This window comes from Ovis canadensis, chromosome 22 (assembly GCF_042477335.2).
Source record: "Ovis canadensis isolate MfBH-ARS-UI-01 breed Bighorn chromosome 22, ARS-UI_OviCan_v2, whole genome shotgun sequence".
NCBI lineage: Eukaryota > Metazoa > Chordata > Mammalia > Artiodactyla > Bovidae > Ovis > Ovis canadensis.
The window spans coordinates 30,417,768-30,561,946 of NC_091266.1; the positions used below are offsets into that span (position 1 = coordinate 30,417,768).

Consider the following 144,179-nt stretch of genomic DNA (forward strand, 5'->3'; position numbering starts at 1 on the left):
CTTGTCTCCTGCATTGGCAGGTAGGTTTTTTTTTTTTTTTTTACCACTAGCACCACCTGGTATTCAATTTACTTTCTACCAATATTTGATCTTTAATAGCATTTTCTACCATTCTTAGTATTTTTTGTCTGTTGCTTCATTTCACTCACAACAACCTGTGCTGCTTGCAGTATTATTAGCCCCATTTTGCACCTAAAAAATAAAAGCACAAAACTCAGAGCCACAGGCCTGGTGAGGGGTTGGAACTGGAAATACTTATTTCTCTACAAGACCCAGTTTTCTCTCTCTCTCTCTCTATCAAAATCTGTCTTTATTTCTCTCTCTTTTTTAGCTCACTAATTGTATGAGACTGTTTCCACTGTTTCCCCATCTATTTCCCATGAAGTGATGGGACCAGATGCCATGATTTTAGTTTTCTGAATGTTGAGCTTTAAGCCAACTTTTTCACTCTCCTCTTTACTTTCATCAAGAGGCTCTTTAGTTCTTCTTCACTTTCTGCCATAAGGGTGGTGTCATCTGCATATCTGAGGTTATTGATATTTCTCCCGGCAATCTTGATTCCAGCGTGTGCTTCTTCCAGCCAAGTGTTTCTCATGATGTACTGTGCACATGGGAAATAGATGGGGAAACTGGAAACAGTGTCAGACTTTACTTTTTTGGGCTCCAAAATCACTGCAGATGGTGATTGCAGCCATGAAATTAAAAGACGCTTACTCCTTGGAAGAAAAGTTATGACCAACCTAGATAGCATATTCAAAAGCACAGACATTACTTTGCCAACAAAGGTCTGTCTAGTCAAGGCTATGGTTTTTCCAGTGGTCATGTATGGATGTGAGAGTTGGACTGTAAAGAAAGCTGAGTGTCGAAGAATTGATGCTTTTGAACTGTGGTATTGGAGAAGACTCTTGAGAGTCCCTTGGACTGCAAGGAGATCCAACCAGTCCATTCTGAAGGAGATCAGCCCTGGGATTTCTTTGGAGGGAATGATGCTGAAGCTGAAAATCCAGTACTTTGGCCACCTCATGTGAAGAGTTGACTCATTGGAAAAGACTGATGCTGGGAGGGACTGGGGGCAAGAGGAGAAGGGGACGACAAAGGATGAGGTGGCTGGATGGCATCACCAACTCGATGGACGTGAGTCTGAGTGAACTCCAGGTGTTGGTGATGGACAGGGAGGCCTAGCGTGCTGCGATTCATGGGGTCACAAAGAGTTGGACACGACTGAGTGACTGAACTGAATTGAACTGAATTGTATGAGAAATAGCTTCTGGTTCTGACATTTGAAGAATTTCAGATCTGTTGTTACCAGATCATTCAGCCAAAGATTTGCATGTCTCTGTTTGAGGCAGCAGTTATTGAAAGAGAGAAAATAGAAAATGTATGTTAGGGATAGATCACATAATCTGAACTAAAACCAATTAATAGAGGAGAGACAACCTACCTGATCAGGAAATCTCAAGTTAGCCATTACAACACAACAACTGAAAAAACAACAAATATTTATCATGTGTCTGCTTTGGACAGAGCACTGTTCTAGTCATCAGGGTTACAAATATGTGAAAGTCACTCCTTACTCTCCAAGGATGAATAGTAACAAAGAAAGAATATATAGAAAAATAACAACAAAATAGTCTATCAATGAAGTGCCTGGTAAATGGCATGAACCTATAGTTTCCAATCTGTAAAATGTGCTGTTTTAATGAATATGAAAATTTATATGGACACCAATGTTGTATAACTCAAAGCAAAAACACTACCATAGGTATGTGGTGGGGGTGAGGGAAGTTGGTCCCCACTCCACTCCGTCACCCTTCTCCCCTACACACACACCCTTATTCCCTGCCGTTCCTAATACCTGACGGCGGGGTGGGGTGGTGGGAATACTGCTTTGAGAAACAGTATAGTGAAGAACTCCAAAGTCAGCCAGAGCCACAGTCAAGTCAGGTTTCTGTCACTTACTAGCTAGGAAATCTTGGTTGTTGCTGTTGTTGAGTCGCTCAGTCGTGTCCGACTCTTGTGACCACATGGACTGTAGCCCTCCAGGCTCCTATGTTCATGGGATTTCTCAGGCAAGAATACTGAAGTGGGTTGCCATTTCCTTCTCCAGGGGATCTTCCTGACTCAGGGATCAAATATGCCTCTCCTGCATTGGCAGGTGGATTCTTTTACCACTGGTCCACCAGGGAGGCCCAGGAGATCTTGGGCAAGTTTTTAATTAAGTCTTAATTTCCTCACCTATAAAATGGAAATAATAGTATTACCTATCTCATAGTGGGTTATGAGGTTTGAAACAAAACAATGCAGCTAAAATGCCTAGAATGATGCATACTTCATATTAAGAATATAATAAATGTTTTACTTGAGGAAAGTAGCATTTACTGAGGAAATTATTATTTTTTTTAACTTATTGGCTGCATGTGTGATCTTAGTTCCCTGAAGTGAAGTGAAAGTCGCTCAGTCATGTCCAACTCTTTGCGACCCCATGGACTATATACAGTCCATGGAATTCTCCAGGCCAGGATACTGGAAGGGGTAGCCGTTCCCTTCTTCAGGGGATCTTCTCAACCCAGGGATCAAACCCAGGTCTCCCACATTGCAGTGGTATTCTTTACCTGCTGAGCTATCAGGAAAGCCAGTGATCAAATCCGCACCCCCTGCATTGGAATCATGTAGTCTTAACCAGTGGACCACCAGGGAAGTTCCTGAGGAAATTCTTGTGATTTAACAATTAACTGCTTCTGGAGTATGGCCTAGAAACAGATCCACGTTTATATAATATCATGATTAATGGCATCGGTTTAAGTATGAACTTCTTAGTAAATAGTTCTGAGCAAATTTAATATTATGGTAAAAAAAAAAAAAACCCTCATTCCTAACTTGATTCACACCACACATATTAGTCACCTTCGAAAATAACGTAGGAAAACCTCTTCATGATATTCCAGGATCTCTTCCTTAGGGCAGGAGAGATTTTCTTACATAAGATATACAAAGGGCTAACCACAAAGTACAAAAATAAAGTACAGGCTTCTGTTCATTTAAAACACTTTATTAAAAAGTGGAAAGTTAAGTCACAGAGTGGGAGAATATATTGCAGTAGACAAACTGTCAGATTATATGAAGAACTTGAAAAATAAGGGGAAAAAACCAATAGAAAAGCTAGCTAAAGGCTTCAACAGACAGTTCAAGATGTCTGAATTGCCAGTGCACATAAAGTGAAGTGCTCATTCTCACTAGTTATCAGAGAAATGAAAATTAAGAACACAGTGCACACCATTACACACCTAAGAGAATAACTGGAGAAGACCAGTCTAGTACTGATGGAGATATGGTATGACTACAGTAATTGTATGCTGTTGTGGAAATGTCAATTGGTACAATCACCTTGGAAAATATGTTTGATAGTATGTACTAATGCCAAATATATATGTCCTATGTCTCATATGTTCCACTCCTCAGTGTACTTTCAACAGAAAAGTGTACATATATTCATCAAAGCACCTGACTTAGAAGGCACTAGCACTACTTATAAGTAAAAAACTGTAAGCAACCCAAATGGTCAGCAGGATTAGAATAATTAAATAAACAACGTATTCACACCTTGGAATACTATACAGCAATAAAAACAAGTAAATGGCAACTATATGCAGCAGCATAGATGAATCTCATCAGTGTGATGCTGAACGAAAGAAGCTTTGTGTATGCAAAAGAATACATATCACACAATCCTATTCATATAAAAAATAAGACCAAAAGTAATCTGTTCCAAGTTAGGACAATGATTCCCCTGGTGGGCATACACGAGGTGACTGGAAGCAGCCACAAGGCAGTAGTGGGAGGGGACTTTTGGGGAAATGGTAATATTAATATTCTGTTTCTTGACCCTGGCATTCACTGCATGAGTGATTCATTTCTACCTATGACTTGTGTACTTTATGTTTACAAGTTATGCTTCAATAAAGAGTTTATATAAAACTTTAATTGATCAATGGAAATTTTAACAATTAAAGTGATTTCAGGCATGGCAGAACAGGCTGGGGAGTAGATAGATGGGTTTTCTTGGGGTCTCAGAATTCATACCACATAAATGCTTGCGTAGTCAGAGATGAATTTCCTGTAGGCACAGAGATGGAGACAGACAGGGGGCTCTGTAAGTGCTGAGAAAGACTCTAGTCAGCACCCAAAGGACTGAGAGTACCCAGGCCTTGAACACTTGGCACAGTCAGCTGTACTTCCTGTACATTTATAAGCCAGGATCTGGCAGAAGGCAACTCTGCAACCTCTGATGTACAACTCAGCCCATGAACTGAAACCCAATCTAATACTTATCTTTTGCAATGCAGTCAAAGGTCAGCCACTCACTTGTGAAAGTGCCTGGAAGAGGCAACCGGAGCACGAATACTGTGGCTGGATGGACAATGGGAAGCAGAGTGGAGAGACAGCAACATACTGCTTAGCCAAATGAATTGATTGTCATTTTTAGGCCTGCTCCCAGGAGGTAAGAACAGAGACAGGATGTCTATAAAACCCCTCTCCGAGGTAGTGGTGGATAAGGAGGCTTCTGATTAAGAGATAGGGAGACACTTACCAAGTCAATGAGATGAGAAGCAGAGATCAGGAATATTAATGTCACTGGAAAACTGATGCATTTATGTTTTGTCATATAATATCTGTTGGTATCAAGATTTCAGGTCTCATTCAGGAAATTGCAAAGTGGGGAGACTCATTATAATAATGAAAGTTGATGGCTGCTGTAACTCTGGATCCTTCTTCAAGGGCTGACTGGGCCTACAATCATGGGAAACATAATCCCCCACTCATTGAGGCTATAGAGAGGGAAAGAAAATCTCTACCCTTGTAAGTTCTTCTGGCTGGCCTAAACATTAAATTGATGAGATAGTTTACCAGGAGAAAGTTATATTTAAGTACATATGTACAGGATTTCATAAGAATACATATCACATGATTTCACAATCCATGAACACAAGTTAAATGTGTACAGAGCATGTCGTATAGTCAAGTGAAACATCCAGGAAAGTATGTATGTTGTGTATTTAAGGATACACACTATCATCACTATGTGGTCAGGCAACTGGATGTAAACAGTAAGCTGCTGCTGCTACTGCTAAGTCACTTCAGTCGTGTCCGACTCTATGTAACCCCATAGATGGCAGCCCACCAGGCTCCCCCATCCCTGGGATTCTCCAGGCAAGAACACTGGAGTGGGTTGCCATTTCCTTCTCCAGTGCATGAAACTGAAAAGTGAAAGTGAAGTTGCTCAGTCGTGTCCGACTCTTCACGACCCCATGGACTGCAGCCCACCAGGCTTCTCCGTCCATGGGATTTTCCAGGCAAGAGTACTGGAGTGGGGTGCCATTGCCTTCTCTGAAATAGTAAGCAATTTTCCTAAATAATGTCTTAATTAACATATTTTCTGAAAGTAAAACCCTTTTTACCTTTAGCTCTCCTGATACTGAAGGTGATAATTGATTGGAAATGGAAATACTTATAGACAGAGAGATAACCTAAATGACTGAATAGGTTCTGAGAAACAGTGGTAAACAGGAGATGGGGGGATGGGGGTGGCTCATGCCTCTCCTTACTTGGGCCACATAAAAAGCAAGAGCAATCTAAGTAATACTGGGATCCATAAATAGAACTTTCTCAATGGCACACTTTATTGTCAGGAATTTTTTCAATAGTATAGGAAGCATAAAATAGTAATGTAGGCCAGAATTTCTAGAGCAATCTATATTTCTAGAGAAGTTAGCAAGCTGAATTTTTAGATTCAGTATTCTGAGTTTTAACACTGGCATCTAATTCATGTTTAAAAATCAAAGCAAACACACTTTGGACTAAAGCACTTCTGTGAGCTGAATGCAGCCCATGGGATGAGATTTCTAAGGACTAATCCGTACACCCGAGGAGGTGTACGGATTAGTATATTAGGTGTATGGTGCATTTTGGAGGTGGTAGTTTGGAAGCAGAGGTTCTGAGTCTGTCTTGGATGAATCTCTTGGTAATAAAACAGGCTCTTGGTAAGTCATGCATGGAGACTCCTTCAAGAAAGGAATCAAAAGCCTTTGGAACACTTTGGAAAGGAGATCACACCAACAAGTGATCTATACATCCCTGGGCAGAAACATGTACACCAACTGAGAAGCCCCAGGTGTCACCCAGACTGGGCACGTGGAACTCACATCCCAGTGCTTAGTGACAATGCTGAATTTTGCCTGAGCCCTTTGTTCCTGGAAAACAGTACCAATTAAAGGAATTCCCCAGTTTTTGTGATATGGAAAACAGCTTGCTGCAAAGAACTTCTCTTTCCCATATGACTTAGATAAGGCTTAGATGCCCCCTGTTTAACCTATGACAAAGCTACACACAGACACTCCAAATTCCCATTGTCTCATAAATGATGAGTTGAACTGCTCAACCCCACTGATCAATTGGATCAAGATGCTTGTTAACCAAACTTCAGTTCAGATTCTTTCCTTCCTCCAAGCCCCTGAATTTTGGCCCACCCTCAGTCTGAAGCAGCACACAGAGAACAGACTGGCTTCAGCATGTAATTTTCTCTGATCTAATGTCTGATCATGCCACCCTTCCACTCCAGTTTCCCACATTTGCTTCTCTCTAGCCCTGTTCATGCCCCTCTATTAAAACCAGACCAAGTCCTTCCCTATCACAATAGTCCCTTTCCTGCCTGGCAAAATACTTTTGAATAAAAGTTTCTCCCAACTAAGTCCAGATTTGTTTTTGTTTGACCATGTCATTATGCATCCTATGTTATCTTGCACAATTTTTGACAATAAAGTGTGCTGTTGAAAATGTTGTTTATGAACAGAAGTACTATCTAGTGGATGATGCCCTCTCACAGGACAAGAATTAAGCAGTCACTGAAGTGACCCCAAGTCACTGGACAGTGAGCTGCTGCAAGGTTGCTATCTGTCTTGGTTTCCATGATATCACATTCAGTTTTCTTTCTCACTCTATGTCTTCCCAGGATCTGATTTTCTGCAGGGTTGGGGCTGGGTGTTCCTTTCTCCTTATGCTATCAGTCATTTCCATGGCTCAGAGGACCATCTACATGCTCATGTGCCCCAGTTTATAGCTTTTTAATGGCTTAATAATACTCATCATTATCTATCGATCTATATCACTTTTTGTTTATCCATTCATCTGTTGACAGACACTTGGGTTATTTCTACCTTTTGGCTATTGTGAATAATAATGCTATAAACACTGGTATACAAACATTTGATTGAGTCCCTGTTTGAATTCTTTTAATATATACCTAAGAGCAGAATTGTTGGGTTAAATGGGAATTCTATGTTTAATCTTTGAGAAATCACCATCTGTTTTCCACAATAGCTACCATTTAATATTCCTACCTTCTCCGCATCCTCACCAACACTTGTTATTTCCCCCTTTTCTTCTTCTCTTTTTTATTTATAGCCATCCTAGTAGGTGTGAAGTGGTATCACATTATAGTTCTGATTTGATTTCCCTAGTGACTAATAATATAAAGCATCACTTCATGTGCATTCATCATTCTATATCTTTGAAGAACTGTCCATTCAAGTCCATTGTCTATTTTTGAATTGGGTTTTTTGTTGTTGTTATTGTTGAGTTTCAGCTCTTTATAGATTCCAGATATTCATCTTTTTTTCAGATAAATGATTTGAAAATATTTTCTCCCATCATATAGGTTGTTTTTCACTTTCTTGATGGCATTTTTTGATGCCTGATAGTTCTTGCTTTTCTTAAAATTCAATTGAAAAAGATATTTTTAAAGGCTAAAATCATGACTCTTGTACAAATATAAAATGAACACACATCAGAGATTTTACTTACCTAAGTCATGAGGCAATAAGCAAAATATTACCCCCCAGATCAAAGGAAAATGCAAAGAACACATATATAGGCAATCAGGAAAATTAATATAAATTTACACATGGAAGCAAGCCTGATTAATATCCACAGGGCAATAATCAGTTGTACCTCCACCAGACAAAATTCATTCACATCACTACTGACAGGAATCATTTGCATTGCTATCAGTTTTACATGACTTTAAAAGTTGTATAAAACAGCTCAAAGACATTGAAAGTCTCATAACTTGATTGGGTGCTAGACAGGATACCTAGTAATTCATTTTGTCTTTTTCAAAGTCTTTCATAAATTTTCCTAATGCCACCTCCAGGCCACCCCACATTGTTATCCCAGTGGTGAGGTGAACCAGCTGTTCTCCAACTGTCTCAAGTCTTTCAGCACTGGGATAGCTACTGGGGGCAGTTAGCCCAGGTAAAGAACTAATCACTAAGTGCCAGGTGGTGGAGGTGTAGCTATCCAGCCACTCTGGCTACAAACACTGAATATTTCCTGTAAGCCTGCATTATGCTGCAAGCATAGTGAGGAACAAGGCCAACTGGTCTCTATCCTCTTGAGCTTTACTGTCCAAATGGGGACAGGAAGAGCAAGTAAATAAGTACAATAATTACAAACTGTGATAAATGCAATGAAGGGAAACAGCTGCCAACACAGAGAATCACCCAGAAGGGCCTATGTAAGTAAGGAGGGAGTCAGGACTAGTTTCTCAGAAGAGAACATTTAAGCTGAGACTTGAAAGATGAAGAGAAGTCAGCCATTCCGAGCGTGGAGCGTGGCAGGAAGCCAGCCAAATACCCTCTGCTCTTCTAGGGACAGGTCTGCAGCAGCTGCAATTACTGTTCACCCCTTGGGCTTCCCTTGTGGCTCTGCTGGTGAATAACCCGCCTGCAATGCGGAAGACCTGGGTTCGATCCCTGGGTTGGAAAGATCCCCTGGAGAAGGGAAAGGCTACCCACTCCATTATTCTGGCTAGATTCCATGGACTGAATAGTCCACGGGGTCACAAAGAGTCGGACGCGACTGAGTGACTTTCACTTTCACTTTCACCTGCCCAGGTACACAGGAGGCAAGAAAGGACAAGGCCTGCCATTCCGGTGGTATTTTCAGCTGCCTTTGCATCTCAGGTTCAAACAATTTCAAGGCAAAGAGAAGGGGCCCTCCTCCCTTCCTCTTAGGTCCCAGTTTCCGTCTAAATCCCCCCATCTGCTAAGTGAAGCTTGAAATGTCTTCATCATGCAAACAACAGTTAAACCCAAGTTAAACAAAAAGAGAAAAAAAGGCTTTAAAAATGCAAATGAGTGGGAGAAGTAAAATATTAGTGCAACTGTGTAAAGCAACCAGCTCTTTTGCTGAACTGGTTTGATTAGAAAGCTATAAAGGATAGGGATCTTGGAGGCAAGAGGAAAGACCAAGGGCGATGTGGGGCGATGCAGAGCCGTAGTCAATGTCACCTGCCTCACCCGTTTGCCCACGGTCTGCGCAACAGTTCATCATGTTCCAGAATCATGTCCTGCTGCTCTACGACTCTCACCAGGATGCTGGCACAAGAAGGGCAAGGCTGGGAACCATCTGCCCGAGTTGAGTGCTGCGAGTGGACGGGCTCACAGGGACAGTCAGGAGAGGGAGGAGAAGGCGGAGGGCAGAGCTGGGGCACTGATCTGGGCAGGAGACAAGAAAGGCAGACTCAAGAGCCCACAGAGCCAGAGAAAAATGTTGTATCATAGCAACTGAGGGAAGTGTTTAAAGAAAGGAACTGGCCAATTATGTCAATACAGAGGGACTGCACCTCAAAATGTATCTGTCACTGGGAACACCCACCTCAGAACCATGTGGGGTGGGGGTGTGGGGGTGTGTTTTTACAAATTCAGATTCCTAGGCCTCAGCCATACCTGAACCTCTGTCACTGGAGCTAGTAATTGTCATTTTTTTAGGTGCTCAGAGATTCTGATGTATTTTCCAGGGTCGTGTTTAAGCACATGGGATGTGGAACTAGAGCTGATTCTGGTTCTTTCACTTAAACTGTTGGGCAAATTATTTAAATTCTATGAGCTGTAACTTTTTAAAATCTCTAATAATACCTTCTACATAGAATTGATATAAGGATAATCTTCACGTGAGATTATATACCTGTATATACATATGTGTATATATATACGTAATGTATATATATATACATAATGTATATATATGTAATGTATATATATATAATGTGTGTGTGCGTGTATATATATATATATGCAGTGCTTAGTACAATGCCTGGAACACAGGTGGAAGTCAATGAACATTAACTGCTATTATTACTTAACAAAGAAAGGTCACTTGATTTGGGAAGAAGGGTAATTTTAAAATTTCCAGATAGCTTCCGTAGAGCAGCTTGGGAAATTTCTGGGAATTAGAAAGGAAATACATGGATAAGAAGTAGAAGCAATGAATGAAGATCAAGTTCAAGCTCAGGAAAAATTTGCAACAGGAGGAAAGACATTTGGGTTGCTAGGTAGAACTGGGTAATAATAAGAGAAAGGTATTACTAAAATAGCAGTGATGGGAGGATTCTTAAAGGATGGTGTAAGGTTAGTTTCAATGGTGCAGATTGAAAGCACTAGAAGAAAAGAGATTGAGAGTAGGAACTAGTCCAGGAGAAGATGGGAAGATGGTTCAGAGGGCAGGTAGTCAGGGGTGGGGTGGGGTGGGAGGCATGGAATACAAGTTAGGGAAACTAACCCATTTCCCCTGAAACATGAGGAAAGAATCTAAGCAGGAGGTTATAGAGTGTGGACTGTGGTCCAGCAGCATCAGGACACCACAGTTTATTAGAAATGCAACTTTCCCTCTCCACTCCACACAGACCTACTGTGTCAGAAACTCAGGGAGGGGCCAGCAATCTGTGTCTTTATAAGTCTTCTAGGCAATTCAGTGCACCTGGAGTTTGAGAACCCCTGAATCAGGGAATAGCTGAAAAGGCAGAGATGTCTGAGACAGAACTATGTAGTGCCTTAGGCAAGACCACGTGCTGAGCGGTAAGGGCGGCGGGGTGGGGGTGGGGGGGACTAAGTGGCGGCTGAAGGCACAGGGAAGGAGGTCTGGGACACCTGATGTAGGTGAATACGCAAGAGTCAGACACAAGGACTGCCAAACTACAAGACGCCACAAAGTTTAGGTTTTACAATGACAATGCCTCTGAGCGGACTAGAAAAATAACGCCAAGTATTCAAAAAGCAGGGTGTATGGACAGAGGAGCCTGGCAGGCTACAGTCCACAGGGTTGCAAGGAGCTGGGCATGAGTGAAGCACACAGGCACGCACACACTGAGATATTTATGATACTGAAAGACTAAGCATTTGCCCAACAATAATAGGGGAAAAGTTAGCAGAGTCCCAAGGCATTCATGAACACCTTGTGAAGACTCTGAGACAAAGAGAGAAAAGATCCATGATACAATGCTGAATGGCTGCACAAGGACAATTGTGTTTGAAAAAAGGCACTCTTGGGGGAATGACTGGAAGTTTTAAATCCACAGATTACCAAAGGCCACTGAGGCCATGGCTATGGCCATTAGACTTGCCCTCATGGAGAGGAGGGGCTTGTTAGATGTAGGTACCCAGCGAGGGGTATCAGGATTAGCTGGGCTTTAATCTGGAAATTGACTGCTGTGGGGTAGTGTAGGGGATCACGAGCAGCTTTCTGGCGGTGGCAGTGGCACAGAGCCAGAGCAGACGGGATGGAAGCATTTAGGCTTATGCAGAGCTCCTGAGACACAGACTTGTTTGGAGCAGAGAAATGCTATGGAGAATACCAGAAGATGGCCTTGAAAACCAGTACGATGACATCTCCCAAACCAAAACCTGGGACCCAAGACCTGCCAAGATTATAGATGCCCCTAGGACTTGTGAGCCAACATATTAGAATCTGGGCACTCCAAGGTCGTGTGAGACCAGGGCCGTCATGCTAGAACAGCAGTTCCAGGAGATCATTTACAGTTGGAGACCTCAGTCCCCAGTCATCTTAGAGATAAGGAAAATAAAGGCAAGGGAAGTTTAACACTTTGTGAAAAGCCAGGGGTTCCCTGGTGGCTCAGTGGTAAAGAATTCGCCTGCCAATGCAGGAGACTCAGGTTTGATCCCTGGGTCAGGAAGATCCCCTGGAGAAGGAAATGGCCACCCACTCCAGTATTCTTGCCTGGGAAATCCCATGGACAGAGGAGCCTGGCGGGCTGTAGTCTATAGGGTCACAAAAGAGTTGGACTCAACTTAGAGATGAAACAACAACAATAATTGCACAGCTTTAATGCTGCAAAGGCCAAGGCTAAGGCGAGGTCACCTGTTTTAATACCATGCTTCCTGGATAAAGGACCCAGGACCCCAGGCTGAGATGAGGTGCTACAGGTAACAGGGACTTGTAATAAATCACCACACAGGGTGAGTGGACTGTTTGGGGGAGGACAGTGATGTGTGAACTGGATAGGAAGAGTGTGATGGGAGAGGGTTATTGGGGGGCCGGTAGCAACCTCTGCGCGTGGGGCCGATTAGGGCCTGGGCCCGATTCCTGGCTGCGAAATGAGACAGGAGAGAACCACAGAGAGACGTGCTGTCCCCCACAGCACACTTTCCCCAGTTTCCTTCTGTCTGTTCCTTATAACTCACTTATCGCCTTCAAGGCTTATCTGTGGACCTCACTCAGCACAGACTTAGGCCAGCGTGTTGGTCTTTTAGACATGCTTTTGCTTGGCCACGCTCTACGCTCTTCAGGGCCAGTGCTATACCCATTGGGAACTAAAGGGAATCAAGTCTCCTGTAAACAGTGAGCGGCTCTGAATTTAACGGCTTTCTACAAATGATGTGGCATTTAAATAGGAAGCTGAGAGGCCGAGGTGTCTCACCCAAATACCACTCCTTCTGTCTCAATTCCAGCACCTCTGATACACACTCGGGCCTCCAGTATCCTTTGCTCCCATCAGCATGGGGTGGGAGCCATCACATGTAGACCATTTATACTGAAAGGGACCTTGGGGGTCACCCAGGCTAAGCCCCCAGGGACCTGGGGACACAGGTGAGCCAGGTGGAAATAAGCCTGGAACCCAGGTGTCCTGATGCCCTCTCTGAACTACAACTTCTCTCTCCTCTTTCATTCCTACTTCCTGAAGCGCAATCTGAAATAAAGTTCCAAAAATTTAAAAAAATTTCGGTTCAAAATTGTACTATATATCTTTCTGTATGTATACACACACAAATACACATGTCTGCGTGCAGGCTAAGTCACTTTAGTCATGTCTGACCCTTTGTGACCCTATAAACTAGGAGTAGCCCACCAGGCTCCTCTGTCCATGGGATTCTCCAGGCAAGAATACTGGAGTAGTTTGCCATGCCCTCCTCCAGGGGATCTTCCTGACCCAGAGATCGAACCCATGTTTCCTGCATCTCCTGCATTGGCAGGCAGGTTCTTTATCACTAGCGCCACCTGGGAAACCCCCAAGTGATCTCTAAATCTAGTGCTATTTTGTGTGCTAAATGGCTGCAGCTGCGATCTACTCTTTGTGACACCTGGACTGTAGCCTGCCAGGCATCTCTGTCCATGGAATTCTCCAGGCAAGAATATTGGAGTAGGTCGCCATGCTCACCTCCAGGGGATCCTCCCAACCCAGGGATCAAAATTGAGTCTCTTATATTTCTTGCATTGGCAGGTGGGTTCTTGACTACTAGCACCACTTGGGAAGCCATGTATATATACAATTATATATATATATTCACACATAGATTAGAGTCAATAGAAGGAGATAAAGGGTAAAGGTCAGGTAATGCATAGAAATCAAATATCACCTTAAATACAGTAATTGAACCACATCCACTCAGTTAAATTACCTTAAGGCATGGGAATGAAGACCATTCTCCTGTATGCTGTATCTGCCATCAGAAGTGATAGACCCGCGTGCTTTTCTTAATCATATTGCTGTTCCTCCCCTCAGAGTTGTGTTGTGTTGCTCCTTGTTTTGTCTCACTTTTCTTAGGGACCAAAACTGCCGAAAGGAAAAGAGCTTAGAGTATTTATCTTTGCTTGCCTCATGGTTCTTGGCATTGTTTGGGGCAACAACTGTTTGTTCTTCATAAGGCTCTGACACAGTGTTCACTCTTCATCAACATTTTTTCTAATTTATTATTTAGTTTGGCTGTGCTTGATGGGGAAACAGTGGAAACAGTGTCAGACTTTATTTTTTGGGGCTCCAAAATCACTGCAGATGGTGACTGCAGCCATGAAATCAAAAGACACTTACTCCTTGGAAGAAAACCTAGATAGTATATTCAAAAGCAGAGCCATTACTTTGCCGACTAAGGTCCGTCTAGATGGTCGTGTATGGATGTGAGAGTTGGACTGTGAAGAAGGCTGACCGCTGAAGAATTGATGCTTTTGAACTGTGGTGTTGGAGAAGACTCTTGAGAGTCCCTTGGACTGCAAGGAGATCCAACCAATCCATTTTAAAGAAGATCAGTCCTGGGTGTTCATTGGAAGGACTGATGCTAAAGCTGAAGCTCCAGTACTTTGGCCACCTCATGCGAAGAGTTGACTCATTGGAAAAGACTCTGATGCTGGGAGGGATTGGGGGCAGGAGGAGACGGGGATGACTGAGGATGAGATGGTTGGATGGCATCATGGACTCGATGGACGTGAGTCTGAGTGAACTCCGGGAGATGGTGATGGACAGGGAGGCCTGGCGTGCTGCGATTCATGGGGTCGCAAAGAGTCAGACATGACTGAGCGACTGAACTGAACTGAACTGGTCTTGGTTGCGAGAGCTTTTCTCAAGTCGTGGTGAGCAGGGGCAACTCTAGTTTCGGTGCATGGGCTTCTCATTGAGGTGGTTCATTTACTGCAGAACACAGGTTCTAGGACATGCAGGCTTCAGAACTTGCAGCACGTGGGCTCAGCGCTGCGGCTCGAGGGCTCTAGGGCACAGGCTCAGCAGTTGTGGCGCACAGTCATAGTTGCATGTGGTATCTTCCTGGACCAGGGATCAAACCCATGTCTCTTGCATTGGCAAGTGGATTCTTTCCCACTCAGTCTCCAAGGAGGCCCTTTCCTAAACATTTGCAGAATGACAGGGCATCAAATAACTTGCATATAATATTTTTGCAATATTTCCCTTCCTCAGCTAAAGAAGAAAAGTCCAAGAGTAAAAGGGATGTGCCACCCCAACTGGTGAATTTAACAACCTACTTTTTAAAAGAAAACACCTGAGGAAGCTATGGACTCAGACCTACAATTCTGAAATCTAAATCACAGATGAGTCTGAAAGGTTGAGTCAAGTCTTGCGAAACAAATTAAAAATTAAACCCATGGCAATTTGGGCAGAATCAGATAACATGTTAACTTGCCCAATCTCTCTTTCCATAATCCATGAGTTATTCTGAGGCAAAAACAAAACAAACAAAAACACCTCAGGATTGTGTTCACTTACAATATTTGTCAGAAAACTGCCTGTACAAGTAAGAGAGGCAGAGCAGTCCCTAGACTCTTCTCAGATGCTTCAGCTAAAAAGTAAAGTAAGCACCAGTGCCAATAATTGGAAATGAGGAGAAAAATTATGCCAAATACTTGGCGCCAGATGCAGCAATTAAGCAAGCACCTGCTTTATGCTTCATCTGCCATCACCCCCTCCCTACTTCATTTAGGCTGGATTCTGGATTTTTTTTAGAATAAATGCACCTCATTGCACAGGCACACAAACCTCTTTTTCCCTTCTTATTTTTCTTTCTTTCTTTCTTTTTGGCTGTCATTAACTGGGGCAAACTGGAAGGAAGTTCCCAACAAGGGCAGGGTAGTAAAGACACTTAAATTTCTAAAATCTAGGTGGCAGATGTAACCAGGGCAATCGGCTCTGGTAGGTGAGGACCAGTGTGAGTTGCTGTACCGATCACACCCTCCCAGGGGGACCCTGTAAATGAAAATGTGGATTCGATTTCTGAAAGCAAGATTTCTATTGGTTTCATTCTGAACCTTAGCTATGGCAACCAAAGCAAGCTGCTCTGCAGAGATTTAGGCTAAAAAAATAAAAGATGCCATGAAATAGTTCTCAACCATTATCAGTACAGGATAGCATGAGCATCAGATGACATGTGAACGAGGTGACAGTGCTTTGAAAGTTGAAAGGATTTTGCAAATGTGACATAGGTATTAATAGTTTTAAAATTTATGAAACTCCATCAAATAGAAACTAGTCAGTAAGCGTATTCACCCCCTGGAAGTGATTTAGCACTTTCAGAGCCCTGAGCGAACATTTCCTTGTTCCCTTTTGTCTTGTCTGAAAACGCTGGCTAATGATGCTACATCAGAGGCAACTGAGAGGCTTACATGAGACTAAATGAGGTATTGCATGTGAAGCACCTTGTTCCATGCCACTTTCATAAAAGACACTTAATAAACATGAATTTCAAGGGGGAAAATCAAGCACATTTTCCTGAGAAGTCTTTGTACTATCAGCCCACCAATAGATGCTTTACATTAAATTACAGGTTTCCAAGACAGAAAAATGGAAAGGTCATCCTCAACAGTACATAATCAGTGAAGCTGACTGCTTCTCCCATGTGGAAGATAGATGTGAAACAAAGACAGCCATCCTTCCATTTGTAGGTTTCAAAGTAGCAATTTCCTTCTTTCTGTACTGATTTCTGCTGTTCTGTTCAGGGGGAAATGTTAAACTGCTTTTGAATTCCCTTTAACAAAGCCAGATACCCACAAAGGAGAGATTCTGAGACTGGAATAAGAAGAACAAGAGCTCCAGGAGAACAGAGTCCAAAGTGCTTACCCTATTAACTGTTAATTAGTTAATGTTGCCTGACAGAAGAAGAAACCAGAAAGTGGGGTCAGTGTACCAAGGGGCTCTGCTGTCTGCACTGCTTTACATTAATGCAAAGGAAGTAAAGGTCAGTTGTCTAGAGCGAGCATCTGTTCATTTCGGATATTGCTACAACACCAAAACAGACAATTACTGACATCCCTAAGAGATGCTTAGGGAGCATTGAGAGATGGTGCCTTTCTCTGGGTCCATGCCCACCCTTGCCACCTCTGCACCAAACAGACCTGTGCTTCTGGTGTTACAGCATGCATGTGGTACAGAGCTTTCAGTTTACACACACTCATACACAAAGAGCAACCTTGTCCCTAAGGCATGTCCACAGTACCTGGTGATTGGATCAGCAGGACCAGGATCAGCTTTTTACTTTTTCCAGAACACTGTCCTGAGTCTATTCTCCCTGAAGAGCCTAAAATCTCCAAGCCTGAGTTCAAGGAGATAACACTTGAACAGAACCCCAAGGACGGGGAGGAGGAAGTGGAGATGGACAAACTAGGAAAACAAATAGTATCTCTAAAGACAAATTAGGTTTTCAACCCCAGGTTTCCGGCATATTGAATGCACAGGTCTCAAGAAACAATGGCAAGGGAAAGGTGAATAAAATAGAAATGGGGTCAGGGAAGAGGGTTAAGGGGACTCATAGGGAGGGGCTGATGGATGGTCAGAACCTGGGGCGGGGGTGTGTCCTTCCTTAGGCATCACATCTTATCCAACCCGTAGTCCTCCACAGGCAAGTCTCCTTCTGAAACAATGAATGGCTTGACAAAGATGCCATACTTGGCCTGCCATCCAAAGTGTTATTTCCCATTCTGTCATCATTTTCCTCTAGTGGCTCCTCATGGTGGACACCAATCCAGCAGCCAGCCCTGAAATCTGTGAGTCCAACATACATGGTGATTCCCCAATGAGGGGGCTGCCCAGGCATCTATCCCTCACATTGCTGCCCATTAGCACAGCACCAGCCTGAGCCTTCTCCTCAGTGAGGTACTGGGTAATCTTGGCCTCAAGCAACCATCATTCAGCTGGACATTTCATGAAGCAAGCTTCATTCAACTAAGAAATTTCCATGGAATTTATTCAGGCGCAGGGAGCTGGGATGTCATAGAAAGGCAAGGCCATTTTGGTAGGTCTAAAATTGATGAACATAGGGGAATACAGAGGGGTCAACATTTTAAGAAGTAGCCATTCTTTCTTTGGGATATAAAGATACCCTGGAAAGATGCCATTTGCACCACATTTTAGACTTGGGGCAAGAAATCAAAATTTATCACCACCACTTCTGCGGTCTTGCAGAGCAGCAGTCATGTTCTTGGGATCTACCAAGAATGTATCATACCAAGAACTTATCCAGGTTCTACCACTCACTTGCTATGTGCTATTAAGGAAGTTACTTCACTTGTTCAAAACTCAGTTTCATCTGTAAAATGGGAGCAATGAATTGTTACAGAAGAGGGTAGCGTTCACCAAGCCTCGTTTCCTTTCCTTCTTGGTTGGATGCCTAGTGGACGTTTCCCAGCCTCCCTTGCAGTTAGGTAGGGCCATCTGACTGAGTTCTGGTTGATGGAACGTGGGCAGAAGTGATACATTCTACATCCAGGCCTTGACCATAAGAACCTTCCCATGGGATCCTCCCCTTGTGCATGCACTTCCTATCTCTTCACCTGCGGGAGGATACCGAACTCCACATGCTCCCTTTGGCAGCACATATACTAACATTGGAATGATACAGAGAAGATTAGCATGGCCCTGCACAATGGTGGTATGCAAATCCGGGAAACACTCCATATTTTAAAGAATACAATTTGCTTTCTTGAAGACTGTTCTTTCCTTTTTTTCTTATATATAAACTGATTTTTTAAAACCCCATTTTGATTGAAATGTGTCTGTCTAAAGAGATCTGCTAATATTTGCTTTTTAAAAGCTGTCCACTATTTATTTAGGGGAAAAAGGAAGCCTGTAACTGAATTATATGTAAAAATAAAATTTAGGCCTGTGGATTGGGAATTATTTTCAAAAATTAGCTGTCAATCTGGTATCAGAAAACGGTGGTTTTTCTCTTAGTATGTTGTTGCTGTTCAGTAGCTAGGTTGTGTCCAACTTTTTGTGACTCCATGAACTGCAGCACACCAGGCTTCTTTGTCCTTCACTATCTCTCGGAGTTTGTTCAAATTCAGGTCCATTGAGTCAGCAATGCTATCTAACCATCTCATCCTCTGCTGCCCTCTTCTCCTTTTGTCATCTCTTAGCATATAAGTAAATAAGATGCAAAGTAAGAATGTAAGCAGTTGTGATTCATTACAAGCAGTTGGAGATAACTAAATCCTAGGGATAATCATTTGTATCCTATTCCAAAGTCTTATTTTATAGTCTGAAAAGCGCTTTGCACACAGCTCTTGTATATACAAGTAAAGATGTAATTATAGGATGCAGTGTTACTGCTTTGTTTAACAAGAACCTCATTTAAAATTTAAGATTGACAGCTATGGTATTTGTTTAATGATTTGCTTCTTTTCTGTTTCTTTACTGTAAAACTAAGTTAAAAATACAAGGTTAATGAGAAAAAAAAAAAAAAGGACTCCAAGGTCCTGAGGAAATGGGGACAAGAGTAATCAATTTGTCTTTAGCTTATTAAGTCACTGAGATTTGGAGATTATTTGTTGTGGCAGTTAGCCTACCCTGACTAATAGGGCAATTGCGAGGATCAAACAAGATAATTTATTTATAAGCACAGTGTCAGGAACATAGTAATGTTTAGCAAGTAACAGCTATTTATTATTGTGTGATATCAGTCCTACTTTTTCCAATGGTACTTTTTGCCTTTCATCCAGTGACCAAGGCGTCTCTAGATGTCCATCTCTGCTTTTTTTGTCTTTAAGCCTGATCGCAGTGTTAATGGGTTGCTTCTCTCTGGACCTTGCTCTACTAATAGCATTCCCTTATAAAAAATATGGGGATAAAGGGGATGCTTCTATTGACGCAATAATGGTTCTGAAATGAGTCAGAAGCACAGGGCAGTCCAGTTGGCACCATTCATCACAGCTCCATTTTTGCTTTCCCTGTCTTTCTGCATAAAGGCTACAGGGCTGAGAGTTAAATTTGTTTGAGAACTGACTCGGATGAGCAGCACAATCTGCTCCACTGGAGGAAACATTTCACAAAAACTGCTCTTGTCGAGTTTTCACAAAACTTCCAAATTTCAATTAGAAACTGGAGAATCAGATGGGGGCAAAAGAAATTTAAGGTAATGAAGAAGAAAGTGTTCATACACTAAAGTTAAAATCAATAGCCATATGACTAAGTGGCCACCTATTATAATTAGCATGATTTGAGGAGTTCTAGCGGCTCCTCCTGTGATCCCCAAATATTTTTATTGCATGTTGGCAATGCTTGAAAAGCTGTTCATAGCAACCCTTCACAATCACACATCGCTTTATGCGATCTCTCTTATCACACAAATCTCTTGCAAGGTAGGTTTATAAATATGGACTTCAAGACTCTGTGAAATCATCTGTACAAGATTACACAGGTGTAAAGGGCAAAGCAAAGACTTATCCCACAACACCATGATTGCCTCGGCCATTATTAATACTTCATTTCTTTGGATTAAATACATCTCCTAAGAAATTGATCATTCAAATGAAACCTTACCTGAATCTCAGTGTATAAATGGAGTTGTTCTGGCTGAAGGGTGTTTATGGGGAGGAGAAGCAGGGAGAGGGAGAGTTTAGAGAAGTCCATGATAAGCCTAAGAACTACAGTCCAAAATCCACTAGGTTAAAGCTCTATCACCTATTTCAGAACAATTGGTCTTGGAAGAATCTCTTGCTATCATTCAGACATTTCCTACCATCTGAAACAAAGAGCTGGAATAATAAATTCCGATTCAAAGGCTCTGTCAGTCAGTTATGACAAGGTGGGAAGGTAAGAAGGAGTAAATAAAAGGTGAAAACCAACCTGACATTTGGCTTCAGGTTTGTTCTACCCAACGAGGGAATCAAATTCTTCTGTAACCAACAGATTAGTGTGCTTCTTGAATCTTTGTGCTTTAAAACTGCTACTATGGAAAAGATAACACCTATAAATAAAAAAGCAAATTACAATCCAAGAAGGCCTTATATACCTTAAAGTATGATCTTTATATTCTAGTAATACTAGAATTCTTTGTACTTGTCAAAGTATGCTCTTTTATAAGTCAAAAATATGACTCTTAAACATAGAATGAACACATGTTGGAGATTTATTAAATTCTTAGTGAAGGGTAGTAAAACTGATTCCAAAGAGAATTAGAGGAATTGCAATTATATAGCATTGAAGAAAGACTGTTGACATAAGATGGTTGGATTAGACACAAAATTGCTTGCCCTACAAGCAATAGACCCATAACTTGAGGATTATTCTTTCTACCTTTCAGAATTCCTTTATATCTCTACTGGGTACAAGTTATAGGTTCTGATGTAACTTCAAAGTGGCCTTTCGCCAATAGTAAACAGAAACTCAAGCAAAGGTCCACTCTTCAGCCTAGATCATTCAATAATTCTTGATAGGCCTGGAAGAGTGTTTCATTCTGACACTGAGAAGACAGACTGCCCTCTCTTTGCCTTCTTTCCAAGTTTTGAGTCCTAGTGGCTCAAGTTGGGCTCAAGTAGGTCAAGTATGGGTGGGAAGAATTAGGAGATTGGGACTAACACATATACACTATTAATACTATGTATAAAATGATAGTACCTATAGGGCTTCCTGAGTAGCTCAAATGGTAAAGAATCTGCGGGCCATGCAGGAGATCCTGGTTCGATCCCTAGGTTGGGATGATCCTCTGGAGAAATGCATGGCAACCCACTCCAGTATTCTTGCCTGGAGAATGCTATGGACAGAGGAGCCTGGTGGTCTACAGTCAACGGGGTCACAAAGAGTGGGATATGACTGAGCAACTAACACACACACATGAAATAGATGCCTAATAAGAACCTACTGTGTAGTACAAGGAATTCTATTCAATGTACTGTGATGACTTGAATGGGAAGGAAGCCCAAAATGGAGGGGATATATGTATATGTATGGCTGATTCATTTTGCTGTATAGTAGGAACTAACACAAGAGTGTGAAGCAACTATACTCCAATAAAAATTAATTAATTAAAAAAAATACAGTTCCGTCATTCCCTTCTCATTTTCTGGGGTCAAATTCCAACCTTCTTGGGTCATCATTTCTACTGAAACAAATGAGTACAGTACAGGCCACAAGTCACAGGCAGCAATGTAAAGCTCTTAGTTCTTCCAGAATGAGAGTAGAAAGCCAAGTAAAACTGAGCCTTTCAAAAGGGATAAGACAAAACTGACAAGTCTGAAATCTAACATCATGAAGTTTAAGTCTCCAGCATGAGCAGTTGAGTTACATGCTTTTTCTCTTAATTTCAGAATCATAAAGCAAAACAAACAAAAAAAGCAGTCAATAGTCTCCTTGAAAGAATGAAGGAGTGTCTCTTTTAGGAAAAAAAGAAACTACCAATAAGTATTTGGGGAATAATTCAGGCATAAAGTAGAAGCAGAAGGAAGAAGAATAATCATATTTTCAACTTTACATTCTAATAAACAAGTCCCTCTCTGGACAACACCTCTCAGACTCACTGCCTTCTGGCCCAATTATATTCACCTTGCCTGAAACATAGAATTAGGCTTGTTTCGTGTCCTAACATCCTTTTTTTTTTTTAAGCCAGTAGGAAGGGTGCCCTACCATGGTTTTGTATGCGCTTTTGTTGTTTGGTTCTGAAAAATTCAAATATATCTCCAGAGAACATGCTAAATAGTTAAAATCATACTTTATCAAAAATCTTCTGGGATCATTTACTTCTGCATACTTTTTTTTAAATTGAGAAATAATTGACATATAAAGTTGTATGGTTTCAGGTGTATAACATGATTCCATATTTGTATATACTGTAAAATGATCACCATGAGAAGATGAGAAGCCTGGTTAACATCTGTCACTATACATAGTTATAAAAATGTTTTTCCTGTGATAAGAACTTACAAGATCTACTCTCTTAGAACCTTCCAAATGCACAACACAGTGTTATTAACTATAGTTGGTACAGTCAATAAAGCATGCATCTGCATATTTCATGTTTAAACTTTGCCGTATGCATTTTGGTTAATCGCAGTATGGTGTTTACCATACACAAAATGAGAAAAACAAAGGCTTTCCAAGCCTTGACTTTTACAAAGTGTTTCTCCTTTCTGATGACAGGAATTAGGAAGTTATAGAATGTTAGTACTATAAGGATGGAGAAACTGAGGACCGAGGAAATGTGAAACGCCTTGTCCGAGGCCAAGCAGCCTCTCCAGAGTTCTTAAATCTGTCAGTTTGTTCTGGATTCTGTGTGAAGAGCATTCAGCTTCCCTGAGTTAATGGATTATTGATTAATGTTCAGAAAAATGCACAAAGAAGTTTTTTATGTTCCCCACTCTGAGAACTTCTTTTATTCTTCCTCAGTGGGAACACTCCAAGCATTCTGGCCTGGACAATTCTTCCTTGTGTGTGTGGTGGAGGTCCCAAGAGTTTCAGGATGTTAGCATTTCCAGTCCAACAACTGCAGCCAGGGTGAGAGCAGAAAGGCCCTTCTCCATTTCCAAACACTTCCTAAGAGGGCAGTACTGTCTTTAGTCAATATCCACCGTCGTATTCTGAGACCAAAACAATGAAAAGTCCTCCCTCTTTACCCTGCTCTCCCCAGTGTCTCCTGTAATATTTTTCTCACTAAATACTTATTCGTTTCTTCTTTTCAGGTTTTCTGAACATCTATGAATAACTGTGAGTGATGTTATCCATTCGCCAGCTGCAGGCATATGGTGCAACGTGAGGCAGGAGGCAACTAAGCGCTAGGTTCCTCAGGGCACCCAAATAGGGCTTCCCAGATGGCCCATTGTAAAGAATATGCCTGCCAATCCAGGAGATGCAGGAGATGCAGGTTTGATCCCTGGGTCAGGAAGCTCCCCTGGCAATCCACTCCAGTATTCTTACCAGGGAAACCCCATGGACAGAGGAGCTGGTAGGCTACAGCCCATGTGGTCACAAAGAATCAGACATGACTGAGCAACTGAGCAGGCACACAGGGCACCCAAACAGCTATTATCTACTCATGTTTGGATGTTCAAGAACCTGCTCAACACTCTCCTTGCCTTTCCAATAATTTACCGTCCAGTAGTATTTCTGGCAGAGGCAGTTGACATGGACGGGACCCTTAAAGATCATCACGCCCAACAGCTTCCTTTGAAAACAAGAAGATGTAAAGAGCTGTGCCCAAGGACACACAACTCACCCATGACAACCAGATCTTAGCCCATTTTTCTTCCTTCCATGCCCCAGAAACAAACTTTCCATATGCCACAGCTCTTCCAAGGATCAATCCTGGTTACACACCCAGGCTAGCACAAAGGCTCAATACACATCACCCCACTGGGATTCTGTACTTATGCAGCCCTTGCCTGCAATGGTGTGAATAAGCTGAGATCATCTTTGTTTAAAGAAACCACTCTGAAGGAAGGAGATAGTGCTGTGGAGTGATTAAGAGCATGGAATGTCTCAGTTTAGAGTCTAAGATTAACCTCTTAATCTTGGAGGTTGGCTGCCTAGCCTTTGTGCCCTAGGTAACTCATTTATAAACTGGGAGTCAATAATAGCCAAACTATGTATGTTATGATTAAATGGAGTAATGGTTCAAAAGCACCTACAACAGTGATTGGCACATTATAAATGTGTTAAGTCATCATCAATGTTAATTATCATTATCATTATCATCACCTTCATCATCAGTTACACCCTTTTGCCTCCCCTGAAAATTTAACCAAGGAAAGAAAGCATGGCTGGTTCAATTTCTTCCACCGCATGAGCCAGAAGGGGCTCCTCCTTTGGGGACTTAAGCGATGGTCTCCAAGACACTGCTAATTCTGTTTCTACTAAAAACTGAAGACTATTATGAAAATGTGTAAATTCAGTATACTTAACTTTGGGAATAAAAATTGAGCAAAATAGTGTTTTGTTTTTTTTAAGAAGTAAAGTACCAGTCCACAGTTCTCTTTTCTCTTTCATAAGGCATCAGAGGGCAGACACACTGAAACCATACTCACAGAAAACTAATCAATCTTATCACACTAGGACCACAGCCTTGTCTAACTTAATGAAACCAAGCCATGCCTATGGGGCAACCCAAGACGGGCGGGTCATGGTGGAGAGGCCTGACAGAATGTGGACCGCTGGAGAAGGAAATGGCAAGCCACTTCAGTATTCTTGCCTTGAGAGCCCCATGAACAGTATGAAAAGGCAAAAGGATAGGATACCAAAAGAGGAACTCCTCAGGTCGTTAGGTGCCCAATATGCTACTGGAGATCAGTGGAGAAATAACTCCAGAAAGAAGGTAGGGATGGAGCCAAAGCAAAAACAATACCCAATTGTGGATGTGACTGGTGAGAGAAGCAAGATCTGATGCTGTAAAGAGCAATATTGCATAGGAACCTGGAATGTCAGGTCCACGAATCAAGGCAAATTGGAAGTGGTCAAACAAGAGATGGCAAGGGTGAACGTCGACATTTTAGGAATCAGCCAACTAAAATGGACTGGAACGGGAGAATTTAACTCAGATGACCATTACATCTACTACTGCAGGCAGGAATCCCTCAGAAGAAATGGAGTAGCCATCATGGTCAACAAAAGAGTCCGAAATGCAGTACTTGGATGCAATCTCAAAAACGACAGAATGATCTCTGTTCATCTCCAAGGCAAACCATTCAATATCACAGTTATCCAAGTCTATGCCCCAACCAGTAATGCTAAAGAAACTGAAGTTGAATGGTTTTATGAAGACCTACAAGACCTTTTAGAACTAACACCCAAAAAAGATGTCCTTTTCATTATAGGGGACTGGAATGCAAAAGTAGGAAGTCAAGAAACACCTGGAGTAACAGGCAAATTTCGCCTTGGAATGCAGAATGAAGCAGGGCAAAGACTAACAGAGTTTTGCCAAGAAAATGCACTGGTCATAGCAAACACCCTCTTCCAACAACACAAGAGAAGACTCTACACATGGACATCACCAGATGGTCAACACCGAAATCAGACTGATTATATTCTTTGCAGCCAAAGATGGAGAAGCTCAATACAGTCAACAAAAACAAGACCAGGAGCTGACTATGGCTCAAATCATGAACTCCTTATTGCCAAATTCAGACTTAAATTGAAGAAAGTGGGGAAAACCACTAGACTATTCAGGTATGACCTAAATCAAATCCCTTATGATTATACAGTGGAAGTGAGAAATAGATTTAAGGGCCTCGATCTGATAAGTAGAGTGCCTGATGAACCATGGAATGAGGTTCATGACATTGTACAGGAGACAGGGATCAAGACCATCCCCATGGAAAAGAAATGAAAAAAAGCAAAATGGCTGTCTGGGGAGGCCTTACAAATAGCTGTGAAAAGAAGAGAGGAGAAAAGCAAAGGAGAAAAGGAAAGATATAAGCATCTGAATGCAGAGTTCCAAAGAATAGCAAGAAGAGATAAGAAAGCCTTCTTCAGCGATCAATGCAAAGAAATAGAGGAAAACAACAGAATGGGAAAGACTAGAGATCTCTTCAAGAAAATTAGAGATACCAAGGGAACATTTCATGCAAAGATGGGCTCGATAAAGGACAGAAATGGTATGGACCTAACAGAAGCAGAAGATATTAAGAAGAGATGGCAAGAATACACGGAAGAACTGTACAAAAAAGATCTTCATGACCCAGATAATCATGATGATGTGATCACTAATCTAGAGCCAGACATCTTGGAATGTGAAGTCAAGTGGGCCTTAGAAAGCATCACTACGAACAAAGCTAGTGGAGGTGATGGAATTCCAGTGGAGCTGTTTCAAATCCTGAAAGATGATGCTGTGAAAGTGCTGCACTCAATATGCCAGCAAGTTTGGAAAAAGCAGCAGTGGCCACCGGACTGGAAAAGGTCAGTTTTCATTCCAATCCCAAAGAAAGGCAATGCCAAAGAATGCTCAAACTACTGCACAATTGCACTCGTCTCACATGCTAGTAAAGTAATGCTCAAAATTCTCCAAGCCAGGCTTCAGCAATACGTGAACCATGAACTTCCTGATGTTCAAGCTGGTTTTAGAAAAGGCAGAGGAACCAGAGATCACATTGCCAACATCCGCTGGATCATGGAAAAAGCAAGAGAGTTCCAGAAAAACATCTATTTCTGCATTATTGACTATGCCAAAGCCTTTGATTGTGTGGATCACAATCAACTGTGGAAAATTCTGAAAGAGATGGGAATACCAGACCACCTAACCTGCCTCTTGAGATCTGTATGCAGGTCAGGAAGCAACAGTTAGAACTGGACATGGAACAACAGACTGGTTCCAAATAGGAAAAGGAGTACATCAAGGCTGTATATTGTCACCCTGCTTATTTAACTTCTGTGCAGAGTACATCATGAGAAATGCTGGACTGGAAGAAACACAAGCTGGAATCAAGATTGCCGGGAGAAATATCAATAACCTCAGATATGCAGATGATACCACCCTTATGGCAGAAAGTGAAGAGGAACTCAAAAGCCTCTTGATGAAAGTGAAAGAGGAGAGTGAAAAAGTTGGCTTAAAACTCAACATTCAAAAAACGAAGATCATGGCATCCGGTCCCATCACTTCATGGGAAATAGATGGGGAAACACTGGAAACAGTGTCAGACTTTATTTTTGGGGTCTCCAAAATCACTGCAGATGGTGATTGCAGCTATGAAATTAAAGGACACTTACTCCTTGGAAGAAAAGTTATGACCAACCTAGATAGTATATTCAAAAGCAGAGACATTACTTTGCCGACTAAGGTCCGTCTAGTCAAGGCTATGGTTTTTCCAGTAGTCATGTATGGATGTGAGAGTTGGACTGTGAAGAAGGCTGAGCGCCGAAGAACTGATGCTTTTGAACTGTGGTGTTGGAGAAGACTCTTGAGAGTCCCTTGGACTGCAAGGAGATCCAACCAGTCCATTCTGAAGGAGATGAACCCTGGGATTTCTTTGGAAGGAATGATGCTAAAGCTGAAGCTCCAGTACTTTGGCCACCTCATGCGAAGAGTTGACTCACTGGAAAAGACTCTGATGCTGGGAGGGATTGGGGGCAGGAGGAAAAGGGGACGACCGAGGATGAGATGGCTGGATGGCATCACGGACTCTATGGACGTGAGTCTGAGTGAACTCCAGGAGTTGGTGATAGACAGGGAGGCCTGGCGTGCTGTGATTCATGGGGTCGCAAAGAGTTGGACACGACTGAGCGACTGAACTGAACTGAAGGCCATTTTAGCTGCTTTTCCTATTGAATGATTATTCAACCAAGGAAATAAAAAAATAAATCGTGGGTCCTGCCTTCAAGGAGGTTTTCATCAGCACTATAGTTTGCTGCCTTTCATCCTGTTTACTTAGGTTTCACTCTGTGATGGGCTTGACATCTTGGTAAACTAGGTAGTGCCTGGGGTGAAATTCCACTGGGTTCATGACCCTCCTTCTCTCTTCCTTGCAGACCACCACTCCTAATGCGGTGGTTACCCAGCAGCTTCCATGCTGCTCCCAGTTCTCTTAGAGCCCAGTCAGTTGCTTCCTATTGAGGAGTGGCTAGAAAGTGGTATTAAGTATGTCTTTTTATTTTCTTTATTCTGATAGTTTGACATCCAGGCCCTTGCTGACTTTGGAGAGACTGCCCCTCCCAGGGTTAGCTAATTCCTAGAGATAGTAAATGACTTACCTGTGAACAAATCTTTCACATGCAAACCAACCAATGCAGAGTCCATATTTCCAACAACCTCCTCTACTGGGCTCTCACATCCCAGACCACTAATCAACTCAGGGGCAGGTACCAGATTATTAGAGACAGCTCTGACGCCCCAAAGCCCACTGAGATTATTCAGACTAGTGCCGTAAAGCTCTTGTCCACATTTTTCTTCACCTCCTCTGCCTCCTGACCGACCCTAGTGCTTCCCCATCTGGCCCCTCTGCATGGTGCACCATGCCTCCTGTTTTATACTTCAGGAAACTGAAACCACAGCTTCCTTTGTGATGGTCATTTCCATGTCTGAATATCTTTTTTGTTTTAATTGGAGAATAATTGCTTTACAAATTTGTATTGTTTTCTGCTGTACAACAACTTGAATCAGTCATAGTTTTATATATATATATAGATATATCCTTCCATCTTGAGTCTGCCTCCCCCTCCCATGTGCCTGCATGTCTTACCACACCTATTTAAAACAAATTTTGGGTACCCTTACAACAAAGGGAAAGAAAACAGAGGAGGAAGAATCAGAGACAAGAGCCAGCTGGGGAGGGAGGGTAGAATTCAAATCAGTAAATAAGATCACAACCCCTAATACTCATCTCAAATGCTTTCATTGACAGAATTTCACCCAGCCTTTGACAAAAGCCTGTGAGGTCAGCATTATTAATCTCATTTTACACACAAAAAATTGAGACCCAGAGAAGTTAAGTGATTTGACCAAGACCCACAGCCAGGAGTGGCAATGTTGGGATTGGAACTCAGATCAGATTCCACAATCCAATGGCAGCCTCCCAAATAAACAGAGAATAAGAAGGGACTATGGCTGTCTGTGATATTAAAAAAAATTTTTTTAAATATTTATTTATTTGGCTGTGCCAGGTTTTAGTTGTGGCATTCAGAATCTTTGTTGCAGCATGTGGGATCGAGTTCCCTGACCAGGGATCCAAGCCAGGCGCCCCGCATTGGGAGCAGAGAGTCTTAGTAAGTCGCTCAGTCGTGTCTGACTCTTCTCAACCCCGTGGACTGTAGCTCATCAAGCTCCTCTGTCCATGGGATCTCCAGGCAAGAATACTGGAGTGGGTTGCCATGCCCCACTCCAGGGGATCTTCCTGACCTGACCCAGAGATTGAACCTGGGTCTCTTCTGTCTCCTGCAACGGCAGGCGGATTCTTTAGTGGTAAAGATTCTTTAGTGCCACCTGGGAAGTTCCTTAGACAGTGGACCATCAGGGAAGTTCTTGTCTGCGATCTTGTAATCCAAGTATTCGTTCTATTTGCTTTTAGCTCACGAGTTTACAGAACTCTCTGAAGACAGAGACTTTGTCTTGTGTTACCTTGCCTTCCCCACTGCTTGGTGCACAGTAGTGTATCCACAGGTACACATTGAACTAAGGAATGAGGAGAAATCAAAAGGGGGCAGATATATAACTCCAAGCCTCCTAGGGAGCCCACTGACTTCCCTTCCCTTGTACTTGGCTCTGATGCACCAAGAAGTGCTGGCATATTGAACTGATAAAGGAAATTGTGAGTTGTTTCCTACACAAGACACTAAAGCTTATGTCAGAACAATTTTAAAAGAAGTGGTCAAAAAAAACCTTTCTGTAGTCTTGAAGAGCTGCAGGCCAGAAAAGCTCTTCTGGTCTGGCTTGCATCTGGCCTGTCTTTTCTTAACTCTGCTTAAGTAGCGCACTTCTGGGATTGAGAAGCTGGGGCTATGTTTCTCAGAATGCCCAAGTATCTAACTACTCTTCAGTACAGATGGCTGGGCCTAAGATTAACTACTAGTTTCCTTTGTTTTACCAAATAGATGTGATCTACCATCATATCTACATTTAGCGGTAATATGCAGTCTGTTTTTCCACTGACCTCTATCCTAAAACTGGAGATGCATTCTATGCTAAAAACAGCACATTTTATTTACAATCAATGGCAGGTAGTAACTCTTCTCTGTTATCACCTTTCAAAACTGAGCTACTCACAGTTTTTCTGAATAGGTTGGCCCTACTGTGGGCTTAAAAGCTTAAATTTGGGAATCAGACAAATATGAGTTGAGTCCCAATTAGTAGTAGCTATATGACTTTCATCTCCTCATCTGTAAAATAGGATGATAATAATACTTACCATACAAACTTGTTGAGAAGAAGCAATATATTATTCAAATACATAATTATATAATACAATATTATATGTTATTTATATATTATATAATGTATATTATATGTACAATATACATTATAAATATATAATATTGTTAGTGAACACTAATATAGGGAAAATGCTTTATCTATATGCCTGGCACATAATCAGTATTCAATATGTGGTAGCTAGAGTTAACACCTTTGGGAAACCTCTTACATTGTTGGTGGGAAGGTAAATTGGTGCAGCACTATAGAGGTTCCTCAAAAAACTAAAAATAGAGTTGCCGCATGATCCTGCAATCCCTCTCCTGAGCATATATCCAGAGAAAATTGCAATTTGAAAAGATACATGCATCCTGGTGTTCCTAGTGGCATTATTCACAACAGCCAAGACATGGAAACAACCTAAATGTCCACTGACAGAGAAATGGATAAAGAAGATGTGGTTCATACATATGATGGAATATTACTCAGTCATGAATGAATGAAATTATGCCATTTATAGCCACAAGGATGGACCTAGAGATTATCATACTAAGTGAAGTAATTCAGAAAGAGAAAAGCAAATACCATTTGATATCACTTACATATGGAATCTAAAGTATGGCATAAATGAATTTATCTATGAAAGAGAAACACACTTATAGACCTAGAGAACAGATTCGTGGTTGCCAGTGGGGAAGGGGCTTGGGGGACTGGATGGACTGGGAGTTTAGGATTAGCAGATCCAAACCATTACATATAGGATGGATAAACAACAAGGTCCTTCTGTATAGCAGAGGGAACTCTATTCAATGTCTTATGGTAACATATAATGGCAAAGAATCTGAAAAAGAATATATATATATTTTTATTTATGTACATGGTAATGAATCACTTTGTTTATACCTGAAACTAACACAATATTGTAAATTAACTATAATCAATAAAATACAATTTTTAAAAGAGAGTGAGTACCTGTAAATGTTCTGTTCTTGGCTGGGCATTGCAAACGTTTGCTGTCTGGGCATGAGTACAGCATCATTGGCTTCTGGTCAAAATTCCCTGCTTAGCCACCCTCTTCATCAGCTGGATAGTACATTCCTTCTTTCTCTCCAGCTCCTGTTTTCCCTCTTTTGATGAAGGAGCGCTATGTTCCAGCTCCATGTTCCTATAGCACTTTCACACATTAGTTCAGCAACTATTTACTGAGCAGTGTTTCTTTTTTATGTCTGTTGCTAGATTAACAAACCACCCCAAACTTACTGGCTTCAAACAGCAATCATTTTGTTTGCTCACAGCTCTTCAATCCAATCTGCGCTCAGCTGGAAGTTTCTTCTTCTGTTCTTGCCGGTGGTCACTCACTCTGTGGCTGCATTCACCTGGTAGATCCATTTGGGGCTGAACTCAGCCTGGAGGCTAAGGTGACAGGATCTCTCTTTACAGACTCAGAATTTCTAACTCTCTATATGGCCTTTTCACAAGGAGCCCGATATCTTACATTGCACCTCAGGGTTCCTAAAACCCCCAAAGCAGGAGCTGTTGCGTCTTCTTAGAACTCTGCCGTAGCACTGGAACAGTATCACTTCTGCCACATTTTGTTGGTTAAGGAGAACCAGCCTGGCTTCCAGGGGAGGGGGCACAGAGCATGGACCTTGGGAAGTGTAGTTCACTGAGTGCCACTAACAGGCTGAAAAAGCATATTCTCACACTTTGCTGGACTTGCTGGTGAGCATGTCAAACCAGGTTCTGGCCTGGAGTCTACCCAAGGCAGGGGTTCTCAAAACTTGGAAGTGTATCAGAATCACCCAGAAGCCCTGTGAAAACACAGATTGCTGGGCCCCACCCCAGAAACCCATGAATTTGTATCTCTAACCAGTTTCTGGGTGATACGGATGCTGCTGATCTGAGAACACACTTTGAGAACCACTGTTCTGGGGCTGCTTCAGCACTGCAATAAATCCCCAGAGATTTTAATTCAATTGGCCTGGGGTTAGATATCTGTATTAAAAAAAAAAACAGCAGCCATTTCCTAAGTTATCCTAATGTACAGTCAGGGTTGAGAACCACCGCTTTTAGAGTCTAGTCTGTCTCCCTCATTTTTCTTAAAGCTTCCTTGAGCTAGTAACAATTTGATTCATCTTTATGACCACATCTGAATATTTCCCTTCAAACACAAGGATTCTCAAATTTTGCTGTACTTTAGAATTTAATGCGATTTTTAAAGTCTCGAGGTCCAGGTTACACTTCAGACTAATCATATCAGAACCTCTAGGAATGTAACCTAACCATTACGTATCTTTTTAAATTCTCTAGGTGATTCTGAAGTGCAGCCGAGTTTGAGAATGGGTGTTTTTAACAGCCTTATTGCCATTTTGCCAGTACACATTTCTAAATTAAAAATAGCCCTTCCCATGATAATCTCCATTGTTTTCCTTCAAACACTAAAAACAGCAGAGGATATTTTAACCTAGAATCTTACCTTCTCCTTTATCAGCTCCCACTGATATCTGCGTTCATGCTTCCACTGCATAATCATGATTTAGGGAAACTGGATTTCACCACATTTGCCATTAAAAAACTTCTTACCCAAGACTGTGAGGAACTTTTAGTGAGGAAGGGGTTAAGAAGGTAGGCCTATTGCATGCTGGGAGCTGTAGTTCAATAGCACTGCCTAGTCAGTAAGGCAGCTGTAGGCTTAAGTGCTTAGTCCCTTCAGTCGTGTCCGACTCTTTGCGGCCCCGTGGACTGTAGCCCACCAGGCTCCTCTGTCCATGGGATTCTCCAGGCAAGAATACTGCAGTGGGTTGCCATGCCTTTCTCCAGGTGATCTTCCTGACCCAGGGATCGAATTCGTGTCTCTTATGTCTCCTGTATGGGCAGGCAGGTTCTTTACCACTGGCACCACCGGTAAGGCGCTAGGAGTTGCCAAAGCGACACCCAGTAACCCACATGTCCTTTAGAGAGGCAGTGTCCAGTAGTGACCAATACCTTGGGCATCAGAGTCAGAATGCCTGGGCTAGATTCTATTGCCACTCCTCACCACCGCTAGTGGTAAAGAACTCACCTGCCAATGCAGGAGCTGTAAGAGAAGCAGGTTCGATCCCTGGGTCGGGAAGATCCCCTGGAGGAGGGCATGGAAACCCACTCCAGTATTCTTGCCTGGAGAACCCATGGACAGAGGAGCCTGGTGGGCTACAGTCCATGGAGTCGGAAAGAATTGGACACAACTGAAGTGGCTTAGCACACATGCACGCAGAGGAAATAAACCCCACAGGCCTTGCGGCATGGCCAAAAAATAAATCAAAATAGAAAAGCAACACAAATTTACTGCAAAAAAAAAAAAAAAAGTCTTACCTCCATTTTACCAGTGTGGAAAACGAGGCACAGAGAAGTTAAGCAACTTGCCTCAGGTCACACAGCTAGTAAATAACAGAGATGATGTTGCAATAGGCCTGACTGCTGCCCTCAATCGGTAAGTGAAATTTACTGGAATTGAGATCTACCTTTCTCTGCCATTTCACAGACTCCTGGGATGGGTGAAGATCTTTAACATCCTGTAGGGTAGTAGTTTCTTTTTCTCTCCTTTTTTTTAGAGAGGGAGGTCATAAACTGTAAGAAATATCTTTTACATTACAGCCTTGTACACACACACACACACACACACACACACACACGCACACACACATATATACACCCAAAGAATGGAAACTAAAACTTCACAAAGTAATAGATACTCTTTATTTTTTTTTTAAATTGATTTACGCCAGGTCTTAGTTGCGGAATGTGGGATCTAGTTCCCTAACCAGGGATTGAATCCAGGCCCCCTGCATCAGGAGCACAGACTCTTAGCCCACTGGACTCCCAGAAAAATCCCAACCACTACGCTAATAGGTGTGAAAAGTGAAAGTGAAGTCGCTCAGTCGTGTCGACTCTCTGCGACCCCATGGACTGCAGCCTACCAGGCTCCTCCCTCCATGGGATTCTTCAGGCAAGGGTACTGGAGTGGGTTGCCATTTCCTTCTCCAATTTTAGATTCAAAACTATTTTATTCTCTAAAATTCTGTTTTCACCTACTAGACTGATTTTGCAACCCACTAATGCAGCTGACTTGCCGCTTCAAAAACCCTGCTCTATTGAGAATGCCGCTTAAACTGACACCAGTTTGCAAGTCTGAGTGTAAAAGGAGGCAGGGCCAAGCTGGATCTTTTGAGGCTCATAATAATGATTTGTTTACTTGCACAATGTGTGTTTCCTAGGTCACACCAGCCTGAGGGGAAAACTGGGACGAGAACTACGGCACAGGCTGTTCTCGCTTTCTCTGCTTTCATCAGCTCTCTCAGAATTGCCAGCCCCTCCTCAAAGACCCTTTCCAGTTTCTGAGGATGCCAGGGAACATTGCACATGCGCTCTCAAACATCTTCATTTTCCTTTCTTTTGCTTAGGCTCCCTGCTGGGATCATTTGCCACTTCCTATGTCTGTGGGCCTCTCAGCACTGTGGGACGCTAAGCATGAGTTGCTCCTGGTGGAAAATCCAATGATTTGGGTGATGTCTGAGCCATGGGCCTGGATGGGGACACGGTTGGTCTCATTTCTCTGTAGCAGCTCTGGGCGCCAGAACATGGTGTTCAGTCTCATAGCGCCCAAGAGCAATGCCATGATACCCACCAGACTAGAGAAAACACCCTCTGTTACAGGGATCCCACAGGAGATTCTTCTTGTCCGTGTACGCTCAGTCGCTCAGTCCTGTCTGACTCTTTGCAACCCCATGGACTGTAGCCCACCAGGCATCTCTGTCCATGGAATTTTCCAGGCAAGAATACTGGAGTGGGTTGCTATTTCCTACTCCAGGGGATCTTCCTGACCCAAGGATCAAACACACATCTCTTGTGCCTCCTGCACTGGCAGGTGAATTCTTTACCACTGCTACACCTGGGAAGCCCAGATTCTTCTTACACCCTCAAAATTACACATGTTCAAGGGCAATGGGTTAAAGAAAAAAAAAAACACTCCATCCAACGTTCATTCATAACCACCTTCTTTTTGTCCAACCCTGGCTCTTACCCTTGGACCAAGCTTGGTGCTCCCAAACTGGAAGGGAATTCTTTCTTCCCAAGGAGGCTTCTTGGTGCCCTCACGTGTAGAGGCTCTTGGCAAGACCACAGTCTGGCATCCTGCCCGAAAGTGCCTGCTTCCTGGAGTGAACATATACTTAAGATAAACTCATTTTCACTTGAGAGCTTGGCTTCCCATGTATCAGAAGTCCCAGGTTCAGAATTCAAGTCCCACTGCAACGATGACGGTGATGACGGCGTTGACAGATCATCCCCATATATCAGACCCCATGCTGAGCACTTTAAATGCATTATTGTCTCTCATTCTCTCCACAACTTTACGCGTGGGACTCCCCTGCTGGTCTAGTGGCTCTATGCTCCCAGTGCAGGGGACCTGGGTTCCATCACTGGCCAGGGCACTAGATCCTGCATGCTGCAACTAAAGATCCTGAGGGCTGCAACCAAGACCTGGCGCAGCCAAATAAATAAATTAAACATATATTTTTAAAAACCAACTTTATATGATATGCACTATTAAATACACTCCCCATTTTACTGGGGAGAAAAACTGGCCTAGAAAGCTGAAATAGCTAGCCCATGGTCACGTGGCTGGCCAAGTGCAGAGCCAGCGCTGGAGTCCCTCAGCTACTGCTCCAGAGCTGGGACTGGGCACGGAGCCGGCCTTGGCCAGGCCTCCCCCACCTTCCTGGGCCTCCTTCCAGCTCTGCTTTCATCCTTTCTAGGCACCTCTCCCAAGGCACCCCCGTCATGCACAGGTGGGTTGCCAAAACTTATAGAAACTTCCAAGCTGGAGGAAACCCCTCTCGGGGAGGGAAGCATCCACCCTCCCACTTCCCATCCCCTTTCGGTGCCCTACCAAGGCTTCCCGGAGGAGGGCAGGGAAGCTTGGTTAGCAGTAGGAGCTCCTCCCCAGGCCCCTCAAGACATCACTCTTGCAACAACCTGCCCTCCTCTCACTAGTTCCCTCCTTAGACCAATTCTGGCGCCTGGAATGGTTCCTCCTCCCTAAAAGAATACCAGTTATCTGTATTACACAGTTCAATTTGTGCCTCATCTCGGTGGGTGTTTTAATTGAATGGGGAATTCAAGTCTGAGCTTTAAATGCCATACAAAAAGAAAAAGTTACTGTCTTTTCAGAATGCCCATTGTCATTTGTCCTTAGAACAGCCCCCTCACCCCCTGCTATGGTCCTTTTTCCACTTGAACTGACAAACTGAACCGCCAGATAAATATAGCTGTGAAGTGAAGTTATGGCAATGCTTTCTATCCCTCATTCATTTGCCCTCCCGGCTTAACCAAGTCAGACATGAAAGACTGCTCACCCTTTCATATCTACAGAGTACAGAGCCAGGGGCTGATCAAGCCATCTTGATAGTTTGATACATTTGAAAGTGAAACAGAGGGAGGGAAGGATCCTGTTTCCCCACAAAAGAAAGAAAGTGTAGTCTTTCAGTCCTGTCTGACTCTTTGTGACCCCATGGACTTTAGCCCGCCACGCTCCTCTATCCATGGAATTCTCCAGGCAAGAATACTGGAGTGGGTTCCCATTTCCTTCTCCAGGGGATTTTTCCAACCCAGGGATTGAACCTGGTTCTCCCGCATTGCAGGCAGATTCTTCACCATCTGAGCCATGCCTACAGGGATCAGTTTAACTAAATATCTGCCAGAGGTTCACCCCACACGGAGTGGTGGCCCTGCCGCTCATTGTCCTTGTGACCCCTCAGGACCTCAGTCTCCTCATGCAGAGACTAGAGCTGAGAACCCTGAGGTCCTGGAAAGTTCTCAGGGTCTTTACTTTATCGCTACCAAACGCATCACTTACAAGTCAGAGAACTTAGGGTGTAGGTGATTGTTTGACAAAAAACCATCTTCTATAACCATCTTTGCCACATAATTATTCCACGGAGCAAGTTACCAATGTGCACTTGAAGCAGGATTCAGTTTACAAAAATCTGACTTGCAGCCAACTTTTCAGTGACACTTTTACTGTTTCAAGTGGGGCTTGCCCCCTGGGTCACCGTTTCTAAAATCTCTGTGATAAACTCCCCCTCTCCATGGAGCCTGGACAGGGAAGCAAGAATAAGATGCATTCCAAAATCATTACTTCTTGTGGACTTGGTTCTTTCTTTTCTTGTTTTGTGGAAAGAAAAAAACCCAAAAAACCATATTCACATATTCACCACCAGCCCCGCCTCCCCGCCGCTCCAAACTGGTTTAATGAAAGCAACCTACAGGTCCTTTAGAAGCACAAACCAGATTCTATCCCTTGTCTGCCTAGAACTCTACAGAGGCACCCTCAGTCCTCTGGGTGGTGGCCAGGCCTTTGCAGATGCTGTCTGCTCACCTGGGATGCTCCCGCCAACCCTCTCCATCATGCCCCTTACCTTGCAAGTCAGCTCCATCATTGCCTCAGGAATTGTCCCTGACCGCCTTCATGATAACTCTGAGGAGCTGTTTGGAATTTCCTGGGATGAGCGTGTCTCGACCTTGAGGAGCCTCCGTGCTCTGGCTGTTCGGGAGGGCACGCTGGTTGTACATGGTGTGCACAGTGCTGTCCAGGCACTGGATTCCCACCTGAATCTCTCCCTTCATGGAGCCTGCAGTCTTCTGGGTAAACAGACAGCAATCAAACTGGGGAACGACCATGACTGCCACCGCCCTCCCTTCACAGAGCTCACAGAGAAGTAAATGAGGGGTTTGTGCTCTCTGTGATGAGAAGGAAAGGGGGGATTGTCAGTGACTCAAGCTCTGTGTAGGATGAGTTTAGGTTATGATTGCACCATGGCTTACACAGTCCGTGTACTCCTTTCAGTCTGAAAAGCTGAGAGAAAAAGGACAGTGGACCGACATCCCTGGCCAGCTATGCCAGCTTAAGGGTTGGTTGCCCACCACTTGGAAAGAGGCCCAAGCATCTATTCCTTATCCTAAGTGCCTCCCCGGGCACAGAGATAATACCTCCCTGCCCCAGAGCCTGGGCTCTTGTTTAAATGAATTTCCTTCTCCAAGGGTGCATCCTCTTCCTCATCACGTGGGACAGTGGCATCCTATCATTTGGATTTAATGTTTGTAATATATATGGAACATCTGTGCTGTCACGCCCATTGTACAGATCCAAAGACACCATCAGCTAGTTCACAGCGGAACTGGACCCTCAAAAGCCGGGTCTTTGGCTCGTAGGCTGGCATTTTCCCCACCCTGTCTCAGCCTCTCAGGCTCAGCCAAACCTTTTCCAGAGCCCTGGAAGCCCAAGTCGGCTGCCTCCTGCTGGCAGGGACTTCCTTCCAGGCTTCTGGTTCTAGTGCTGAAGAAGGGGGAGTGTGAGAGGTGAGGAGGGGGTGTTAGACACAGAGGCCGTCAGTGCTTCCGTCTCCCTCCTTCACACGGGAGGAGGGAACGGCTCACACAAGGGGGAGGGTGGATATGAAAATCAATGATTTATGACAGTAAAGTGTCAGAAAAGTATTTACTCACATTCATTCCCTGAAAGTCACATTCTGCATGTGTTGTTTGTCTTTCAGCGATGGCATCAGTCAGGTGGACTCAGCAAGAAATACCAAGGTTTTTAGCCAAAGGTTGCGGAGGGAGAGTTTCATTTCACTTCATTTTTCCAGCCAGGGCTGGCTCCGAAGCTGGTTTTTCTTACTAGGTTGTTTGCCACACGGAAAAGCAAATTCCCAGAGGTTTCCGAGACTGCTGAGATCCCAGGCAAGATGACTGCTCCCACCCACCCGCCCACCCACCCACTAATAAGACATAATGCCGTCCTATTTTTGGTAACAATTAAAGGGCCTCCCGGTGCAAGCAGAAAGCTGTTTATTCTCTGTTACATCACTTCGCTTTGCCTTCGAAGGCTGGTCTGTGCTCTGTGTTTTCGTGGTGATGCAAGTCTGCTCTCTCCTCCAGCCGTTGGGTCCCTCCCATCTCGCAGCACCTCACAGGTCTCTTCCCCAGCAGTGCCTCGCTGGAGCCAGGAGCGGCTCACGAATCAGCTGCAGGTCCCCGTTTTGAAAAGCAGAGAGACAGAGGCAGAGGAAAAGGGTGGACTCTTATGTGACCTGATCTTAGAGCAAGACAATCACCATCTGAATTCCAGAAGCCCTGTTCATGTTTGGGGATATTTTTTCGACTGCATGGAATCAGAGAGAAGCCAAAGGATGGGAAATGCCTGCATCCCCCTGAAAAGAATTGCTTATTGCCTATGTCTCTTATCTGCGCTTCTGCTGACTGAGGGGAAGAAACCAGCAAAGCCAAAATGCCCTGCCGTGTGTACTTGTACCAAAGATAATGCCTTATGTGAGAATGCCAGATCCATTCCACGCACCGTTCCTCCTGACGTTATCTCATTGTAAGGCCCGTAAGCATTTTGATATCTAATTTACGATTTAAAAATTCCAGCCGATGTATTTGGGTCTTTGTATGTATTGGTAAAAGGGCATGGGGAGAGAGATTCCTCTTGCACGCCTGGCTGTTTGACAGAGCTAACATTCTGCTGCATTTAGAAATTTTGATTCTTATTAGCTGCTACAGAACATGCTTAGATATCTTCCACTCCCCGAACATTATTATGAGAGACCTGCAGCAGATTCATGCCTCCTACTTTAGCTGGCAAGGCACAGTATCATACTTCATGAAACAGTGTCAAATAGTGACTGTTTTGCTAAATCGGATTAACATAAGGTTTGTTCTGTGTTCTGTGTGTGTGTGTGTGTCTCTTTGTGTGTGTCTGTTTGTTGTTTTGTTTTCTTTCAGATCCTTTGTGAGATCTGGTTTTACTGAAATCTCCGAAGGGAGTTTTTTATTCACACCATCGCTGCAGCTCTTGTGAGAAATATTTATATCATGACTATTTTTAATATAGCATATATTTAGATAAGCCCTCTAGTAAAATGATCTCAATATTAATTTTGTCAAATGTAATTATATTTCTGGAGAGGAAAAGAATTATCAGTAACGTGAGAGGTAGATGGGCTTGTTTGCGACCTGATGCCAACAGTGCAGGTTGATGCTTGCAATGGTAAATTTGCTAACCTGTAATGCCGGCTACTTTCATGGCTATTTGTGAAGTTGTTGGAATGTTGTAACAGTGATCCTCACTTCATTCTCCCCTTTTACTTTCATTTTTGACTTGGGAACTTTGGTTATTTTACCCTGGAGTTTCCAAATTAGTCAATACAGAACCCAGCATAACATATGCGCTCAAGATGTTGTCCTGGGGGACCTGGGGCAGGCTGCTACTCTGTATGATTTACCATGTGGGGAAGAAAAATCTCAGTTCTTTCTAGGTAATTCCTTAAAAATATTCATTCTTGAGTGACTGCTTTCTAATCTCACCTGATTTATAACTCGTCTCCTTATAAGAAGGGAAAGAAAATATTAATATAGGATAGTGCAAAGGGTTAGTCTTTGCTGTGTGTTTTGAGATAGCCATGAGGGAACCACATATTCAATCTATGTCTGAAAAGAGTAAAAAAATAATATTTGACTAAGAAATCAGATCTTTCCACAGGCATAATGTAACACGGATAACTTGTTCTCATATGTAATGTTTGGCAGTTGGAGTGCTAGTTCTCAGAGCAGGACCGCACAGGGGACAAGAGGTCCCCTGGTGCTCAGGTGTCAGGCCACAGAATGGCTTGTCATTACTGGTTCCAGGGGGGGCAATCAGCCAATTGTCCATCAACTGAGTTGTGGTTATCTTAACTGCATGATCCAGGACTCAAGTTTTTTTGCTTGTTTGTTTTAGGGTTTTTGTTTTCTTACCTTACTTGGCCATTTTGGCTATTTGAAGTTTTACATACAGAGAAGCAAATAGCATGGATTTGCAATGAGAGAGACCTGTATGTAAATCTCACTCCACCACTCCCTAGAAGCTAGACATGTAATCGTGTGCAAATGACTAAATCTCTATGAGCCTCAGTCTTCTCATCTGTAAAATGGAGGTGATGACACTTTGAAAGGTTGTCACCAGAAATAAATGAGATTTAAGTAGACAAAATGCTTGGGGTAGGATATGACAAGTGGTTACACATTTTATTAATGGTAGGGTTTTAACTTTTTGCATGAAGCTAAAAAAGCTAGAAAAATCATGCAATCTATTGCTTTGTCTATATGAAATCCCCAAACTGATTTGACTATTCCATTTTGCAAACCTGATCAAGTGTTTTGACATTATGTAATAATGTTGACTAATGTCCTTCTTCTAGCTAATGTCTTTGAATGATTACCAATTGAGTAGAATATTTCCTAAGTGATTATCTGTTTGACTGACAGCTAATAGTTGATTAGGGCAATGAACAAACTAGTTTGTTTAGTACATCAAACAAATTCAAAAAAGAGCCAAAGTCGTCAATGCTGGGATCCTTTCATAGGATAGGAATTGGTTGTATGTGAGAAAGTGATCAATTGTGACTATGTTATTATTTGTCAAATACATAAATGGCTCATTTTAAAAGCATCCTTTTGATGGGCTAAGGCACTTCTCTCTCCCCAGGATAATTAAATAGATCAGTTCAAGAAGTGTCATTTGACACACGCTACTAACAACATTGGACGGTTGTTAGTTGTGACACAGAACACCTGGATTGATCAACCTCATCAGTTAGCATCTCTCCACTTTGTTTCCGTTGGGTGGACCCAGCCTCAGCAAGCACAGATGCTGGACAGTGTTATAGAAATAGTTACCGGCTGCTGCAGGGTAATGTGATTACACGTATTTAGAATCACAGAGGGAAGCCAAGGAACTGGTTTTTAAATAGCCCGCACCGAGTGTGTGCCATGCCCCTGCGTTCCATGCTCCGAGTTCCTATGGAACATTCCAACCCTTATTTCTAAAAGCAGTTCAGGTTTCAGAAGTAACAAAAGGGCGAGTAATTTTTGCCCTGGATGTCCTTACTTAACTCACATTGGCTAAACTCAACATGGCAGGGGTCAAAGTTTGTCTCTAATCTCCAGGATTCTGTTTCCTCAAGATTTTGCTCCCCATTCTTCCTGTTCAATGTCCTTGGGAAAGGGTCTAATAAGTGCATTTCCACCGAGGAGGAAATAAATGAAAAGGCCCCAAGTATGAATAATGCCATAATCATAACAGTGGTGGGAATGCATGGTTCATGGACACAAAGAGCTCTTCTGTGGGACGGGGCCATCCAGTGCCCTGAAAACTCCCCACTGGAACATGGAGACCCTGGGGTCTGATTTGCCTTTGCATGACCTTTGCCATCAGACCAGACCTGGATCCCACCAGCCATTGCTTGGGGTTTGCAATGGATTCTAATAGCATTTGTGACCGCAGATTACCAAACAGACCTGTCATAGTTTGTGAAGAGATAAACTTCTGAATCAATTCTGCTCCATTGATGTCCAAAGGCAGCTGGTTTCTTGCTCAGTTGTGGAAAAAGAAAAATAAAAGACCCATTCCCATCACCCACCCTAAAAATCTGATAATTTCATTATGGCCCCAAATGCTTTTTCAGACCTTCTGCAGAAGTCATGATGAAAAGTACTTTGTGAAATGTCAGCCTGGGGTACTAAGGGAAACAGACGAAATGCCTCCTTAAGTTACACGTTCTGGGGGAGAAGATCCTGGTAGGCCGTGGCTGGCAATGTGTGTCAGAGAACAAGAAAAACAAAAGCCCACACTCTGTAGAGAGGAGAGAAAGAATAAAATTATCCAATGAAATTTCATCAGATTAATTATATGAGCCTATTTTTAAAAACACCTATGGTTTTAAACAACAGCAAAAACAAAAAAATCTTTCCCCAGCAAATGTAATTTCATTCATGTTTTCCATAGGCCTGCTGTGAAACTTAACCAATGGGAATGATTATTCATTCTAGTTTGCTTTCAGTGAGAGGGAGTGGTACTTGTAGTGAATGGAATTTACAGAAATGTGTTTTCACACTGGACAGCCCTGTTCTTCTCAACCACAGACTAAAATCCCCAATGATATGGGCTCATTACAGAAGTAAAATTCAAATTTAAAAGTATAAAATGTGAACACATTGCCATTTTTTCATAAAATTTTTAATAAACTAAAGCTATCTAATAGAACTCTTCAGAGAGTTATATTTGCAGGGAGTAACAGGGTTCGGTTAATATGCACACACACAAAATCTTTATATAAGAATTCAAGGTAGCTGGAAATTTTTCTATTTATTCCAATGAAGTCTAATCTTATTTGAAGCAATAGAACTGATCCCTTGGTGGGTGGCAGTGGGGGGGAGGATATAATCATTTCTTTTATTATCAACACATAAATATATAGTTCATAAGAAATCAAAAACAAAAAAACCTAGAAGTAAACAGCATGAACGAGACAAATAATACATCCATCCTTACTATAATTTTATCAGTTAGTTCTTAAAAATATTATTTGTCCAGGGAAAAATGTCCATAGCCTATATCACCTTCACAGTGATTGGCCTCTTTATCTATTCCTCTTTACACGACAAGTGTTAAGAAACATTTCATGACCTTCACGATTACTCAAGCCAAACCTATCAGCTTCTAGAGGAGTTAGTGCTTGTGGATGAGTATGTTTTGGCTAGTGCCCAGGTGATGGCCTACAATGGACCAAGAAGTAAAAATTTCAATCATCTGGGCTGTTTTGTCTATAATCTGACCAGTGACCCATGGCTCTGATTTTTAACTTCTTACTGAATTGTTGTGACTGTGTGCACACAGCCCTGTATTACAAATGTTTTCTCTGAAAGTGTATTTCATCCTCTCAATTATTCAACCAGGGAAGTTAGGAGTTACCTCTTTAGGTCCCCTTTCAACAGGAGAAGCCCCACATCAAACCGCATAAGAATCTGCCATCTCTTCTTGACCCCGGGACCATGATCCTAACTGAGGCTGCAGTCACTGTCCACAGACTGCTGGGGGAGGTGTCACACTGGTCCCTCTGCTTCTGGACCCCACTCCTCCCCACCTCCATTAGCATTACCTTCCTGAAGTGCAGATCTCATCCTGATACCCTCATGCTTGGAAGCCTTTAATGGCTCCCTAGAAACAGAGAAACGTCTAACATGTGAGTTGGTATTAATAGAATTTGGCTATTTGTCTAGGGTCACCTCTCATCGTATCAATAGCACAAACACACATGTGCACACACACACACACTCACCACAAGCTCCATCCATGCCAGCCTGAAGTACCTCATTCCTTGACCTCTGTTTTCTCAAGTTCTATAGACTTTCTGATGTTTCTAATTCTTCCCATCATTTTTAGAGCTATTTGTATCTGCCCTTGTCTCTAACAGAGGGTTCTCAATAGCCATAGTCCTAGAAAGGATGTTATAAGCTTAGATTAAGACTGCTTATTACATATTTGTTGAATTCAAGTCATATTTTCATAGATTTTATACTAGAGACTTCTGTCTTCCTATCAGTAGTTCCAGTCATGTTCACACTTCCTTTTGTTTGATATACGTGATCAGATTTCACGCAAGCCGATAGTGTGGAGGTCTGGAATGTGGGCTGAACCAAAGAAAGTATGAAGAGGCATTTGCTCATGATCTTATGATGTCAAACTTCTTCAACAGATGTTTCCAGTGTACCCGAACTTAAAAGACAAATCATCCAGAATCTTTCTTTAGACCCACTGCCTGGATCCCTTTTGTCTCCCTCTGCTTTCCTCTAGGTCTTTGACAAGCACAGACTCTTATTTGCCGCCCTGGTTGTCTCTCAGGTTGGACTAGCCTCTCTCCTGTGAAAGGTCAAACTCCCCCTTTATCTGGTCTGACAGGACATCCAAAGAAAGATGCTAATTAAGCATTATTAAGATGGAAACCAAATTTGTGAACACAAAGATAGTTTCCTTTTTATTTACAGTGTCTTAGCTAAAACAAGTGTTTAATCATTGTATAGCTGCAAGCAGTGACAAAATGAAAGCAGAGGCCTCCCATTTCAGCAAAAACTTTTTGGGATTCTACTGTGCAGCAGGCACAGCACTGGGCTTTGTGGGAGACACACAAATGAGTGAGTGACAGCTCTCCCTTCCTGCTTTGACATGGCAGCTCCAAGTTGGAGGTGAGCCCTGAAAAGGTAAATTCTATCTTGTCTGTATTCAAAGGTATGATAAAGTAGTCTTGATAAGCTCTCTCATTTTGTTCAAAATGGTACTCAGTTGATTGGTGATGATGTTGACTCTTGCCCACTGTTGAGCTTATGGCTGATAGAGGCTACATTACCTGCATCTATTAATACAAAGTGAGCAATAATCATAGTACCTGTTATACAGGATTATAGTCAGGATTAAATGAAATAATACATGTAAAGCACTCAGAACAGTTCCTATAACTCAATAAACATTAGCTTTTATTATTTGTTCTGAAAATCACTTTAATTTGAATGACCATAACATCAGATTAGCATCTGATTGTATAGGCTGGGTTTGCCTACAATGCTAGCTTTAAAGTTTCATTGTTCTACACTAGGTCTGCATCAGAACTTGCTAAGAAGTCTTTCTTCAAATACTTCTCACAAGAAAGGTGAACTATTTACCTTTCTGAGAATGAGAGGGGAAAGAGGAAGCAGAATCCTCTCACTCATGAAAAAAAAAAACAACTGGCACCATATTTTGTAAACATGTCAGGTTTTATTAAAAATAATTAACACTGGCCAGTCTTAGGATGAGTAGTTCTCTGATAAAATGGAGAGAAACCTGAAGTAGAGATCAGGAGACATGGTTTTGAAATACAGTTCAGACAGTAATGGACTGTGTGACCAAGTATCCCTGGATTTCAGATTTATGTGTATAAAATACCAGAGATAGATTAAAACATGGTTCTCAAACTCAAATGCCCAATGGGGGCTGGGATGATAAGGTAAATCAAAGAAACAGTTGAGTATAAGACAATAGGGTGTGGTAGTGACTGGGGTAAACCAGAGAAGACATGTCTTATCTAAAAATTAGTCTTCAGCTCCAACTGATGATTGCTGATGAGAATGTGCTGCATGAGGATGGGTCATATTTTTTTTAATTTTCAGAAGAAGGCAGAAATCTGGAGGCAGATTACTGAACAGAATAAAGACCAAACAAAACACACATAACTGGCATTTTTGAGATCTTCATGTTCAATTAACTTACGTTTCTTTCTGCTTAAACATGCTATTATATTCTGTTCTACAAACAGGGTACTTTAATATAATACAGAAAATGACCTTGTTAAGGAAATGGACAAAATTTATTGTATCAGTTCTAACAAACCAGTAAATTAGATTGTTCAATGAAAGAGCCTCACATTATGAAATTGGCTATTATAAAATTATTAGTAGAATAATAATGTGGTTCCCAATTTCCCAAGCAGGTCCACTGGGACTTTATCAGGACCTCCCATGGTGGCTGATGATAAAACAGTGTTTCAATATCCCTCCTATAGGGCAAGGACTGGGAAGGAATTGCTGAGGCCATTTAAATGGCAAGATGACCTGTGTAAAATGTGATTAAAAAGCAATGAGCCTTTATGGGGGACTTCCTTGGCAGTCCAGTGGTTAAGACTTCACCTTCCAATGCAGGGGGTGCAGGTTCTATCCCTGGTGGGGGAGCTAAGATCCCACATGCATCTTACAGGATAAAACCAAAACATAAAACAGAAGCAAATTGTAACAAATTCAGTAAAGACGTTAAAAATGGTCCACATGAAAGAAAATCCTAAAAAACAAAAACAAAAAAAAAAACAAAACAAAAAAACTGAGCCTTTAAAAAATAAACAGACTAGAATTTATATATACAAATAAATTGTATATATAAGAATTCCGTACAGGAGATCAGAGATTCTTCCTAACTTTGCTTCTATAGCCAAACATTTCTAGATCTTTGAGAATTGTCTTCATTGCTAGTTTGCAAGTCATATAATAAAACCAGGCAAAGCTTTGTTAGGGGACATTTGTCACTTGTATTGCTTGGTAGTAAGCACTTTATCTGTCTCATTTTTTATTCATTATCACAGTAACCCTGTGAGGAAGTATGATTATGTCCATTTTGCAGATGAAGCACTGAGTCCTAGAAGTTAGGTAACCTCTGTGATGTCACACCCCTCAGAAGAGGTAAAGTCGGAGTTTAAACCCACATCCTCACTTTTAACTACATCTGTCTACTTCCTCTTGAACATGAATAGCTGGGCTTAACTTTGCAGTTTTGTTCCCTAAATCAAACCCCCTCTCAGAGGGTCAACCTTTGCCATTAATGAGGATATTCGGAGGACTGTGTCCTGATCCCTGGAGACAATCACTGAAAAAGAGTTTCAAAAGCCCTTTGAAAGGGTGGCAGCGTTGCTGGCAATAACATTGAGTATCCCTAGGATTCAGCTCTCATTGGTATGTGTAGGCTCTAGTCTCCCAGCTTTAAGAAAAAGAGGGACAGAGACACAGAAAAGGGCAAATGACAAAGAACTTATATACTTTAAAGTTATACCTTAGACCAGTGTTTTCTCATCTTGTGTCCTGTGGAACACATGTCCTGAAAAAAAAAAAAAGTTCTGTGCTCAAAAAATTTGGGAAACTGCCCATTCTATTCATGCTTGGCTACTCCCAATGCACCTTGGCTTAGAAAACCTTTGGAATCTCTTTTTGTTGTTTTCCTTTTCTTAACCTCCCATAGGATACTGGGAATCTGCACTTTTGGTGTTCATTTTATTTATTAGCTTAATTATGAATACCTTACCTTGCTCTCGAGAGGCTTGCTAGCAGAGCTTAGGCAGGTAGAAAGAATGTCATCTTAAAGGATACATTAAACCATCTGTCTCCATATAAGGAGTGACTCAGACAGCTTTGTTAGTGTGGATTCATTGAGTGTGATTATCTTTGAATGTGCCTCACTGCCAAGCTCTCCACCTGATCAAGCAGCGTGTGTGGCACATATGGCTTCTTTGGGGACCTCCCAGTGGATGTTTCATCCTTCAGAGTAAGTGCATTATCACTTGCAGCCCGTTCAACAGGAAAAAGCCCCCTAAACTTGAATTTATGCTCTCACTATTTTTGTTTTAAGAGGGCTGCCTCAAGCTATTTCTCAGATGGCTAATCCAGCATTTTCCTGGGTATATTCATTGTAGTTAAACTCAATGATAAAAGGGTCACAATATCAATAAGATAGGGATACTGTGTATTTAAATCCCTTTTGAAGAGTCTCAGTTTACTTAAGGATAGGAAGATTCCTGTAATTAGGAACCTCAGTTAACGTCACTTACCCAATTTACATGAATTTGTTTGATTTTTTTCCTCTCTTGTCGTTCATGTAAAACCTCCCAATCTCATGAAGGCCTTGTGTTCCCCACACTCTGGGAACTACAAGGCAAGGCTAACCTAGATTGTGGCAGATCTGGGATCTGCTGGGACTGAAAAGAGGAAGCAAAGCCTTGCCCCTGACCATTACCAGTCAGGGAAAGATCATGACTGAGCACAGAATACCAGCTCTGCCAGTTACAAGCTTCAAAGTACTTTACCGCTCGCACCTCGGGTTTCTTTGTATTTCAGATGGAGACTATAAAGCCTACATTATAGTGTTCACTGGAGGATTTAAATGAGTTCCTAGATAGCAATCTGATAAAGATGAGGTTTGGCATATAATAGGCTTTAAAAAAAATTGAAGTCCCTTCTTTGTTTTTTAGAAGCAGGGAAATACAGACCAAATATATAAACTGCATCGGGAGGGTGGGCTGTGACTAGTTGTGCCAACTCCTAGAAAGGAAAACTTTTGATTATTTCTGGCAGGAAAGGTGATGAACTATAAAACCAGAGGGGTAGGTCTATGCTCAAATCAAACCCATGCTCAAATGTGCAGGCTAAGAATATACCCCCAGGGAATCCTTGCAAATCTAAAATCTACATTTTAGATTTGGTCCTGCCGCTGTTAAAAGTTGTGACCTTGAGTAAGTCACTCACTTTGTGGTCCTTGCTTTCCTCACCTGTAAACTGAAGAATTGAATCGCATCTCTCTCTAGGCTGCCCCCCTCTCAGATTTACATGGAGCAAAATTAAAGTTATTTTCCATCAATCCAGATAGAAGAGGGCTACCTAAGGGTTCTCTGAGTTACACTGAAAATGTTTTCCAAGGTTGAGAGTCAAAAGAACATAACGTGCTCATATGTGATGCTCCCCATTTTAATGCTTTCCTATTTAAGAGCCTATTTTAATATATTCAAATATAAAATTATTCACGTGGCACATGCACTTAGAATGTGTGCATTCAACTGAAGTAAATCATCAGCCTGTTATTAATTATCATTCAACCAGCCCTGTTCTTTTGAATAAAGGAGAATGTTAGTAACAACTAGAAGGTATGAATCATTTAAGCAGAGGCAGTTCTAAAAAGTTGGCCAGCCCTTCCAGCTGTGCCCTCAAATCTCTAACAACTGTAGCGTGCGTGTCTTGCTCTCTCATTTACATGTAAATGCACATATAAACATCAGGCACACATATGTAGACAAACTGTGCTTGCACACACTGCCCATGGCTGCCTAACTCCCTAGATGAGGCTCATAACAGTTCTCTTAGGCAGATGACAGTCTCACTGGACCTCAGTTTCCCTCTCCGCGTAACTAATGTTCTTCACTAGATCTAACAGCTCTTCCAGCTCTGATATTATGTCTGGGCTGTTTGCTGAGATACTCTTTGGCAGAAGCATTGACGAGATGCTCTTATATATTATCTCACATAATTCTCAGAATCTTCCAGGAAGTCTTTTTGTTATTACCATTCCTCTTTTAATGGATGAAGAAATAGATTTACCTGCTTGATGTATCATGTACGTAATAAAAGTGGCAGCTACGAGCTTAGCAACCAGATTCTCTATTTTGTATCTAATCAATGCCATCTCTAAGCGATAGCCTGAGGCTGGCTGCTCACTCTTCTTCATCCAGAGCAGCCCTTACAGAGCGGGGATTATATGGGAAAGCCCCCTAAAGCATCCCTCCTTCACAGTCTAGAGAATCTGCTTTGAGCTGTAAGACAAGATGCAGACCACTTGTGGCCAATGTCAGTTCTGATGGGAGTTAAGATGTCACAGGTGACTAAAGGGAGTCTGAAGGCGTGTCATTAGAGCCAGGGGGCCAGTCTGGCTTGAGACAAGGGGAGATTTTTCCAGCAAGTTTACTCCTCCCATTCAACCATCTGCAGACCTGCCTACCCAAGACTCCCACTCCTCATGCAGAGCCCATGCCTATTCCTCCATGAATGAAGCCTGCAGCTCTACAAGCCCAGACTCGCATATCTTTCTGGTTATCTAGTTCAGATCCCTCATTTGACAATACAGAGAGCAGAAGTGATGTGCTCAAGGCCACACAGAGGATTTATGGCCAAGTGGGAATTAAGACTCAGGCTTTGTGATTCCCTCTTCAGGGTGCTCCTTCCTGGTCCCTAGAAGAGGTGTGAAGCCAGGGCAGGAAACTGCTTTAGCAGCCCTTCAGTCTTGGCATCGACACATGTCCCTACCCAATCATTTCACTCTTGTGGACCCCCAGCTGGACATTGGGCAGCCTCAGCCTTGACCTCCTTCTCATGTAGTTCGATCCTCATTCTGTGATCCTCTGCTTCTTCCTTTTCTCCTCTACTGCTGACCTCAGCACACCAACCTCCATGCTAACCCTATCACACACTTCTCTGTTCCTTTTGAATTAAGCGCTTCTGATCCTAGCTTTTCATCCAAGAACCTCCTAATAACCTGATGGCCTTGGTGTTCATTTATTGCTTATAGAGAGATGTGACCCACTCCTACAGACAGGTGAATGCAAGTAGTCAGAAGAGAAACTGGAACTCAGGGTTAGGAGGCATTTTACAGATCTCATCCTCCTCAGTCCCAGGGCAATGTTAATTTTAACTCATGAAAACATTTTAAAAATATCATCAATAGGGAATTTTAAGAATATTATTCTAAATACTTTTTGAAATCAAAATGCAATTTTAAGAGACTACTTATTAAAACTTACTGGATGCTTTAAATAGAGGCAAAGTCATATTTCTAAATACTTTCATTTTAAATCAGAAAGAATAAAAATATATGAATTGAGCATGAAACAATACCTCTTCTAAGGAACTCAAGAGAAAATAAATAATTAGCATATAAAATAATTAATTAGGAAACAGTAGGAATAGTAAGTAAATTCAAGATTTCATCTTTGGAAAAACCCTATAAAATAGCAGATTTTTGAAGGAAGTAATATGTATACTCTGTCTATCAGATCTAGTCCCTTAAATCTATTTCTCACTTCCACTGTATGGATCACAGTAAACTGTGGAAATTCTGAAAGAGATGGGAATACCAGACCACCTGACCTGCCTCTTGAGAAATCTATATGCAGCTTCCCTGGTCCCTAGAAGTAACAGTTAGAACTGGATATGGAACAACAGACTGGTTCCAAATAGGGAAAGGAGTACTTCAAGGCTGTATATTGTCACCCTGCTTATTTGACTTATATGCAGAGTACATCATGAGAAACACTGGGCTGGATGAAGCACAAGCTGGAATCAAGATTGCCAGGAGAAATACCAATAACCTCAGATATGCAGATGACACCACCCTTATGGCAAAAAGTGAAGAAGAACTAAAGAGCCTCTTGATGAAAGTGAAAAAGGAAAGTGAAAAAGTTGGGTTAAAGCTCAACATTCAGAAAACGAAGATCATGGCATCCAGTTCCATCACTTCATGGGAAATAGATGGGGAAACAGTGGAAACAGTGGCTGACTTTATTTTGGGGGGATCCAAAATCACTGTAGAGGGTGACTGCAGCCATGAAATTAAAAGACGCTTACTCCTTGGAAGGAAAGTTATGACCAAGTTAGACAGCATATTAAAAAGCAGAGATATTACTTTGCCAACAAAGGTCTGTCTAGTCAAGGCTATGGTTTTTCCAATAGTCATGTATGGATGTGAGAGTTGGACTATAAAGAAAGCTGAGCACAAAAGAATTGATGTTTTTGAACTGTGGTGTTGGAGAAGACTGTTGAGAGTCCCTTGGACTGCAAGGAGATCCAACCAGTCCATCCTAAAGGAGATCAGTCCTGTGTGTTCATTGGAAGGACTGACGCTGAAGCTGAAACTCCAATACTTTGGCCACCCGATGCGAAGAACTGACTCATTTGAAAAGACCCTGATGCTGGGAAAGATTGAAAGCAGGAGTAGAAGGGGATGACTGAGGATGAGATGGTTGGATGGCATCACCAACTCAATGGAGATGAGTCTGAGTAAACTCCGGGAGTTGGTGATGGACAGGGAGGCCTGGCATGGGGTTGCGAAGAGTCAGACATGACTGAGCGACTGAACTGACTGAACTGAATATGTACACACAAGTGGGAAGGGCATTAATTATTCAGTGACAGGCTTTGGCAAATTTGAGCGAATATCTAGCAAGGAATCAAGGCAGTGTCTTACCTCACATCATAGATAAAAGCAAGCTCCAAATAAATTAGAGTTAAAAAAGAAAAGTTATAGAGGGAGCAGTAAGTAATATTTCGTTAATATCAAGGTAAGAAGAAACATTTGAAGAATTAGAGCAAAGAAAGAATATGTAATAGACATTGATATATTTTGTTAGAAATGTAAAATGTCTGACTGCTAAAAATCATGATTCAAAAGGCAAATCATAATCAATAGGGAAACATTCAGCATCATATAAGAAAGGAAAAGAATAGATAATATTTTAATAAATAAAAGGCGCTTAGAAAGCAGCAAAAATGGTCAAAGGACATGATTTCATAGAAAAAGAAACAAAAGTGATAATACTAACTATAGGTAAGGATGTGATAAATAGGCATTTCTATATTCAGAATTGAATATGTAGTGTGAAACAAGTTAGTAATAAATAGAGACATAAAAACCATGTATAATCCAACAATGCCAGCTTAAAAAAATCTATCGTAAGTCTACTCTAAGGAAAGAAATAGGGATATGGGAAAATACTTGCATGTGAGAGTAGTCATGGTAGTGTTTATAACAGTGAAAACTGGAATCAACAACAAAAAAGTTAAATCCTGAAATATTTATAATATAAGACTTACTCATCTGTTAACATTTTATATTGAAAATTTGTCATAAGAAATTGTTCTTGGAAAAATAAGGAGGACACAGAACAATAAAAACTATTATTCTAATTTTATAAATTTTATAAATATATACATGCATATATCATATAGATATTATGTATAATATATTCATATCTTTGGGTAGTATGGTGAGTCATTTTTATTGTCTTCTTTAAGATTTTCTGAGTTTTCCAGAATTTTTACACTGAGCCTATAGTCTCCTTAAGCAGAATACACCAAACTGCATTCATATTTTTTAAATTCTTTTTTTTAACTTGGAGTATAACTGCTTGACAATGTTGTGATAGTTTAGACTTTTTAAATTCTTGATTTAAAAAAAAAATAAGTTTTTAATCTTACTGTGAGTTTTAGGATACTTATTTTGATTAATTCCTTTAAAAAAAGGAATTACAATTTAATGAGATTTCTTAAATCCGCATAAGCTGAGTAGTGTTATTATAGTTGTCTGTCATAATGTGAATGTTGTGTCATTATGTGATTCGGCTCCTATACTGAGAGACCACCCAAGGGGTGGAAAGGGCAGTAGACCAGGAGTCTTGGGTCTTATGATCTTGTCTTATGATCTTGGTCAAAGCTTTTAACAGCCCTCTAGGCCACAGTTTGCTCCTGTCAAACAGCTATTAACACCTACTCTACCACTTTACTTGTTTCAAAGCCCCAGTAAGAAAATGCAGCAGCATTTTATGAAATACAGGTTATTGTGGAGGCAACAATGATGATTTAGAGAATGAACTATTGCCTGCATGGAATTGATAGTTGATGTGTATGGTTTTAAATCTGTTTCATGGCAAGGAAACATACCAGGTGTCGCTAGTGGTAAAGAATACACCTCCTGATGCAGGAGACACAAGATATGCAGGTTTAATCTCTGGGTCAGGAAGATCCCCTAGAGTAGGAAATGGCAACCCACTCCAGTATTCTTGCCTGGAAAATTCCACAGACAGAGGAGCCTGGCAGGTTACAGTCCATGGAGTTGCAAAAGAGTCAGACACAACTGAGCAATCGATTGACCTATGTATGGTCTTAAATCTTTCTTGGTAAGGAAACATACATTCCCTTGGTTGCAAAGGAAAACAATCCTCCCCACCCTTCATATACTCCCTTGTTTTCATACTGAATTCATGAGACTGATGGCTAAGATACAGAAAGGTCAAGGTGCAGCCTTGTGTCCACCTCCACCAGCATTCTAGGGAACATGCCTGCCTTTTCCCCTTCCTAAGAAGAAAGAGTCAGAGACCTCAAATGTTCCCACAGGCCCAGGGACAGAGGACACATTCTACATTATCCCTGCACAAACCCACAGGATGGCTGTTTGGCAAATCTATGGGGTGAGGTCTCTGATTTGGAGCTCAGGGTAAGGAGTTTGTTCAGACAATACATTGATCCCCACCCACCCCTCCATGTACTGCAATTGTGAGGACAGTCGTCACATCTGAGTTACAGTATTATGGACTCTCGCTACCTGTAGTTAGGGGCAAGGGGCAATCTATGACATCTCTGTGTATCAGAACTCCCGTTCCAGCCACACCTGCTACGAGGAGCAGAGTTCCCCTTGGTCACCACAGGTAAAGGAAGGCTATTGTAACTGACCAGAAAGTTTACCATATGCAGCCCTGGCTGCATATAAGAGATACCTGGGGAGTTTTTAAACATCCCATGCTCAGGCCACATCACAGGTACAGAATTTAACCAGATTAACCAGGATCCTTGAGGGTGAGAACACGGTAACAGTATTTATAAAGCTGTCCAGGTGAGTTCAAGTGAAACTAACGTTGAGAAGCGCAGGTTTAGGATCAAACACAGATCTGGGCATCTCCCTGATCCAGCCTCACACATGCAGCCCTTTGTGAGGTCTCCTCCACATTCCGCTCTCTTTGAGTGCGCCCTGCACAGCTTTCCGGCTGTGGAGCTGACTCAGCTCTAAGGCATCTTTCCTCCTTCAGCTCCTCTGCTGGCTGGCTCCACCTCTGTGATTCCAAATTCTCAAGAAGGGATTCATATTTAGCCCAACTCGCCTTTTTGAACCAGACTAGTTGGGCCGTGGGATGCTGACCGATCTCAGGATCAGCTATTCTGGATGAGAAAAGGAGTCCTTCTTGTTCTAATAATTTAAGAAATGTGATAGAAGTCATGAGGTATAAAACATGGCCACACAGGTCTGCCCCAGGTCTGTTGTACATCAAGATGAGGTGGGGTGACATAGGTTCCTTTAACAAGGACTATGGGATTCTTTAACATATCTGGCTCAATAACAAATTATGATAGTGAAATCAAACTTTCTAAAGGAACCAATAAAAATTAAAGATGGGCATTTTACCCTGTTTATGGAATAGGATCTTTTTAAGTCTTAAGTATACACAGGATAATAAAGTGGATAGGCTGTTCAACTGACTATGTTTAGAATGTATGTATAAATTTACAAATCTTTGCCCATGGAATCCTTGTCCACAGAAAACTACAATTGAATTTAGAATCTAAGGGCTAATGCATTCAATATTATCTTAGCCAGAGGGATTTGTTTTAGCTTTTATAAGAAAACTTTTTATTAAAATAAAATTTACATAAAGAAAAGTGTGCATATCCTAAGTGTACATCTTGAGAGTTTAAATTAAGACTTAATTTTTTAGAGCAGTTTTAGGTTCACAGCAAAATAGAAGAGAAGGCACAGAATTTCCCATAGACTCCCCACCCCAGGACATGCATAGCCTCCCCTATCCCCCACATCCTCCACCATGGTATTATCTCTGTTACAACTGATGAACTTACTTGATCAGCCAGAGTCTACATTAGGGTTCAGTCTTGGTGCTGCGCATCCTATGGGTTTGGGAAAATGTATAGCGACATGCATCCATCATTATGGTATCATACAGAGTATATTCATTGCCTTAAAACTCCTCTCTGCTCTGCCTATTTATCACCCCACCCCTTTCCTCATGACTTTTTATAAAGTGAACAACCCTTGTAACCAGCACCCAGGTCAAGAAACCAAGCATTATCATTACCCCAAAGACTTCCTCTGTGCTCTCTTCTCATCTCCAAGATGTAAATGTTATCTTGACTTCTGCCAGCATAGATCAGTTTTGCTGGGGCTTCCCTGGTGGCTCAGCTGGTAAAGAATCCACCTGCAATGTGGGAGACCTGGGTTTGATCTCGGGTTGGGAAGATCTCCTGGAGAAGGGAAAAGCTACCCGCTCTAGTATTCTAGCCTGGAGGATTCCATGGGCTGTGCAAGTCAATGGTGTCCCAAAGAATCAGACACGACTGAGCAACCTTCACTTTCTTCTTTATGTAAGAGCAATTATATAGGATGTACTTTATTGCATTTTGGCTTCTTTCCCTGGATTTATGTTTATGAGATTCACCCATATTTTCGGATATCGTTGTACTTTTAGCCAGAAGTTTTGATCTTTAAAAACTAGTTCAGCAGATAGCTTTCAGCCAGGAACTGTGCTCAGGACTGAGGACAAAAAAATCAATAAGGATAAGTCCCTGCTATAAGGAACATTAAATCCAGTAATGTAGTGATAACCAGAATTTAATGTAAAGTAAATTCCCCTTTAACAAATATTTATTCAATGTCCACTATGGGAGAGGCACTATTATAGGTGCTAGGCATAAGCAATGAATGAGCAGATAAAAATTTTAGCAAAAACCCTATTTTATTTCCCTGACATGTGTGGGCTAATTCTGGCCACTTATACCCATATCGTACTCTGTTTTGCATCTGATTCAATATAAGCAGCATGAATGTTAGAAGTCATTTTTTGCAGTGATTTGAAGTGAGTGATTTTTAAGTCCCTGGGACAGTTTGCAAGCCAGTGAACATAGGAGGTATTTCTCTGTATCTATTTCTGCCTTATTTCATCCTCCCCCTTTCTATCATTCTGCCTATACAGAATGAATAAAGAAATAAAGAATAAAGAATTTAAAATTTTTTAAATTAAATTTAATAAATTAAAAAGAATTTAATAAAATTTAATAAATAAAATTTAAAAAAATTTAAACAAAAAATTTAATAAATTAAAAAGAATAAAGAATTAAAAAAATAAAAGAATAAAGAAAGCTGAACGCTGAAGAATTGATGCTTTTGAACTGTGGTGTTGGAGAAGACTCTTGAGAGTCCCTTGGACTGCAAGGAGATCCAACCAGTCCATCCTAAAGGAGATCAGTCCTGTGTGTTCATTGGAAGGACTGATGCTGAAGCTGAAACTCCAATACTTTGGCCACCTGATGCAAAGAACTGACTTATTGGAAAAGACTCTGATGCTGGGAAAGATTGAAGGCAGGAGTAGAAGGGGATGACAGAGGATGGGATGGTTGGATGGCATCACCAACTCGATGGACATGAGTTTGAGCAAGCTCCAGAGGTGGTGATGGACAGGCAAGCCTGGCGTGCTGCAGTCCATGAGGTCGCAGAGTCGGACACAACTGAGCAACTTAACTGAAGTGATACAGAATGAAACGAAAATCTGGAGCCTAAGGAAAACTTTGGATGGTAGCTTACCTTGGAGTAAGGCTGAGCAATCTTCTTGTTTCCCAGAACCATGACGTAAGAAGAGAGAATTGCCAAAGTTGTGGCTGAAATCATAAAAATTTGAATTTTTTGAATAATTCTGGGTATCTAATATGTATTACTTATTCGATAATGTTGACTTCACAGTCTAGTGAATCATTTAAGAGTAAAGCTATAACGTTAGAAGGAGAAGGGATAGAAGAGAATCCAACATCGTTCCAGGGATTATAGTTTAGGAAGAAATGCAAGACATCATCTGGTCTTATTTGGTTTACTTTCTCTCCCTCCCCATTTTTACAGAAAATTTCAAACATATATAAAAGTAGAAATGATAGTAAAAATAAGCTTCCAGCTTCAAAAATGACCTCTTCGTGTTCAATTTGTCTCTAACCCACTGTTATCCCTTCCTCTCATTGTTCTTAAGCAATCCCAGATGTCAAATAAGTTATTTACACCTGTTCAGAAGGTGAGATCTCATAGTTTTAATCCCCTTGGTTAACAGGCTCAGAGAGGGTTAGTCATTAAGTTGGTGAGTGCAGCTAATTTTAACCCCTACCCCTCAAAAGTAAAAGTTTACTAGCGGAGAATACTGGACTTAGCATAGTGCAATTAAATAGTATGTATGAGACATAAATTGTCAAACTTCCTGTCTGTCCCATGATAATGGTCACATTTTGGACACTAGTTACAAGTGAAAAATGAGGTTTCCCTATATAAGAACCTTAACATGTAGCCTGAATGTCACTTGAACCCATTATAAGTTGTCATCAGCACATGTAAAACTTTATTTTCAGTTTGCGTCAACACTTTATCTGATGAATTCCACAAATTAATACTCATTCTAAAAAGATAACTTTGTATTATTTGGCTTGTAATCACCTCTGTTAAGCCTCTGATTCAGAAAAAAAAAAATTCTTCAAGGAATTACGCAGGATGTGGTAACTGCTGATTGATGTTTCCTTTCATCAGTTATTTCAAAACCAAATCCCTGTGGATACTGAAATTGCAAATAAATGTGTCCAAGTGAAAGTGTTCTTTTTCAACTATTTAATAATAAAATGGGTCTGAGACTCTTCCTAAACCTCATTGTTTCCCATCTTCAGCCTGCTCTACTTTCAAAGGTTAGTTGATTTTTATTGAACCAGTGTCAATGGCTTATCTACTGTGAATAACATGCTCAACCAGACATGGAGCTAGTTTCTAGGTCTCTCAGGTTAGTGACTATGATACTATTATTGGGGCTGGTCAGAATGTTCCAGAAGTTTCAGAGCAAGAGGGAAAGATTCTGCGGGTGTCTTTGTCATGGAAACCTGCAACATGTTGATTTGGCTGCTTTGACTGTCATACTTGCCCGGTTGTGTCTCAAAATGTTACCCAGGGCACGTGACACTCATCCCTATGAGAGTGGGGCACAAGGCACCCCATCATTGAGTGTTTGATGAGATAATTGATGGTTAAAAAAAGCTACAAAAATTACCTGAATAAATAACACTGTAAAAGGCAGGCATCTAGACATTTTCCTGTTGCACAACTCCCACTCATTTCTCTGAGAGATAAAAGCAGCAAAGATTGACAATCTGCCAGTTTAACCGTTTTCACTGTGTACTTTTTCTGGGCAGGTTATTCACATCGAACTCCTTTGATGTGATCAGTGATGATGCTTTCATTGGTCTCCCACATCTAGAGTATTTGTAAGTAAAATAACCTTTTTTTTTTTAATGTAATGATACAGGACAAGGGCTCTGAGGTTCTACAGCTGTCTGACCAAAAATATTATAACCTATTGCAGATTCATAGAAAACAACAACATCAAGTCCATTTCAAGACATACTTTCCGAGGACTAAAGTCTTTAATTCACCTGTAAGTATGAACGTTGCTATTACATTTTGAGCTTGCCAATGGACAATGCAGTTCGATAATCTGTGGTTAATATTCATCATAGATAACCCACTTTATGGGTATCTATGAAAATTTAAGAAACCCAAATGATTTCTCTCCATGCACACTTGCCTTTTCTCCCTGTCTTCAGCCAAGGTGTCCAGGAAACCCATTCCTATTAACATTAGCCCAACCAACAATAATTAGGAAAATATCCTAATGCAAGGAAATTATGTGAATGAAAGAATGTTTTTATTAACTGCATCATTACTCAACTTCATGAATTGACTATATAGTTTTTGCTGTTTCTCTTTTTCTGTATAAGCCCTGATTTCATATACATTTAAACATATACTAGAACCACAGGCCACATCTACACAGCACCTGAACAACTTTTTTAGGAGTAAAATACTTAATTATTCAGTGGGTGATTAGAGCTCCATCAGTTGTTCTGAATAGGAAATAATTTTACCTTCCTAGCTGTCACAACTAGGGGATGTAACTGGGATTTAGTGAGTGGAGAACAGCAGTGCTGTTGAGCACCCTGCAGTGCATAGGAGAGCCTCTCATCAGCCTGGAATGGCACAGTGCTATGCCTGAGAAACCAGATATGAACTGAATAACTCACCTCTCTTATTTTCAACTACACCCTACACACACACACACACGCACGTTTTTTAATGAAAATAGAAGGACATGGGGAGAAACGGCGCCAACATTTGTTGAGTGTCTACTACTACAACGGTCAGTACACTTTACATAAATTTTCATTTAATTATCTCGACAATCCTGCCAGATAGGCAAAATAACCCCCATTTTATTTTTTAACCCCCACTCTAGAAATGAGGAAACAGAAGCTTGGAGGGGATATATGACAAGTAAACTGACTAGTTAGGGAATTATGATAACATCAACTCCAAGGCTGAACTGTTGTGGCTATTCATCCATTCAACACCTATCTCTCAAGTTCCTAATATGTATCTCATTAGTGTTAGATAAAGAGGCAAGCCATCTAAGCATCCCAGTCATTCTGTCCATTTCAACCTGTTGCCTCACAGTAGCTCATTTCTAGCTCTGTTCTAGACCCCAGGAGGTATCAGGTAACGAGGCAGGTAAAAATGCCTGCTCTTTGAGCCTTTCTTCTAGGGTGCCCACATGGTCTCATGCTGTCTCTGCTAAGTCGCTTCAGTCGTGTCCGACTCTGTGCGACCCCATAGACGAGAGCCCACCAGGCTCCCCAGTCCCTGGGATTCTCCAGCCAAGAACACTGGAGTGGGTTGCCATTGCCTTCTCCACATGCTGTCTCTGCTGGTTCCTATCTTTATTGTTACTTGGATTTGCAGCAATAGGGAACTGATGGCCCTATGTATTTTACAAAATCACTACACCTTTCAAGGCTTCTGTATATAGTCTTTTTAAAAGGATGAGGAAAATATTGTCTATAAAATAAACAGCAACACTGCTTTTCACATCATGTTGTAAGTGCTGCAAAATTGGCTGTGTATCGTGGGAATGCTGTGCCATTTGATTATAGAGCCAAACGCTACCAAGCTTGAACTTTCAGACTAAAACAGATAAATGGAAACTCATGACTTCAACCTGAGATCTACTTGATTCACATAAATCCATTCAACACAGCCTGTGACTAATGGCTGAGCATCACGCGGGGCTGAAGGAAGAACATAAGACCCCACGGTTCTCTCTGGAAACCTGGACAGAGCCTTGCCATGACCCTTAGTTCACTCAAGTGTGTCTTCTCCCCAGCCTAAAGGCCTACCTCATCTGGAGGGAAGAATGCAAAGAATGGGAGGGAAGGATGAAAGAGAGAAAAAGGAAGGGAAAAGGAGAGGAAAGTTAAGGAAGGCAGGAAAGGGAGGAAGAAAAAAATTTCTACAACACTCTTGTGAAGAACATCCATTTTGTTTGACTAGAGCTTACTATGTCCATCAAATGAAATGGATATAAATTTGGGTCATTATGAGGCCCCTTCTTTAGAAGTGTGAAGAGTATAAGAAGGAGGCATTGGTACATCATGTACTTATGTCTAGAAATTTTCAGGCTCAAGTGAAAGCATAATGCAGCCCTCAAAGAGAGGGGCATGAATCTTTAAGGATCAAACAGACAATGAAAGGGAAGCCCCACTGAAATCATGTGGGACCAGGTGCTGGAGGTAGGAGGGAGGTGTTAGGAGGGAACAGGTCAAAGTTGATTGAATATGACCCTTAGATTTCTTGCATTTTTATCAAATAGTTAGGTTGATTCAGTGACTGTGCCAAAAAGAGACTGTTTTCGAGCTACAAAAAAGGCATTGCCATATGGTTCATCCTAAATAGTCTCTAGGATGTGCCACACAAAAATGAAGAAAATCCAGCTCCAACCTGGAAGAGCTCCGTCTAGCAAGAGGAATCAGACAGATATTTCCTCTCTGAGTGCCTGGTCCCCACATCATGTCCTCCTTTCTAATTATGCTGTTCTTCCAGGGGTACTTCCTTCCTTCCTTTTTTCTTTTCTCCTTACCTGTTTTTTTCCTTTCAAGAAGAGATAGGGGAGATTTAAAGCCCAAATGTCCCTCTGACTATTCAGCACACCAAGTTCATTTTCCATTATTAACCACTTATACCTACATTTGACATTTCTTTGAGCCATTAGTTTTCTTTTTAAGATTTTAGGTTTCAAAGTGCACTTTTCTCCTCCTCAGACCAAGTCTTCTCAATTAAAGGCAATCATTCAAGTAGCAAATAATTATCACCTTGCCCTCTAACCCACAGGAAGAGTTTACAAAGCTTTTCATATTCTAGACCTTATTACAGTCTCTTGATGACCTTATGAAAGAGATAAGGTGGAGGGTTATGGAGAAAGTAGCATAGACATATATCTATACTATCATGAGTAAAGCAGATAGCCGGTGAGAAGTTGCTGTATGACACAGGGAGCCCAGCCGGGTGCTCTGTGATAATCTAGAAGGGTGAGAAGGAGGGAGGGGAGGGAGGCTTGAGAGGGAGGTGATTTACGTATAATTATGGCTGATTTGCATTGTTGTATGGCATAAATCATCACAACACTGTAAAGCAATTTTCCTCCAATTAAAAATAAATTTAAAAAAAGAAACAGGGCAGACACTAACCCTATTGGCAAATGAGAATTCAGAGGTGTGCCCTGAATTTAAGCTGCTCCCCAGTTAGTACTGGTAAAAGCCAGAAGTTTTCCAAGATCTTTAATGAGACCTCTAGTGCCGTCTCCACCTTGTCAATTATAGAAGGACCAGGGAGCTTTATGAATGGCTAGGTCCTTCCATGGAGAAGGCGATGGCACCCCACTCCAGTACTCTTGCCTGGAGAATCCCATGGGCAGAGGAGCCTGGTAGGCTGCAGTCCATGGGGTCGCGAAGAGTCGGACACGACTGAGCGGCTTCACTTTCACTTTCCACTTTCATGCATTGGAGAAGGAAATGGCAACCCACTCCAGTGTTCTCGCCTGGAGAATCCCAGGGATTGGGGAGCCTGGTGGGCTGCCGTCTATGGGGTCGCACAGAGTCGGACACGACTGAGCGGCTTCACTTTCACTTTCCACTTTCATGCATTGGAGAAGGAAATGGCAACCCACTCCAGTGTTCTCGCCTGGAGAATCCCAGGGATTGGGGAGCCTGGTGGGCTGCCGTCTATGGGGTCGCACAGAGTCGGACACGACTGAAGCGACTTAGCAGCAGCAGCAGCAGGTCCTTCCACAGGACATGATCTGAGAAGCAAATACAAATGGGGAAGGAAGAGAAGATCCTGAAGACAGGAGCCCTACCCTCACTCTTGGCCTCCAAATGCAATTAGCTGGAATTAGACGTATACTTTTTTTGTTGGCCTAAAAAAAAATATTTTGTATTGGAATATAGCTGATTAACAATGTTGTGATAGTTTCAGGTGGACAGCAACAAGTCTCACCCATACATATATATATATATATATCCATTCTTCCCCAAACTCCCCTTCCATCCAGGCTGCCACGTAACATACTCTCAATAGTGTGTAGAATATGTATGTACTTTTGTAGTATGTACAAGAGTAGACATACACTTTTAGATCCAACTAGTTCCCACTCTGGCTTAACATTAAAGCTGCTCCAAGGGAACTTGTGAGCATTGATATAAATTCAGTTCATTCCTAAAGAAGCAATGAACTTACCTCATCTTCTTATAGATCTATCTCAGTAGACTTGCCTTGTAAAGAGACATTTTAAGATAACTTAAAATTTACTATACAGACTCCCCTCTCCTTTGGAAAAATCCCTCCCCAAAAGAGAATTCCTTATATTTAAGTCCTTACAAATCCTGTCAAATTCCGAGAGCCTCTCTTGATTCTTCTAAATGACTGTCCTAATAGTATACATGATTAACTTGAGTGTTTGAATAGTTCATATATTTCAGAAAGGTTTGAATTTTTCTGGTAACCATGTATTACTTCTGAAATCAGGGGAAAAATGAATTAAAAAATAGTTTATGGCCAATGACGGCAAAATTTCTAAACATTTTGTAGTGGTTTCTGTTAACACCCACAATGTTCTAGTAATGATTCCCTTGGGCATCGCATAAGTGTCATGGTGGCTAAGGTCCAGTGGAGGCAGGCTTGTTTGCATGTATGTATAAAAACATTTGGGGAAAATTGTCATTGATCTATACATGTCGTGAAGCACCTACTGGTTATTCTGCAATGTGGAGGTGCAAAAGACATATATGCAGTCCCCAAACTCAGGGCATCCATGTGTCCCCAGTTAATCAGGCAGGATGTCCTCACTTCAGCCTTCACAATGACAAGCATGCATAGGGGGCAGTGGGATACAGTGGCTGAGGAGGTTGCCTCTGCCACCAGACTGCGTGCGTTCAAAGCCAGGCTTTACCCATTAATAGCTCTGGGACATCAGGCAGGTCACTAAGCTTCATGGTGCCTCCAATTTCTTCTGTGTAAAACAGAAGTGATAACAGTCATCTGTAAAAATAGGGGTGGAAAATAATAAGATACTTAGGAACACCTAGATTCTAAGACTGACATGAGATTAGACCAGTTACTCGATGTGAAGTACCTGGAACAGAGCGTGGTATGCAGCAAACACCATCATGTAGGAAAAAACTAAGCCTCGCTGCCTAACCTCTACTGATTCTGGATCAGGACTCCAAATGCTGCAGTGTATTTATCCCCTTTAAACATTTTGTATGAAATTAAAATAACTGCACTTGAAGTACTGCAAATTCAGTGAGACACCAACTCAAGCTGAGAAGCTGCACTGCAGGGAGGCTGGGAGCACCCCAGATGGCCGTGGGCGAAGCTTTCTTAGCAGCAGAGCCCAGTGGCACTGAAACAAACGTGCTGTCTGAGCCAGTCTGGTCTGCCTTAGCAAGAAGACTTTCCAGTAGGTTCCATACGCCATAATTAGAGGTTTTCTCAGGTAAACCACGAAAACACCAAAGTGGAGTGAAAGTGGAAGTCGCTCAGTCGTGTGCGACTCTTTGCAACCCTATGGGCTATACAGTCCATGAGATTCTCCAGGCCAGAATACTGAAGCGAGTAGCCGTTCCCTTCTCCAGGGGATCTTCCTAACCCAGGGATCGAACCCAGGTCTCCGGCAGTGCGGGTTTATTCTTCACCAGCTGAACCACCAGGCAAGCCCGAAGTGGAGGGAATGGTCATCATTTCCATTGGGAAGGAAAGCCTGCCTGCCATTAGGAATGCTTGACCCTTCTCAGTCAGTCTCAAGGCAGCTAGGTGTTCAGTTGGACAGTTTCCTAGGTATTTTAAAGGATGTTTCTTAGGTAGATTCTGAATCAGGACTTAGAGAATGGAGCTTAGTTGCAGACACACTTTCAAAAACCCTCCTAGGAGAACTTTCCTGGTGATCCAATAGCTAAGATTCTAAGCTTCCAAAGCAAGGGTCTAGGTTCAATCCCTGGTTAGGAAACTAGGTCCCACATGTCACAAATAAGTGTTCACATGCTGTAATTAAATGACCTCTAATGGTGCAACTAAGGCCTGGTGCAGCCAAGGAGAAAAAAAAAAAATTAAAGGAACCCTCCTAGGGAATTCCCTGGCGGACTTGGCCCTTTCACAACAGGGTTTGAACCTTGGCCAGGAACTAGGATCCCAGGCTCACAGGAGGGAGGGAACTTTGTGAGTATCAGGAGAAAGTGATGTCAGGGTAAGACAATGGTAATTCACGGGGCTTTGCAGTTTCTCCCTAACTCACTGTCTTGGTGTACGGAGCCTGAGACGCAATCTCTGCCCTTTTCTCTGTTTAGATTGGTGCCCTTTCTCTTATCCATTCAATCCTGTCCCATTCATCCACTCATTCATTCAATCATTTATTCATTTAAAAGCAGCTGTTGAGGACTTACATTATGTCAGGCCCCGGGGTTTAAGACAAACATCCTTCTAGTACTCACTGCAGAGTAATCCTAGAAAACAATTAACATCAGTGAAATGTCTCACTTCCCTGTCTTCTCTTCTCTCCCAACCAATTCTACCCCTCATCAGCTACCCAGATACAGTGCATTCTTCAGTTCAGTTCAGTCGCTCAGTCGTGTCCGACTCTTTGCAACCCCATGGATCGCAGCACTCCAGGCCTCCCTGTCCATCACCATCTCCGGAGTTCACTCAGACTCACGTCCATCGAGTCGGTGATGCCATCCAGCCATCTCATCCTCTGTCGTCCCCTTCTCCTCCTGCTCCCAATCCCTCCCAGCATCTTACCCCTTAGTAAAGCCTGTAGTGAAGCGCATTGATTTTTTTTCTTTTTTTAATTTTGGAATTTTAAAATCTTTTTTTTTAGACCAAAACAAACAAAATGCAGTTCACCCATTTCTCCCACCCCTCAACCCCACCTCCAGCAACCACCAATTTGTTCTCTGTATCTATGAAGTTCACTGTTAACATCCTGGCTATGTGAGGCCCACAGCTTTATTCTTCAAGCAGAAAGTGGAACTCTCAGTTCACCAGCTCTTTTAAAGAACTGTGTTGGGCAGCAAGGAAAACAGGTGTCTCTTCCTTGGTAATCTTAACGGCTGCAGTAATTCAGGACCAGACTCTTTTATCACTTCCCTCCCACTGTCCTAAGACCCAGCCTACTCCAAGCATGCATCCTGAAGCCAGTTGTACGTTGTGCTGGTGTCTGGGAGAGGGACATCCATTTAGGAGAAGTTAGCATAGGCACTGTAGGACACAATTGTGCCAGCAAATATTTTAAGATACATAACTTGAGAGTGACTCTAGACTGGTCCAAGACACCAAGAAATTTCTTCATTCAACCACCAATCAGTAAAAGGAATTGTGGAGATGCTCTCTTGCAAAATCTTCTTTAGCAACATTTTCTTAATACTATGTAGGGAGACAGTCACAGCACTTCATTTGTATGGTCAGTTTTCTAAATGCTGTTTTGGGGCAATGATCACATGAAAGCCCTTCTCCTTCCAGTCCCCTCCTCCCAAGTGCCCTTTATTGAAAGCAGTCCATATACCAGCTACCATCCTGAGTTAATGCATTTTTTTAAACACTCTTATAATATGAGGTATTATTACCTCCACTTAAAAATGAAAAAACTGAGTTGCAGAGAAGGTACACAACCAAAGTCACACAGCCAGTAAATAGTGGAGTCAGGATTCAAACAGCTCAGAATGACTCCAAAGCTATGCCCTTCATCACAAAATGGACTGTCGCTGAGGCTGAAACCTTCTGATTCAGTTCCCTGTCTTCTGTGCCAAGGTTCACTGAAAAAGTTTTCTAGTCCAGTCTAGTGGTAATTCCCAAAATGCAGAAAAACAACATAATTAACTTAAAACTAGGTTTTAAATGTCTTTAATGCTTGCACTTGAGAAATCTCGTACTAATTAGAAGAGGTAGAAACAGAAGACTTTTGAGAGTGTTTTAAGATGAATTTGAGAGAATTTTCAAGAGCTTTGGAGGCCGACAGCATAGGCTCCTTTGTTTTAGTTTTCAATTTTTATTGCGAAAATTAAAACCGCTCCTAAGGAAAGTGTATAACATGTATATGTATGTATGCATGCTCAGTTGCTTCAGTTCAACTCTTTGTGACCCTATAAACTGTAGCCCACCAGGCTCCTCTGTCCATGGGATTTTTCAGGCAAGAATACTAGAGTGGGTTGCCATGCCCTCCTCTAGGGGATCTTCCTGACCCAGGGATTGAACCGGAGTCTGCTGCACTGGCAGGTGGGTTCTTTACCCACTGAGCCATCTGAGAAATGCAAGTATATGTATAGTGCTGATTAAATACAAATCACCAGTACTAGTCACCCTTCCCGGTTATACAGTATCTGCTCCCAGTTACGTGCACATTTCTGCAGCGTGGACACATGACCTTTTCCTCGATACTATCAGGACTGTTCCCTACTCATTACTCTTGATTAGAATAAGAATCATTTTAGCAATATGTGGAAGAACAAATAGAGAAGGAGAAAACAATTCCTGTGATAAAGCAAGAACTGGAAGAAGGGGAAAAAAGGAGATGATTAAACAGGATGAATGGATGATTGGATAGATGGATATTTATGAGGAAGCTGTTTTCTAAGGAGGGATGAATGAATGAATGGAGCTAAAAAGGAAAAAAATGTAGAAAAAGAACAGGAAAAAAGAGTGTGCTGGAGTCAGGGTAGTTAGACAGGCCTTCAAGTTTGAGAGCTGTGGGTTCTAAGAGCTGGTGGTTGAGCTGCTCCTGGAGCGAGTGGGGGGAGGGAAGGAGGGGAAGGGTGGCCTGAGTGTGAGGGGAGAGCGCATGGAGACTACAGACATGGGAAGACAGCCCTTGGTTGTCTAAGAGTGTGAGGCTCACATTCAGTGCTAAATAGAAAGACCGATGCCCAGGCATTATTTTGTTACTGGTATTTTGGAGTGTTTCTTTGTTCATTTTGTTTAATACCATAAATTTAAAAGGGCCATAAATGCATTTATTTTGTTTGTGACTACAGTTTACATCACTCTTTTTTCTTTTTTTTCTTCCCAGGAGCCTTGCAAACAACAATCTCCAGACTCTCCCAAAAGATATTTTCAAAGGCCTGGATTCTTTAACAAATGTGTAAGAGGACCTAAGAAATCACTGATTAATTAATTAATTTGCAGTAGTTAACAAAGAAGTCTGGTGTTGATTATTAAAATTTTTAATTGGCTTTAAATTAAATGAGAAATTTAAAATTTTAATTTGTCTTAAATTTTGAATTTAGTTGGACTACTGTTTGAGTCTCCTAGGGTTTCTTCCACTATAGTTTGAAAACGTATCCCTAAGCTTTCCTTTGATAAAGTGTGTGTCTGTATGGGAGGGACTGATGACAAGGGAGCTGTGGGGGAGATGGGGCAGAGGAGAGCTAGATAGAAATTTCAAGAAGCCTGTTTTTTTCTCACGGGGTTCAGGAAACGGGGCTACAAAGGAAAAACACAAAGAAGTCTGGGTAACTGACAGAATAAAGATGAAAGGTTACACCCATGGGTTGGTCAGTCAACAGAGAAATGGAGCAGGAAGTGGGGGAAGGGAGGAAAGTTTGCCTTTTCTCTCATTAGACTGAACAACAACCCTAGGCTTAATCCCCAGGAATTTGGCTTAAGCCCCAGGAAGGGAATGAACTTAATTTTTTTTGACCCTTTTTCAAACAAAAGAGCTTTCAAACTTTGACTTTTAAGCCTCAGAGTGAAAGATCTTTGTAAGGAATTTGTATATTTTGCAGTAAGCAAAGCAAGTAATGTATGCCTAACCATCTCAAAAGCAATTTAGCTTCAATAAGTGCCTTCCAAAACATTAGAAAAGTATTTAACTGCCACAAGGTAGAACATAGGAACAAACAAAAGATGTGTGAAAACAAAAGAGTTCATATTTATCAGGTACTTTGCTATAGAATATATATTCAAAACAACTTTTCTCCAACAGAATTTGAGTCAAGTATTCTCTCCTAAGCCCAGTATTTAACATCAAATCAGCTAGCTAGTGAAAAACTTTCTTTGTTCCTTGTAGTACTCCCCCAGCCCCTCCTCCATGCCTATTACCCCAATTCCTAAAAGATGGTTTATTTCCAAGAGAGTGTCAGAATCAGGACACTTCCAAAGAGTCTTGGACAGACCACAGTTATCCACTCTGGTTTACAATAGATCAGAAAAGTTGACACTCATTATTTCTGGGTCAGAGTAGTCTTGGGATATGAAGTCAGTCCTATGAACGTCTTGCAAGTTAGATAACTCCATGGCAGACTTGGGGATATAGCTTATTTGGAGACCCTCTGGCCCAACCTTATGTCAGTCTAAACCCCACGCTAGCAAAAGAAATATCACTTGAAATGGGCTTAGTTTCTCCAAGGAATCTTATCATGGGTTTGGCCTACCTTGATATGCCCAAATCAAGAATTATTTAAGAAGTGCACGGATCCATGCCAATATGCCCTTTAGTAGATTTTTCTTTTTTTTTTTTTTTATTCCTTAAAACACATTTTTAAGCACTCCACACTTAAAAATTATTCTTGTGCTGTGTGAAAAGTAGACAATACCTATCTTAGGAATTCTATGTGACAGAGACGAGTTTTAGGAAAGAGATTGGGTTTCTGAACAGAAACAATGCAAATAAACAGAACTGATGAGTTGGGATCATATGTGGAAATTTAAACTATTTGTGCTGTGCAGTTTATTACGGGCATGAGCTATTGTATGTCTGCATTAACTCGGCTGTATTGAAGTCATTTCCTATTAAAATTGAATTTGAAGACCATGGAATAGGATCAGGATTAATTACATCTGTGAGGAAGAAGAAAAGCAAATAGCTCACTTGATTTAATTAAATATAGTCCGTCACTACATTCTGTGTTTTAGAGCCTGTGTTGCCCAATATGGTGGCCGCACACTTAAAATGTGTTCCTAGTGTGACTGAGGAGCTCAATTTTAAATTTTACTTAGTTTTTTTAAAAAAATCAAATAAAAAAGTAAATTTAAGAACTGATTTTTCTGTTCAATTATTGGAAAACTTTTAAGTATGCTTGGAACAATTTGGGTGTATGAATCTTTTTTTTTTTCAACTGTGAGTTTTATTAAATCTAAACACAAATCAGGAACTTCTGCTGAAATTTTATTATCCAAATTGAGATATACTATAAGCATAAAATACACATTAGACTCCACAGAGACTTAATATAGAAAAAGCATGCAAAATATCTCATAAGTAATTTTTATATTACTATATGTCAAAATGATAAAATTCTGTATGTATTGGGTTACATAACATATGATATTAAAAATAATTTCATCTGTTTCTTTTTACTTTTTTAATGTGTCTATAGAAAATTTTTAAACTACATATGCGGTTCACATTGTATTCCTATAGACAGCACAGCTCTAGACTGAACTACCTTTGAATCCAAGAGGGAGTAAGTTATGAGGTTCCATTGACTGGAGTGGCTTGCAAGGGTGCACTGTGGTCCTTTCTGAGCCCAAAGTGAATGATCAGACAGGCTCAAGGTAGATTATGAGGCATGATATAAAACCAGGTGAGAGCATCCTGCTCACATAATTGCTATGGTAAGAGTCATGCCTGTGAAGGAAGGACCCTTGTATATCAAAAGCAGCTGAAGTTTGTCTTTCAGTGACCTGAGAGGTAATTCATTTAATTGTGACTGTAAACTGAAGTGGCTGGTGGAATGGCTAAGCCACACCAATGCAACTGTTGAAGACATCTATTGTGAAGGCCCTCCAGAATACAAGAAGCGCAAAATCAATAGTCTTTCCTCCAAGGACTTTGATTGCATCATTACAGGTAATGTATTCCAAATTATTCCATCTTGTACGATTAAACTAAGGGTTACATTTTCTTTTTTACATATGCAGGAACTGATATTTTTTGTACATTAAAAACCAACTGAGCAATTTAAAGATATTATGAACCATTAACTTCATGTGTTTAAAAGCAAAGTAAAATTGCCATTTCACTGTTTCTCTAGAATAAATGTATTTCTTATGGACATTTGAGATCTAGCCAACGAATGAGGCATTAGCACAGCTACTAATCATCATTTTCAATTTTTGCAGAGTTTGCAAAGTCTCAAGACCTGCCTTATCAATCACTGTCCATAGACACTTTTTCTTATATGAACGATGAGTATGTCGTCATCGCTCAGCCTTTTACTGGAAAGTGCATTTTCCTTGAATGGGACCATGTAGAAAAGACCTTCCGGAATTATGACAACATCACAGGTATGAAAAGGCTGATTGTATTTTGAATGGAAAGTTAAACTGCTTGGGTCAAGGGCAAAAGGAAAAGATGAGTGGTATCAGGGAATGCTTTGGGCAGGTTTGTGGTTTAGTCGCTAAATCGTGTCCAACTCCTGCGACCCCATGGACTGTAGCCCACCAGGCTCCTCCGTCCATAGGATTTTCCAAGCAAGAATACTGGCATGGGTTGCCATTTCCTTCTGCAGGAGATCTCCCCGATCCAGGGATCAAACGTGGGTCTCCAGAACTTTAGGCAGTTTTTTACCAGTTTAGAGCTACCAGGTTTAGAATCATTTGAATCCTAAATCTACCATTTGAGATTGTTCCCTAAAGCTTAATTTCCTCAGTTGTAAAATGGTAATACTAATACTTAACTTGCAGGGCTGTTATAAAATAATGAGAGCACATGTTCAAGAAACTTAGCATAGGACCTATCTGAGTAAACATGCAATAAAAAGTGGGTTATTTTTCTTGAAAGAAAAAGCACTAGACTAAGAATTATGAGTTCTATCTAGGTTCTGCCATAAACAAACTAGTTAAGCCACACTCTCACTGGGCCCATTTTTTAAACCACAAGACTGAGTTTATTTTAGATCGATGAATCTCAAACTTTATTGCAAAAACATTACTTCTGCAAAAGGTTCATGTATGACTTGTGACATAAGGATTTTATGGTCCAGTAAATTTGGGACCCATATCTCCCTCTTGGAGATTCAAAATTAATAACACACATTAGAGGCTCTGAGAAATCCTGCAGTGAGGACACAAACCTCTTTCTAGTATTTTTTGCATTTAATTTGATGATGGAAATCTTTTTCTTTTTTCCTCTCATGAAAACTTTTACTTAGGTCACCTCTTAAGTTTCTTCTTCATTTCAACAACTTTCAAGTGTTTAAGTCATAAATTAGAACATGAGGCTCCCTCTGAAATCACCTTCACATGAGCATTAGCTTCTAACACCCTTAAACTTGCTTCTGAGAGCACTCCCACATCCCCATAGAAGGTCACCCACTTGACAAGGCTGGGATAGTTATAACTAGATTTTGTTGGCAGTCATCAACCCTATTGCTCAAAGGATCAGGACAGGTTTGGGTCTTGCCTAAGACTGAGGTGCCCAGATAACTGAATCCCCTCCAAAGTGAGACCCTCCTAGAATCCTCTTTCCTTCTCAAGGAGGAAGGCTATGCTTCCCTTTCTCCTGAAGCCCCCTCAGTTCTCCAGTGGATTGTAGCAGGGCTTTGTACAGTCTAAACCAGCTTCTTCTTACATGTTGTACAGTCTCTCAATTGCTATGAATGAATCTTTAGATAAGCACTTGAAAGAAAAATGAGTCATATATTCGCAGACTTCCAGATGACCTCATCTAGTCCAGGATGATGAATATATGTCATATACGCAGTCACTATCCCCTCCCTCACCCCATATAGACATTGTTAATCTGTCATGATGTTCTTTCTTGCAGAGGACAGAATCCTTCTTAATACAGTTCTCCAGGCGGTCCCAATCAATCAATCAATATTGGTACATGCTTGAAAACTAGTAGCCATCTTTAAGGAGAAGGTGATGGCATCCCATCCCATGGACGGAGGAGCCTGGTGGGCTGCAGTCCATGGGGTCGCTAAGGGTCGGACACAACAGAACGACTTCACTTTCACTTTTCACTTTCATGCATTGGAGAAGGAAATGGCAACTCACTCCAGTGTTCATGCCTGGAGAGTCCCAGGGACAGGGGAGCCTGGTGGGCTGTCGTCTATGGGGTTGCACAGAGTCGGACACGACTGAAGTGACTTAGCAGCAGCAGCAGCAGCAGCAGTCATCTCTAATCTAGTTCCAACTTTCATTGTATAGAAGGGAAAACTGAATCCCAGAGAAGAGATTTTTTCAAGGTCACAGAATCAGCTGAGTCTTGAAAAGAGTCATAAATAGAATAATTTTGCCTATGCATGCAACCAATTAATAGAAAGAGTTGATGTGGAACTTATTACCTCAAAGCCCTTAGAGCTGCAGTTAGAAAAAACCTGGGGCTAGATCTGCCTTGCTCTCTTTGGATTTCTGAGAAACAACCTCCCTCTAGAAGATCAGAATCTATTGATAAATTAAACTCTTAACAAACGATACTGAGCTAGGCTTCTGACAGACCCCCATGTAGTTTTCTAAAAAGTTTCCCAAAGTAACTTTCAGGAGCATCGCCCATGACTGTACCCCTCTTTCACTTTTCTTAAGGATTCTTCTTCCTTCTCTTCTGCCACTGGTGACCTAAAGCTTCAGAAAAACCCTGAGTGACATCTCTCTTTTCTTAGGGGAAAGTTAGTTGATTCTAGAGCTAGAAGCCATTCATTACAGAGAACAGAGCAATTGAAGATAGAGCCGTGGGCTGCCCAGGCCACTGCTCAAGACTTGGTGAGGTTGTCCTAGAACCTTGTGGAATCCAAGCCCAAGGTGGAAGCCCCAATATAGCTAACTCCTCACTATTGGTTAAGTTAAAAGCATAGGGACACTGGTAACCTTAGGCTTGAATCTCAGCTCTGCCTTATAGCAGCATCGAACCTCTCTGACTTTCAGCCTGCTCACCTGCAAAAGGAAGGGTAATAATAATATTTATCTCTTAAGATTGATGGGAAATTTAATGAGATGATCTGGCAAAGCACAAAGTAGGTGCTCAATAAATGGCAGTTTCCACTAGAATTACTGTGACTAATTCATGATATGTCAGGGAAAGCAATGATTCTTTTCTATAAGAAGTGAGAGGAGAGGAAGCTCCCTGACGGTCCAGTAGTTAGTACTCACTGCTTTCGCTGGTCAATCCCTGGTTGAGGGAACTTAGATCCATGTGTGGCTTGGCCAAAAAAAAAAGAAAAAAGACAAAGAAGAGGGACTTCACTGGCCGTCTTCCCTGGCAGTTCAAAGGTTAAGACTCTGCACTTCCAATGAATGGGGCGCAGGCTCAGCTCCTGGTGGGGGAACTAAGCTCCCACATGCCACGTGGTGCAGCCAAAAAAAATTTTTTTTAAATTAAAGACAATGAAGAAGAAGAAATGAGAGGGAAAACTCAAGCTGTAGCCATGTGTCCTGAATGTCTAGTACACATTGGATGTGACAAGACAACTCTGTTGTTGGTAACAAGGCTCCATGAGGCAAAAAGGCACAGTCTTGTTGCCACTGGATCTGATTAAAAAACTGACTTTGCCTAATCAACCAAAGAAATCTCTTATTTCAGGCTGAAACAAGATTTTGGTGGCAGCTGCATGGTCTCAGCCTGTGTATTAACGTGCTCCCAAAGAGGATGGCCATCCTCCTAATCTCTCATTTGTCTTTCCCAGGCACGTCCACTGTAGTGTGCAAGCCTATAGTCATTGAAACTCAGCTCTATGTCATTGTGGCCCAGCTGTTTGGCGGCTCTCACATCTATAAGCGAGACAGTTTTGCAAATAAATTCATAAAAATCCAGGATATTGAAATCCTCAAAATCCGAAAACCCAATGACATTGAAACATTCAAGATTGAAAACAACTGGTACTTCGTTGTTGCTGACAGTTCAAAAGCTGGTTTCACTACCATTTATAAATGGAACGGAAATGGATTCTACTCCCATCAATCTTTACATGCATGGTACAGGGATACTGATGTGGAATATCTAGAAATAGCCAGAACACCTCAGACTCTCAGAACGCCTCATTTAATACTGTCCAGTAGTTCCCAGCGTCCTGTCATTTATCAGTGGAACAAAGCAATACAATTATTCACTAACCAAACTGACATCCCTAACATGGAGGATGTGTATGCCGTTAAGCACTTTTCAGTGAAAGGCGATGTGTACATTTGCTTGACAAGATTCATTGGTGATTCCAAAGTAATGAAATGGGGAGGCTCCTCATTTCAGGATATTCAGAGGATGCCATCACGAGGATCCATGGTGTTCCAGCCTCTTCAGATAAATAACTATCAATATGCAATTCTTGGAAGTGATTATTCCTTTACTCAAGTGTATAACTGGGATGCAGAGAAAGCCAAATTTGTGAAATTTCAGGAATTAAATGTTCAGGCACCAAGATCATTCACGCATGTGTCCATTAATAAACGCAATTTTCTTTTTGCTTCCAGTTTTAAGGGAAACACACAGATTTACAAACATGTCATAGTTGACTTAAGCGCATGACACACCAAATTCTGTGGCTGCCATCAGTAACTTTCTACAGTACCTGATCCGGATGAACTCAAATGCATGATGACTCTTCTTTTCACACTTGCAAATGAATGCCTTCCAAACATTGAGACTGCTAGAACCAAGCACTACTCGTATCTCCATCCTTACCTGTCCAGTCCAGTGGTGTGGGAAGTTACCTTTTATAAGACAAAACCGAATTGTGTAACTGTTCTTTGCAGTGAAGATGTGTAAATAAGCGTTTAATGGTATCTGTTACTCCAAAAAGAAATATGAATATGTACTTTTCCATTTATTTATTCATGTGTTCAGAAACAACTGCCAAATAAAATGTTTACATTTTCTTTCATATCCCAAAGGTAATTACTTACAGGAGTTATTTTATTCTGGGTGATAGTATGTTGAGTAAAGAGTTTTATACAGTGGGGTTATATTTGGATTGAGAATTTATGTAGTAAATAGTGATTGAAGATGAACATTCATATTGATTGCCTATCATTTATTATCAGGTTGATCAGCTGAGCTTGAACATTCAGACGTGTTTCTCAAGGGCATGGCTTTGGGGAACACTTTGGGGTGAAATAGAGACAAATGGAAAAAGAGTACAGAAATTTGCCTGTTACAAGATGGCTAATTAGACAGTTAGGCCCATCCTTTCCTATCTGATAGCTCCAGCTAAAAACATCATTTGGAGAATTTATAGACACTAAATTCAAGATTTTGGATTTTTAAAGCCTTCTTCAGGGACTTCTAAATGTCCGACTCTCAAATCACCTGACAGCTGGCAGAGATTGCAGCCTTACAGCACTTGCATCAGGTGTATCTGCTACAAAGGCCTCAGTCTGACCGAGGATGCTCTGCTTCTCGACATCAGTTCTGACACGTTACTGACATACTGCTGAGTGCCCACAAGGCTCAGATCTGACTTTCTGAATTCCTGCTCCTGGATCACATGGTATGTTAGCACCTCGCACAATGCCTTTGATAGAGTAGGTTCTCAAAAACTACTTTTGAAGATGCACCTATTATAAACTAAATAATAAACTTCACAAGGCCCTTTGATCTAATCAGTCATATTTACTGAGTACCTACTAATGGGGTATCTTTTCTGTGGTTTGGGGAGGAAAACTGAGGAATAGAGCATAGTGCTTGACCTGTGGGGTCTTAGAAGACTCACAGGATGATTGGGACACAAAAAACTACAAAATAAGCTGTGAGTGCCAAGCATCACCTAAACATTCTGATTTTAAGTGTCAGAGGAGTGCCCAAGATGAGTTCCTGGAAGAAGGGGTCCTTGTTTGAACATAAAGGGAAGAGATGATTTCAAAGGGAATCTGGGCAGAGGAGATATTCTTGGCATGATTTGGTTCTGTGTGCTGCCCTCATGGAGGGGATCAGAGCTTCCTCTGGCTTACTGTTCCTCAGACTCTTTTGCTGAATGACTACAGGGGCAGGTGGGACAGACAGCAACTCTGGCAGCATGTATCTGGCAAACTTGAGGCATTAAAGGTACACCTAATAGTTACATAGTCTCTGGGAAGCAACACCTTGGGGAGTTATGCATAGGAACCAGATTCCTTTACCACATGGGGAAGATATCAACTCTGACATCAGGGTTATGGGGGGACAAGAAGAAGACTCACCCACTCCCAATCCCGCACATAGGGAGATCTGGCCTTCGAATGTCTGACTGTCTTCGTTCCTCTGTCCGATAAGCAGCACATGTGTGTTAGAGGAGGGCTTCCCTGGTGGTGCTCATGCTAAAGAACATGCCTGTCAGTGCAGGAGACTTAAGACTCGCAGGTTCGATCCCCTAGTCAGGAAGATCCCCTGGAGGAGGGCATGCCAACCCACTCCAGTATTCTTGCCTAGAGCATTCCATGGATAGAGGAGCCTGGCAGGGTACAGTCCATGTTGTTGCAAAGAGTTGGACACAACTGAAGCAACTTAGCATGCACCTCTGTTAGAGAACACGCGCTTGGTACAGATTGGGTTTAAGTCCTGTCCTGTCATGTACTGGCTTTGTCCACAGGCAAGTTACATGACCTCGCTGAGCCTCAGTTTCTTCATCTGTAAGGACAACGATGCCTACTCCAAGGACAACAGAAGGATTAAATGAAACAAGGCTCACATGGTGAACTGAATTTTACAAATACAGCCACAACGATATTTCCCATCCTACAGGCTCTATGAGAACCTTGCCCTAACCCCATCAAGACATGACGCCTAATTTCTTGATCCTTCCATCTGGATGGCCTGGTGACTGATAAAATGTAGTGGAAATGATGCAGTTTGAGTTTTGAAGGGAAGTCATAAAAACAATGAAGATTCTGCCTTGTGAAACTGGAAGGATCTCTTTTGGAGGCCTGAGCTGCTGCATACAAAGTCCTATTAGCCCAAGGCCACCACTCTGAGGAAGCCCAAGCTTTGGTCAACAGCCCCAGATGAGGTCTCAGCCAACCGCCACATCAGCCACCCCTTTTGTGAGCGAAGATGCCTCCAGGTGATTTCAGCTCTCAGCTGTCAAGTCACCACAGACTGGCAAATATTCCCTACTGAAGATCCAGAAATCATGGAACAGAGACAAGCCATTCCTATGATGCTCTGTCCAAATTCCTGACCCACAGTATCTATGAGCATAATAAAATCATTATTTTAAAAGGCCAAGTTTTGGAGTGACTTTTTAGCAGCAATAATCAGAATAGCACATGACGTGCTTAGCAGAGAACAGCACAAAATGGTAAAGACTCCAGCTGCAATGCAGGGGACACAGGAGACAAGGGTTCGTTCCCTGGGTGGGGAAGATCCCCTGGAAGAGGAAACGGCAACCCACTCCAGTATTCTTGCCTGGGAAATCCCCTGGACAGAGGAACCTGGCGGGCTACAGTCCCCAGAGTTGCAAAGAGTCGGACATGACTGAAGCAACTGAGCATGCAAGTACCAGTTACTACTAGTGGGCCCCACACCCAGAATATTGTATGCTTTGGACTCATGTTCTACCTTGTTGCTTTGATGTAATTCATTGCCGTTTCATTTCTAAAGGCTACCTCCTGTTTTCTATATGTTAATGGTGTTCAGACTCTGCCAGGCACTCTGCTGACTTTAGAGATGCAGAGATTTTGGATCTAGATTCTGGCCATTTGCTTTAAAAGAGGCATTGACTATTTAAGTCAGCAAAGAAACTATCTAATTTACCTCAAAACTGAGACCCACAGATGTGAAGCAAGTTACAACCCAGGCCTCCTGACACTCAGCCTAGTCCTTTCTCCATTACATGGTACTACCTTTCAAAATCTAACCCTCTGATTGGCACCTGGGATTGCAGATGGGGAGAGAGGTGAGGAATGAGGAGGCTGACTGAGACGATAAATTCAAGAAAGACTGAGAAGGAGGACATGTGGTCAGGACCACTCTTGCAGGAATCGACTTTTCTGAGAGTTGCCCTCTCTCCGTGTACCCCTCATCTACCCTGTACTATGCAACTGGGTCATTTATACCCAGCCGTAAATGACTGAACACCTAAATCTCAATCTAAGTGCCCAATACAGAAGCTGGGCTGGCTCAGCCTGAGCCAGTCCATCCTCCCTCCTGGATATTTGGAACTAGAGCAGCAGAGTCTGAGTCAGTTGGTCCCAGGCACCACACCAGTAAAGGGATGATCTTAAATCACGTTCCCTTGAAGCAGGGGGATTTACTGAAGGAGTGCTCTTAGGTAAGGGACAGGGGGAGCACAGGGCAGGGAAGATGTAAAGATGTACTTTCAGGAGAAGTCTGGCTTCAGCCTGAACCCAAGGGGATCTCTAAAGCATGAATGAATTGAACCACAGAATGTGTTCTGCCTTGAGGCAAAGAGGGTGGACATTTATATCCCCCATCTGATGATCAGGGACCAAAGGATGCGTGGGCATAACCTCTCAGGCATCTCCAGCTGAGAAGTTTCCAATTGGCTAAGGGCACTTCCAGAGACGGGAACCAGTATGAGCAGCCATGCTACAGGATGAGTTCACCAACCTAGCAAAGGGCATCCGGGTGGGTAACCAAAAGCATATGCTACAACGATGGTGTCTGAGGCACCACTCCAGTTTGGAGCAGCCACAGTGGTCTACAAACCAGAGGAGCAGAGAAGAAAATGAAGCCAAAGCACAGAAAGAAGCAGGGGTGAGAAACTACACAGTCTAAGGGAGAGAGGGAGGGAGAGGAAAAAGAAGGGAAGAAGAGAGAGAAGGGGTAAGAAAAGGGAAAGGGGAACGCGCAGAGTAGAAAGGTAGGGAGGGGACTTTGCTAGCGGTCCAGTGGTTAGGAATCTGCCTTGCAATGCAGGCAACACCGGTTCAGTCCCTGGTTGGGGAACTAAGATCCCACATGCCACTTTGAGCAACTAAGCCCGTGGGCTGCAGTCACTGAGCCCAGGCACTCTGGAGCCCCCATGTCACAACTAGAGAGTCCGTGTGCCCAATGAAAGGTCCTGCAGGATGCAGTAGAGATCCCGTAGGCTGCATCTAAGACCCAACACAGTCAAATAAACAAATTAAAAGGAAAGGCAGAGAGAGGACGGGAAGAAGATGGGGAGGCTTGGAGTCCCAGCTTGGGTCACCTGAGAACCAGACTCTGAGAAGTTAAGTATTAGGCAGTACCTTTGAGAACAATACCTGGAAGGGAGAAGGAATTAGGATTTGGCAAAAAGAGCCACTGAATTGTGATGCAGTTCTAACAAAAGCAACCCTGTAGGTTGCTCTAGAGCTGAAATGTCCTTTCTCAGTTTTCCCAAGGTGGACCAAGGGGATCAGACCTTCATAACTCTATCAGAGGTGTGCTGTCCCTGGAAGAAAGCATGGCCTTAGTGAGGCTGTTTTTTTCAGCCAAGGCAATCCCCGAAGAGGGCAGACAGTAGAGACCCATCTTCTGGTGGTAGTTCCAGAAGCTGGGGAAATAAGTCATTTATTCCTGAATGAGGATCTAGGCAGCACAACACAGCATCCACCCCAGAGGGAGATAGATGAGGAAGAAGGTTGCAGGGGGGGTGCAGTGAGGCACCCTTATTCCTAGTGATTGCCCATTTTCCACTCCATCCCTCATGAGATCCAATGGTGTTGTTCCCTGCTGTTGAATTCCTTGAGATACTTCTCTAGCCTTCTATTAACAAGCCACTACATACATACATACATACACACACATACACATTTTGTTTTATATTACTTTGCGTGGCTTTCTTTGCTTGTCACAAAATTATTTTCAACTAAGTCAGAACACTTAGGCACAATGTACTATAATGTAGATACGATGGCAAGTACTAGATATTTCTCTCTTTTCTTTCTGCTACTCAAACTGTATACCTACACCTATGGAGAGAGAAAGTTTAATTTCACTGAAAAAGTTTATTGACCACCTACTATGTGCAAAACACTATGGTATACAACTCAAAGCAAAAATGAGCAAGAAATTGTCCCTACACTTAAAGGATTTGCATACATTTCTTTGGAAGGAATGATGCTACAGCTGAAACTCCAGTACTTTGGCCACCTCATGCAAAGAGTTGACTCATTGGAAAAGACTTGATGCTGGGAGGGATTGGGGGCAGGAGGAGAAGGGGACGACAGAGGATGAGATGGCTGGAGGAGTCGGACACGACTGAACTGAACTGAACTGGGGCTTATTTCTAAAAGGCAGCATGCAGAGACATTAAAGAGGCAAAAGTAAGTCCTATATGAGAAGTGAAATGTGACTCATATTTCCCCCTTTTTGCCGGTAGGTCTATCCTGATGGTGCCCCCGTCAACTTTCTCTTTAGGGCAGTAGTTAATGCCATGTGTTTCAGACTCAAACAGACCAAGCTTACATCTTAATGTGGCCGCTTATTAGTTCTGTGACCCTGGGTGAGTTAATCTTTCTGTAAAATATGAATAATGATCAAATAGAGCCGGTTTGTTTTGATATGTACCGTTGCTTTTTCCTAAGATAGAATCGGGTTCACAGGGGTTTATTGTATTGAGGCTGTGTGATGCTGGCCAAGTTTCCTCAGCTAGCAGGAAATCATTCTCAACTACCAGAGGTCTAGTGAAGAAAAGCCTAATCCCATTTCCTGTCTTCAAACCTGTCCACACTTAATGAGTATTTAAGAATTATCTGTATAAATTCCCACAGACACATGACCATTTTGCAACCCCAGTTTCTGATCCCTGAGGAGATACAGTGGTCAGGATTTTTTTGGTTTTCAGTTGCTGAAATCCAGCTGAACTAGTTTAAACATCAAAATGCATCTAGTTTCAGAAAAACCTGGACTGGGTGTGAATATGATATTATCATTCATCTGTCTCTCTCTGACTTTTGGCTCTGTTTCCCTTCATGCTGACTTCTTCCTAAGGCAGTCTCTGCATTCTTGGCAGAAAGACACCCCCAGCAGCTCCGATGTTGCCTCTTGCCGGTTTTGTTGATGTTGTTGTTCAGTCACTAAGTCATATCTGACTCTTTTCGACCACATAGACTGCAGCATACCAGGCTCCCCTCTCCTTCACTATCTCCTGGAGTTTGCTCAGATTCACGTCCATTCAGTCAGTGATGGTATTTAACCATCTTATCCTCTGCCACCCTCTTCCCCTTTTGCCTTCAATCTTTCCCAGCATCAGGGTCTTTTCCAATGAGTCGGCTCTTCGAATTAGGTGGTCAAAGTATTGGACCTTCAGCTTCAGCATCAGTCCTTCCAATGAATATTCAGGATTGATTTCCTTCAGGATTAACTAGTTCGATCTCCTTTCAGTCCAAGGGACTCTCAAGAGTCTTCTCCAGCATCACAATTCGAAAGCATCAATTCTTTGGTGCTCAGCTTTCTTTATGGTCCAATTCTCACATTCGTACATGACTACTGGAAAAACCATAGCTTTGACTATACAGACTTTGTCAGCAAAGTGATGTCTCTGCTTTTTAATACGCTATCTAGGTTTGCCATAACTTTCCTTCATGGCTGCAGTCACCATCTGCAGTGATTTAGGAGCCCAAGAAAAGAAAATCTGTCACTGCTTCCACTTTTTCCCCCTTCTATTGCCAGTTTAGCCATGCCCATAACCTCTTTCTCAGTAGTTCTAGCAAAGGTTGGGGGCTGATGCTCATTGGCCAAGTGCCCATCCCTGAAGCAGTTGCTTTGGTTAAGGATAGAGTGCTCTGACTGGCCAAGCTTGGGTCAGGTGCCCACTCCTGGAACCCATGGATGAGAACCATGTGGAATGACAGTAAGGTAAGAGCAATTCTCTAAAGCAAAACTAGAGTGCTGTTAAAAAGACGGAAAGGATGCTATACAGGTAAAATAACAAAAGTCATCAGCAGGAGGTGTGATCTCTATTGAGATCCTCTACTTAGAGAAAAACTTACCAGAGGAGAAGCCACACCCTCAGATGTGCTTAGAATTCTTTCACTAAAAGGTTTCAGAGAGCCCTTCCAGCTCTTATTTGTGAAACTTGACTAAACAGAACCTCCTATCTTTGTCTATTATTCATGATGATTCATTGTTACAATTTCTATATACATTTAAAAATGGTGTTCTCTCAAATATTCTGTTTTAAAATATTTAAACGGATAACCTTTATTTTAAAAGGATGTTTTCCCAAGAGAAGTCAAGCTGCCAATTCTGATTTAGCGGCCACCCGTGCCTGGGAGATGAGGCCGAGTGTTCCTAGATCACTTTCTGTTCTCCTGGACGTGTTTCCATTTCAGATCAATCTCCATCTGGCGAGAGCAGCTCTGTCTTTGCTCTAATTACCTTTAGGTTGGTTTTGCAGATTAAAATCTCAGAGGCTCCTTGGTGGCCCAGGACTTTCCCTGACTAAGCTTTCCCATATGTATCTCGTCATCAGCTGTAAATGATCACAGGTCAGTCTCAGCAGAAAACAGAACATGAAGCACTGACTTCTGTTAATAATGGTTCCCCTATCTGGATGTCCCTCCGAATCAGTTGGAAAGCAAACTAACTATACAGATTAACTAACAAACTAACTAACCATACGGATTCTGGGGACCTCGTCTCACATTCGCTAAAACTGAATCTTCAAAGTCTGGGATCCAGGAATTTTTATTTTTAAACATCACTAAGGTGATTCTAATATTGATAGCGCATTTCCAGTCCGTTAACTGGGATCTTGGGGCCCCTAGTCTAAATAACCACATTGGACTGACCAGTGACACATCAAGAGCACCAAGACTGTGATTACAAAAGTTGGCCGAAAACTCTAGAACGTGCTGGCCCAAAACTCTAGAACGTGATGGCTTCAAGTACTGCCTGGGGTGAAACATTCTAAGTTTCTTTTGGCCTCAATTTTCTCTATAATTTATTGGAACTGGATCAGGTCCTTCCAGTTCTGCAAGCTCTGTATCTCTGTGTTATTACGGGGGAAAAATTAGCTTGGATGTTAGGAGATCTTGGCCCAGTACTGTCACTTTTATATGTTTGTGACCTTGAGAAATCATTTTTATCCTCAGGCCACAACTTCCTTTTTTAAAAGGGAATTTGGGGGCTTCTCTGGTGGCTCAGTGGTAAAGAAGCTGCCTGCTAGTGCAGGAGACATGAGTTTGATCCTGGATTTGGGAAGATTCCACAGGCTGCAGAGCAACTAAGCCTGTGTGCACCACAATTACTGAGTTAGGGCTCTAGAGCCCAGGAGACCCAGCTGCTGAAGCCCACACCCTCTAGAGCCCATCCCCTGCAACAAGAGAGCAGCCCCTGCTTGATCCAAGTAGAGAAAAGCCCACATAGCCACGAAGACCCAGAACAGCCAAAAATAAATAAAATTATAAAAGTGAATTCGTTGGAGTACATGAGTTCTTTAATTTTAAAATTTAAAAGATTAAGATAACAATTAAGCCTTAGATAATCCTTCAGAATTATCTGCTGAGACGCACAGTATGAAGAAGATGAGGATGAGCACAATATCCTGTTGATTTGAATTTGCTGGGCTGAGGCTCTGCACGCAGCATTTGGTATGTTGGTGTTTAATGGATATGACATTTCACTGCACCAAATGGGAATAGAGTATTTTTAGCACAGAATTCATCAAGGTTTAGTAAAAAAGACTTGTTCTCTGAATGGAGTGTGAACAAGCAGAGATACTATTTGGAAAGACCAAATATAAAGGCCCCTTCCTCTCCACTATCACAAAATAGTCATATGTGCACTTATTTTCACCACAAAGCTTGAAGAACTTACTCTTTTCTATATCTCCTAAAAGGCGGTACTCCATCTAATGCAATAGCTCTGCCAGCTCACACACATTCTTTCTGTATTTATGTTACCTGTGAGTGCATGCTCAGTCACTTCAGTCGTGTCCGAGTCTGTGACCCCATGGGCTGTAGGCCACCAGGCTCCTCTGTCCATGGGATTCTCCAGGCAAGAATACTGGAGTGGGTTGCCATGCCCTCCTCCAGGGGATCTTTCCCACCCAGGGATCAAACCTGCATCTCTTATGTCTCCTTCATTGGCAGGCAGTTCTTTACCACCAGCTCCACCTGGGTATCCCCATGTTACCTGTGAACTGGTGTTAAATGGGCTAAAAACACTGTTAATCATCGAAAGCTACCACTTACTGAGCATTTATTCTGTGCAGAACATGTATTGAATGTTTTACATGTATTTAGTCATCCAAGCCTTGCAAAAATCCCATGATTATCACTATTTTCTAGAGAAGGACATGAAGTTCAGGAAGTTTCAGAAGCCTGTCTAAGGCATACAGCTAGGAGACAGCAGAGCCCAGATTCAAATCCAGGTCTGTACTTCACAGACATAGAAAATGAATTTGAGGTTACCAAAGGGGAGTGGTAAGGGAGGAGGGACAAATTAAGGGTATGGGATTAACAGATACAAGTTACTATACATCAAATAGATAAATAACAATGATATACTGTATAGTACATAATAACCTATAATGGAATATAATCTGCAAAAATACTGAATCACCATGGTGGACAACTGAAGCTAATGCAATATTGTAAATAAAATATGCTTCAATTAAAAAGGGCTTCCCTAGTGGCTCAGCTGGTAAAGAATTCACCTGCAATGCAGGAGACCTGGGTTCGATCCCTGAGTTGGGAAGATCCCCTGGAGAAGGGAAAGGCTATCCATTCCAGTATTCTGGCCTGGAGAACTATATAGTCCATAGGGTCACAAAGAGTTGGACATGACTGAGTGACTTTCACTTTCTTTCAATTAAAAACAAACAAACAAACAAACAAATCCATCTGAAATCAGAGCCCTAGTGATTGACCACTGTACTTGCATCGATTGTATCAGTCAAAATAGGCTGGGGTAGATGGTAGTCCTTTGGAAGAACTCAGATATTACTGGCTTAAAATAATAAAGGTTTCTGTCTTCTTCATGCTACTGAGAGTACTGCTCCAAGTCATTATGATCTTTGTAGGCTGATACATGCTTTGACGGAATAACCATTTCATGAACGTTACTCTGTATCAGAGGTGAAAAGAGCCTCGACAAAGTGCACTGGCTGCTACTACTATTTTTATTGCAATTCCATTTGACTTTTTAAAAATCTATTTTCATATAATACTTAAAAAACTTTTTAAAAGGAAAGTTTTCCCAAAAATGGAGATTCAAGGGGACTAAGCTCCCTCACTGTCCCACCCCAGCCGTCTCTTAGAGACGTCACTATTGGTTTGATGAGGATTTTGCTGTCTCATCCCCCTAATCTAAGGTAAATATGCCCTGTAGTCATCAGTGATATGAACCAGATGTTCATGCTTACAATATTTACACTGGTGTGGGGGCAGAGCACAGACCACTTTTACATGCACTCATCTGCTAAAATGCTCTCTTAGGACAAACAAAAACGGCTATGCTTAGGTGGATCCTCCCAGAAGTTCATCCCAGTTATCTCACTCCAGCCTGCATCAGTGTGCTGGGAAGGATAAGAGGGACCAGCCCAAGACTCTGAAGAAGTCCACATTATAAAATAAGATTTGACATGTATTAATGGTCCCTGATAACCCAGTATGTTGGGGCATTTAAACCTAGTGTCCTTTATTTCCAAGTACCCAATTTTACCGCCATTAGTAGCTTTCCAAATCTTTTCCCCTTTGCTTTCTGTTTAAAGGGTCAACCTGACGCTGATATCTGAAATTTCTGCAGTGCTCAGCTACCACTTCAAGGATGCTGTAGCAGATAAAGCGTAACAATAGTAATTATTATTATCATGCTGTAGTGAGTCACTTTGTGTTTAGAGGCCCCCCAGTAGGAACTATCACAAAACATGGGGGCAAGGTCAAGAGATATTACCATCTGACAACAAATCGAATGAGAGGCAGGGCAGAGTTGATGAGCTCAGACATTTTCTGGTCATATTTCAGGGTCCTTCCCAGAAATAACCCATTATCCTTTATAATAGGAGCCAGAATCACTCACCGAGCATGTGAGATAAACTCTACCTGGAAGCTGCAACATGGCTTCCTGCCATGCTCCTTAATAACAAGAGGTCTTGGTATCTGTTAAGGACTGCTGAGGAAGGAGAATTTGGCGGATAAGAACTGCAGTTTTTGTGGGGGGGGTGGGGGGGGTGGGATGCGACCCAACGGTTAACAGGCAGAACAAGCCCACTGTGGTCAGCAGAGGGCAGCAGAACCAGATTCCCCCTACAGGTGGCCCCAGAGACTGTGTGGCAGCTGCTGTGGACATCTGAGTTCCAGGAGATCATGTCTGCAAAGGGTGGTCCCTGGAAAAAATACAACTGAAGTGGGAAAGGAGGTTTGGGGAAAGGGATTTCCTTTCCTGAAACTGTTCTGGAAATTCTAAGAACAGAGTTCCAGGGGCAACCAGGGTTCAAGAGCTAGAATAATAATTAAAATTTTGCTGAATAAATTTTGCCAAGGTCTTGTTTCAGTCTGTTGAAGAAGGCAGGGGGGCCCAGAGAAAGAATCTGAAAGTGAGGAAAGATATTTAAATAGCATCTTGCTTTAGTATTATAAACATACTTTATCAGGGGGAAAGCAACACCCCAGAAGGTCTGTCCTTGAAGCCGATGTTCTGAAATCAATCTGCTGGTACGCCTCCTGAGAGACTGGGTTAATCCTCCAAAGCTTGGTCATCCCAAGAAGAACCATCAGAGCAGCAAATTGGATCATGCAGACCTGAAGGCTAGAACATAAACTCCTAATGATTCAGCCAAGATATAAGCAATTAATTAAATTCAGTCTGAAACAGCCACCCATCCTACCCTGCAGGCCTTAGCAGATTTATCTTTGCTTCACCTGGGTCACCAATGTCCACCAGCCTCACAACAAAGAGAGATAAACAACATCTTCCCAGTAGATCACCTACCCTCCATCCTCTTCTCCAGAGGGTCAGTGTTCTCATTCAAGTGATGCTGAGCACGGTGAGGATCATACAGTCAGAGAGAGGGTCTACTTGGTTGCCTCCCTTTCTTCTTTGGTTAAGCTAGAGATGACTATATGTAATTGAATTTTACTGCCCTTAAATATAGAGAGAAACATCGAGCCTTGTGTGTGTTGGGTCAGTTACCAAGTATCACTCATAGTTATTGTTGGTTGAGATGAGATTCCTAATGGGTCAGAGCAGTACAGGAAATTTTAAAAAATACTTATTGATTTATTTGGCTGCACCGAGTCACAGTTGCAACAGCATGGGAGAACTTCGATCTTCATCGTGGCATGCAGAATCTTTAGCTGTGGCGTGCAAACTCTTAGTTGCCGTATGTGGAATCTAGTTCCCTGACCAGACCCCCTGCACTGGCAGCACAAAGTCTTAGCCACTAGACCACCAGGGAAGTCCCAAAGGAAATTATTTTGATGACACTTTGTTAGTCTAACTAGGCCAAACTGTCGCTGTCAAGTCCTGGCTCTAAACCTAAAGAAAATTCTGCCTCCTTCTACTCAATTTCTTCCTCTCCCCAAGTCCTCTCAACAGAGTCCTATTTTGGGGACTCTTCTCAAGCAGAACCGGAGGAGAATAACACAGAAACTGACAGATTAGGCTGAAGGAGCGTGCCCGAATTTGTGTTTTGGAAGAGACCCAGAAGCAGCTGTGTTAAGGGTAGTGGGTGGGGGAGGGCATGGGAAATCTATGAAGTGTTTCTATCGGTAACAGCCCTTTTGTGACATTAAAATACAATGTTGCTTGACTGTATTCACTTGAAACAAGTCTTCTTTGAGAATGGGCCCTATGAATCATAGTTTCCATAGAATTACAGGAGAAACTGACATAATTTGGCCTCGTCCTTTGGACAAGCATTTGCATAATCAGAGTAGGTTATCCTAAATCTGATGAGGAATGTGGAAAATAATCCAACTCACAGGATCTCAAATTACCCCCAAATAAAGCAAATGGGAAGCCAAATAACTTATCAAAACCCTGCTGTTTCTGATCTCTTCCATGTTATCACACCTAAAGCTTTCTAGAGTCATCTTTGCAGCTTTAAAGCTGTTGGAGACATTTCTACTCCATCTCTCTTGGAAAGTTCCTTCTTCCAGGGCCTTTGGCTTTGACATCTCCTGGCTGGGCTTTGGCTGCCCTTTAAAACCTCTCACTGTGGCCCAGGCTGGCCAGGCTGTGGTTTTCTATTTTGATGTCTCCCCCACAGGACAGGACAGGAAATTCCTTTTTCCATCCTAAATGGACCCTTCTAGTCTGCAGAATTTGAGTCATTTAAAGAGGAAAAGAGTTGTTAACTGAAATTACAGCCATGAGATCCAAAGGCATGTAGTTAACCAAGTATTAAAAGTAGATTTAGGTTCTACACCTAAATGAAGCATGGGATGGGAAGTGGCTTTTCCTACTAAAGAAGGAAAAAAGGAAGAAGAGGTAACATCAGCTGAAGAAAGTCTCCTGGTTACAGATAGAAAAAAAAAATGATATCAGAGATGCTGGGGTTCTTTCTTCCACCATCTCCCTCTCTGTCTGTTTTTCTTCATGGAAAGAGGATTAGGGCAGAGATAACCAGGAAGAGATGGAATTCACTGGGGAAATTATCTCAGAAGCAGGCTATGGAAGAGAGCACCACAGAAACAGCTCCCTGTGTAACCATGGTGATGAGCTGAGGCAGGAAGGGGTGGGGAGAGATGGAGCCAAGATCCAGTGCAGACAGAGGGCAGGACGGTATGCAGGGAGGCTGGGGGTGGGGGTGGGGGACACCCAGGTCACAGGGGAGAATGACAGGAACTATGAGTCTTTTCAGCTAAATTCAGGTTTTTAAAAGAAGAAAGAATTCATTTATGACTGTAATCCATTGAGAAGGCAGGATGAATATTATATCATGGGTTCTTTTTACATTTGGAAAGGCTTTTAAATGTTTCTTTGGATGTTAGCTATTCCAACAAAGCAAGATTAGTAGTGAACGGTGAAAAGTTGTAGCTAAGTGGCGGGAGGTGGGTGTCAGGAGGGTTGAAGAGGAATGCAGACAAACTCAGAGTGACCTACAAGCCCAGAGCACAGCACCCGTCTGCCTGAGCACAGCACCCGTCTGCCTCCTAGTGGCTGGAGATCAGCTCCCTGAGGCTGAAACAGCAAAACCAAAGCCATCAGTGCAGGACGGCCAGGTTTAGCAAAAAAAAAACAAGATAAAACAAAATGCTCAGTTAATTTTGTAGGGAGACCAAACCAGTGAAATCTAAGGGAAATCAACCCTGAATATTCATTGGAAAGACTGAAACTGGTGCTGAAGCTGAAGCTCCAATACTTTGACCACCTAACTCGAAGATGCGACTCGCTGGAAAAGACCCTGATGCTGGGAAAGAATGAGGGTGAAAGGAGAAGAGGGCGGCAGAAGATGAGATGATTAGACAGCATCACCAACTCAGTGGACATGGATCTGAGCAAACGCCGGGAGACAGTGAAGGACAGGGAAGCCTGACATGCTGCCGTCCGTGGGGTCACAAAGAGTTGGCCATGACTTAGCGACTGAACGACGACAGCTAATTTTGAATGTCAGATAAATGGCAAATGATATTTTAGTATTTTTGACAACCCTAATAACGGTAGTACCCACTGATTAAATATCTCTTCTTGATCTCTCATCCTTGTATATTTATAGAAGAAAGGAGGACAGGAAGGAAGGGTAGAAGGAAGGGAGAGAAATTATGAACCCCAAATGGTTAGTTTCTAAATACCTATCCACACTCAATCCCTTCTTGTGCCTCTGCCTTTTCAGTTTCACAGGATATTTCTTAACTATTCCCCACAATATGTCTTCAAAAAATCAAATCAGAACAAAATCACACACAATCAAACCAAACCTCTCCAGTTGCTACATCCTCAAATTGTCTTTGGGGGCTAATACATGGAACAACAGACTGGTTCCAAATAGGAAAAGGTGTACGTCAAGGCAGTATATTGTCACCCTGCTTATTTAACTTCTATGCAGAGTACATCATGAGAAACGCTGGGCTGGAAGAAACACAAGCTGGAATCAAGATTGCCGGGAGAAATATCAATAACCTCAGATATGCAGATGACACCACCCTGAAGGCAGAAAGCGAAGAGGAACTCAAAAGCCTCTTGATGAAAGTGAAAGAGGAGAGTGAAAAAGTTGGCTTAAAGCTCAACATTCAGAAAATGAAGATCATGGCATCCGGTCCCATCACTTCATGGGAAATAGATGGGGAAACACTGGAAACAGTGTCAGACTTTATTTTGGGGGGCTCCAAAATCACTGCAGATGGTGACTGCAGCCACGAAATTAAAAGACGCTTACTCCTTGGAAGAAAAGTTATGACCAACCTAGATTGCATATTCAAAAGCAGAGACATTACTTTGCTGACTAAGGTCCGTCTAGTCAAGGCTATGGTTTTTCCAGTAGTCATGTATGGATGTGAGAGTTGGACTGTGAAGAAGGCTGAGTGCTGAAGAATTGATGCTTTTGAACTGTGGTGTTGGAGAAGACTCTTGAGAGTCCCTTGGACTGCAAGGAGATCCAACCAGTCCATTCTGAAGGAGATCAACCCTGGGATTTCTTTGGAGGGAATGATGCTGAAGCTGAAACTCCAGTACTTTGGCCACCTCATGCGAAGAGTTGACTCATTGGAAAAGACTCTGATGCTGGGAGGGATTGGGGGCAGGAGGAGAAGGGGATGACAGAGGATGAGATGGCTGGATGGCATCACTGACTTGATGGACGTGAGTCTGAGTGAACTCCGGGAGTTGGTGATGGACAGGGAGGCCTGGCGTGCTGTGATTCATGGGGTCGCAAAGAGTCGGACATGACTGAGTGACTGAACTGAACTGAGTGTATTTCAACATGCCTTCCAGCCTCCCTCGTGAGCCTCTCTGCACTGACTTCACTTCTTAACTTTCTTGCAGCTGCCATATCTGCACTTGCCAGTTGACTCCACCTCTGAGCTCTCTGCTTGTACTTCTCTCAAGCCTTTTAGGCCTTTTAGTTCTTAAGGTGTCTGCTAATTAAGTGACAGGTGTCAATAGGTCCTGTCACAGTAACATTTCAACGGAATCTTTCATAAAACAGATCAATGTCTGTGGTTCAAGACATGGTGGGTGGTCATGATGCTCTTTGATGGATTTTTTCACACATCCCACCTCAGCTCCCAACTCCCATACCCTGTGGGCAGCCCTAAACTAAGTCTTCAGCTCCCAGCTCCCAGCTCCCATACCCTGTTGCCAGCCCTAAACTAACACCACCACAGAAAACACCAGAAACAAGACAAGAAATTGGCTCACAAATCATCTTAAAACTTCAGCCAGATCATGCCACTCTGTTTAAAACCCTCCACTGCTCTCTCATTACACTGAAAATAAAATAGAAAATGTTCACAGTGGCCTGCAAATTCTGTAGGACTTTCTTCCGCCCACACATCTCACTCTATTCCAAGCCCCTTGCCGGCCAGTCACATGGAAACATTTGCTGTTCCTGGAAAATGCCAGGTCTTTCCCTGCCGTGGGATCTTGCATTTTCTTTCCCTTTTGCCTGGAATGCTTCCCAGCTCTTTGGTGGGATAAATCATTCTGGTCCTTTAGGATACTGTTTTGGGGTGCTAAGGATATTCTGTGTATGTCTCCAGATTTGTATGCTCTGCTGTATGGACATCAGGCCTCAGTAAAAGGTAAAATATAAAGTGGACCACCTAGAATAGTTCACTTCCACAACATGCTCTTTATTTACTTAACAATGATCACAGTCTGATATTCGTGTTGATGTGTTTGTTTAATGTCTGTTTTTCCCCTAGATCAGGCGTTGGCTAAATGATGGCCCACGACCAAATCCAGTCACCATCTGTTTTTGTAAATTAAGTTTTATTGGAAGCCAGCCACTCCCATTCATTTCTTGTCATCTACGATGGCTTTCGCATTACAGCGGCAGAGCTGCGTAGTCCTGGCAGAGACCGCATGGCCCCATGAGACCTAAAATGCTTACTATTGGTGCTTTCCCCCTAAAAGTTTGACAACTCCTGCTCTAGACTGTAAATTTCATGAAGGCAAGAACTATATCAGTTTTCTCTATCTGTATTTTCATGGTCCAAACAGTGCCTGGAACAAACTCAACAAATGTCGGCTCCCGCTGTGCCTCCTTCCAGCTGACCCCCAGTGCCAGATCCTAGTTTGCCCTTTTCCTTATTGGAGCCTGGCTCCTGGCCAGTTGTCCACAGGTCGTAGGTTCCTGCCATCTGCCATCCCCTCCTAGTCCTGCCTCCTTGCTCTGTATCTCCAATCTGGTGCTACCTATGCCCTTACACTGAAAAGTGATCTGATCATAACAAATAATCCCATAACCCAAAAGCTTCCTCAGCTGTTTGGGGCCCATCAGACCATGATTTGTTATCAACCACTTTGTGGTGTTCCAATCCACTCTCTGTAATCACAGAAAGCATGCCTATTTAAAATTCCACTCTTCTATTATTCCTTTTGGGGCAACATATTTACTTAGGTCTTTTTCTATTATAAAAATGATCCATCTACATAACATAAAATTTGGAAATATAGAAAATAAAAGAAGAAAAATCACCAAGAGACAACCATTTTTAACACTTTGGTGGCATTTCTTCCCATTCTCCTATCTTTTTATTAATTTTTTTAGCACACTTGTATGAAACAACAAAAAATGGGTAAAGGCAATTTTCCCTCTTGTGTTATAACAAGCATTTTTTACATTATACATTTTTTGTAAATTACCATTTTTCAGAAGCTGCACAGAATTATATTGAGTGTATATATTTATGAAATACTTCCCTATTGTTGATAAATATTTATAATATATCCAGATTTTTATAACCAAAAATAATTATGGACATCTTTTTGCGTGAAGATTTTTCCTTCCTTCTGGGTAAGTTCCTCAAGTAAATTTCCAGAAGCAGAAATACTGGATCAAAGGACATATATATTTTTTTGAGTTCAGATACATGTTGTCCTCATTTTTTTTAAAAGGTGTGAAAATCTCTGGATAAATGTCTCAAAGTAAATACACTCATGATCCTATTTCCTGCGCTCCAAATCCATAAGAATAAGAGGTAAGAGGTCAAAATATACGCTTATATGCTTCTCCCAAAATGTTGACACAAGAGCACAATCTCAGCAGCTCAATACTGAAGTAAAACGTAAACATCAAGCAACATGTAAAACCACAGGGGTAAGCAGCTGGAGCCAGGCAAGCAGGACTGGAGCTGAATGCCTCCCCAGGAAGGCCTAAACACACCTCTGCAATAGGAATCTGAGCTGGGCTTGCCCCCGAGAGCAGCGGGTGATAGAGCTCCACCTGGGCATGGAGAATTGTAGTAGAAACACACGACTTGCTCAGGGCCAGTATCCACAGCAGAGTCCCCTCTGTCCTGTGCCACGTGAACTGTGGAGAGCTGTCACTCCGGAACTGGGGAGCTCTGAGCTGGGTTGAGTCTGGTTAACTCATGAGACCAAGGCTAAGGCAGCTAAGAAACTACCTCACAGACAAGGGACACGTGGGAGGAAATCCCCACGCAAAGTGTGCTTTCCGGGAAAGGGTAAGAAACACATTTAGCACAATGAGAGGTAGTCAAAAAGGAGAGATTTATACTCTGAGGCAACAGAGATACAAGAAGAATCTGAAAAGAACTTTGAAATGAATCAGTCTAAAATCTGCAAAAACAATAAAAGATAACATTAATAAAATCAGAATAGGGGATTGTGAAACTAGAATAGGTTAAGTAATTTAAAAGAACATTAAAAAAATTATCCATCCCTAGCGACTTCCCTTTCACTTTTCACTTTCATGCATTGAAGAAGGAAATGACAACCCACTCCAATATTCTTGCCTGGAGAATCCCAGGGACAGGGGAGCCCGATGGGCTGTCATCTATGGGGTCGCACAGAGTCAGACACGACTGAAGCAACTTAGCAGCAGCAGCAGCAGCAACTTAAAAATAAAACCACCCCTTAAAGGAACTGTACTTCACGACATTGACAGAAGAGGGTGATCTTGAACCAAGAATGGCAAATTACTCCAAATCCATAATGAAGCAGCTTAAGCCCACACAAAGGGGTTAAAAATGAGAATTAAAAACATCTCAACTGGAGAAAATTCTTACCAAAAAGACACAAAATTCCAAATGGATTAACATATTTAAACAAGCATTTGGAAATATGAAAAGCCACTTTAAATAAAAAATTCAAAACTTTCACACCACAACTAGAAAGAGCCTTCAGGTCACAATGAAGACCCAGGGCAGCCAAAGGAAAAAAAAAATTCAAATTCAAGAGCAGAAACAGACAAAATGATAGATAAATAGGTAAATAAAGTGATTGAACAATCAGTTGGCTGAACTTGGGAAAGAAAAGACAAAATTATGTTAGGAATGAAGGCTAGATTATAAGTATCCAACAGAGAACAGACTCAAATGAAATTTTAATGAAGAGTGTTGAGGAGAGGCAGAAAAATAAACAAGAGAGTAGAAATGATATGAAGAAGTAAAAAGATTCAGACAGAAAGTAGTTGAAACAGAAGACAAAATTAAGGATACAAATCTTCGGAACTCCTGAAGAACACATGCAAAACAATGGGATGCAATTTATATTTAATCCTATCATCCGAAATGGAGATCTCTATCCTGGTCACATACCGGAAGACTCAATATTGTTAAGATGTTAATTCTCCCCAGACTGGACTATAGACTTTTCTGTGGAAAACCCCCTGAGTCTCCTTTACTCTCATGCGACACTTCTGCCATGGGATGTGCGGGTTTATCCCACACCCACCAGTTTTCCAGCTGGGTGTCCTACAGTTCAGTCCATTTCAGACACTATGTGCCTGGAGTGAATGTCAGATCCCCTAAGTTAACGGCTCAGTCCCCCATGTGCCCACTTTAGATGTCAATTGCAAGGCTCAGGTTGTCCCTGGGACTTCTGACTAAGCAGCAATAAACCAAAGTTCCCACAACCACCTCTGCAGGTTTGCTAGACCATGCCGCAGAACTCAGGGAAACGCTGTGTTTACTAGTTTATTATATAATACAGGACATGATAAAGGATACAGATGAACAGCCAGGTAAAGAGAAGCATGGGGCAAGGTCTGGAAGCATCCCAAGCGTAGGAGTGGGCATAGGGATGTGTTCACTGACCCAGAAGCTCTCTGAATCCTATACTTTGGGGATTTTTATGAGAGCTGTATTGCATATGCATGGTTGATTATTAACTCAATCTCCAGCCCCTCTCCCTAGCATGGTGAGTCCCTACTTTTCTCAGGGAATTCTGCCCCATTCCTAGACTGTACTAAGATGATAGAGTGCAGAAAACCCCATGTCACACCATCAGCCAACTCTATGTGTGTGTGTTTATTTTCATAGCTTTTAAATGTTTTAAGCATTTTTTTTTTTTTTTTGGAAGACCTGGTAATTCTATCACAGTTTTCTGGAGATTCTTATGGCCTAGATGAGCTGTTAATCTTTGAAGTTGCTATGGTAACTAGTGTTCTTTTTTTTCTTTTTTAAATTATTTATGTAGAGGAAAGAAAAGCTGTGATGATTATCTCAAGGGAAAACAAATGAAGCACTGGAAGATATGAAAAAAGTGAAAACCTAAACACAACCAAGTAAAAATAGCCCTTCCACCTTTACTCATATTGTACCAATAGAAAGCTCTCAGAAATTCTGACATTTGGGGAATAAGAGCCTTATTTCTATGGATAAGGTCAACTGGTGGTACTTGTTGGATGGATGAATAAATGAGTGAATGAATGGAGAATGGGAGGCAAGGTAACCCTGGGGTGGTGTTGGGTAAATAGGTCATGCTTTACTGTTCCTATGGATTCTAGGAATTAAAGAGGTTTATCATCCAATGATTAGCCACTGATTCCAGTTTTTCATCAGCTCTGTTTCTTTTTTCTTTTTTTTTTTTAGCTCTGTTTCTTAAAGCTTGAGAAATTTAACCATGAATCTCTCATTTATTTCTCAGAACTCTCTTTTCTGGGCTGAGGAAGTTTGAAAGCTAGGCTCCTGTAGTGGACACAGCGATTGGTGAAGCCACACGTCCCCATTCAGGGAAGGATTTGCCTGGCTGCTGGGAGTGCTATCCCTTGAGAACCTCCATCTCAGCTCCTTCGGGGTCAGCCTTGCTTACAGAGAGCTCCTTTGCCTAAGGTTGCACCCTTCCAGGGGCAGCTTATACCCAATGATGGCTGGAAGCAGGGCTATGCAGTCCCAGCCATTTCAGCCCAACGTGGGACAACTCAGATGCTCTTGGTTGCCTGTAGGGTTGGTGGAGGCTGTCGGGCCTGCATCTCAGTTCTCCTTCTCTCTCAGCTCCATCCAGCTTCCTTCTCATCCCTTCTACATGTGTTGATCTCAAGGGTGATTTCTGTAAACATCTGCACACTGAACTTCATCTCAGCGTGTGCCTGTACCGCCCCTGCCACCTAGCACGGCCAGATAAAACACGGAACACCCATTTAAATGCGAATTTCACATAGACAATGGATAACTTTTTAGTACAATCTTCCTCAACTTAAAATGGAGTTACATCCAGATAAACCTATCAGAAGTTGAAAATGTCATAAGTCAAAAAAACATTTAATACACCTAACCTACCAAACATCATAGCTTTAGCCTAGTCTATCTTAAATGTGCTCAGAACACTTATATTAGCTGAAAGTTGAGCAAAATCATCTAACACACAGCCTATTTTATAACAAAGTATTGAATAGCTTGGGACTCCCCTGGCAGTCTAGCCGTTGCGACTCTGCGCTTCCACTGCAGAGGGCTCAGTTCTGACGCCTGGCTGGAGGACTAATATCTCACATGCCATACAGCCAAAAATTAAAAAAAAAAAAATTTAGTGTTGAATACCTCATGCAATTTATTGAACACTACTGAAAGTGAAAAACAGAATGACTGTGAGTGTATTGATGGTTCACCCTCGTGGCTGCCTGGGAACCGTCATTGGCAAGCATCACTAGAGTACCATACGGCATATTGCAAGTACAAGAAAAAGTCAAAATTCTGAGTACAGTTTCTACTGACTGCAAATTGCTTTCTCATCATTGTAAAAGCAAAACATTGTAAGTTGAACCATTCTTAATCAGGGACCTTCTGTGTGAGTATGTCTCAAATATTGTTTTTCTCAACCCCCTATGCCTAATATGGTGCTTGGTTTAGGTAAGTGCTTGTTGGATGAATGAGAATGTTAGGATCTTATAATAGAGCACCATATTACACAAAGAAGGCAGAGGTGGACATTGGTTTCCTACATTCCATTATGTAAGTATTTCTCAAAATGTCCTCAGATAAGCAACATTCTAGTTATGCTGGTTGCAAATGCAGATTCCCAGGCCTCAGCAACTTTAGTGAACAAGGACCTCTGGAGCCTATCCCTAGCAATCTGCATTTGTAACAAGCTACCTGGGAGTTTCTCCTGCTCCCTAAGGTTTGAGAGTCTTCTACACTGATAGCAGTGGCCTTGAACTAAAAAAGCCAGTTTTATCTAAATTGAGAAGGCCTCTCTGTGTGGTCACCAAATAACTTTAGATAGTGGGGGACAAGCCCTGTCTCTTTCCTCTTCCTCTTGAGTCTTCTTTGGATGGGAGGTACGTTCTTAGATCAGGTTGATTGTTGTAATCTTTGGAAGAAGAGCTGTATAAGAATTCAGATGTACTAAGTCAGAGTGTAATATGATGAGCTCTGCAGGGGCTCACTGTAGCCAGAGTGGCTGGGAACGATATTAGGGAAGAGATACTTTGAATGATAGGCAGGGTTGCATGGGAAGATTGGAAAGTTCTGAGTATTCCAGAATTAGAGACTCTATAGGCTTAGCAGAGGAAGCATGGTGTGGGGGGTATGAGGGGAGGCACTCTCTGTTGGATGGATCCTGAATTCAGTGACACGTTGCTTCAGGATCTGGGTGGCAGCTTCAGGAACATTCCTCTCTAGCTCCAAAACACGTCGCTTTTTTTTCACCTGTTTTCTATCTTTGCCATCATGATAGTACAAATTCCATGAGAACCGGGTCCATGTCAGTTTTGTTCACAGCTGCAATCCCTCACCTAGCATTATTCCTAACATTCCTTAAGTGTGCCATACAATGGTTGGTAAATGAATGAGTGAACTTACATTTTTTTTCACTGAATATCAAGAACATTGTTAATCCATAAGAGAAACATAAGCACAATGAAGCTATGAGGACAGAAGCACCGGGGACCTTAGTGTGCTTTCTTCCTTGAAATTCATGTGGACCATTTTGTGAATTCTGAACTGCATTTGAAAAGCCACTGACAAGTTCTGTGGAGGAAAAGACAAAAGTTGAGCATTTGCAAAAAAATTTTTTAAATTGAGCATTTGCAAAATCTTTACCAAATTATTGCACAGGGTTTTATGATTTGACATTTAGGGGAAAATCAGCAAGTCAGTCTATATCCAACATAAATTCAAGATATGACAGGTAATAATTATTCATGAACATTACATTTGAAATGTTCAAATGAAAAAAAATCTTTAGACAGATGTGTGTATTTCTCTTGTATTTTATGTCAGAAAAAATAGACTTAAATGAGTCTTTCTAATAAATAAAAACTCATTTTTAAAACTAAATAAAACTTGCCACAATCTATATGTTCAAATGAAGCATTTGTTAAAATTTATGTGGAAAAGAATTCAAATTCAGTTAATTACTAAGAAGTCAAGAGTTTAGTCAAGGATAAAAGACCTGGAAAATAGAATGTTAAAAGCTCCCACATGTCAATGAAATTACATACCACTTCATAACATTTAAGATTATAATATTTAAAATTTTGGTTATCTGCATCTCTAGGTTTAATTCTCCTATGTTTCGAATGTCACAAAAGGTCATTTCTTTGAATCTGCAAAGAGCAGAATTTTTCTAAAAATAGGCAAATAGCACCTGTACATCCTTTATTCTTATGGAGTCTATACGTCTATAACTAGGCCTTGCTTTTAAGAAAAAGGAAGCTAAATGATCTGTGCCTTTTAAAGAAATGTTTAGGAATTTGGTTAAGGTTGTCAAACTTATAAGATGATGAACAAGCTTAAGGCAGGCTATTTAGGCTTCTATTACTGATGTTGAAACGTTTGCCTTTGTTCTTTTATTTTTTCATCCCTTTCCTTCCAGCCTTATGAGTTATGGGTCTTTGTTCATCACTAGATAATGCCTCAGTTTCAGAGCCACTGAGTTACTTACAAAACTCAGCACAACTCATTCATTCAACAAATCTTTTTAAGTGCCTGGTATGATCTAAAATTTACTCCAGAAATAGCATTAAACAAAGACACCTGGCTTCTTGGAGCTTGTATTTTAGTGATGAAGACAGACAATGAATAAGATAAATAGGTAAAATATGTACTCTTGCTAGAACGTGATGAATGCTAAGGAGAAGGATAAGCAGGGAACGGTACACGGGAAATCTGTGCATCAGGGGATTGAGGCTGGAAAAGGCCTCAAGGAGAGATGCCATCTGAGTAAAAGTGAGTAGTAGGTCGCAAAGAGTAGGCCACAACTGAGCAACTGAGCACCCTCTCACGAGAAGTAGATAGGGGCAGGCTAGGAAGATAGAAAGCACTCATACATATTGAGTAACTGTACCATGGTCTATGAGTTTCTCAGCTCTCACTGTGTTTGGGATATCTTTTCCATTTGGGGGGATGATGTGTTTACTCTGTAGAAGTCTTGTCCCTTCTCCTAACTCTTGAATGATGTTCTTATTCACAGCCCAAAATAGCAATCCCAAATCAGCAGATGTACATATTTACGTCCCCAAGAATAAATGACTCTGCACTGTCAAAAATGGCTGGATATGTAGCCTGCATTGGTGGAAGGGAAGCATCACCAGCTGCAGCTGCATGGATGTGGCACAGGATGAAATGGAAGGAATCACAGAATTCCAAAGAGAGAGCAGAAGACAGAGGTCTTGCTATTGGGAGTTAAGGGTTTACACACAAAAATAATGACAGGGAGGGAGAAATCTCCCCCTCAATCCCTCTTGAGTTCTTGTGGCTGGGCTAATAATATTGATACAGACAGATGAACAGGGGGAGAAAAACACAACAGACTTTAACATTATGCTGAAGGCCTCATAGAAATGAACCTAAGGGGACTTCGCTAGTGGTCCAGTGGCTAAGACTCCATGCTCCCAATGTAGGGGGTCCAGGTTTGATCCCTACTCAGGGGCTGCACAGAGTCGGGCACGACTGAAGTGACTTAGCAGCAGCAGCAGCAGCAGCAGCAGGGAACTAGATCCCACATGCTACAAGTGAGACCCAGAGCAACCAAATAAAATAATTTAAAAAAGAAAAGAAATGGACCTAAGAAGTATCCAAAGCAGGCAGCTTTTATAGTTTTTAGACAAAGAAACAAATTTATGAGGAATTGACAAGACAAAGAAATCTGGGGCTTGAGTGCCCAACCAGTGAAGAATCTAAACAAGTTTGGGCTTGGGGTAGTGAATTAAAGTGACACAGTTTGTTTATCGGGGCTTCTCAGCTTTAAATTCCTTCAGGGTGTCCTTCTACCTTCACAGGCAGGAAGTACACCTTTCACATGAGAGATTTATTTCCTGCATTTAGGGCAACAGAGAGGAAGAGCACAGTGTCCCTTTGGCATGGGCCATTTCTTAAGTAACTCCTTCGAAATAATCAATATGCCACTGAGGCACATTTTGGGGTGGCTGACCTTGGGTCCCCACTACACCAATAAAACTGAACTGTAAACTAGCCTTCAGTTCTGGCACGTACATCTGTGGACTCTTCTCCGGCCTTATCCCGTGTGCACATCCCAGCAGCATGCTGTTCTTGCACAAACTGCCGTCACAAGGAGCTGAATGCTCTCCTAGCTCTTGGTGCTCTGCATGCGCTCTCTGCTTCTGACCTTTTGCATCGTATTTGTTCTTCCAAGATTCAACTCAAAATTTCACCTTCTCTATCAAAACCCATTGAACTATAACTCTTAAACTTGGTGCACATCACACTGTAGGTGAATTGTATCTCAAAAAAATAAAAGCGAAAGAAAAAACTTCACCTCCTCCAAGAAGCCTTCCTGGCACAGCCTCCCCTCCCCGTTCCCCATCCTCCCCCAGAAGGTTTGGCCATAGAGCCTGGCAGTTCCAGAGTCTGGGAGTGAGCTTCCCATGAGCCCATGAGCCAAAGGGAGGGCTGTTAGTGCCTCCGGTTAATCCAGATGGATTATTGCCTCTTTTGCCTACTCCACATTCCTCCTCCTGTATACTTTCATGCAGACAGATAATTTCAGCCTCCTGGGATTTTGTTCACTATAGAATTACTATGAGTAAGGAGGCATTTTTAATATTTCTCCCTTTTTTGCTAACTCCTAGGAACACTAATTCAAACTTTGCATTATAATTCAGACATGTCCCATCTATTCATCCGTCCATGTATCCACCCAACCACGCATCCCCCCCTCTCATATCAGTTAATAGCACAGGCTGTAAGTCCCACAGACTAGGTTGAAATTACGGCTTTTTCACTTAACTGAGTAACTTTGACCGAGTTACTTAATTTTTCTGAGCATCCGATTACTCTTCAGCAAAGTGGGATAGTAATAGTCTTTATTTCTGAGAATTACCTGAAGAATTAAATGGGTTAATGCATTGAATGAGTTAGTACATATAAATGCCCAGCACATAGTGAGAACTCAGCAATTCATGGTAAGCGTTCATTCACTAATCATTCCCTGTATATCATATGTCAGAATGGAATTTGACAGTATGGAAAAAGAACAATAAGTAAGACAGGGATCCTGACCTCATGAGCCAAGTTTACAAGTAAAGGTTCATAGACAGAGAAGTACAACAGAGTGGACTGATGCTGTGATGGGGTAAGCCCCCAAAGCGTCCCCACCTCTCATGGGGAGATGAGTCAGTGAGACCTCCCAGAGGTGGAGATAGTTGAACCAAGTCCTATAATTCTGGCCTCTTCTATTTGTTCCCTCAATTTCAGCATCACATTGATCTCCATACCTGACATTTTTATTCCTGGTCAGTGTCCTGAATACCCTATGCCTGAATACCCAAGCCTTTCCCCCCAAGAGTAGGCAAATAAGAACAGCAATAGTCATATTAATATGGTGATGATAAATGTTCCAGTTCCTATTTCATTTCAAAGTAAAAGCAAAAGTCTTTGTAAAGCCTTCTAAATCCCCTACCATCTGGTCCTCATAATTTCTCTGACCTCTCCTATCATGTCCTTCCTTCTTTTGACAAAAAATTAGTCAGTTGATCTAAGAAAGGAATGGAAAATTGTATTCAAACCAAATTAAAGATTATAACCCAGGAACAGCCTCTCAGAAAATTTTAAGAACTGTTTGTCCTGTCAGACGTCAAAGCATAGTTTTACAGATTTTTGAAACAGAGAGCTGTATGTTAAATGACAGAGATAGTTTGCACAACTCAGATCTGTAAGTACAAAATGGTGGGTCATTTATAAGATCAGTTCAATTCAGTTCAGTCACTCAGTCATGTCTGACCCTTTGTGACCCCGTGGACTGCAGCACTCCAGGCTTCCCTGTCCATCACCAACTCCTGGAGCTTGCTGAAACTCATGTCCATCGAGTCAGTGATGCCATCTGACCATCTCATCCTCTGTCGTCCCCTTCTCCTCCTGCCTTCAATCTTTCCCAGTATCAGGGTCTTTTCCAATGAGTCTGTTCTTCACATCAGATAGCCAAAGTATTGGAGTTTCAGCTTCAGCATCAGTCCTTCCAATGAATATTCAGGCCTGATTTCCTTTAGGATGGACTGGTTTGATCTCCTTGCAGTCCAAGGGACTCGCGGTTTCTTTACCAGCTAAGCTACCAGGGAAGCCCTCAATAGCCTTCAGCTCAAAACAATCCATATCCTAAAGAGATATTTTGGAATGACATGTTCTGTTACCCTGTATTGCAGGGCTTGATCCTCCATCAAATAGTAATTCTCTGAAAGTGCAGTACCTGAAGAATTATTCAAAGTACCCCATGTCTGCCCAGGTTAATGCATTTTCAGTTCACTCAGTCAGTTCAGTCGCTCAGTCGTGTCTGACTCTTTGCGACCCCATGAATTGCAGCATGCCAGGCCTCCCTGTCCATCACCAACTCCCGGAGTTCATTCAAACTCACGTCCATCGAGTCAGTGATGCCACCCAGCCATCTCATCCTCTGTCGTCCCCTTCTTCTCCTGCCCTCAATCCCTCCCAGCATCAGAGTCTTTTCCAGTGAGTCAACTCTTCACATGAGGTGGCCAAAGTACTGGAGTTTCAGCTTTAACATCATTCCTTCCAAAGAAATCCCAGGGCTGATCTCCTTCAGAATGGACTGGTTGGATCTCCTGGCAGTCCAAGGGACTCTCAAGAGTCTTCTCCAACACCACAGTTCAAAAGCATCAATTCTTTGGTGCTCAGCTTTCTTCACAGTCCAACTCTCACATCCATACATGACCACAGAAAAAACCATAGCCTTGACTAGACGGACCTTAGTCGGCAAAGTAATGTCTCTGCTTTTGAATATGCAATCTAGGTTGGTCATAACTTTCCTTCCAAGGAGTAAGCGTCTTAATTTCATGGCTGCAGTCACCATCTGCAGTGATTTTGGAGCCCCCCAAAATAAAGTCTGACACTGTTTCCAGTGTTTCCCCATCTATTTCCCATGAAGTGATGGGACAAGATGCCATGATCTTCATTTTCTGAATGTTGAGGTTTAAGCCAACTTTTTCACTCTCCTTTTTCACTTTCATCAAGAGGCTTTTGAGTTCCTCTTCACTTTCTGCCTTCAGGGTGGTGTCATCTGCATATCTGAGGTTATTGAGATTTCTCCCGGCAATCTTGATTCCAGCTTGTGCTTCTTCCAGCCCAGCATTTCTCATGATGTACTCTGCATATTATTTAAATAATGCATTTTAAATTGATTTAAATCTTCACCCATTTCCCTTTTGCTTTCATTTTATTAGGATAATGAGAGCTCCAGAGTTATTTTGAAATAGAACTCATTTAAAATTCCTTCTGTATATTTAAGCCTAACCAACTGAGTACCTAGCAAGAAATACTTGAGAAATTTGGACATCAAACATAGTTATATCTCTGCACTTTTCTAATGATTTTTTGGGGGCCCTTTCTACCCTATTAGCAAGAAGCACAGTATCTCGTACCTGAAATTATCTAAGAACCGTGAGGGGAGAGTGGTGAGTAGGAGTTGGGGCATCTCACTTTAGCTTAAAAGGGACTCAGTGCAGCTTCCACACTTCTGCTGTAGCAAGGAGTGTGTGTGTGTGTTAGTCGCTCAGTCATGTCCAACTCTTCATGACCTGATGGACTGTAGCCTGCCAGGCTCCTCTGACCATAGAATTCTCCAGTCAAGAATACTGGAGTGGGTTGCCATTCCCTTCTTCAGGGGATCTTCCCAACCCAAGGATCAAACCTGGGTCTCCTGCATTGAAGGCAGATTCTTTACCATCTGAGCCAGCAGGTAGCAAGGAGTACTTGTATGAATCATACATTTAAAATTTTTCTTCCTTTCCAATGCTTTAACATCTTGGGACCTTTCTGACCCTGGACAACTGCCCCTCCAAGGGTTAGCAAATTCCTGGAGATAGTGAAGACTAGGGGGGATTGGCTGAATGACTTCACTTTCACTTTTCAGTTTCATGCCTTGGAGAAGGAAATGGCAACCCACTCCAGTGTTCTTGCCTGGAGAATCCCAGGGACAGGGAAGCCTGGTGGGCTGCCGTCTCTGGGGTCACACAGAGTCGGACACGACTGAAGTGACTTAGCAGCAGCAGCAGCAGCAGGAGGGGGTTCATACTTTCCATAGGCAAACTAACCAGAGACAGTTCCTACACCCAGAGGCCATTTAAATTATTCAGCTAGCCAGTCCTCAGCCTTGCCTATTTCTTCCAGCACAAACCACAATAAACTACATTTTTCTCAAGTTCCTTTTGCTTCTGACCAACACTGGTACTTCCCCACTGCTATGGTAAGCCATTCCCCACTTCTCTTGGGAACTGTAACAATCAAATCTTTTCATCAAAAATCATCTCCTAAAAAAAAAAAAATCATCTCCTGATCAACTGGACTCCTCGTTCCTGAACAACAATAAAATTCATATTTAAAATCCCACAATCTAGTGAGTCCAGCAAACTATGGCTTTTCACTGTCCAGGACATCAGGGTTAAAAATGGGTCTTAGAAAGTCCAAGAGATCATGCTGGTCTCTCACTGACAAGATGTCAGGATGTTCCAGATCTCAACCAAGCCAGCAGAGAGTCCTGGAGGCACAGCCCAGCTGAGCAGAGGATGCCCCACACCTGGGCTCCTAAGAGGGCAATGCTCAGAGCTTTCAGCTCACAGATCCAGGCACCTCCTGGGAGCAAGTCCAACCTGTGACAACCTGGGATCTGGCATCAGCCATCCTGGGGACTCAGCTATCTTGTGAAAAGGCTGCATTCAGATGATACATTGATATAATCCAGTGATTTATCTGGAGGAGAGTAGGAAAGTTCCTGTCATCTCTTTTGCTGTAAAAAAAAGGACCCCTTCCCCCAAAAAACACTACCCCAATCTTATGTAGGCATTTCACAACTTCTCAGATCATCTAATTCATGAAGGAATAGCTTGTAATAAAATAACCTTTGTTCCTCCTCCATCACTGGTTTCCTGTGGCCTCATCACTGGACTCTTCCCATCCCTGAGAACTCCCCTTCATCGTACTCCTCCCCATCCATAGTGGCCAAAGCTCCCCTAAGCCACCTATTGATGACCCAGTCTTGACTCTTCCATCAGCCTCCTTCTTCTTTTCTACATCCTGGCTTATTTGAAGTTCCCTAAGACCTCGAGGTTTAGCTTTCAGAAAGGCTTTGGAACTAGTGTCAGGCCCAACGCTCAAGTTTTAGGGGCCTGGGCTGTTTCAAGGATTGTGTTGGAGAGAGAAAAAAATTTCCTTCCACCCTTTCTAGGTTCTCCTGGCTGGTCTAAGAATTGCCATAAGATAGAATAAAAGGAGAAAATAAAATTCCATCACACAGGTATGGGGGCCTCCACACAAAAAATGAGACCAAGGACATGTAGGCAATTGAGGCCTATATGCCATAGTGAAGAGAAAATCAGAGTGGAGTTGACATCATTAAGAGCCCTCTACAACCAAGCAGGGAGCTACTGAAGTTTGACCTGTGCACACGTCTCAGCCTGGGAGGAATCTGACCTTTTGACCACATATTATCCTAATGAAAGTATCCAGAATATCTCCCAGAAACTCAAGATACCTATCAGATCCTTATTCTAAAATTACTGTGACAGTCTATTTACTTAACTGACCCCTACCATTAAACGACTTAAGATTACTGAAGGACAGATATTTTCTGAATTGTAATTCTCACCAGGCAAATTTAACAGCCTCGTGGCTTTTTGTCTCTTTAAGCCCCATGCTCATTCTCTTCCCGACTATTTTTGTGATAGGGAAGAACAAATCTGACTCTATACTGGATCTGTTTCTTTTACTTTAACCTTTCTATTCTATTGTTCTTGCTACAAGTCAGTCACTAAAGGGATGTTGCCTATAGCTTAAAGTATACATAAATGCTCCATCTCCAAGTCTGCCTCCCATGCCTGAGTTTCAGTTAAATAAAATACTTTTGTTTAGTTCACAGAAAACATCCTAACCAGGCCTGAATGGTGGAAAGAAAGAAGAACTTAACACATCCTTTTCTGAGTCTGGCTGGAACCAGGAAACATTTCCAGCAACTTATTGACTTGTTACTTTACCGTCTAATCTCCCACTCTTTGTTCCATGAAAGAAACTAGCATCCAAACCTGGGCATCCAAACTGACATCCCAGAGGGCTGCCTAGTTTTGCCACCTTCTCCGTCTGTTGGTTTTCTCGATAAAGTCGCTGTTCCTCACCCTGCTAGCTTGTCTCTCCGATGACTGGCGAGTCTTTGGGCAAGCAGTACAAGCTTGGATTCACTCAGTAACATTTGGGGGGTTACCTGAATCTGTGTTTCCTGAATTGCAATCCTTAATACCCTAGATAAACTCTTTTCTTATTTGCAGTCTCCTGCATTCGTTTTTGATTGACACCATCTGAAAGAAGCAGTGGGTAAGATTTGAAGTCCTCAAACTTCAAAGGTGAGGAAGGCAATTAACATGGAGCTGTAAAAACAAACATTTGGTAAACAAAGGACTGCTCTGCCATTCAGAGACAAAGGACACAGGGAGAATTTTTGTCTGTAAGTCCTCCAAGATTTCCCACCAGGCCTAGCCCACACTCTTGCAGATATCGCTAATAATAGTGCTCTTCCTAGGCCAAGTTCTTTGTCTAAATTAATTTAGACAGCTAACAGGGAGGTAAAAGAAAGGACTTCTTGAAGCTTCTGTGGGTTTAAAATAAGCAGCCTAAAATAATCCTCACGCTAAAGAGACACATGTCGGGGTGGCAAATTTTGCTCTCCTACTATATTAACAGTGACACGGGTTTTTAACGGGCCCGAGAACTGAGTCAACATTTAAACAAGGAGAAAATGTGTCCCAGGGTCCAAACAGGGACACACGAATGACGTTCCAGAGCATCCCAACTCTCACACCCAACTCTCACACTCATCTCTTCCATAAAGACTGAGATAGCTCACCAACAGAATGGGTGTACCACCTCTATGATCTTCCTTGGCAGACTTGAGAGAATGGACCAGGCTGGGTCTTACAGTTCCAACAATGATACAGGATTAAAGCTGAACTCAAGAGAGGTTCATCTCTTGCTGTGAGGAATTTCTCATTGAATGATTTATAGAAAGTTTGGGGAGTAGGGGTAGTTTGACACTGATTTAAAGGATCCCTCTAATTCAAGGGTCACATAGAGAGGAGAATTTGGAGAGGGAGGCTTGATTGGACTGGAGAACCCGAGGAACACAAAGGGATCACATGGTGACTAATTTATTTCTTGCTTCAGCATTTCCTTTTTCTCAAATCCAGACCCTATTGCATAGTCTCAAAGTGGCCAAACGCCCTCTTCCAAAGAGCAGTGGCTTGCCACCCGCTGGTTTGTATTAACATAAACTATGCAGCCAGTTTCTTGTTCTAAAGCCTCTCTGTAGGGCTCAGCTTAAGAAAGGAGGAATTAATTAACTGAATTAGCTGACTTTCTGCTCCAAGTACTGTTAAAGGGAACTAATCTTGAAGGGGTCTGTAAACAGTTCATTTACACTTTTTTTTTTTTTTGCCGTACTGCCCAGCTTGTACGATTTTACTTCTCTGATTAGAGACTAAACCCAGACCCTCAGCAGTGAAAGCAGAATCTAAATCACCGGACAACCAGGAAATTTCTAATTTTTGTCATCTTAAAGGATGCAGTGAGCTTTTAAAACCCAAAGGCCTTAGTTTAGTACAGTTTGCCCCGAGTGAGGTGTTAAACATTTGACACCAACGCACAGCTCCTTCTCCCCTGCTTATTACAAATATTCAACCAACCGCACGGATGGTTCTTTTAAGGACATTAAATTACTAAATGCCAAGTTTTATTTTCACATTTCTGTTTTCATTTTGCTAATTATCTCTTCACAGAAGCTTTTTGTGACTAGCCTTTATCAACCAGGGGGCAATGACACAGATTTTAAAAAGAACTTTTGTTTCTACAAATCATTGGGCTGGAGTCCACTCAGCGGCCTTGGGCAAAGGACTGGCGGCGGGAGAGACAGTGACTGGGGAGCCTGGGATGAACAAAACCTGGTAAACAGAGCAATGCTCATGGAACTCAGATGTTATCTGTTCAAGTCCCAGCTGGGTGGGATAATATAGTCAAGATGATTTACTGTTCAAACTGGAGGAGGAAACAGACAGAGCTGGACCCCATCTTAGGCCTGTTCATGCTGATCATGCTCAGCCACCTCTCCAATGGACTCTGAACTCTGTGCTTAGTGCCTGTGGAAACGACAATAGAAGGATGAGACCCCCTCTGGACAGGGGAATCTTGAAGATCACATCCAGGTTACTCATCGCCTAAGAGAAAACATACTCTAATCACCCCTGCCTCCGGACAGGTCATAAATTCCTTCTGTATCTATTGGGATGTAACCGCAGGCTTATTGATTATTTTGAACACCTAACACATGAATGATGGGGTTATTGTGATTGTATTTACCCTTCCTTTGTTTTATGTAAGTCTCAAGGAAATTGGGGTGGTGGGTTCAGGCACGTACACATGGGGCATAAAAGATTTTCACAAATGCTGGTCGGGGTCCTTGGCTAAGAGGAGACTCTGCCTTTGGCCTGCTGGTATAATAAACTGCACTCCACTATCTGCATTGTCCTTCTGAGTGAGTTTGTTTCCCAGAATGCGTGGCTATAACAAAACCAGGGCACTTATGAGAGTAAAGGGGACTGCTTGCTGCATGGGGTGTCAGGACAAAAGAACTGAGACAGTCTTAGGAAAATCAGGATGCATAGTCACCATGCTGTTATCTGAAAAACAGCACTTGTCTCTTGGTGAGTGTGGAACCAAGGCACAACCAAGTCAAAGAGCCAGAGAAGGGAGGACTTGGTACTTGCAGCAAATAAGGAGAGCACTGGAGATCTTCCCCAAATAAGTGGCTCCCTGAATAGCAAAACTGGGGAAGCTTCAAGCTAAGGGTACGTCATATTAATAGAGCGACTCGGGTGGTCGACAGGGTCCAAACTTTCAGTTCAGTTCAGTTCAGTCGCTCAGTCATGTCCAACTCTTTGTGACCCCATGGACTGCAGCACTGCAGGCTTCCTTGTCCATCACCAACTCCCGGAACTTGCTCAAACTCATGTCCATCAAGTCAGCGATGCCATCCAACCATCTCATCCTCTGTTGTCCCCTTCTCCTCCTGCCTTCAATTTTTTCCAACATCAGGGACTTTTTAAATGAGTCAGTTCTTCACATCAGGTGGCCAAAATATTGGCGTTTCAGCTTCAGCATCAGTCCTTCCAATGAATACTCAGGACTGATTTCCTTTATGATGGACTGCTTTGATCTTCTTGCAGTGCAAGGGACTCTTCAAGAGTCTTCTCCAACACCACAGTTTAAAAACATGGTTCAGAAAAGGCCAGAGTTATCATTCCTTAGGTCCCAGTTGATCTGGCGGGTGAGCACCTCAGGCTAATCTTTACCACTGAAACAGAAATGGGAGTCTTTACAACTGATATATTATCTTTGCTATTATCACTACTCTTGCCTGATAACAGTCATTTGCTTTCAAATTCTTTTGTTCCCTTAGGATCATTACTTACTGAAAGTGCAAGCATTGTGGCCAGGCTTAGATTGCAAAATAGCTTAGGCCAAAAATGGTCTCTCTTATGTCAAGAAAGATGGGCACAATAAAGGATAAAAATGTAGAGACCTAGTAGATGCTGAAGAGATCAAGAAGAGATGGAAAGAATATATGCAAGAACTGTATAAAAAAAGATCTTAATGAACTGGATTACTATGATGATGTAGTTAGTCACTCAGAGCCAGAGATTCTGGAGTGTGAAGTCAAGCGGGCCTTAAGAAGCACTGCCATTAATAAAGCTAGTGGATGCAATGAAATTCCAGCAGAACTATTCAAATCCATAAAAGGCGGATGCCATCAAGGTTTTGCGCTCCTCATGTCAGCAAATCTGGAAGACCCAGAAATGGCCACAGGACTGGAAAAGGTCAACCGTCATCCCAATTCCCAAGAAGGGTAGTACCAAAGAACGTGCTAACCATCCGACAATTGCCAAATAGGACTCATATGGACTCAATGGACTCAATTAACAAATGGGAGTCATTTCCCATGCTAGTAAGGTCATGCTTAAAATCTTGCATGCTAGACTTCGGCATTAGGTGAACCAAGAACTTCCAGATGTTCAAGCTGGGTTTAGAAAAGGAAGAGGAACTAGAGATCAAGTTGCCAATATTCTCTGGGTTATAGAGAAAGCAAGGGAATTTCAGAAAAACCTCTATCTCTGTTTTGTCAACTACGCTAAAGCTTTTGACTGTGTGGATCATGACAAACTATGGAAAGCTCTTGGAGAGATGGGAATACCAGACTACCTTACCTGTCTCCTGAGAAACCTGTATTTGGGTCAAGAAGCAAGAGTTAGAACCCTGTAACTGTTTAAGATTGAGATTTAAGGTTTAAGATTGAGAAAGAAGTATGACAAGGCTGTCGGCTATCACCGTTTATTTAACCTATATGCTGAGCACATCATGAGAAATGTGCTGGATGAGTTACAAGCTGGAATTAACATAGGCGGGAGAAACATCAAAACTTCAGATATGCAGATGACACCACTCTAAGGGCAGAAAGCGAAGAGGAACTAAAGAGCCTCCAGATGAGGGTGAAGGAGGAGAGTAAAAGAGCCGGCTCAAGATTAAATATGAAAAACACTAAGGTCACAGCATCCGGCTCCATTCATTTCAGTCCAGTTAAGTCGCTCAGCCGTATCCGACTCTTTGTGATCCCATGAATCGCAGCACGCCAGGCCTCCCTGTCCATCACCATCTCCCGGAGTTCACTCAGACTCGCGTCCATTGAGTCCGTGATGCCATCCAGCCATCTCATCCTCTGTCGTCCCCTTCTCCTCCTGCCCCCAACCCCTCCCAGCATCAGAGTCTTTTCCAGTGAGTCAGCTCTTCGCAGGAGGTGGCCAAAGTACTGCAGTTTCAGCTTTAGCATCAGTCCTTCCAAAGAAATCCCAGGGCTGATCTCCTTCAGAATGGACTGGTTGGATCTCCTTGCAGTCCAAGGGACTCTCAAGAGTCTTCTCCAACACCACAGTTCAAAAGCATCAATTCTTTGGTGCTCAGCTTTCTTCACAGTCCAACTCTCACATCCATACATGACCACTGGAAAAACCATAGCCTTGACTAGATGGACCTTAGTCGGTCCGTTACTGGACCAGCTCCATTACTGGATGGTAAATAGAAGGGGAAAACGTGGAAGTAGTGACAGATTTCCTCTTCTTGGGCTCCAAAAGATGGTGACTGCAGCCATGGAATCAGAAGATGTTTGCTTCTTGGTTGGAAAGTGATGACTAACCTAGACAGTGTGTTGAAAAGTAGAGACATCACTCTGCCAACAAAGGTCTATAAAGTCAAGGCTATCATCTTCCCTGGTGGCTCCGATGGTAAAGAATCTGCCTGTATTGTGGGAGGCCTGGGTTCAATCCCTGGGTTGGGAAGATCCCTTGGAGGAGGGTGTGGCAACCCACTCCAGTATTCTTGCCTGGAGAATCCCCATGGATAGAGGAGCCTGGCCTACAGTCCATGGGGTCGAAAAGAGTCGGACACAGCTGAGTGGCTAAGCACACAAGGTCTTCCCAGTGGTCATGTACGGTTGTGAGAGCTGAACCATAAAGAGGGCAGAACGCCAAAGAATTGATACCTTTGAACTGAGGTGCCGGAGAAGACTCCTGAGAGTCCCTTGGGCAGCAAGGAGATCAAACCAGTCAGTCTTAAGAGAGATCAACCCTGAATATTCCCTGGATGGAGTGATGCTGAAGCTGAAGCTCCAGTATTTTGGTCATCTAATGTGAACAGACGATTCACTGGAAAAGTCCCTGATGCTGGGAAAGATTGAGGGCAGAAGAAGAAGAGGGCGTCAGAGGATGAGATGGCTGGGTGGCATCACTGATGCAATGAACATGAACTTGGGCAAACTCCAGGAGATGGTGAGGGAGAGGAAGGCCTGGGTGCTGCCGTCCATGGGATCTCGAAGAGTAGGACACAACTGGGCAAGTGAACAACAGCATGTCAAGAAAGCCATGCCTGGTTCTCTTCCTGGGAGCTCTATACTGTCTGGTTACAATGCTACTTGTCTCTTTAGGAACTTTGTGACTATTTCTGAGCCCCTTTCTCAACTTTACAATGAAGATAACTTTGTCCTACAGACCTTTCAGACTCATTAGTCTTGGAGACACACATTAACAAACTTTAAAACTTGCAAAAACGTGATATAAATATGAGGTACTGCCATAGTTGATAAAGCCAAAACAAGTTTACTGCTTGCTACTGAGGCACCAAATATACAGACAGCAGCCTGACCATGTATAAAAATAGAACAATCTGTGGCAACCTGCTCAGGAAACGTACTCCTTATCTACAATAAGCAATGTAAGAGGCCAGTCTGCTATAAGGCAGACTTACAAGAAGTCAGCTTGCTTTCTCTAATGAGAATCCAGGAAATTAAAGAATAATCTCTGCATAATCAGCCCCAAATGGCCAGAACTTGATTTTAATAACTGCAGCTTTCCTAATTTTTATCCCATTAGATAGATTCCAATTTAGGGTCTATCAGAGAAAACCAAGTATCTACCCTTACCTAGTCACACAGGATGTTCTGTTTTGGTTTAGGAAGTCTACGGTTCCCTCATGTCAACATCCTTCAATTGGCGTGTATATGATGTCTTCCTTTTTTCGCCCCTAAAAAGCCTTGGCACTCTTCTGCCTGTCTTTGAGTCTCTGCCAAAATACATGTGACAGCGGTTCACTCCCTTACTACAGCAAGTTCTGACTAAAGAGCCTTTGTTTTCCTCTTGGGGTTGGTCTTTATTTCCACATCTGATATTTGCATATGGGACCTCAGGTCACAGGATATTGAATGGAACACTCCATGTTGTCTTGAAATTGTCAACAAAGCCCTAAAGCTGAGGGAAACAGGAAATATTCCCGGAGTATTAGAATTACCCTACAGGAGGGATGCTGAAGCTTCTCAAGCAGGGGTATTTCCATTTCCTGTGAGGCATTTGATTTCACAAATTTAGCAGAGCTTAAACCTTCTCAGTGGTACTCTTAGTAGGTAGCTGCCTGCCAGTGAGAGGACCCACAGCCTGAGGGTAAAGGTCAGAAAATGTGACGCTGGAAAACATCATCTAACCTTGGGTTATTCGGAATAGAGATGCATTTTCCTCCCCTGCACCTAGAAGTGCTACGTTCTGGCGGATATGATACGCAGCATCTATGCAGCATAGAGGCTTTCATTTTCTCTCGGTAGTCCCTCCTCTGCCTTCTCCAGTTCTAGTGAATGCAAAGCAGAGTGGGAAGGAGTAACAGTAGTTTTCCATGGAGAAAGAAACGACTCCCTACCCATTAAGGTTCTCCTGGCTGGTCAGTTTGAGCAAACTCTGGGAGACAGTGAAGGACAGCGAAGCCTGGCATGGGGTCCCAAAGAGTTGGGCACGACTGAGCGACGAACAACAACAAGATTAACAGGAGAAAATCAAACAAGTTTAATAACTTGTATATGTGGAAGACAGAGAAGGCAATGGCACCCCACTCCAGTACTCTTGCCTGGAAAATCCCATGGACAGAGGAGCCTGGTAGGTTGCAGTCCATGGGGTCGCTGAGAGTCAGACATGACTAAGCGACTTCACTTTCACTTTTCACTTTCCTGCATTGGAGAAGGAAATGGCAACCCACTCCAGTGTTCTTGCCTGGAGAATCCCAGGGATGGGGGACCCTGGTGGGGTGCCATCTCGGGTCGTACAGAGTCGGACACGACTGAAGCAACGCAGCAGCAGCATACATGGGAGAGACCCAGAAAAACTGAGTAACTACCAAAATGGCTGAAACCTTCACCTTCAGCTAAAGACAAAAGGGGATATTGTGGGTAGTGGTTTGGGACTTCAAAGGGGAGGAAGGCAATTGACATGAAGATGGAAAAACAAGTGTTCGATAAAAAAAATGGTGCTTGAAATAAAAAAATTGAGTTAAAAAAAGTGTGCTTGGCCATGCAGAGAAAGTGGGACATAGACAGGAATGTTAACAGACTCTGCTATGTTCCTCCCTATCTACTACCACAGTTCATACTATAAATATCTCACACCTAGTTCATACTGTTGATCTATAGTAGTGATAGCTCCCTCCCTAGAACAGGTCCTCTATCTAAATTCTTTTAGGCAGTTAGGGGGAAGATCAAAGCATTTGTGTGTGTGGTCTTTTTGTTTGTTTTTGTTTTGTTTTTAGTTGTTTGGGCCTTGATTATTTTCAGCTCAAAATAATCTGCCTGCCGAAGAGACACACTTTGGGATGGCAAATTTTGCTTCCCTGCTGCAGACATGTCCCTCTAAGCACGCAAGCCCCCTTGGTCATTCAAGCTGGGGAGGAGGGATAGAGCATTGAGTCGGAAACTGAAGCTTCTCACTGGGCTGGACTCAGCTTGGCTTTTTAATACCTGAGTGTGATTAGAAATCCTCGTAGGGATCCACCCAAGGTGTCATTAAGGAACAGAAAATAGGAGCTTAATGAATATTTTAGTTCACTGGTCCAGATTCTCATATGCTCCATTTTCTTAAAATAGGACACTTTTGTAAGTTGTACAAAATACTTATAGATTGGGGCAGGAGTAAATACCAGAGCAAAGGCCAACTTCTACTAAAAAGGGCACCAGTAGCCAAAATACTCCAGGATGCTATAGCTTGCAGGATCCTGGGCTACAAGACTCTTGGTTTCTTCTTTATCATTGAATACACAGATTATAGTAGCCAAATAAATGGCTGATGGACCAATGATTGGATGATCCTGTATGAAAATTACTTTCTTGATCTTTTCATCAAGCAGGCAGCTTTTCTCTTCAAACTTTTCCCTATATTTTTTAATGTTTAGAAGGCAATTTCTTCTAATATTGAAAAGGCAACATACTTCCAGCAAAACAGAAGTCTGGAAATGGAATTACAGATTTCTAAGCACTAATAAAGTAGATTAAAAACTGATTTGTTTTACACAATTTAAATCTTTGAGTTTAAATGGAAAGCTGACTTAAGCAATCACTCATTTTTGTGATAGATGCTGACACCTACTGGCCAAATTTGATATTAAATGCTTGAAATGTTTTCATCCCCCTCTGCCCCTCCTGGAAACGTTCCCTGTTGAAGGGGGAAGTTTGGTGGAGGAAGTATTACCAACCCAAACCTGGGTCCACTCTCCTGCGCACAGTAAAGCAAGCAACTGACACCAAGCTGTGAGGGAAAGTGCCCTGCAGCAAGCAAGGGGTCCAGGGCAACTGGTCCTCAGAACCCCCGAACTCCTTAATCAGTTTCAGGGGAGCGCTTTTAAAAGTCCGGAGAGGGAGGGGAGTCATAGGGTTTGTGATCAGCTCACGGACAGTTCTCTGATTGGTTGGAGGTGGCTCCTTAGGCTCCAGTGGGTCTGGGGGCTGTGTGCTCACGGTCATCATTTGGTGGGGTTTTTCCCTTGTGGCTCAGCTGGTAAAGAATCTGCGTGCCATGAGGGAAACCTGGCTTTGATCCCTGGGTTGCGTAGATCCCCTGGAGAAGGGAAAGGCTACCCACTCCAGTATTCTGGCCCAGAGAATTCCGTGGACTGTATACTCCACGGGATCACAAAGAGCTGGACACACTGAGCGATTTTCACTTTCACTTAGCATCTGTAAATCAACTCAATATGTGTGCCTCAGATACTGTTCTCTAGGTACTTCAGAGGGGAGCTGATGCATAGGACGCGGGGACAGGGAAAACGGGAAAACCGCAAAGGGTCCTGCTCCCTTACCGAAGGGGAAAAAAACCGTGGCTCCAGAGAGTTGGAAGTACAACTGTTTCTGTTGGAAACAGAAACCCAAGAATGGGAAAAGAATGAAGGAACAGAATCTTGGGGTGGCTTCTGAAATGTCATCCGATTGGCCCCACAACTCCTGACCCCCCGTCGTAAACCCTTTTTATCCCTGAGTTTTTCGCTTGAGGTTCCAAGTGCACAGTTTCATTTTTAAACTAGACTTTGGAAAAGAGCCACCCTCCAAGCCACCAAATGGACATGCCCCTGGATCATTTTCTGCATATCCCCATGGCACCTGATCATCAGCAGCAACACTATTGCCGAGACATTCTGGATGCCTACCCTGTGCCACCGTACTAACTGCTTTATAAGTAGACAGACCCTGGAGTTAGGCTAGCAGGAGTCCAGTACCGGTTCTGCTCTTTACAAGTTCTGTGACTTTAGTCAGGGGACTTAATCTCTCTCTCCTTGTCTCTAAAATGGAGATAACATCAGAGCCTACAGCATACAGCGCTTGTGAGGTTTTAAAGGGTTTACATATGTAAAGTGCTCAAAACAGTGCCTGGTATGTCCCAAGTGCTATACAAATGTTAATTATTGTTACTTGGCTTTTTCTTTACAGTAACAGTCTGAAATAAACACTGTTTTTTTCAAAATTCGGAAAATTTTTTTTGGGTGATGGTGTAAAGAGGCTCGATAGGGAGGGGATATAAGTAAGTATGCATATAGCTGATTCAAACCAGTCAATCTTAAAGGGAAAACCAACCCTGAAGGTTGGAAGGACTGATGCTTAAGCTGAAGCTCCAGTATTTTGGTCTTCTGATGCGAATTCGACTCATTGGAAAAGTCCCTGATGCTGGGAAAGATTGAGGGCAGGAGAAGAGGGCATCAGAGGATGAGATGGCTAGATGGCATCACTGATGCAATGGACATGAACTTGGGCAAACTTCAGGAGATGGTGACGGACAGGGAGGCCAGGCCTGCTGCAGTCCATGGGGTCATAAAGAATCAGAAAACCACTGGGCGACTGAACAACAACAATATAGCTGATTCGCTTTGTTGTACTGCAGAAATTGACACCACATTGTAGAGCAACAATGCTCCAGTTTAAAAAAAAATGGAAAATTAGAAAACTGAGGCTTAGTTGTATGAGTTGGAAATGCTTTCAGCCCCTCTCCTACTGAAGACTGCAAGCATCATTCCTTTCCTTCCATCTTCAGGCTTAAGAGTAGTAATGGCTTTCTACTACCAAGAGTCCCTTCTTGATTTTCTTAACCCTGGCATGACAAATTATTATATTCCATCTGTTACTTGCCCGAGTCCTGACAAACAGCTTATATTTACATAGTCTCCCATAATATTGTTTTATGTATAGCTTCAGTTCAGTTTATTCACTCAATTGTAGCCAACTCTTCGCGACCCCATGGACCATAGCATGCCAGGCCTCCCTGTCCATCACCAACTCCGGAGTCTACTCAAACTTATCTCCATTGAGTCGGTGATGCCATCCAACCGTCTCATCCTCTGTCATTCTCTTCTCCTCCTGCCTTCAATCTTTTCCAGCAACAGGGTCTTTTCAAATGAGTCAGCTCTTCATATCAGGTGGCCAAAGTATTAAGAGGTCTTATTCTGTGGAGATTTCTACCTATCGCTTTGTCCTCATCCACCCTTATGGTACCCGAGGTGCCCATAGTGGTGTGCTCCATCAGCATGCGCACAGCAGCTTTGCTGTAGAATGAGAACGTCTTGGTTCCACGAGGCACACAGGAAAGAATCCGAGTTACAGGCTTCCTTCACTGGTAATCCAACCAAACACGGCTGCAACTTTCATGGCTGTATCTATCCAATCTTGTTCTGCTTAACCTGAGTCGTAGCCCTTATCCTGTCTTCTTAAGGAATCCAGCTTCTCTATGCTATCCCTTTATCTTGCATCCTTTGCATCTAAGAATTTTACCCCAGTATAACTCTTTGTTTCTCTGTCTGCGTTAAACTCCCCTCAGTTCAGTTCAGTTCAGTTCAGTTGCTCAGTCACTTCTGACTCTTTGTGATCCCATGGACTCTAGCACACCATGCTTCCCTGTCCTTCACCATCTTCTGGAGTTTGCTCAAACTCATGTCCATTGAGTCAGTGATGCCATCCAACCATCTCGTCCTCCACCATCCCCTTCTCCTCCTGCCTTCAATCTTTCCCAGAATCAGGGTTTTTTCCAATGAGTCCCATAGCATCTCCCATTCTTAGCCATTTCACCTCTTCCTCTTTTCTCCTGTCTCTAGTCCAAGCTTCTTTCCCTGTTTTCCTGGCTTACATGTGGAACAAGGTACCACTAAAAACCCACTTTCCCAGGTCTAGTATCCCATTGTTTGTCAGGCATTTGCAGATCTTCCCTGGTGGTTCAGCTGTTAAAGAATCCTCCTAAAATGCAGGAGACCTGGGTTTGATCCCCGGGTTGGGAAGATCCCCTGGAGAAGGGCGTGGCAACCCACTCCAGTATTCTTGCCTGGAGAATCCCGTGGACAGATGGAGTCTGGCAGGCTACAGCCCATGGGGTCGCAAAGAGATGGACACAACTGAAGCGACTCAGCACACAGCATGTGCATAAAAAAAAAAAAAAAACTAGCAAAGAGTTTGATGATGTTTTATAAAAACGTTCACTCTATCACTCCATGGTTTGAGTAGAATATGAATACGACATATATTCTTGGAGGTTTTGGAGAAAGTTAACGGTCCAAAGCAGTGTTTTCAGACATTCAACTTTATAACTTAATGAAGGATAGATTCATAACATGTGGTACTGGCAAGACTCTCAGAGGCAAGGAAAAGAAGTCTTGGAGGTTTCACAGCTTGATAATGAACAGTATCGTTAACAGAAATGGAGAAGTCAGGAGAGAAGCAGCAGCTGCTCAGGATTTTGATTGCAAGTGACAGAAATGCAATTTGAACTTCTAGGGACAAAAATGGAGACTTTATTGGTTCATGAAACCAAACTGCAGAAAAAGCAGGTGTGACACAGAGTCTCAAAAACATTTGGCGGCAGGAACCAGAAGTTTATCCCATTCTCCAGCTGCATCTCTGCTTCTCCCATCTGGGTTCAGGTCATTTGGGGAGCTGGAATACATCTGCCAGCATTTCCCAGGCTCACATTCTCCCCACCCTCACACCAGGGATGACAATTCCAATAGAAAACCCCCTGGAACACTCTGATGGATCCGTGGGGCCACACGCCTACTTTAGTTGGAGGGAAGAGGCAGAGCACTCTGCTTAGTTAGCAGTGCCCACTAAAATCACAAGATTGGTGGGTAGAGCAGTCCCTCCAAACAAAGGGAGGAAACATTTGCAAAAAGAAATGGGAGTATATGCTAGATAAATAAAGCAACTGGGTTTACCATAGGGGACCGGCAGATAGTGTTTGCTTCTTTTGACATTTAAAATTAGGTAAACTAGCAAAAATCCCTAGATCACAGAGTCACATAATCTCAGGGTCCCATAAAAGTCATCTGATCCCACATCCTCTCTAAAGTATTCATCGTTTCGGTAATTTTCTCAACAATTGATCTTCCAGCAGGCATTCAAACAATTCCCCCCTCCTTAAGCCCTCTGGCCATTGTAAAATGTTTCTGGTTGTTACAAAGCTGTTCCTTATAGTCAGATGAAAATCTATTACTTTATTATCTATTGCTCTACCTGTGAGTCAATGGCAACTCCTTCCCTTGGTGGTAACCATAATGAATCACTGCTGTTGTGCAGGTTTGAAGAGAGCTCTCATTTTCCCTAATGAGTCTTTTCTTCCCAGGCTAAGTATCAATTTACTCCAATTATTTCTCATGTGGCATGAAGAGTAAGTCCCTTTGGACCTTTGTTCAGTGAACCCTTTCAACATTCAACAAATGATTAATCATGCACTTGCTTTGTGTCAAGCAGTAAACTAGGCCTTGCGAATAAGGTGATGAGAAAAACATTACATTCTTCTTCTAAGGAGATTTACAGTCTAGGAGGAGAGAAAAATATTGTGTATATAGTCACACAAAAAAGTGACAACAATAAAAAGTATTATAAAGAAAAACTATCATATGTTTTTCTTAAGTTTCAGTGCTCAGAATCATACAAAATGCTTCCTGTATGGTCTTGCCAGTCATGATAGGTAGTGGATTAAATATATCCACAAATTTTTTGCCACTGTCTTTAAAAAGGTGCCTTGAGTATGAGCTGAACTTGTGACTTGCTTTTAATGAATAGAAAGAAAGCAGAAGTGACAGAATGCCACTCCAGAGATTAGCTTATAAAAGGCATTGTAGTTTTCTGGTTGCTTTTTTTTTTTTTGGATCACTCTCTCTGGGGAAGGCCAGCTTCTAGGTCTTGAGAAAACCCAAAAAGCCCTAATAAAAAACGTATGGTGAGGAACTGAGGCCTCCAGACAACAGCCAAGTGAGCAATCATAGAAGGGTTCCTCCAGGCTCAGACAAGCCTTCAAATAATCACAGCCCAGCCAAAAGTTTCATTGCAACCTTGTGAGAGAAACTGAACCAGAAACACCCAGCAAACCAGTCCTAAATTGCTGACCCACAGAAACTGAGATAACAAATACTTGTTTTAAGCTGCTACTTCTGGACAGAGTGCCTGAAGAACTATGGATGGAGGTTCATGACATTATACAGGAGGTGGTGATCAAAACCATCCCCAAGAAGGAGAAATGCAAAAAGGCAAAATGGTTGTCTGACGAGGCCTTACAAATAGCTGAGAAAAGAAGAGAAGCAAAAAGAAAAGGAGAAAAGGGAAGATATACCCATTTGCATGCAGAGTTCCAAAGAATAGCAAGGAGAGACAAGAAAGCCTTCCTCAGTGATCAGTGCAAAGAAATAGAGGAAAACAATAGAATGGGAAAGACTAGAGATCCCTTCAAGAAAATCAGAGATACCAAGGGAACATTTCATGCAAAGATGGGCATAATAAAGGACAGAAATGGGATGGACTTAACAGAAGCAGAAGATATTAAGAAGTGGCAAGAATACACAGAGGAACTGTACAAAAAAGATATTCACGACCCAGATAATCATGATGGTGTGATCACTCACCTAGAGCCAGACATTCTGGAATGTGAAGTGTAGTGGGCCTTAGGAAGCGTCACTATGAGCAAAGCTAGTGGAGGTGATGGAATTCCAGTTGAGCTATTTCAAAATCCTAAAAGATGATGCTGTGAAAGTATTGCACTCAATATGCCAGCAAATTTGGAAAACTCAGCAGTGGCCAAAGGACCGGAAAAAGTCAGTTTTCACTCCAATCCCAAAGAAAGGCAATGCCAAAGAATGCTCAAACTACCGCACAATTGCACTCATCTCACACACTAGTAATGTAATGCTCAAAATTCTCCAAGCCAGGCTTCAACAGTACGTGAACTGAGAACTTCCAGAAGTTTAAGTTGGATTTAGAAAAGGCAGAGGAACCAGAGATCAAATTGCCAACATCCGATGGATCATGCAAAGAGCAAAAAGAGTTCCAGAAAAACATCTCTTTCTGCTTTACTGACTATGCCAAAGCCTTTGATTGTGTGGATCACAACAAACTGTGGAAAATTCTGAAAGAGATGGGAATACCAGACCACCTGACCTGCCTCTTGAGAAATCTATATGCAGGTCAAGAGGCACCAGTTAGAACTGGACATGGAACCACAGACTGGTTCCAAATAGGAAAAGGAGTACATCAAGGCTGTATTTTGTCACCCTGCTTATTTAACTTATATGCAGAGTACATCATGAGAAACGCTGGGCTGGAAGAAGCACAAGCTGGAATCAAGATTGCCGGGAGAAATATCAATAACCTCAGATATGCAGATGATACCACCCTTGTGGCAGAAAGTGAAGAAGAACTAAAGAGTTTCTTGATGAAAGTGAAAGAGGAGAGTGAAAAAGTTGGCTTAAAACTCAGCGTTCAAGAAACTAAGATCATGGCATCTAGTCTCATCACTTCATGGGAAATAGATGGGGAAACAATGGAAACAGTGACAGACTTTATTTTTGGGGGCTCCCAAATCACTGCAGATGGTGACTGCAGCCATGAAATTAAAAGATGCTTACTCTTTGGAAGAAAAGTTATGACCAATCTAGACAGCATATTCAAAAGCAGAGACATTACTTTGCCAACAAACGTCCACCTAGTCAAAGCTATGGTTTCTCGATTAGTCATATACGGACGTGAGAGTTGGACTATAAAGAAAGCTGAGTGCCAAAGAATTGATGTTTTTGAACTGTGGTGTTGGAGAAGACTCTTGAGAGTCCCTTGGACTGCAAGGAGATCCAACCAGTCCATCCTAAAAGAGATCAGTCCCCAGTGCTCATTGGAAGGACTGATGCTAAAGCTGAAACTCCAATACTCTGGCCACCTGATGCAAAGAATTGACTCATTTGAAAAGACCTTGATTCTTGGAAAGATTGAAGGTGGGAGGAGAAGGGGACGACAGAGGATGAGATGGTTGGATGGCATCACTGACTCAACAGACATGAGTTTGAGTAAATTCTGGGAGTTGGTGTTGGATAGGGAGGCCTGGCATGCTGCAGTCCATGGGGTCGCAAAGAGTCGGGCACGACTGAATGACTGAACTGAACTGAACTGAAGCTGTTACTTCTAGAGCATAATTGATTATGCCCCACTACAGACCATTAATATAATCAAAGTGTAACAACTGTACATCCTCCCCATGAAATAAAATTCGTATTTTATGGGAAGACAGGAAAAACTTAAACATAAAAATTTCTCTGCCCTTTGGCCTCCCCTCTCTCCACACTGTGCGTTATGCATCCACCAAAACTCTCCCATTGGCAGGAATACCTGCTCAGCCATAAAGAGCACCGTTCTCCTAGCATAGCGCTTCCCTAGTGGCTCAGACGGTAAAGAATCTGCCTGCAATGTGGGAGACCTGGGTTCAGTCCCTGGGCTGGGACGATCCCATGGAGGAGGGCATGGAAGATCCTTCTTGATCTTGTAAGGGGTCACATGACCTACTAGGATGACCCTTAGATCTGGATTATGTAAACTGTCAATAATATATCACTTGATGTACAGCCCTTTGTCTCAAAAAACCTTATACAGCTGTGCCTTGACATCTAGAGGGCGAATTAGTTTTCAGAGCTTTCTGAGATGTTCTTCCCAGGTTATAATCTTCAAATTTGACTTGAATAAAACTCTCCATTTATTTCTTAGATCAACTGATGTATTTTTCATTGATAATCTCACACTGACCATTTTGACTGTCACATTACCCTGTTGATTCACGTTGATTTTACAGTCATATAATATTTCTGTTATATTTTCTTTCACATTCTGCTGACTTAGCACATTGTTCTAGCCTGTCAAAATCCTCTGGGAGTTTAATTTTCTTTCAGGATGACAAATTATCCCTACTGCTTGTGCCACTTCATGGAAGGAGCAGAACAATAACATCAAACTCCAAGAACCAGGTAGTAGGCCCAGATTGACACTTGAGTGACAAGGAGAAAATCTCCCAATGTTCTTCAGCCTCAGTTTCTTCATGTGCAAAGTGAGTATAGTAATGCTGGTTTCAGGAGATGGAAGTGAGGAGGGCAAGACAGGGGTAAGAAGTTAAGAGGTACAAGCTACTAGGTATAAAATAAATAGGATATATTGTACAGCACATGGAATACAGCCGATATTTTATAATAACTACAACTGGAGCATAATCTTTAAAAATTGTGAATCAGTATGCTATACATCTGAAAATTGTATAATACTATAAATCGTTACACCTTAAATGCATACATACATATATATTTAAAGCATGCTGATTTCATGGGCCTCTGAGGACAAACCTCAGATCTGTTCCTAGATCTAGGACTTATGAGCTAAAATGGACATTTTTCACTGTCAAGCATTTACTCAAACCTTGTCCCTTTCTTCTGGAAACAGTACTAGAATTTCTGGGGGAATCACCCCCCCACACTCTCAGTCCATATGGTTTAGCAAGCTTGATACCACCTCCCCAGCCCTAGGAATGGTGTTCAATTATGATGCAAGGGAAAACTCAAGTACAAGTGACTTTCAACTATAGAAATGTTCATAGTATAGTTGTAGAAGAAGTGAAGTGAAGTGAAGTCGCTCAGTCGTGTCCGACTCTCTGCGATCCATGGACTGTAGCCTATCAGGCTCCTCCGTCCATGGGATTTTCCAGGCAAGAGTACTGGAGTGGGTTGCCATTTCCTTCTCCAGGGATCTTCCCCACCCAGGGATCGAACTCGAGTCTCCAGCATTGTAGGCAGATGCTTTTACCGTCTGAGCCACCAGGGAAGCCTAGACAGCGTGTTAAAAAGCAGAGACATCAGTTTGCCTACAAAGGTGGGTATAGTCAAAGCTATGGTTTTTCTAGTAGTCACGTATGGATGTGAGAGTTGGACTATAAAGAAGACTGAGTGCCGAAGAATTGATGCTTTCCAACTGTGGTGTTGGAGAAGACGCTTGAGTCCTTTGGACTGCAAGGAGATCCAACCAGTCAGTCCTAAAGGAAACCAACCCTGAATATTCATTGGAAGGACTGATGCTGAAACTGAAGCTCCAATTCTTTGGCCACCTGATGTGAAGAGACGACTCACTGAAAAAAAAAAACCCTGATGCTGGGAAAGATTGAAGGCGGGAGAAGGGGACGACAGAATGAGATGGTTGGATGGCATCACTGATTCAATGGATATGAGTTTGAGCAAGCTCCAGGAGATGCTGAAGGACAGGGAAGCCTGGTGTGCTGCAGTCCATGGGGTCGCAAAGAGTTGGGACACGACTGAGTGACTGAACAAAAACAAAACAAAGTTTCTGATCAGTTGAACAATGTCAGACTCCAGGTCTGCCTCTCTGAGGTTCCCTTGGCCTTCCCCTCATTGTCATGCTCCAGTCTTTTCATCATCACAAATTAATGTCAAAGTAGGAAGTTGCTGGGTGGGGTGTGGTTTATACACAAAGGAAGACTAGTTTCTCATTTAATCAGGGAAGAAGATTGTTATGACTTTGTTAAATTGATATTTATTAAGTAGACCCCTGGGATGCTAGACAAAAGAGCACAAGAGGAATTGAAATAGAGATTAATTTCATATATAAATAAAGAGAGGTTTATTCCCTCCACAAGTACTAGAGGAAGTGCACTGGACTCTTTGATGGGCCACATGGGGAAGTTAAGGCAGGGTGCAAGCAGAGAGATAGGACCTGGGGTAAATGCATCTATCAGGCTCTGCGGGTAGAGTGCTATGGCGTACTCAGGCCAAGGCTGAAATGGTCCATTCAAAAGAGCAGGGCTTATTTTTAAAATGGATAACCAACAAGGGCCTACTGTACAGCATACAGAACTCTGTTCAATGTTATGTGGCAGCCTGGATGGGATGGGAGTTTGGGAGAGAATATCGGATACATGTATATGTATGGCTGAGTCCTTTTCGCTATTCAACTGAAACTATCACACAATATTGTTAACTGACTATACCCCGGTACAAAATAAAAAGTCAAAAAAATAAAAAATAGAAAGATCAGGGCTTTGGAAAGTACCAACAGGGGTCTTATCTAAGGGGGGAGGGGCACAGTGGGAAGACCCTGCGGGATAGGAGGGACTATTTATCACAGAGGCTATTGGGGAAGTCATATCAGTTATTGACATTTACTTGTGACCCTGCAGGCTATTTATTTTTATTTATTTATTTATTTATTTTTTTAATTTTAGTTTTTTATTTTTTAAATTTTACAATCTTTAATTCTTACATGCATTCCCAAACATGAACCCCCCTCCCACCTCCCTCCCCATAACATCTTTCTGGGTCATCCCCATGCACCAGCCCCAAGCATGCTGCATCCTGCGTCAGACATAGACTGGCGATTCAATTCACATGATAGTATACATGTTAGAATGTCATTCTCCCAAATCATCCCACCCTCTCCCTCTCCCTCTGAGTCCAAAAGTCCGTTATACACATCTGTGTCTCTTTCCCTGTCTTGCATACAGGGTCGTCATTGCCATCTTCCTAAATTCCATATATATGTGTTAGTATACTGTATTGGTGTTTTTCTTTCTGGCTTACTTCACTCTGTATAATCGGCTCCAGTTTCATCCATCTCATCAGAACTGATTCAAATGAATTCTTTTTAACGGCTGAGTAATACTCCATTGTGTATATGTACCAAAGCTTTCTTATCCATTCATCTGCTGATGGACATCTAGGTTGTTTCCATGTCCTGGCTATTATAAACAGTGCTGCGATGAACATTGGGGTACATGTGTCTCTTTCAATTCTGGTTTCCTCGGTGTGTATGCCCAGAAGTGGGATTGCTGGGTCATAAGGTAGTTCTATTTGCAATTTTTTAAGGAATCTCCACACTGTTCTCCATAGTGGCTGTACTAGTTTGCATTCCCACCAACAGTGTAGGAGGGTTCCCTTTTCTCCACACCCTCGCCAGCATTTATTGCTTGCAGATTTTTGGATCGCAGCCATTCTGACTGGTGTGAAGTGGTACCTCATTGTGGTTTTGATTTGCATTTCTCTAATAATGAGTGATGTTGAGCATCTTTTCATGTGTTTGTTAGCCATCCGTATGTCTTCTTTGGAGAAATGTCTATTTAGTTCTTTGGCCCATTTTTTGATTGGGTCGTTTGTTTTTCTGTAATTGAGCTGCAGGAGTTGCTTGTATATTTTTGAGATTAGTTGTTTGTCAGTTGTTTCATTTGCTATTATTTTCTCCCATTCAGAAGGCTGTCTTTTCACCTTGCTTATAGTTTCCTTTGTTGTGCAGAAGCTTTTAATTTTAATTAGATCCCATTTGTTTATTTTTGCTTTTATTTCCAGCATTCTGGGAGGTGGATCATAGAGGATCCTGCTGTGATTTATGTCTGAGAGTGTTTTGCCTATGTTCTCCTCTAGGAGTTTTATAGTTTCTGATCTTACATTTAGATCTTTAATCCATTTTGAGTTTATTTTTGTGTGCGGTGTTAGAAAGTGATCTAGTTTCATTCTTTTACAAGTGGTTGACCAGTTTTCCCAGCACCACTTGTTAATGAGATTGTCTTTACTCCATTGTATATTCTTGCCTCCTTTGTCAAAGATAAGGTGTCCATATGTGTGTGGATTTATCTCTGGGCTTTCTATTTTGTTCCATTGATCTATATGTCTGTCTTTGTGCCAGTACCATACTGTCTTGATGACTGTGGCTTTGTAGTAGAGCCTGAAGTCAGGCAAGTTGATTCCTCCAGTTCCATTCTTCTTTCTCAAGATTGCTTTGGCTATTCGAGGTTTTTTGTATTTCCATACAAATCTTGAAATTATTTGTTCTAGTTCTGTGAAAAATGTGGCTGGTAGCTTCAGAGGGATTGCATTGAATTTGTAAATTGCTTTGGGTAGTATACTCATTTTCACTATATTGATTCTTCCAATCCATGAACATGGTATATTTCTCCATCTATTAGTGTCCTCTTTGATTTCTTTCATCAGTGTTTTATAGTTTTCTATATATAGGTCTTTAGTTTCTTTAGGTAGATATATTCCTAAGTATTTTATTCTTTTCGTTGCCCTGCAGGCTATTTATGATTTAGGGTATGAGCTTGCACGATGGGGCTAGTGTTAGTTTAAGTCTCCCACAGGTCACTTTGCCAAACGAAGGAGATGCCGAGGCAGCAGCACCATGGGGAGGCTAAACTCTCAGTAAAAATTTTCCCTGCAAGTCTGAAAGATCACCTCAATGCCCAGACTCAATCACATGAACATCCTTAGCTGGAAGGGAAGCAGAGAAATTGAATTTGGCTTTTTCAGACTCTCACTCAATGGAGAAGAGGGCTGGGAAATGCTGCTGGGGAAGCAGTTAATCAACAGCATGTGCCATAGGTAAGCACACAACCCAGGCTAGCCAACCAGCACATTCCATCCTTCCGGTCACAGGACAGGTGCTTGGATGTTTGGATCCGTGATTCTCCGTGGACCCTTGCAAGTCGGAAATACTGTGGCTATCTTCCCACCGGCAGCAAGGAGCCTGCCTGAGCCTGGTGCCAACATAGAGGGAAAAGAGGTGAGAGGCAAAGAGAAGCATATGCATGTCAACCTCATCTGAACGCTTTGTTACTGACATTCCTGAGCCAGCTACACTTCTCGGACCTAACGTTAATGTGAGCCAGTAAATCCCAAGCCCAGTGTGTTCCTTTAGTAACCGCAATGAACAGTGTTTCCCAGTATTCATGCCTTGTATAGTCTCGCACCTTGAATCTGTGCCAGCCTTCTGCCTTACTTTAACCAATAAACTGTGGTAAAAGTGACATGGTGTATGTTCTGGCCCTAAAGCCTTAAGATTACAGCTATTACACTCTTGGAAACCGGCCACTGTAAAACAAGTCTAACTACCCTGTGCTGTGAAGAAGCCTAAGCTAATCCTGAGGAAGAGTTATATGGGATAGAACTGAGGAACCTAGCTGTATTAATTAGCCAGGGTTCTCCAGAGAAACAGAACCAACAGGATAAACAAGTATATGTATAGATTTTAAAAGTATTTATTTATCTGTTTATCTGGCTGTGTCATGTCTTAGCTGTGGAGTGTGGGATCTAGTTCCCTAACTGGGGGTCAAACCCAGTGTCCCTGCATTGGGAGCATGGAGTCCTAATCTCTGGACCATGAGGGGCATCCCTAGAGATTTATTATAAGGGATTGGCTCACATGCCTATGGAGGCTCAGAAGTCCCATGATTTGCCATCTATGAGCTGGAGGCCCAGGAAAGCTGATGTTTTGTTCCAGCTCAAGCCCAAAGGCTTGAAAACAAGCAAGTGAAACGAAGTTGCTCAGTCATGTCCGACTCTTTGCGACCCCATGGACTGTAGCCTACCAGGTTCCTCAGTCCATGGGATTTTCCAGGCAAGAATACTGGAGTGGGTTGCCATTTCCTTCTCCAGGGGATCTTCCTGACCCAGGGATCGAACCCAGGTCTCCGGCATTGTAGGCAGATGCTTTACCGTCTGACCTACCAGGGATTGAGCCAATTCTACAGTTAGCAAAGCCAATGTCGTAGGTTCCAGCCAGAGTCTAGCGCCCCAAGAACCAGCAGTGTCAATATCAAAGGAAAGCAGATGGATATCACAATTCAAACATAAAGAGCAAATTTACCTTTCCTCTGCCTTTTTGTTCTGTTCAGGCCTTCAGGGGATTGCAGGAAGCGCACCCACACTGGTGAGGTTGATCTTTACTCAGTCTACCAATTCGAATGCTAATCTCTTCCAGGCACACCCTCAAAGACACACCCAGAAATAATATTTTACCAGATATCTGAGAGCATGCCTTAGCCCAGTCATGCTGTCACAGAAAACTAACCGTCCTTCCAGCTGAGAGCAAGAACCGAGGCTCCCAACTGACAGCCGGCACAGACTTGTGGACCACGTGAATGAGCCATTGTGGAAGCGGAGGTTCCACCCTCAACTGATAAGCTTTCCGCCTGAGCCCGTCCGCACTGTGAATAAATAAAATGGTTGTCGTTTTAAGCTACTAAGTTATGGTGTAGTATATTACATAGCACTAGACAACTGACACTTGATATATGCTTTTCTTCCACTCATTAAGTCAGTCTTAGGATTAAATGAAATATCATATATAAAAAGTACCTATTAATGCTAAGATTCTTGCCAGCTCCCAGTGACCACTGCTTTCCCAACCGCCTTGCAGAAATCTGGGATCACTGCCTCCAGCATAGCCTTGATTTTGAAGCTTTGGAAATGATCAAATAAAATGAAATAAAATAAGGTTCACTTAACTAGTAAATTCTTATTGACTCCCAGTGATCACTGCTTTCCTAAGTGGGTAAAGGATTCATTAAGTTGCTATAACCTTATAATTCATTAAGATTCTATAATCTTGCCACCGATAAAGAAAGGCACCAAAAGCCATTTAAAACTCAGTTTTGTCTATTCCTACATTTGTTTCTTGTTTATTTCTCTTCCCTTCTTTCTCCTATCCCACCTCCTCCTCCACCTGCCATCTCCAGATTAGACAAAGTTTCTCTGACCTTGGCTTAGACTGGTTCTACTTGGCTCTAAGAGAAGAACATTTACTGGTGCTTCTCCCATGGGCTGCCTGGGCATGGAAGGGTTTCCCTGCCAGGACTGAGATCCTGGATAGGTTTTGAAGTTTTAAACGTGGCTGCTGCTGCTGCTGCTGCTGCTGCTGCTGCTGCTGCTGCTGCTAAGTCGCTTCAGTCATGTCCGACTCGTGGAGGGGACCTAAACTGCCTCTCTCTAGTAGAGTCCCAATAGGACAAAACAGCAGACACTGTAAATAAGATTGGGGTTCTGAGCTTAGTGGGGAGAGGACTGGAGGCAAGATCTCAGACTAAAAATGGCTGTAGCGGTGTGGGCAAGTGGGCCCAAGAAATGTTTCCTGAGGACTTCAACACCCATGTATGTATGGGGACAGAAATGATTCCCCTAAATTCAATGTAGGGATAGTAAAGGGCAGCAACAATGCCATGGGGTTCATGTGGGCCTGGTATGATGTTGGAAACCAGGAGCTCAGTGCTCTGAGAAGGTATCCAGTGAGCCAAGGTGGGGATGATGAGTAGGACTTTTGTGGATTAACAGCTAAAGACCAGGTGAAAATGAGGACTTCCTAGCACATGCCAACAAACAGAAACCAGGGATTTGACTTGGCCCCATCCCCACCATTCTCTTCAGTAGTTAAACACTCAATACCAGTGTTCGGTGTAACACTGGGAAAGTGGTCTGGCAATCACTCAAATCCAGACAAGGGCTTATAATAGAAATCCAGTTCATTTGTGGAAAGCTAAGTGCTCGTATCTTGCATACCTGAGTTTGTTAATCAAACATATTCTCCAGGATTTTGGTAAAATAGTTTGCAGGTACACTGCCGGTATTCAGATCTGACCTCTGCAGGTGCCATCACCCAATGCTACCATGACATGGGCACTTGGCATGGCCCAGTTGATTCAGATCATGAAGGTGGAAGAGCTCACAGCCAGCAAAGTGGCACTGACCGGTAGTCAAGCAGCTTCCCAAGTCCAAGATCAAGTTCCCACTGGCCCTTTGGGTCCTGCACAGCACAAACCATGCTTGTCAAGAAGCCCAACACCTCCTTTTAGATGCAAGGCCCTCCCCATCCCTGATCGGGCCAAATAAATTCCTTGAGGGGAATAAAACAAAACATGCTCTTCACCTGGGGAATATGTAAAAGAGAGATCTGAAAGGTAGGTAGGAACTAGTTGAATGTATAAGGAGGCATGATGAAAGTTCCAGGCAAAGCGGGGAACTTGTTTTCAGATAACTGTGTAGTTCATTTTGAATGATGTCTCATTCAAAAGAAGTTTCATTTATGTGTTCTTCAATGCCATTAAAAGGACAATTTTCAAAAGTTACACAAAGGCAGTGGTTTCTGGTTCGTTAAGATGTTTTCTGCTCTCTGTAATATTATTGCCTTACCCAATCTTGCAGAATACTGCAGACCACTTTGAATGATACTGTTTTAACAGAAGCCTAATGGAGTACCCGCCCATTTCTCAGTGAACCCCTTCACAGTGAATTGCTCAACCATGAAAGTAGACTCTTGGCAACCTGGTTTGTGATAGATGATCCTGGGCAACTATAAACCAGATCCAGTGAGACAGCTGGCTCAGTTTGAACCAATCAGAATCTCTCCTGAAAATTAAGGTTGGCAGCTAAGGAGCTGCTCATTATTCTCAGGGTACAGCTGGAGCAGAGGGACACTTAACCATAGAAGCTGAGAGACTTTTCTTGCACTAAACAGAGAAGTGAAGAAAGAGAAGAAGAAGCAGAGGTTGCAAGGAGATCCAGGGTCAAGGAAGCATCTAGCTCCAGAGAGAAAGAGAGGTCAAAGGGTGCCTTAGCTCCTGAAAGGAGTCCGGCAAGGGACTCAGCTGTGTTCCCACCCCTGGGTTCTGAGACATAACCAAGGCTATCCTTATATATTCTCTGCTCTCCCACCAGACCTTTCTGAAGTGAATTCAAATGAATCTCATTACATTAAAAAAAAAGGGGGGGTTCAAAGACAAGATAATGAATCTGTGCACCTTTGTTCCCTAGTGGGTCAGTTGGTAGCTACATCATGCTCAAGCAGCAATGTTACAAGACCTCAAATTAAGATTATTCCCTGCTCAAAATGCATGCTTGCATGCTTATGACTTGGCAAGCTTTCTTCTGAGTCTCTGTAAAGTCCTGATAAATCTCAGTCAACATCTGCCTGCTCCTTGTTCCCCAGTAGGTTAGGTCAGCAACTTTTGCATCCTCATACTATCCTGCTCAAAGCACAGCAGGTAAGGAAGGCCTCCAACACACATGGGTGCGGTGGTGCACAATATGGACCAGGTCTCTACCTGCCTAGAGCGTTCAGCTATTGGGCATCCACACCTGCAATGCTCAGCCATGTCCAACTCTTTGCAATGCTGTGTACTGTAGCTCACCAGACTCCTCTGTCTGTGGGATTTTCCAGGCAAGAATACTGGAGTGAGTTGCCATTTCCTCCTCCATGGTATCTTCCTGACCCCCAGACTGAATCTGCATCTCCTACGTCTCCCATATTGCAGGCAGATTCTTTACCACTTGAGCCATCAGGGAAATTTACAGTTACTGGGGGACACAGGTAATTCAACACAAAATTAAACTGTAATTCCAATTAAGTGCTGTGTAGCCATCGAAAAGTACAGCATGCCAGAGAGACACACAACAGGGGTACCTAGTGCAGTCAGGGAGGGGTGGAAGAAAAGTGATCTGTCAAGAGAGAACATGATTCCAAAACAAGCAAAGTGTCACGCGAGTGTATGTTCCTGGGTTCTTTGTCTCGTCACAACAAAGATTTGGAGTGACGGACATTAAAGCCCCCTCGGCGTCTCACAGCTCTCAGGTCTTGGATAGACGGTGTTATAGCTCTTAGACAAATCAGTGTTACAGCTCAGTGCTACAGCTCTATTTTATTTAGAAGATAGAAGGAAAATCCATCTTCGAGGCGTGAGGGCACGTCGATCCAAAGACGCAAAGAGAAGAGTGCCCCAGCACGCAGGAGAGAGAGAGAGAGCTAGCTTTGGCTCCTCTTTTTATATGTTTCTCTCTCCCTGGGCCTGTCCTATGTAAATTGGGCCAGCCAGGAGTGTTGTTTGTTTTACCTGAGGTCCTCACTCTGGTCCTCAGACCTTCTTTTGTTCTATTTTCGCAGGCTTTTCCCTTCCTTGTCTTTTAGCCACCACCATTTTGGACTCCTTTTCCCTATTCTACCTACCTAACAAAAGGTTTTGCTTACACAGGGCTACTGTGTACCACACATCTTCCTAAACACTTTTACTTGTATGAGCTCATTTAATCATCACAAGTCTATGTCACAGGGCTACTGTGTACCAGACATTTTTCTAAGCACTTTACATGTATGAGCTCAAGCTCTATTCATCACAAGTCTATGTGGTAAATATTATTATTAGTCCCATTTTTAGATGATTCAAATACACCATAGAGAGATTACTAAGCACGCCTAAGGACACACATTTAGTAGTGGAGTCAAGATTCAAACCCAGGCAGTTTGAATAATGAATGCTAATTTATTGATTGAACAGCTACAAATTAGACAAAGTATAATGCTTATCACCCCCATCCCCTCCAGTACCACTCCTGTTGGTCATTCCTATTTTTAAAATAGAACTGGACATGGAACAACAGACTGGTTCCAAATAGGAAAAGGAGTACATCAAGGCTGTATATTGTCACCCTGCTTATTTAACTTCTATGCAGAGTACATCATGAGAAATGCTAGACTGGAAGAAACACAAGCTGGAATCAAGATTTCCAAGAGAAATATCAATAACCTCAGAGATGCAGATGACACCACCCTTATGGCAGAAAGTGAAGAGGAACTCAAAAGCCTCTTGAAAGTAAAAGAGGAGAGTGAAAAAGTTGGCTTAAAGCTCAACATTCAGAAAACGAAGACCATGGCATCTGGTCCCATCACTTCATGGGAAACAGATGGGGAAACAGTGGAAACAGTGTCAGACTTTATTTTTTTGGGCTCCAAAATCACTGCAGATGGTGACTGCAGCCATGAAATTAAAAGACACTTACTCCTTGGAAGAAGAGTTATGACCAACCTAGATAGCATATTCAAAAGCAGAGACGTTACTTTGCTGACTAAAGTCCGTCTAGTGAAGGTCAAGGCTATGGTTTTTCCAGTAGTCATGTATGGATGTGAGAGTTGGACTGTGAAGAAGGCTGAGCGCCAAAGAATTGATGCTTTTGAACTGCGGTGTTGGAGAAGACTCTTGAGTGTCCCTTGGACTGCAAGGAGATCCAACCAGTCCGTTCTGAAGGAGATCAACCCCGGGATTTCTTTGGAAGGAATGATGCTAAAGCTGAAACTCCAGTACTTTGGCCACCTCCTGCGAAGAGTTGACTCATTGGAAAAGACTCTGATGCTGGGAGGGGTTGGGGGCAGGAGGAGAAGGGGACGACCGAGGATGAGATGGCTGGATGGCATCGCTGACTCGATGGACGTGAGTCTGAGTGAACTCCAGGAGTTGGTGATGGACAGGGAGGCCTGGCGTTCTGTGATTCAAGGGGTCGCAAAGAGTTGGACACAACTGAGCAACTGAACTGAACTGAACTGAAATACTCTTAGGCTTTGAAATGTGCATGTAGTGTGACCCAACTGTATATGCAGAGTCAATGTCAATATTTTTTTAAAAAGAGCATTTCGAGGCAATTCTGCCTCATTATCACACTCCAGATAATACTAAATAGCAACCACATTGTAACCAGCAGTGACCTCTACATATCAGGGAGCAGGAAAACAAACTGGATTGTTTCAAGGTTGTACCAGCTGCCAGTTGAAATCACCCCATTGGAGGGAACTCTAAAGGGCAGTTGCTGGGTGACAGAAGAAGCTGGTTGACGTGCAGTGCTCCTTTTCGGGAAAATCCTTCCATGCAGATTTTTATTTCTACATTCTTTCATTTGATTTTGCAGCTTCATCAGAAAATGAATGTTCTGTTATTTTATCTAACAAAACGTACTGCAGCAGTTACTGGTGAAGCTGCTGAGGGCTGAACCAACTCCAGTATGAAAGTGAAATTGCCATAGTTTGAGTGCCTTCTAGCTATACTATATTATATTAAAAAGAAGAGGTTTATTTTTTCAAAGATACAAAATGTGTTTATAATTAATTAACAAAACTAAGAATTCTTTGGAAATTCTTTTATTTGTTTCTGTTCTTCTTTCCTTCTGGCTTTTATTCTCCCCTCCTCTTCTTTTAGCTCATTCTATACCACTGTTGGGCTTCCCTGGTGGCCCAGTTGGTAAAGAATCTGCCTGCAATGCAGGAGACACAGGTTTGATCCCTGGGTGGGGAAGATCCCCTGGAGAAGGAAATGGTAACCCATTCCAGTATTCTTGCCTGGAAAATCCCACGGACAGAGGAGCCTGGTGGGTTACAGTCCATGGGGTCACAAAGAGTCAGACATGGCTGAGCAACTAAACCACCACCATACCACTCTCAGCAATTTTCAGATCATCTTCCTTCTGGAAACTTTAAAGTAACAGATACTGGCCTGATTTGTGCATATGAACTTGCAGAGAAATGATAGGTCTGTTTTGAGCTAATCGCTCATTTCCCTTGGTATTAACTCTGTGACATCATCAGGGATATTCACAAACATCTCAGTGCTCCCATTTCTTGAACATGTAGGACTACACTTCCGTCCATGGAATTTTCCTGGCAAGAACACTGGAATGGGTTTTTATTTCCTTCTCCAGGGAATATGGGGGGGGTATGGGGGGGTGGGGGGGTGGGGGGGGTGGGGGGTGGGGGGGTGGGGAGGAAGAAGGGAGAACGACAAAAAAAAAAAAAAACAAACACAAGAGGGCCGGCTATTGTAGCTTTTATAAACCATTGAGAAACATTGCTCATGGTTCCCTTCTCTTAGTACGTTAGATTTAGGAACATGGGAGAAGGTAGATGGTAAATTAGAGAAACTTCTTTGCAAGGGAGTGCCCTTGCCTATATCTATCTGGTCAATTTTGGACGCTGATAAAATCTATTTTAGAACCTCTTCAGACCCCAGAAAGCTCAGAAGGGAGTGAGGATGAAGGTGAAACCCGGTCAAAGGGAGAACCTGAATATGCAAAGCCCGAGGGCATAGAACAAAAAAACACAGGAGACTCTTAAAGCTACCTTCTGCACCTTTGTTTGGGGAGGACTAATTTCCTTTACCTCCTCTTCCTCCCCCTCCTGTCTTAACAGCTGGCGTGACTCAAGTTTTTTCTTCCTTGTCTTAGACAGCAGTTCTGTCACGCCTCCAGAAAGGTATTTGTCAGACTCAACAGGAGGGTGACTTGGAGGCTATGACTATGACATTTCCAAGGACAATACATGAACCAGTAGCTCCTGGGAAAGATCCTAATAATCCTAATGGGGTGTATGAGGCTGTACACAAACAGATTCGCTTCAAAATACTAAAGAAATTTAAGCAAGCTGTTCAACATTATGGAGTAAAATCTCCTTTTACCTTAGAAATAGTGCAGGGACTAGCTGAGGGTTCCCATTTGATTATGGTGGCTCATGACCAAGACAGACAGATCCCCATCTCTTTAGATCAATTGATAGGCAGTGGAAATTGGGGGAGAACTCAAGATCAAGCGCTGATGGAAGATCACCTAGAGAACAGGTGAGGCGATACTGCATAAGAACCTGGGAGAAAATAGAGGTTAAAAGACAGGTTTTCTTTAAGAGAGGACCTCACCTGCCCAGAGAGACAGTCTCTGCTGGGACAACTTCTTATCAGTCTGTCCATCCCTGTCATCAGGGCCAATTTGAACATTCACTGGTTTAATTTTTAACTATGAAACTATGACTACAAAAACAGAGATGACACTTTTTATACTAAATGGCCATGATATTCTTTAGACTCCAGAGAAAACTGGTTAAAATGAAGTCTTTTCGAAATTGCAAAACCGGTTCTTTTTGCACGTGCAATTAAGAAAAAGCTGGCTCGTTAAAATACTTTTTTGGAGCTCCAATTCTGTCTGAGAAACGAAAACAGGCCGGGGGAAAAAGCCTAAAGTTAACTCTTATCGTGCCTTTGGGACACACAGCCCACTCTATCTGGGACTCCAGCCATGAACAAATCGGTAGAACTCAAGCCAAGAAAAAAGAAGGGGCAAAGAGACATTTTAAATATCAAGCAGAAAAAAAGAGACATTTTAAATATCACGCAGAAAACTATGAGATCTCTGTCTATATGTCTGTCTAAATTTATGTGTGTCTCAGTGTGTCTTTGTCCTTGGACAAATTTGCTAAAGGCTAATTGGTCAATGAGCTCTATTTAATTGGCCTAAAGAGAAGTAAGTGCCTATGAATCAAATAATTCTAAATTCAAAAAAATTAAAATGAATTTCAGGCTTGTGTGAACTGGGAAATATTCATTATTGAAGTGATACCTGGTATTAATGTTTATTTATTGATTTTGTGAAGATACTTTTGTAAATGACATAGCTTTGGGTGATTTATATTTACCAATCTACAGAATGATGCTATAAAGTACAGTTCACAGTTGCTAAAGGAAAGTAAGATGTGTTTTTAATAAAACGGTATAAGGAATGGAATTACATTCTATTAAGGAAAAAGGAAGTATATCTGAACTTACAGGTGGCTGTTCTCTGAATGGGCAAATAGGGTGATGAATACAGAAATGTAAGTTTCTTAAGACATTAAACTGCCTTTGAAATCTTTTATTGTTACTTTGACTAAGTGAATAACTATTGTTTCAAAATAAATATAAGCTGGTACCAATCTGGAATTTGAGTTTCTTTTCCTGTTAAAAAAAGACAAAGTCTTCTTGGAATGTGACTTTTGATAACAGACTATGTAAATTTCTTGGTCTTTAAGTGATGCACACTTGTTTTTAAAATCTTTTGTTACTTTCATAAAATGAATGAGTGTTATTTCACAATGATCTATGAAGACTATGATACACATGGACAAAGCACATTCTACTTCTACAAAATTAACTTCTCAACAGGAAATTTAAAATGCAAAAATGGCTATAAACCAAACAGTCGGGGCTATGGGAAATCCAAGACAGCCACTTGGCTTTTCCTGGCTCCCTGACAAATTTCACTTTTATTTGATAGGATAAGCCTTTCCTGGCTGTAGGGTTAATATCTCACAATGGAAAAAAAAATGGTTAAAATACAGTTTCTTAAATTTCCAGTGATCAGGGCCCCCACTTTGCTGGACAGGTCGTACAGACACTGGCAAAAATTTCATGAGCTTCTTGGAGACTATCACATTCACTGACGTCCTTTGTCGTCAGGCAAGGACCACAAAACAAAAGGATTGGTTACATGAGATTGAACAGCTAAATATGACTATAATTTTCATGACTTTTTGTCTGACATATTACTAGCTTCTAATCTTCGTTTTCAGATATTTAAAAAAAACTCTTCTCAAGTCACTGATGGTTTAAAATAATTTAGTGATTTATACCTGTGGGTAAAATTAAAATATTTTTCTTTTCTCTCTGTCTCATCCCTTCAGAAATTGGAGACATTTGGGTTCTGAACAGCCTCATCAAGGTACAAAAAAGACTGTCTCCAGACATATACAAAAATCTCAGGGTATACTGGGGCGCCCAAACTCATATAGATGAGGAGATTAACAACAGGTTGGTGGATTTAGAAAATGCAGTGCTACTCTTAGGAGAAGAAGCACAAAATCTTAAATTACAAATACATTTAAAGTGTGACTGGAACATTACTACTTTTTGTGTGACCCCCTAGGAATATAACCAATCTAAACACTCCTGGGGAAAGGTTAGACAGCACTTGCAGGGCCATAGAGCTGACAACCTTACTCTAGATATTAAAAAGCTACAAGCAAAAATCATTGGCATGCACCATGCTTCTCTTAGACCATTACCACGTACAGACAGACTTCAAGGAAGAGCAGAGGGCCTTAACTCATTGAGTCCTCTCGAGTGGATCGAAGACATCGGAGGTGATCTCACTAAAACACTAGCTATGTTTCGCTGTTTCACTATAATCTTCTGTTTAGTCCTCAGATGCATAGGAAAAACCGTTAAAGAACTAATGAAGAAAGAAGTTGCAAGATCAACATATCTTCTGCTACAAAAACAAAAAGGGAGATATGCAGGGGTTAATAGTCAGCTGCCTGTTGCTCTGGCTAAGCCATGAGAAAAGCACCATGGGAAAAGAATAAAAGCAAAATATAGCAATGCAGCATAACCCAAATAAAAGTACATCAAGGTGATCAGTTGGGGTTGTCATGCCCTGACAAGCTAAGGAAAAACATAGTGTGGACCTTGGAACGCCGGATCAGCGCAAATTCAGAACACTGCTTTTGCACACACTAAGAGGTTTTCCCAAGGCATATGCGGGTCTATGACCTCCAGCTAGATGATAGCCCTTGTACAAGAAAATAACAAAGATAGTTTAAAGTAATCAATAAAATGGGAGATGTGACCAGGGACATAGGAGGCTGACTTCAACGTAATACAACAGATACTTTCTGCTTGCCAAGACACTAAATACAAGTGATGTGGCTCCAAGGAGCAGAGCTCCTGACCCAAGAGGTCTTGAGTCCCCTGGTCCCATCTTTAAAACTTTAATTCTGTCTCTTGTTTCTTTTCCCAAACTGTGTGTCGACCACTTTTGATCCCTACCTGCTTTGCTGGCCGCAGCAATCCAGGACCAACCTCTGTGGTGCTTGTTTTTCTTCCATTTCCAGAGCACATTGTCTCAGACTATGAGATTGGTTGCTGTGAAATGAGGCTGGCAGGACACTATTTCTGCAACCAGATGTTCTGTTCAGCAATATGAGGTTGTGCTATGAGGCATCTGAAATCTCCAGTTTGGTCCTGGGCTGGAAGGGGGTGGGGGGCTGAAGTTCAGCCAGAGCTGGACTGGCTAAACTGGGCGCCCTAGCTAGCATAGGGTCACATCAGCTCTGAGGATCTGTGTATTCACTTAGAGGGATGTCTTTACATACTGCACAAAAGAGCTGTTTGTACCAGCAGGACTCCCCTGCAAACTCAGAGGGCCCCTTGGAAACCAGACTACTGACACTTGGATGAACATCAACTAAAATAATGTTCATTTGCTTACTGAATATTTATTGAGCACCCATTATATGCTAAACACTGTGCCTGACACTGCAGAGCCAAAAGTGAATAAAGAAATTACAGTCGGGGAAGGTTGGGAAGTGATGCAGAAAGCAGGAATGTGGACAGGTATGACAAGGGCCACCCTAGATATGAGTGCGAAGGTAGTAGAAGCATCCGCAGAAGGCTAATATAAGGCGCAAAGGGTCGGAGGAGGCTTGGACGAGGGACTCACCACCAAGATGAGGCTTGAAGGGGTGATCACAACAGCTAACATTTATTGAGCACATACGGTATACATCCATCCAGCCCTGTTCAGACAGCCCTGCATGAGAACCCTCATTTAGTCCTTACAACACCCTATGAGGTAGATAACATTATTCTCTCCATTTTACAGATAGGAAACTTAGGCTCACAGTAAATGGTGGAGCTGGATTCAAATCAGAGCAGCTTGGTTCTAGACTAAAGGGGGAGGAAAGAGCCAAATCAGCCTTCAAGGCAGGGGCAAGTGCTGTGCAACAGCGTAGAGGGAGGAAAGATGCTCCCCAAGTCCTTTGAGGAACTCAAAGTGTCTGGGGGTGGGAACAGGAGTCCTGAGATGACACAGCTCCATCTGCAGGTTAGAAGGGAAACCAGAGGCAGGGGACAGCCTGCTGTGGACTGTCAAAAAGCAACTGTGTGATTCCTGTCATCTAACTCCTCCTGGCTTCAGTCTCTCCCTTTTGTAAAAGACGGTAATAAGAATACCTGGGCTCTACCATAGAGAATGGCTATGGGCATCAAATGGGGAAAATGCATGTAAACTTGATAGTACAATGCAAATTCCTTCCCAGACTTGAGATTTCATCAGTATCATTTCCCCAGTAGCTTCAAAGATTTGCAAACCCTAATCAACAGTGTCAGGGCAGTAGCAAGAGACTTTGAAGTAGAGCAGCAGGGTGGGGAAATAGACCCTCATCCTGTGTCTATCACTTGCATCCAAACTCACCACTTGCTGTGTGATTCCAAGGCAAGCTACTCTCTCACCATCAACTACATCATCTGGGCAATGGGGATGATGATAGCATTCACCTTATAAGTCGCTGGGAGGAATAAATAACACTTGTAATATGCTTAGGACAGCTCCCAGCACAGAGGAAAGACAAAACGTTAACAGCTATCATTTTTAACATTATTAAGAACTCTATTGACTACTCACCCCATTCCTCCACGTTCTATGTGATAAAAACACATGCAGATATTAGAGAGCAGAGCTGATGAAGGTTTGCAATCCAACGCAAGTGCACTGCTCTGGACGTTCTTCCTGGCTCCCACAGGCTGGCAAGCAGCTGGCTCTCCATGCTCTCTGTCCTGGAAGAAAGTGCCCCAAAGAGGTAAAACACAGGGATCAAACACCATTTGCGCAAACCAGGCTGCTCTCATCATTTTTAGACAATCTAAACATCTACTTTTATATCTATTCCTTATTAGATGGTGAAATTCTCAAAGGTGTCCTGGTGTCTAGCCTGGTACCAGCACGTAGTACACAGTTGATATATGCATGTGAATTCATCTGAATTTGAGCTTTAAAGCTCAGTATATAGAGAGTATGATAACATTTTTTGAAACTCCAGGCTAATAATA

General features: G+C 42.3%; 1 protein-coding gene, 1 long non-coding RNA gene and 1 other non-coding gene across 5 annotated transcripts; all 3 read left to right on the forward strand.

Annotated features, from left to right (window-relative positions):
* The first annotated feature begins 18,420 nt into the window (after positions 1–18,420).
* On the forward strand, positions 18,421–18,526 carry LOC138428009 (U6 spliceosomal RNA). The gene has a single exon (XR_011252252.1). It is a non-coding gene; the product is annotated as a U6 spliceosomal RNA (small nuclear RNA).
* Positions 18,527–39,224: 20,698 nt separating this feature from the next.
* On the forward strand, positions 39,225–76,898 carry LGI1 (leucine rich glioma inactivated 1). Of its 3 annotated transcripts, none has more exons than XM_069567178.1 (8): positions 39,225–40,080; positions 40,485–40,556; positions 59,901–59,972; positions 60,071–60,142; positions 69,152–69,223; positions 71,763–71,932; positions 72,205–72,369; positions 75,708–76,898. In XM_069567178.1, exons 1-8 carry the CDS (start codon positions 39,446–39,448, stop codon positions 76,541–76,543), a joined length of 2,094 nt encoding a protein of 697 aa, XP_069423279.1. In that variant the 5' UTR covers positions 39,225–39,445; the 3' UTR covers positions 76,544–76,898. The 3 variants fall into 3 exon arrangements, with proteins under 3 accessions (XP_069423279.1, XP_069423282.1, XP_069423280.1); XM_069567181.1 differs by having other exon boundaries at positions 76,489–76,898; XM_069567179.1 differs by lacking the exon at positions 40,485–40,556 and having other exon boundaries at positions 39,582–40,080.
* A 215-nt stretch (positions 76,899–77,113) lies between these two features.
* Positions 77,114–79,216, forward strand: LOC138427563 (uncharacterized). Its single transcript, XR_011252060.1, has 2 exons — positions 77,114–77,504; positions 78,582–79,216. It is a non-coding gene; the product is annotated as an uncharacterized lncRNA (long non-coding RNA).
* Positions 79,217–144,179: the final 64,963 nt, after the last annotated feature.

What these genes read in the sequence shown, in the direction of transcription:
- LGI1 (XM_069567178.1), top strand. Translation starts at nt 39,446, where the DNA reads ATGACTGCTCCCACCCACCCGCCCACCCACCCACTAATAAGACATAAT. An exon ending in CCTCCTGACGTTATCTCATT is followed by an intron (nt 40,081 to 40,484) that starts GTAAGGCCCGTA and finishes GTTTTCTTTCAG; the next exon opens with ATCCTTTGTGAGATCTGGTT. An exon ending in CTCCCACATCTAGAGTATTT is followed by an intron (nt 59,973 to 60,070) that starts GTAAGTAAAATA and finishes AACCTATTGCAG; the next exon opens with ATTCATAGAAAACAACAACA.